This window comes from Lycium ferocissimum, chromosome 8, assembly GCF_029784015.1.
Source record: "Lycium ferocissimum isolate CSIRO_LF1 chromosome 8, AGI_CSIRO_Lferr_CH_V1, whole genome shotgun sequence".
Lineage (NCBI taxonomy): Eukaryota > Viridiplantae > Streptophyta > Magnoliopsida > Solanales > Solanaceae > Lycium > Lycium ferocissimum.
The window spans coordinates 23,967,161-24,097,207 of NC_081349.1; the positions used below are offsets into that span (position 1 = coordinate 23,967,161).

General features: G+C 35.8%; 2 protein-coding genes and 3 pseudogenes across 4 annotated transcripts; all 5 read right to left on the minus strand.

Annotated features, from left to right (window-relative positions):
- Window positions 1–31,695: 31,695 nt before the first annotated feature.
- Window positions 31,696–33,705, minus strand: LOC132066151 (LEAF RUST 10 DISEASE-RESISTANCE LOCUS RECEPTOR-LIKE PROTEIN KINASE-like 1.1). Its single transcript, XM_059459525.1, has 3 exons — window positions 33,003–33,705; window positions 32,459–32,530; window positions 31,696–32,093 (listed from the first exon to the last, which is right to left on the minus strand). Exons 1-3 carry the CDS (start codon window positions 33,703–33,705, stop codon window positions 31,696–31,698), a joined length of 1,173 nt encoding a protein of 390 aa, XP_059315508.1.
- Window positions 33,706–45,027: 11,322 nt separating this feature from the next.
- Window positions 45,028–99,545, minus strand: LOC132067645 (rust resistance kinase Lr10-like). Of its 3 annotated transcripts, none has more exons than XM_059460940.1 (3): window positions 48,223–49,100; window positions 48,041–48,082; window positions 45,028–46,325 (listed from the first exon to the last, which is right to left on the minus strand). In XM_059460940.1, the coding sequence occupies exons 1-3, from the start codon at window positions 48,935–48,937 to the stop codon at window positions 45,199–45,201; spliced, it is 1,884 nt and encodes a 627-aa protein (XP_059316923.1). In that variant the 5' UTR covers window positions 48,938–49,100; the 3' UTR covers window positions 45,028–45,198. The 3 variants fall into 3 exon arrangements, with proteins under 3 accessions (XP_059316923.1, XP_059316922.1, XP_059316924.1); XM_059460939.1 differs by having other exon boundaries at window positions 48,041–48,121; XM_059460941.1 differs by lacking the exon at window positions 48,223–49,100 and adding an exon at window positions 99,353–99,545 and having other exon boundaries at window positions 45,033–46,325; window positions 48,041–48,121.
- LOC132067646 (rust resistance kinase Lr10-like) lies at window positions 90,915–103,643 on the minus strand (annotated as a pseudogene).
- Window positions 95,513–100,338, minus strand: LOC132067647 (rust resistance kinase Lr10-like; annotated as a pseudogene).
- A 23,700-nt stretch (window positions 103,644–127,343) lies between the features above and the next one.
- LOC132066152 (PR5-like receptor kinase) overlaps window positions 127,344–130,047 on the minus strand; it is a 20,460-nt pseudogene continuing 17,756 nt past the window's right edge.

Here is a 130,047-nt window from a genome sequence, read left to right on the forward strand (position 1 = left end):
CCTCACAATAATTTTCAAATTTTTTTAAAACTTTTTAATTAATTACTTTTAGGTCCTAATCTTATTTATTTAAGTCAATTTTTTTGTTTTTGTTTTTAAAGTCTACTTTTCAAAAGTTATCGAACCTCCTACCTCATTTTTCACGTTCTTTGATTTTCGATTGGTGCTCGATATCCGCATTTGAGCCCAATTAATCCAGATAATTCGCACTGCATCGCGCCTATTCGGGGGGAGCGCTTCCTCCAAAGATTTTTTTCCATATCCATGTTCGAACCCCTAATCCCTGATTAAGAGAGGAGCAGCTCCATCTACTGCACAAGTTAAATTATGTATTTGTCTTAAAAGTTCATTAACTATGTATAGATTATTTATTTAGAACTAAATAACTTCAGAAAATTAGGATACATAAGTTATAATGTCAAATTCTGGTTCCAAATTTGATTTGAATTAAATAATTTCATCAAAATGGAAGTTAAAATATTAAAGGAGTGAAATGAAAATTTTGCTTCCATATAACTACCCACTTGTGGGACTACAATGGGTATATGGTTGTTGTTGTTGTTGTTGTACACATGTACTAACACAAATTATATTTCTTTAGTTAAAATATCTATTTTTATATCTTGAGTTTGGGCCCGGGCTTAGCACGAGCCTCACATAACTAGTAATAGATAAAGAATGCTTAAAATAATTACAGTAGTAAAACTATGTTTGACTTTTAAATAATAATAAATTCATAAAAGGAACACTCACACCCCGCTCACAAATTCATTAGTTTCTTAACTAAGCCTTGATTTTTGAAAAGTCCTCTCAATCACTGGTCATACATCATAAGTTAAGAATATTGATATCATTTTTTTTTCGGCGGATTTCCCTTCATTTGAGGTGGTTTTTAATTTTTGTCCTTCAAATTGGTGGTCTTTGATTTTTGTCCTTCGCAGGTTCTGAGTTTGAATTCCAGCTCAATAAAAAAAAAAAAGAATTTTTGCAAGACAAATGTTTGGATTCGCAAACTCTGCCTTAAGGCAGAATTTTGCAAAATTTTATCCATGCAAGGCAAAGTTTTGAAGGCAAAACTCTGTCTTACGAATCGAAACTCTACTTCGCGAATTTTTTTTTAAAATTTTTGATTGAGCGGGGATTTGAATCCGAAACCAAGAGATTTTTAGCGAAGGACAAAAATTAAAGACCACCCCAGCGAAGGGCAATCCTGCAAATTCCGCTGTTGATATCGCATATCATCCACTAGAAAGCCATAAGACTGGATTTTATGGAATCTTAATTTCATCTAAGGAAAAAAATTCATATCTTTAATTTAGTTAGGTATTTATTATTCAATCGTCCATCTGTTCTTTTCAAATCTTATTTTCTCGATATTGCTCGTATCATATATATATATATATATATATATATATATAAAGCTAGGTATAGACAAGGTGGACACCTCTCTATGGTCAAGAATCTTATTTATCTTTTTTCTCCTTTTTTTGGCTTTTTGCCTTCATTTTCTGCATTTAACTTAGGTTAAAAAAGCTAAAAGATTCTATTATCTCTTCCTATTCCCTATAGTTAATGTCTATAGAGTAATATGTATTGATGTTGCACGACTTAAAAAAAAAAGTCTGCCAGAAAACTCATTTCAGTTCTCTCTTCGCCTTCCCATAATTAATTCCCATTAATAGGTATTAATGTTGCATTGCTTGAAATTCGGCCACTCAATAAAATACTATAGGCTTAGACATAACACAAGGCTACACCAGCTTTTTCACTAAGCATGAGTTTAGTTGAGACTACAAAAAACCGGAAAGACAAGACTATTACACAAACAATTTAGCCCAAATTTGGCCACAACTATAAAATGACCACCATAACCTTTTTGGGAAAAACCCCAAAATTGAATTGGTGAGAGAGGATTCCACGCAAATTTTGAATTAGTGAACTTTGGGAGGAAAGGGTAAAAACGACATAGACTAAGCATAAATTATTAAATTTAACCTACATACTCATGTGAATTTATTAAACTACCCTCATTTGGGGCCATTGTGGCCAAAATCAGTGTGGCACAAAGACTTTTCCGTAAAGACGCGTTTCAACTACAATAACTCATCTTCAATTTTCGTTTAAATTAATGTTACTTGCCAGTATTGTTGTACGTTACTACAATATTATACATGAGGCAGTTGACATAATAGATAAATAGGATCATTAGCAATCACATGATTCATTTCGCTTATACCATGTCTCTGTTCTTTTCTTCAAAAGGAAATTTGATTTCCAAGGAAATGGTCAAATGTTCGCCCATATAAAATCTATCAAAAGTACAAAGGGAAACCCACTACATGTTAATTGCCGAAGAGCCTATCATCAATATCTCATGGTATTTTGTTACCTCCCGTCAGGTAATTCTAGTCTCTTTATTGAATAATTTTATTGACAAATTCTCTTACATAAATTAAAATAATATTGCCCAGCATGGATGCCGCAAATATTATGATCGTAAGGAAAATTCTCAAACTGTGAATGTTCCAGGAAAAGCTCCACGTATGTTCTTAAGAACCAGTAAATATGTCCGCGCATCGCGTGGTCTAAACAATCTCATTGAATTTACGACATGATTTTCCTGATAATTGAGAGTAAATAACAAAAAGTAAGTTTTGGAAAAAGTTAATTAAATATTGATAACCCGAACGTAAATTTATTGAAATGATCAGAACGTATAGAAAAGATAGCGGAAGTGACAGTCTTTGTTAAATTTTCTCTCTAAATTCTCCAAGATAGCCTTCTGAAGGTTGGTTACCCTTTTTCAGGTATTTGAGCTTCTTTTTTGTGTCGGTTAGTTTAGAACCTTCAATTACATAGTACTCCTCTCAAGAACTTCATTAATCAAAATGAATATTGAACTCCACCGAACATGGCTAGTTGATTTAAATAAAAAGAAAATTGCACCACGATATCTTTCTTAATATATGAAAGTAGCATCGATTAAACTGAAAGATTTTCTAATGAATTATTAATATTGGCACCTTGATGTGTCATTTGGTAAAGTTAGACGATACCATGTGTATATATCTCACCAATTAACATCACAGGATATGATGTGTGTGTATATATATATATATATATATATATCACAATTTAACATTTAATTGAACAAAATGATACTCACAAATCTCAAATGAGCATGCTATGACCGGTTAGGTCATTAATGCAGTGTTCATGTAGTTTCTTCATTAGAGTTGACCAAAAAAAAAAAATTCAAATATGATACATGCATTCATGACACCACAAACATCTGAAACTACTTCATTTTTGTTTAATAAAACTCATAACAGATTTAGGTCTATTGCCACTCGATAATAACCAGATATCAATTCAAATCGTGAATTTCTCAATTTCATAACATGTCGTAAAAATGAACGAAATGAAAAAGAAGAAGAGAAAAAAACAAAAAAAAATTAACAGGCAGAACACATGTAATTAGAAGATGAAAAAATTGGAACACACGTTATTAGAAGATGAAAAATCGCACACACTGAACAATGGGAGATGAATTATCCTAGCATATTTTCAAGATCTCAATAATCCAAAATGCCTAAAGCATGATAAAGAATCATCAATTTTAGCTCGACGTGACCAAGAACATAAAAAGGAAAAAACACATTTTCAGAAAAATGTGTTGCCATATCAAACACTTGTACATAACGACAAAGTGTGTAAATTATTTTAACGACAATGACGGTGGTAATATTATTGGCAAATTTGTACAAAAGAGTAGATGGTCTTCATCACCCTTTTCGAGCTCTTGTGATATTAACTGTGGAACTTCAAGTAAAGAAACAATCTTACGTATATATGGAAACAGTCAAAAGTGCAATAGATCTACGTATTAACGCTCACCGAAACGCGAGAGATGTGTTATTTCTGTAGGTTCATCTGGAGCCTGGAGGCGTGTCCCGATGTTGAACTAAATGCAGTAATAAAACAAACAAACAAACAAAAAAAAAAAAATCAACATCAAAACAAACACTACAAAAAGGAGTAACAACAACAACAACAACATACCCAGTAAATTTCCACAATGTGGAGTCTGGCGAGGGTAGAATGTACGCAGACCTTACCCTCACCTTGAAAGATGAGGAGGCTGTTTCCGAAAGACCCTCGGCTCAAGAGGGAACAAGACAAAAGTTCAGATAAGGACAAGCATAGCAAAACAATATGAAAACAAGAAGCAACAAAAGCAAGAGAGTCATGATAGATAGTAGCTACCATAAATAAATAAGATACTCGAATTACAAGACCCAACAATATAAGCAGAAATCATATGGCAATAAACGAATGAGCAAACTACAACTACTAGGACGAAAGAAGTAGGCGATCCTAGCCTTCTATCCTAATCTGAGTCCTCCACAACCTCCTATCTAAGGTCATGTCCTCGGTAAGCTGAAACTGCGTCATGTCCTGTCTAACCACCTCTCCCCAATAGTTCTTTGGCCTACCTCTACCTCTCCTGAAACCGTACATCCATAGCCAACCTCTCACACCTCTCGCCTTCGGGCATCCGTGTCTCTCTCACGTGACATGTCCAAACCATCTCGGCCTCGGCTTCCCGTATCTTGTCCTCCATCGATGCCACTCCCACCTTGCCCCGGATATCTTCATTCCTAATCCTATCCTTCCTAGTGTGCCCACACATCCACCGCAACATTCGCATTTCCGCGACTTTCATCTCTGAATGTGAGAGTTCTTGACTGGTCAACACTCCGCCCCGTACAGCAAAGTCGGTCTAACCACCACTTTGTAGAACTTGCCTTTAAGTTTTGGTGGCACTTTCTTGTCACACAGCACTCCAGAAGTGAGCCTCCCATTACAACAAATGTGATATTTAGCTACGAAATTATTAACTACAATACAAAATTCGTCACTATTTGTTCACTTTTTGTGACAAAAATTACATTTCGTGGTTAAATACATAAGCCACATACTTTTAGTGACGAAACACTAAATTTCATAGCAAAATTTTGTCCACTAAAGTTTCCCACCAAAAAATAAGTTGGCGCCATTTATTGAGTTACATTAGCTACGAATTTTATCTTTTTAGTGACATGTTATTTTGTCAGTAATAATGTACCCAATTTGTGACAAACCGTTATTTGTCTTAAAATTGGTTAAATGTTAGACACGAAAAAATTTTCGTCACAAAAAGTATGTTCTTACAATAGCGACAAATTAGAGTTCGTAGTTAAATGTTGTAAGCTTTAGCTATAAAATTTTATGTTTAATTGTGACCTAAGTTTTTGTCACTAAAAATATAAACAATTAGTGACGAACAATTTATTATCTCTAATCAGCATGCAGCTTAGAGACAACAAATTTGTCACAAAATATGCAATGTTTTAGATAGTGACGATTTGAAATTTGTAGTTGAATGATTTAACTATTGGCGACGATAATAATTCATAGCTAAATATAAATGATCTTTGACAACAATTGTGGTGATAAGTTATCGATGTTCGAGTGTCTACTCATAGCAAACATTTTCGGAAAAGCCATGAGATAATGTTCCAAGAAGGAAATTCAACCAAATTTGGGGGCTTAAAATATGGTAATGATCATATTTAAATTTTGGCCACTTTATTGCAATTATAGTCAAATCTGCTGAAATCAAATTCTAATACTATTTAAAATTTAACCAAATTGAATTAGAATTGAGATAAATTAATTATCTAATTAAATTATTAAGCTTCTTGAACTTGAACAATAAAATATATTTGAAAAAAGTAGACTAAATATGATAATTAATCCATATATATAATCAGACATCTATTTTGAAATAATTTTATTTTCAAATTACTAAATATTTATTGTATTTTAGAAATTAATATGTATTTAATTTATATAAGCAAAATAAATACCTTAATTATTAAACAATATATACAATATATCTAGGATATTTTACCAAATGAAATGGCAGAATAGCACAAAAAATAATAGAAAAATATTTTTGACTTTTATAAATAATTATTTTACTCCGTTCAAAATTCAAGAAGCTTAACAAACTAATTTAAAATGGGGTGAGCCAAAATTGGATGTCAACACACACATACGCATAAACACACACACGCGCACAAAAAATTACTGGAACTTTGTAGTTGAATAATTTAACTATTTGTTACAAAAATATTCATAGTAAAATATGAAATGATATTTGGCTACGCTTGTTTACTATTACAAGTGACATTGGCAAATATTTTTTCAAGCGCTCTCTATAGAAAATAACAAGATAAAAATCATACAATGATATGTGATAATACCGAACAATATTTTATGAAAAGGCAAGTGTCAATGCAAACATAAAATCTATTGTGCATTGGTCCGTGATTTCACATATAGCAATTATACGGAGATTATCAACTTGCAACCTTAGACATTGCAAAGGTGCTAAATGTTTTGTGATCTTCTATTAACTATTTACCACCAATCTAAAAATTGAAATAAACTAAAAAAAAAAAATGAAAGCAATAAAGGAAGAAATTAACCAACTAGAAGTTCAAATATATTATGATAAGACACTATAATTGTCAAAAATTGTACGTGCTCGTAACATGTATGGACACATGATATCCAGACCTAATCCAAAGATAACCATCACGCCTAACACAAGCGACCCACACAGAATGACACCAGCCTGTGGTCCGACTTGCATACGATCGAATCCGGGCTTCTAGCCCGAGTCATGCGACATATGGGTAAATCCCCCGCATTTCTAGCCCTGTACAAGCCATGATCAGGTCCACCTCAACTTGTGTCAATTCCCACTGATCAAGTTTAAAGGAATAAGACACACGTCCAACAATTTTCACAATTAACGTGTTACACCTCGGTAATTTCGAGACGTTGTGTCCCGAATGGACTAACGTCGGTCAAGGCGGACATGAGATCTTCACGACTACAAGAGGGTGATTGGAAACCTTAATGTATATACGATAAGATTCTTAGGTTATCGGACTTGGCGAAACTAGGCTCGTTGTGAAAGTGAAGTATAAGTTACGTTAGGGAAGGATTTCATGGGCGTCGAGCTAAGGAATGTTTAGCAAGGATTTAAGGACGAGTTATAATGTCCATTAGATCGTTAAGGAGGTGTTGCACGAGTACCAAGAAGGTTCCATAAGGATTCGGGATCAAACGAAGCGACGAGAACGAAATCGAAAAAACTGGGGATTATACGGTCCAATATACGGACCGTATATTTTATGCGGCCCGTATGTTTGGCCGTAGAACCCTCCCAGTGAGGGGTGAAATTTTTGGCGATTCTGGAAGGAACATACGGTCCAATATACGGACCGTATATTGTACCGTATATTCCGGGTCGGGTCCAAATTTTATTTTTATAAAGGCACGGTTTTCCCTTCTTTTTTCTCATTTTCCACGACCCAAATAGTCTCCAAGCCTCTAGAATTCTCTCCATATCACATTAATACACATCCAAGTAGGGAAATTAAAGGATCAAACACCAAAAGTTAGTAGAATCAAGGGTGTAAGTGCTTCCGAAAGGTCGATAAAAGTTGGAAATCTCTTTGGTAGTCAAGTGGAGTTCTTCCCAAGTGGGGTATTTCTATTTAAAGATCGTCCTTACGAAATCAAGGTGAGTATTACAATTATTTTATGATGATAAGGATGTTGAGTAGTTGAAGAACTTGAATTACAAATAAGTATGAAGTTGTATTCTAGTAATGGTTATGGAGGATTCCGGGAATGAGTTTAAAGGTCGAAAAATGTTTAACTTGAGGGAAATTGCGTACTATGATATTATGGATGTTGTTGTGTTGCTTGGGAGCTGTTTGATTATATGAGGAAAAGTTGTTGAAACAAACGAAGTGCTGCCCAATTTTCGTTAGCCTTATCCGCTTTAGTTTAAACTTAAGTATGCCTTCGATAATCTAACCTTCGTACGAACCCTCTTATATGTAGAATCGTAAGTCGGAAGGAGGGCTTTTAGTCGACGACGTTAAGGAGACACAAAGGTATGTGAGGCTATCCCCTCTTTCTTTCAAAGGCATGACCCCGACATGTTGATTTTATATATGTTATTTTCTATAATTTTACTCCCAGAAATGCCAAAGGCTTATAGTTCCTAAAGAATCTTACAATGACTCCAATCCGAAAGATTTTCAAGTTTAGCACTCTAAATGGCTTCCTGACGCAACTGAGTGGGCTATAAAGCATATGGCCACTGCTCGTGTCTCAGTGAGCTATATTACATATGGCCCCAGGCTATAAAGCAAATGGCTTCAGCTTATGTCTGAGCTATATTACATATGGCCGTAGGTTACGTCATGGATCCCCAGACACGATCTAATGATGATGATGTCATAATGTACTCAGAGGTTTACGACCTTATGTCACTCCGAGAGAGTGCACTTTTATTTGGGCTCTCATGCATGCTACGTATATTATATATATGATATAGACGCATAGCCTCCTGATCAGCTGGCATATGATGATATTATCCCGGACGCGGGATGCCCGGATGCGGGCTATATGGATAATGGATCGGGCCGTACGTTCCACGGCAATATATGGATCGGGCTGCACGTTCGCGCAATATATGATATGATATATTACGCGTATGCATGCATGTAGCTCCGCCTTAAGAGGCAACGGTTATCGCTATCTTTTCATCCTTGCTTTGTCTTCTTGTGCTTCTGTTCTTTATGATATATGCCTTACATACTCAGTACATTGTTCGTACTGACATCCTTTCCTTTTGGATATTGTGCTCATGCCCACAGGTAGACAGGGAGACGATCCAACCTCATAGGAGTCGGATCAGCTCGCACCCGAGCACTTCCATAGACCGGAGGTGCCGTTTTGATATATATTTTTTTGTATACATATTTGGATAGGATGGGGTCCTGTCCCATCGTCATGCCCTCAGAGTTCCAGTTAGAGGCTCGTAGATACTTGTATGTGGGTAGCAGTTGTCATGTGCCCTCGATGTATATTTCGCACATTATTCTTTTGCTGTCATGAATGTGGGTACATGTTGTTGACACCCAATTTTGTCCCTCCTTTATTTAATTTTATTCACTCGGGCTTCTAAATTTACTGACGAGTTAAATACCTTATTTTCACTATTTTTTTATTGCTACTACTATTAATATCGCTACTTTTATTTTCAACATTTTTCGAGCATTATTTAAAATGGTTCGTCATCATTTTATTTTCGGGTTTAGACTCGTCAAATCAATTACAAGAAAACACTTTGCTAAATCCTTATTTTTCTACATATTAACTATTAATTATCTTGACATAATATATATTGTACTAGTTATTAAATTAGAAGCCCAAGAATAATTAAATAGAGGAGAAAGGATCAACAATTTTCACCTCATAAACAATTGCTCGGAAGTATATCAATATTGGACTCATTTTGAAGCTCGTATTTTAAAACGACGTGTTATTATTTTTATTTCATCAAAATATTATTTTACAAGGGGTAAATTATTAATAACTATCTACCCCAAAAGAAAAAAGAAAAAAAAAAAACTTTGCAGTATTCCTCTTTCTTCATCTCACCACGCCACACATTTCTTTTTCCCTTTTTTAATGGGATCCACATATTTCTTCCTTTTTTGACTACATCTCCCAAAATTCACTCACGCTCCCTTCCACTTCTCCCTGTCCCCCACGCCTATGTCCTCTCCACTCCCTCTCGCGCTCCCTCCCCCCAATTTTCGGGACGCAATTTTAACATTTCTACGACCAAATCTCTTCTCTCTCTCCTCATTACTTTTCCACCACCAACGTTCAAAACAAACAGATTTTTTTTCAACTTTGAAATCCCGCGTAAAATCACAAATTCTAGTTTTCTACTCTTATAAATACATCTTTAACTCTTCGACCAAAGGGAGGCAAGAAACGATGGAAAACTCTCTCATTTAAGCTATTTTCTACTCTTTCTCAAAGAAAACTTTAGCATTTTGATACCTCTCAACCTCTCGTCCATTTCTATTTTGTCAAAGGAGAGTAGATCCGAGACCTCCAAGCCTCGGTTCCTTTGCGCCCATAAGAGGTAAAATATGATCCTTTCTATTTCATCTCTTCTAAAAACAATGATGTGTTTAGAAGTCGCGTAGTAGATACTTCTTACTATATATGATATGTTCGAATCCGTTTTTAGATAGGTGTAATTTCCTTATGTCAACAAATGACTATGTAGATTCTTCGGGCTATATCTAAATACAATTATATTTCTTATATGTTGTGGCTATAGAACCTATTATGTTTTATGCAAGTTGAATGAATATCTTGTAGAGATGTGCTATGCTATTTGGGCTGTGTAAAAAACTATGTTTAGTATCTAATCGCCTATAAATTTTGTTCTTAGATTTTTGATAATGTCCGATGAAATGCCCGTATGAAAACATTTTACTTTATCTCGTTTTGATAGACACGAAAAAATAAGTTATACTTTTGATGTCTTGTTGTGAATTAGTCCATATTATTTTATCATAATGTTAGATTAGATTCTATACCATAACCAGTTTTCTTTTTTTCAATTTTAATGATAGTACACTTTAGTAACATCAGAACCAGAGTATGAATATATTAATTTTGAATGTTTGTTCGATTTCAGATTTGCTTTTGTGCATATACTTACTGTTGGAATGCATAATGTTCTAGTAAACCTTCATATGATTGTAAATGTAATTAATCTTACACTTTATTCTTGTTAGAAATGGTCCGAATGATTTTACGTTTTTCTTCCTTTGCATGACCATCTCGCACACGAGTCCGAGGGACTCGTCACCTTCCGTATTCGATATTGGGTCGAAGCCCAACAAAATTCTCCTATTTCGTTTATCTGAGAAAAGAAATACAAATGGATTAAGGGGCTTTTAAAATGGGCTGAGCCCATTTAGTTTATTGCCTCTTTTATTTTATTTTGTGCATTTAATTTGTATTGCATGACTAACTCTTATTTTGTTTCATTTTCTTAAGTTAGACAAACCTTAGATGAATTAGTAATTTTAATTTAGCAAATGGGTAGGAAGAACTAATAATTAATTTCATAAATTTCATCTTTCTTCTTTTTATATTAAAGTTATTTATTATAATACTCCTAATATTTATTTTTCTTAGAATAATTGATTTTTAAAATAACATGGCTACACATCTTGGGTTAAAGAATCATGATCCACTTTACTATCTTAGAAATTTAGAAAATGTCATTAATACGCAAATCTTTAAGTCTTTAATTAATAGTGAATAAGTTATTGTAGGTTGGAGTTAATTCAAATTCACAAAAATATTCATCTTACTAAGTGATTAGTTAGAGAAAGCCTATTTATAAAATTATTTTGCGTTAGCCACCTATCCATCCCACCTAGCTATATATATATATATATATATATATAACCATTAAAATCAATTAACACCTAGTTATTAAGTTGTTTTAAATATTTGTAAAACCTTGCGTCACTTCACACCTTTTTCAATTTATTTATAACTAAACTCTTTTATACAAATCATTATTTTTACAAGTCTTAATTTTATAACAATATTACATCATTACACTTTACTTTAAAATTTTAGCAATATATTTATAAGTTATTTTCCCAAAACATTTAAAATGTCATATTTACACTTAGCCTAATTAATTATAAGTCCGGTCGGATTAACCATTATTAATGGAACTTAGAGGATGCCTAATACCTTCCCTCTAGGTTAGATGAACCCTTACCTAGATCTTTTGGTTTCGCAGATTTTAAACATAAATCAACTTTAGATAATAACTTTAATTACCTTAGGTGCCCTAATTCACCATAAATAATTAGGTGGCGACTCCTTAACTTTAATTAACCCCGGAATTACCCGGATGTTGTAAACTATTTTGACCCTGGTTAAAATAGGGTATGACAGCTTGGCGACTCCGCTGGGGAACTCACTTAGGTTCTAACCATAACGGACTTAGTAATAGGCTTTGTGTGCTTACTTTAATTGCTTTATTGATTGTTAACTGATTTTACATGCTATTAATTGTTTGTTTGATATAAACTGCTTACATGTTACTGTTTTGATATAAACTGTTTATGTGTTACTGCTTTAATAAACTGGCATTACGTTCATATTTCCTCCATTTCTGGAAAACTCACACTATCACACGTACACGCGAGGTGTGCTTAGTGCACCCGCAAATTTCTTCATAGAATCCAAATTTTAGGAGAGTTGGCGCATGCGCGGGGTGTCCGAATAACGGTGACCGCGTAGCCTCCTCACTCGAGTAGTCCGCTCGGGAACCTTGCGTCTAGTAAATCAACTCTTAGTCAACCTAGGATAGAGCTAAACCAACACCCGTTATTAGGGGCATACATTTCATGACCTAGGAGGTTTAATACCCTTGGCGTATTAAATCCATTAGATGACTTTACCCAAACGTCCAAGTGGGTCCACGACCCCGAGTGACACTAAATCATACTTTATGTGCATGTTTGAAGGGTAACTGTGCCTAAATATCGACTATTTGCTTTAATTAATCAAACTTTAGGAGGGTGGGATTGACTAACATTTTCTCTGAAAGGTATGGATTTGCATTAGGGTACAACAAATGCCGAAGACCAGTGACATCACAAAATGGAGCTGTACATTTAGACGTAGAAAATTGTATTAAGAAATACTTTATGTTGTATTCATTTAATATGTAATAAATATTAACATTTTGTACTTTATTTTGGGAAATAGAATTTGTTTAATTAATCAAAAGCAATGGAACGACATATTATGGTACACTTTACCCTTCAAACAAACGTTAGGCCTACCTCTGGCGCAAAGAGGTCACATGCATATTAGGACGCGTACATTTGTGTGACAACCTGTTTGACTTATTTGCTACATAACTTGCTTGATTTTATGTGATCACAAAACTAATATCATTTGCATTGTTTATGTTTCCTTATTTTTATTCCTAAAGTTGATTCGTGTTGACACTCGAGATGGCTGACCATCCTTACCTCACAAGGTCAAAGATGTCTTCGTTACCTCAACGCAATTGGATGGTTCAAGGAAAGGAAATTACTATGTCTGATCCGGCCGCGTCTATTTCAACTGATTCAGAAAACATCGTGGTCTCTAGTGATCCCCTTGGGACTTCCGAACATAGCACTACCATTCAACAGGATGAACATATCGCCCGCCTGACTCAAGAGATCAAGGATCTACGCGAAGAACTAAATCGGGTTAAAAACATGACCAACTTACCCGCTACACTCCAAAGTCCATCTCCTGAACCTAAGGACGTCACACCAAACCCGTCTCGTTTGCCATCACTTGAATCTCCAGTTCCTGAACATTCTCCTCCCCGAAATAATGCACCCACCAACAACAACTTTCCTTCAATCACCCTCACAAATCCACCATCCGTCAACCCACCAAATCAATCACTAGTTCACACTCCTTATATCCCTTTACCTACCAACACTAATCCGCCACCTACAACTACTCCTCTAAACCCACCAAACCAAGACATTACATACTTTGACCATCCACAACAGCCTTTCCACTCTTACCACCACGCTGAACCCCACCAAGCTCCGCTATTCCCTTACCCCCATCTACAACACCCAAGCAAATTACTACCAACCCCAAGCACCTCACTATCAAAACCCACACCCATACCAATATGTTGAAGCTCCCACTTACCAAAATCGACCACGTACCACACATAAAGCCCGTTCAAACCCTGTTATAAAGAACACCCGTAATTACACTCAGTTCGCTGAACCTTTGGCTCAATTGTTCGAAAGACTGAAAGCCGCAGGCGTGGTACAACCTATTGAAGGGAAAATTCTCGATCCTATTCCAAAATGGTTTGATGGCTCCAAGCATTGTGCATATCATTCTGGAGTTGCTGGGCACGCCACTGAGGATTGCTATGGCCTCAAAAACAAAATTGAAGCCTTGATTAAGGAAGGAGCAATCCAGCTCACTGGAGCTCAGCCCAATGTGAACAACAATCCCTTTGCCTACTCACGAAAACGCAAACGTGAACATGATAACTATCGAAGAAGTCAAGAATTTGAAAGAGGCCATTGCGCCAATTGGAAAGATGGAGAGGGGCATGTCTCCAACTTTGTTGCGCCAGTGAAGATTACAACTACTCACAACACCGAGACACCGACCATCCGGGTGCCGAACCAGGAGAAACTCTGAAGAAGTGGACTTGTACTCCGTCCTTGGTTCGCCGGGAACCTCGGTAGTTCGGACTGTAGTGAACTCTTTTATGATAGCACAATTTTAAATTAAGGCTTGAATCATGCCCAAAACTTTTGTTTGCTTTGCTTCATCTTTTGGAAGCTTATGAATGCATTTCTGATTTTCTCTAACTGCCTATTTATTATTTTCTACTTTATTTATCAAATCTGCCAACTGTACGATTGTGACATAAAACGAACAAATGAATCAAGTACACCTCGAGGGAATAACAAAGAAATTAGAAGACAAGATTCCATTTGGAAGAAAGCAAATAGCCAATAGGTGATGACATAAGCCTGAAAGCTAGCTATCAGTCAAGAAAATCAAAAGACGACATAAGGTTAGACAACCTAGTTTGCAACCTTTCCTTTAATAATCCGTACGAACTACGCTGACCTGATTCCCGTGGTGGGATACGTAGGCAGCCCACATAGGGTTCGGTTGCATTACAACAAAAGATCCAAAAATCCTTATTGCCTAAGAATAATTACGCATGGCCCGATTCCCTCGGCGGGATTCGCAAACTATCAATAGACGAGTCAGTCACATTTAGGTAGAAAGCCAACAAACCTTTAACCATTTATACAACAGAACTACGCCGACCTGATTCCCTCGGTGGGATACGTAGGCAATCCACATCGGGTTCGGTCCCTTTATTAGAAAATTTCAAACCATTTTAGGTACCCTACGAACTACGTTCTGACCTGATTCCTTTGGCGGGATACGTAGGCAACCTATATAAGGTTCGGTCACACCACAACATAAGTTTAGTACACCCTTCTGAGACAAAACTGGGGCATATTTTGAAAGATTAGACAAGAACAGAGTTAGACATCGACGAGATTAAGGCTACTAGACAAGAATTAGTATAGACGAATGACTTTTCAATTATGTCACAATCTGAAGCTGGCAGAAATATTTTTACAACTTACATACATATATTTACATATATATCTTTCCTTACATACATCCATTTGCATATATGTATTTTACAACTTATATACATATAGTTACATTTCCTTATACATATCTTACATACTTACCTTTCAAATGAAATACTTTCTTTCAATTGTTTCACTACTGTTCATCTACCGAGGCTTGAACGGAGATCACAAGATCCAAACAAACAAGACGAATGGAGTGCCAACAACGTCAAGCTTCGAGTCAACACGAATCAACTTCCCCCTCCCAAACTAAGAATTTTTCTTTGAGTGCAGGAACCTAAAATCGCGGGATCAACAGTCAAGTCCATCAATCATGGCCGAGAAGCCTCGCCTTAAAAGCCAAACGGCTTTACTTCCAACTTCATCTCTACTTTCATTCTTTATTACAATGACTTCATGACTTTATTAACAATTATACCTGTTTTGTAGGTTACCGAGATTGAAGAGGAATTGAATCAGGATTACGTGTCGCTGTTTGGCTTATCACGATACCGTCAACATCATCAGCCAAACGGCTATATTATCACTTTCCCCTCTCTTTTACAGGAATCTACATTCTTATCATTAACTTTACCTACTTTAACCACTTTACCCTAAACTTTGCAGGAATCAACATGAGGTCTCCGAAGACAACCGGAGGAATCAACATGAAGTCTCCGAAGACAACCGGAGGGATCATCATTAAGTCTCCAAAGACAACCGGGGGCATCGAGGATCATCATCAACACTATAACTTTACTCTCTTTATCATTCACTTTACCTACTTTAACCACTTTACCCCGAATTTTGCAGAATCAACATTAAGTCTCCGAAGACAACCTAGAGATCATCATCAAGTCTCCGAAGACAACGGGGCATCATTCGGCTACACAGCCTCACATGAATCAACATTAAGTCTCCGAAGACAACCGGAGGGATCATCATCAAGTCTCCGAAGACAACCGGGGGCATCATTTGGCTACACAGCCTCACATGCATAAGCCAGACGGCTACGCTATGACCTTACTCTCTACTTTATCATTCACTTTACCAACTTTAACAACTTTACCTTGAATTTTACAGGAATTATCATCAAGGCTCCGAAGACAACCGGAGATATCATCGAGTCCCGGAAGACAGCCGGAGGCCTTATTATCATTGAAGTCTTCAAATACAACTGGAGATATTCGGATAAACATCGTGCATTCATTCAAGTCCCCGAAGACAACCAGAGACGACATTTGGCCACACTTTGCCTCATTATAAGCCACACGGCTTCATCCTCATTCTCACACTCGTATTTACTATTATGTTACACTCTTTATAATTTTATACTTTCCACTTTATTACTAACTTTGACGTGAATTTCAGTCTTTTGACGAAAAGTGCAATTTACAGAGACATAAGCACAACGTGGAACTTTATCTTACGCAGTGAACTGAGGCAAACTTGTCAAGAGAATATCAAACTCACAAGCAAGGGTCACGGATCTACTCTCGAACTCAACTCCGCCTATGTCCACAAACACGTGCTGCACAGGTTAATTTTTTCTTTCATATCCCCACTAAAACTCTATCTCAATCAACTCTTTCCAAAATCTTACATTCCTTTCTACATCCCCAGCGTCTCCGTAACTCAACACTGGGGCATTTTTTTAGAGAATTTACATCGTGTATAGTAGAGTCCTACTTATGGGTGTGTTGTGCACCACATTTATAATTAGGAGGCTATAAACATATGTTCCATTCTCAAACATTCTTGTCATCCGTCTACAACTCCCGCACGATTATAAATCCACAAAACTCTCGAACTACACATGGCCTGATTCTCGTGCAACCCGAGATATGTAGGCAACTTGAAACTGAGGTTCGGCCATAATTTTACATAATTCCTTCGGTACTCATAATATTTTCCACCAATTCTCCTAACCCATATTTTCTCGAGTTATTCCGAGTCCATACTTGTTGGTCGGAACAAAATTGGCTGCTACGTCAACTTCTTCGCCCGAAGACTCTTACATCATCTCCGGTCGAAGAGGGGCATCTGTTGACACCCAATTTTGTCCCTCCTTTATTTAATTTTATTCACTCGGGCTTCTAAATTTACTGACGAGTTAAATACCTTATTTTCACTATTTTTTTATTGCTACTACTATTAATATCGCTACTTTTATTTTCAACATTTTTCGAGCATTATTTAAAATGGTTCGTCATCATTTTATTTTCGGGTTTAGACTCGTCAAATCAATTACAAGAAAACACTTTGCTAAATCCTTATTTTTCTACATATTAACTATTAATTATCTTGACATAATATATATTGTACTAGTTATTAAATTAGAAGCCCAAGAATAATTAAATAGAGGAGAAAGGATCAACAATTTTCACCTCATAAACAATTGCTCGGAAGTATATCAATATTGGACTCATTTTGAAGCTCGTATTTTAAAACGACGTGTTATTATTTTTATTTCATCAAAATATTATTTTACAAGGGGTAAATTATTAATAACAGCTATCTACCCCCAAAAGAAAAAAGAAAAAAAAAACTTTGCAGTATTCCTCTTTCTTCATCTCACCACGCCACACATTTCTTTTTCCCTTTTTTAATGGGATCCACATATTTCTTCCTTTTTTGACTACATCTCCCAAAATTCACTCACGCTCCCTTCCACTTCTCCCTGTCCCCCACGCCTATGTCCTCTCCACTCCCTCTGCGCTCTGTCTCCCCCCAATTTTCAGGACGCAATTTTAACATTTCTACGACCAAATCTCTTCTCTCTCTCCTCATTACTTTTCCACCACCAACGTTCAAAACAAACAGATTTTTTTTCAACTTTGAAATCCCGCGTAAAATCACAAATTCTAGTTTTCTACTCTTATAAATACATCTTTAACTCTTCAGCCAAAGGGAGGCAAGAAACGATGGAAAACTCTCTCATTTAAGCTATTTTCTACTCTTTCTCAAAGAAAACTTTAGCATTTTGATACCTCTCAACCTCTGTCCATTTCTATTTTGTCAAAGGAGAGTAGATCCGAGACCTCCAAGCCTCGGTTCACTGCGCCCATAAGAGGTAAAATATGATCCTTTCTATTTCATCTCTTCTAAAAACAATGATGTGTTTAGAAGTCGCGTAGTAGATACTTCTTACTATATATGATATGTTCGAATCCGTTTTTAGATAGGTGTAATTTCCTTATGTCAACAAATGACTATGTAGATTCTTCGGGCTATATCTAAATACAATTATATTTCTTATATGTTGTGGCTATAGAACCTATTATGTTTTATGCAAGTTGAATGAATATCTTGTAGAGATGTGCTATGCTATTTGGGCTGTGTAAAAAACTATGTTTAGTATCTAATCGCCTATAAATTTTGTTCTTAGATTTTTGATAATGTCCGATGAAATGCCCGTATGAAAACATTTTACTTTATCTCGTTTTGATAGACACGAAAAAATAAGTTATACTTTTGATGTCTTGTTGTGAATTAGTCCATATTATTTTATCATAATGTTAGATTAGATTCTATACCATAACCAGTGAGTTTCTTTTTTTCAATTTTAATGATAGTACACTTTAGTAACATCAGAACCAGAGTATGAATATATTAATTTTGAATGTTTGTTCGATTTCAGATTTGCTTTTGTGCATATACTTACTGTTGGAATGCATAATGTTCTAGTAAACCTTCATATGATTGTAAATGTAATTAATCTTACACTTTATTTACTGTTAGAAATGGACTGAATGATTTTACGTTTTTCTTCCTTTGCATGACCATCTCGCACACGAGTCCGAGGGACTCGTCACCTTCCGTATTCGATATTGGGTCGAAGCCCAACAAAATTCTCCTATTGGGTCAGCCTATCTGCAGAAAAGAAATACAAATGGATTCTGGGCCGAAGCCCAACAGCAACAGCCACAACAGTTCAAAATGGGCTGAGCCCATTTAGTTTATTACTTCTTTTATTTTATTTTGTGCATTTAATTTGTATTGCATGACTAACTCTTATTTTGTTTCATTTTCTTAAGTTAGACAAACCTTAGATGAATCGGTAATTTTAATTTAGCAAATGGGTAGGAAGAACTAATAATTAATTTCATAAATTTCATCTTTCTTCTTTTTATATTAAAGTTATTTATTATAATACTCCTAATATTTATTTTTCTTAGAATAATTGATTTTTAAAATAACATGGCTACACATCTTGGGTTAAAGAATCATGATCCACTTTACTATCTTAGAAATTTAGAAAATGTCATTAATACGCAAATCTTTAAGTCTTTAATTAATAGTGAATAAGTTATTGTAGGTTGGAGTTAATTCAAATTCACAAAAATATTCATCTTACTAAGTGATTAGTTAGAGAAAGCCTATTTATAAAATTATTTTGCGTTAGCCACCTATCCATCCCACCTAGCTATATATATATATATATATATATAATATAACCATTAAAATCAACTAACACCTAGTTATTAAGTTGTTTTAAATATTTGTAAAACCTTGCGTCACTTCACACCTTTTTCAATTTATTTATAACTAAACTCTTTTATACAAATCATTATTTTTACAAGTCTTAATTTTATAACAATATTACATCATTACACTTTACTTTAAAATTTTAGCAATATATTTATAAGTTATTTTCCCAAAACATTTAAAATGTCATATTTACACTTAGCCTAATTAATTATAAGTCCGGTCGGATTAACCATTATTAATGGAACTTAGAGGATGCCTAATACCTTCCCTCTAGGTTAGATGAACCCTTACCTAGATCTTTTGGTTTCGCATTTTAAACATAAATCAACTTTAGATAATAACTTTAATTACCTTAGGTGCCCTAATTCACCATAAATAATTAGGTGGCGACTCCTTAACTTTAATTAACCCGAATTACCGGATGTTGTAAACTATTTTGACCCTGGTTAAATATGTATATGTTTATGAGGGTGTATACTTTATGAAACTGAATACAGGTTAAGACGATAATGGTACGATGTATGGTCTCGGTATCTAGCCGGCACCTGCCGCGGCCCTCTAGGCAGGTCGTGGACAAAAGTGGCATCGAGCGTCGTCCTAGGATGTGTCTACGAGCTATGTCCCAGAGAGTCTTGTTTATGGGTGTGAAGCACACTTATAAACGGAACATCTAGGAATAATGACCGTCTTTCTTCTCATAGATCGGCGATAGAGCCATAATGTAAGGTTTCCCCTATTCTAACTGTGCGTTATGATTTCAGCAATGCCGACAAGAAGGAAGAAAATCCGCACCATATTAGATGCCGCCGGGGAAGGTACCAGCCGAGAGCTTCTAGCGGAGTCGGGACAGGGCGAGGCTCAGAGTGCTACTCCCTCGCATACCGCTCCCACTCCTATTCCTCTAGCGGCAGAGGAGCATGAGAGGGCTCCAGCTCCTCCCCCTATTGCTCCAGATCAAGATTTAAGGGATGCTGTTCAGTTGCTGACTCAGTTAGTTGCCGCGCAAGCTCAGCGGCAGAATGCGGGTTCAAGTGATAGGGCGACCAGTGCCCGAGCCCGTGATTTTATAAGTTTAAACCCTCCAGAATTCTTCGGGTCGAAACCAGATGAAGACCCGCAGGGCTTTATTGATGAGATATTGAGGACGTTGAGGATTATCCATGCTTCTGATACTGAGTCCGTGGAGTTGGCTTCGTATAGACTCCGGGACGTAGCTGTTTTATGGTATAATAATTGGATTTCTTCAAGAGGGGAAAATGCACCGCCCCCAAAATGGCAAGAATTTGTGGATGCTTTTATACGGCATTATTTGCCACCTGAGGTTCGACGGGCTCGCGCAGATAGATTCCTGAATCTTAAGGCCCGGGAATATAGCCTCCGGTTCAATTCATTGGCTAGATATGCTCCGGCCATAGTAGCAGATATGGGAGACCGATGCACCGGTTGGAGAGGCTTGGGGCCACACTTATTTAAGGATTGGTTGACAGCCTCGTTATTAGAAGGGATGGATATTTCGCGCATTCAAGCGCATGCTCAGAACCTGGAAGAACAACAGCAGCCGCCGAGGGGAGATCGAGTTATGGATAGGGGACATGGAAAAAAGGCAAGATCAGCGGGTGCTAGCAGTGAGTACAGAGGAGGTCAGGGGCAGCAGTATTCCAGACATTCTAGCCAGTCTGCATCTAGTGCACCTCCTCGATTTGCGAGCCGAAAGTTTGATCGTCCTACTTATTCTGGGCCGAGTCAGGGCTCAGGAGCTTCAGGGTCCCAGTATCGTGGTGATTCTAGTCGGGCGGCCGCGGGGTACCACGGTGCGATCGGTGCGGCAAGTTACATCGGGTCGGTGTCGCGGGCTCGGATGCTTGTTATGCACATGGTCAGGTTGGCCACATTATGCGCGATTGTCCAGTGAGGAGCGGCCGAGATGAAGCCCAGCCTACAGGTTCAGCAGCAGGTTCGTCGTCGTCGGTACGTCCGTAGGACAGGCCTCCCAGGTTCCAGCGGGCCGTGGCGAGAAGAGGAGGAGCCTCTAGTTCGGGCGGTCCCCGAGAACCGTATTTATGCATTGACCGGACGACAAGATTTGGAGACCTCTCCCGACGTCGTGACAGGTATATTGACAGTATCTTCTTATGATGTTTATGCATTAATTGATCCGGGCTCTACCTTGTCATATATTACTCCGTACATTGCCGGTCGTATCGGGATAACACCCGAGCCAATCAAACCTTTTGAAGTGTCCACCCCAGTTGGCGACCCAGTATTAGCCAGACAAGTGTATAGAAATTGTATAATTGTAGTGTGCGGCCGACATACCGTAGCTGATTTGATTGAATTGGAGATGCTAGATTTTGACGTCATTATGGGCATGGACTGGTTAGCTTCTTGTTATGCAAATGTAGACTGCAGGGCCAAAGTGGTCCGATTTCAATTCCCCGGAGAACCAGTTCTAGAGTGGAAGGGTAACACTGCATCCCCAAGAGGCAGGTTTATCTCCTATCTTAAGGCAAGGAAGATGATTGCCAAGGGTTATACTTATCATTTAGTTCGAGTCCATGATACGGAAGCAAAGCCACCGACTCTTCAATCCGTTCCAGTAGTGAACGAATTTCCAGATGTATTTCCAGAGGAGCTCCCAGGTCTTCTACCAGAACGGGAGATTGAATTCACTATCGATGTATTGCCGGACACTGAGCTCATATCTATTCCTCCCTATAGAATGGCTCCTGCAGAATTGAAAGAACTAAAAGCACAGCTGAAGGATCTACTCGAGAAGGGGTTTATTAGGCCCAGTTCATCGCCATGGGGAGCACCTGTCTTATTCGTAAGGAAGAAGGATGGATCCCTGCGGATGTGTATCGATTATAGGCAGTTGAACAAAGTGACAATAAAGAATAAGTATCCACTTCCGAGAATTGACGATTTATTCGATCAATTGCAAGGAGCCAAGTGATTTTCCAAGATAGATCTGAGGTCAGGATACCATCAAGTGAGAGTCAAAGAAGAAGATATTCCGAAGACGGCTTTTAGGACCAGATATGGTCATTATGAATTTCGGGTGATGTCGTTTGGTTTGACTAATGCTCCAGCAGTATTTATGAACCTGATGAATGATGTGTTTAGGCCATTCTTGGATTTGTTTATAATTGTGTTCATCGATGATATTCTGGTATACTCCAAATCTGAAGGAGAACATGCAGAACATTTGCGTACTGTTCTTGGAATTCTCCGAGCTCGCCAATTGTATGCTAAATTTTCAAAATGTGAATTCTGGTTGAACTCTGTGACTTTTCTGGGCCATATCATCTCAGCCGATGGTATTCGGGTGGATACCCAAAAGATTGAAGCTGTGAAGACTTGGCCAAGGCCTACGACGCCCACAGAAGTCCGTAGCTTCCTGGGTCTAGCCGGGTATTACAGGAGATTTGTGGAAGGATTTTCCTCTATTTCGGCACCATTGACGAAGTTAACACAGAAAGCTGCTAAATTTCAATGGACAGATGCTTGTGAGCGGAGCTTTCAAGAGCTGAAAGACAGGTTGACTTCAGCCCCAGTCCTGACACTTCCAGAAGGATCAGAAGGTTATGTGGTATATTGTGATGCCTCGGGTGTCGGGATAGGCTGTGTATTGATGCAGCACGGCAAGGTCATTGCCTATGCCTCCAGGCAACTGCGGAAGCATGAGAAGAATTATCCGACTCACGATCTTGAATTGGCTGCGGTCATTCACGCTCTGAAAATATGGAGACATTATTTGTACGGCGTCCATGTGGACATCTACACGGATCATAAAAGTCTTCAATATATTTTCAAGCAAAAGGAATTAAACCTGCGTCAAAGGCGATGGTTGGAGCTGTTGAAGGATTATGACGTAGGTATTCTATACCATCCTGGTATGGCAAATGTGGTAGCTGATGCTCTTAGCCGTAAGTCCATGGGTAGTCGAAGTGGTGTTTCGCCAGAAAAGAAGGAATTAGTTCGTGAGCTCCACCAGCTGGCTAGCTTGGGAATTCATTTAATGGAGTCGGGCGATACAGGAGTTAAGGTGTTTAATGCAGCTGTTTCCTCCTTGGACACAGAAATAAAAGAGCGTCAATACGAGGATCCCAAATTGAAGTATTATAAAGGTGTGCAATTCCCAAAGGAAAGGTCACCATTCGAAGTCTCAGCAGATGGGGTTCTCAGATACCAGAATAGGTTATGTGTTCCGGATATTGCGGGACTTCGTCGTCGGATCCTGGAAGAAGCTCATTATTCCCGTTATTCCGTCCATCCAGGAGCGACGAAAATGTACCATGATCTTAAATCAGTATGTTGGTGGGAAGGAATGAAGAGAGATATAGCCGAGTTTGTAGCTCAATGTCCGAACTGCTAACAGGTGAAAATTGAGCACCAGAAACCAGCGGGACTCTTGCAAGAAATGGAAATTCCAACCTGGAAATGGGAGGCGATCAACATGGATTTTGTTGTTGGATTACCTCGTTCTCGACATAAGTACGACTCCATTTGGGTGATTGTTGACAGGCTCACAAAGTCAGCACATTTTCTCCCGGTCAGATCCACGCATTCAGCAGAAGATTATGCTAGATTGTATCTCAAGGAGATAGTGCGGCTTCATGGCATTCCTATATCCATTATTATTGCGACGAGGAGCACAATTTACGGCTAAATTCTGGAGATCCTTTCAAGAAGGATTGGGCACTCAAGTGAAATTTAGCACGGCATTCCATCCACAGACCGATGGACAAGCTGAACGCACTATTCAGACCTTAGAAGACATGTTGCGAGCTTGTGCATTGGACTTTGGCGGAAATTGGGAGGATCATTTGCCACTTATTGAATTTTCCTATAACAACAGTTATCACGCCAGTATTCAAATGGCTCCTTATGAGGCCTTGTATGGAAGGAAGTGTAGATCGCCTATTGGATGGTTTGAAGTGGGAGAGACGCAACTAATAGGCCCAGAATTTATCCAACAAGCACTCGAGAAGATTAAGCTTATCCGAAACCGGTTGGCGACAGCTCAAAGTCGCCAAAAGTCTTATCCCGATAATCGCCGTAGAAATCTGGAATTTCAGGTTAATGACTGGGTATTTTTGAAAGTATCGCCAATGAAGGGAATAATGAGGTTTGGAAAGAAAGGTAAGCTTAGTCCTCGATATATCGGGCCCTACAAGATTGTACATAGAGTGGGCCAAGTAGCATATGAGTTGGACTTACCCCCAGAGCTGAACTCAGTCCATCCAGTCTTCCACGTATCGATGCTTCGCAAGTGTATTGGAGATCCGACCAAAATAGTGCCTGCAAGTGACATTCAAGTCACTGAAAAACTGACCTATGAAGAAGTTCCTGTTGCTATACTAGATAGACAAGTGCGGAAGCTTAGAAATAAAGAGGTCGCTTCAGTCAAGGTATTATGGAGGAACGATAACAGAGAGGAAATGACTTGGGAAGCAGAAGAAGCTATGAAGATCAAATATCCGCATCTGTTTCCACCCCCGACGGAGATTCAAGGTGAAACACCAGTGCTCTCAGGTATGAAATACCTTACTTTATTGCTTCCGGGTCGTGTGTGGCCATATTTCGTATTGTTGATGTGGTAGCCCTGTGTGGAAATGTTATTTTGGGTTGCTGTGACGGGATGGTAGTGCCAAATTACAGGGGAAACTCTGGCAAAATTTTCGCAGGATCCCCGAGAAGTTAACATTCGAGGACGAATGTTCTTAAGGGGGGGAGAATGTTACACCTCGGTAATTTCGTGACGTTGTATCGTGAATGGACTAACGTCGGTCAAGGCGGACACGAGATCTTCACGACTACAAGAGGGTGATTGGCAACCTTAATGTATATACGATAAGATTCTTAGGTTATCGTCGGACTTGGCGAAACTAGGCTCGTCGTGAAAGTGAAGTATAAGTTACGTTTGGGAAGGATTTCATGGGCGTCGAGCTAAGGAATGTTTAGCAAGGATTTAAGGATGAGTTATAATGTCCATTAGATCGTTAAGGAGGTGTTGCACAAGTACCAAGAAGGTTCCATAAGGATTCGAGATCAAACGAAGCGACGAGAACGAAATCGAAAAAACTGGGGATTATACGGTCCAATATACGGACCGTATATTTTATGCGGCCCGTATGTTTGGCCGTAGAACCCTCCTAGTGAGGGGTGAAATTTTTGGCGATTCTGGAAGGAACATACGGTCCAATATACGGACCGTATATTGTCCGTATATTGTACCGTATATTCCGAGTCGGGTCCAAATTTTAATTTTATAAAGGCACGGTTTTCCCTTCTTTTTTCTCATTTTCCACGATCCAAATAGTCTCCAAGCCTCTAGAATTCTCTCCATATCACATTAATACATATCCAAGTAGGGAAATTAAAGGATCAAACACCAAAAGTTAGTAGAATCAAGGGTGTAAGTGCTTCCGAAAGGTCAATAGAAGTTGGAAATCTCTTTGGTAGTCAAGTGGAGTTCTTCCCAAGTGGGTATTTCTATTTAAAGATCATCCTTACGAAATCAAGGTGAGTATTACAATTATTTTATGATGATAAGGATGTTGAGTAGTTGAAGAACTTGAATTATAAATAAGTATGAAGTTGTATTCTAGTAATGGTTATGGAGGATTCCGGAATGAGTTTAAAGATCGAAAAATGTTTAACTTGAGGGAAACTTGCGTATTATGATATTATGGATGTTGTTGTGTTGTTTGGGAGCTGTTTGATTATATGAGGAAAAGTTGTCGAAACAAACGAAATGCTGCCCAATTTTCGTTAGCCTTATCCGCTTTAGTTTAAACTTAAGTATGCCTTCCATAATCTAACCTTCGTACGAACCCTCTTATATGTAGAATTGTAAGTCGGAAGGAGGACTTTTAGTCGACGACGTTAAGGAGACCCAAAGGTATGTGAGGCTATCCCCTTCTTCTTTCAAAGGCATGACCTCGACATGTTGATTTTATATATGTTATTTTCTATAATTTTACTCCCAGAAATGCCAAAGGCTTATAGTTCCTAAAGAATCTTACAATGACTCCAATCCGAAAGATTTTCAAGTTTAGCACTCTAAATGGCTTCCACGACGCAACTGAGTGGGCTATAAAGCATATAGCCACTTTGCTCGTGTCTCAGTGAGCTATATTACATATGGACCCAGGCTATAAAGCATATGGCTTCAGCTTATGTCTGAGCTATATTACATATGGCCGTAGGTTACGTCATGGATCCCCAGACACGATCTAATGATGATAATATCATAATGTACTCGGAGGTTTACGACCTTATGTCACTCCGAGAGAGTGCACTTTTATTTGGGCTCTCATGCATGCTACGTATATTATATATATGATATAGACGCATAGCCTCCTGATCAGCTGACATATGATGATATTATCCCGGACGCGGGATGCCCGGACGCGGGCTATATGGATAATGGATCGGGCCGTACGTTCCACGGCAATATATGGATCGGGCTGCACGTTCCGCAGCAATATATGATATGATATGTTACGCGTATGCATGCATGGCTCCGCCTTAAGAGGCAAGCAGTTATCAGCTATCTTTTCATCCTTGCTTTGTCTTCTTGTGCTTCTGTTACTTTATGATATATGCCTTACATACTCAGTACATTGTTCGTACTGACATCCTTTCCTTTTGGATGTTGTGCTCATGCCCACAGGTAGACAGGGAGACGACCCAGCCTCATAGGAGTCGGATCAGCTTGCACTAGAGCACTTCCATAGACCGGAGGTGCCGTTTTTGATATATATTCTTTTGTGTACATATTTGGATAGGATGGGGTCCTGTCCCATCGTCATGCCCTCAGAGTTTCAGTTAGAGGCTCGTAGATACTTGTATGTGGGTAGCAGTTGTCATGTGCCCTCGACGTATATTTCGTACATTATTCTTTTGCTGTCATGAATGTGGGTATATGTGGATATGTGTACATGTTTATGAAGCTTATATGAATACAGGTTAAGACGATAATGGTACGATGTATGGTGCTCGGTATCTAGCTCCGGGTACCCGTCGCAGCCCTCTAGGCAGGTCGTGACATAACGGCCTTTGTGAGATCAGAAGAGCATAAGTCGGCCCCAGTAGGTAATTTAGTTTAATGGACTAACTGAATACCTACAAGTCAGCCGTGGACTCCGAGCACCTAGACAACTATTAATACAAGACAAATGACCAATTAGTGGGGCATCAAACGCCGTCGATATTTTTCTTTCCTTGTCTTACCCTTGGTACTCTCACAAAATAGGACTATGTATTTTCCTTTAACTTCATCTGAAGGACTAGGCTAGTCAACATATTGACTACACTTCATACTTGATCCTTCCTATCTTAGTCCTACATCACTAGAAGGCTATACTATTCTATATGTAGTTAGTTACCAACAATATAGATATGCTTTCTTATCCCTTTTACTTTAATCACCATCTTAATGTCGTTCTTTATGTTTCTTACATCATTATAAGCTTCATTCCGTAATCAATCACAAAGTGATTCTTACGCTTTACACTTTGACGCCCATCGTGGGGCCTTAATAATGATTTCAAAATTATTTCACTAATTACTTACATGATTATGATCTTTCAATAGAAATAGAAATAGAATCTCAATTATCCACTATGACTTTCAACATTCCTTAAGTAGTTGTTTAACATTTGTATATTTACCAATAGATTCATAAATTATCGATAAATTGTGCCCTATGTTGAGGCCACTACCAGGGGTAGAAACAGGCCGAGTGGATGGGTTGGGATTGCAGGACTCATACAGTGACATAGAGAAAAATCAGAACATTGAGATGGAAGTCACTTTTCTTTTAACTGTCAGAGTAGATACAAGTATGAAATCCTGTTTCAATTAAGAAAGCATTTTATGAATTGGTTAGTAGAGCAAAATATCCATAGCATATGAAAGAAAAGCAATGTAGAAAAACAAAAGGACAACATGGATGTGAAGAGATACAATAAGTGTGGTCGTATCTAACCTCTTTTAACTTTCAACAACCCTGAAGACAGTTAGAGAAAGGAACATATTAATATCGTCGAGATACAAAGAAATAGCAGCCTGGATGTATTCATCGTAAGTGTAGTGCTTACTTAAGTTTGCATCATATCCAGTGTATCTACGGAATAAGATCGACGCCAAAGAGGCATAGTGAGGCATAACTTATCACTAATTAGTGATTACCCATAGGAAAAAGAATCTATCATAGGAAAAAACAAATAAGATCACAGTCATATCTATAAAGATTAACGAAGTTGACAGGATGAAATTAAATTCACAAACATGAATGAAAGTAAACAATAATAGGACTCCATGTACGCGTTCATAAACTTATATAAAGAAAAGTCTGTGTGCACGTGCCGAAGAAGAATGAGCGCTAAACAACATATCCCCATCAAAAAACCTGAATAAATAATGAAACAAAGATGATATAAAGAGAAAATGATTAGTATAACAGTCACGGAATCAAGAAGATCTATACCAATCATAGTGTTAGATCCTGAGACATCAGTATAAATTTTATATGAAAAATCTATCAATGAATTTAAATAAATAAGAGGTCATAAAACATAATTAAATCAACTAAACATTAAACATAATTAAATCACCTAAAATATAAACACAATTAATGTAACACCATAACAAAATGGTCAGAGTATCCCTGTTTGATGGCTTCTGGAAAATTAATAACACAAATATCCAACAAGAGTTGTTTAATTCAGTAAGTGAGCAACAAAACAATCGAAAGATACTAACTTCAGTACTACAACGAACCAAAAATAAGGGAAAAATTAAAATATTGAAGATGCAAGGAAGAGTTTTACCTCTGGCGAGTGGGAGAAAGTAGAGCAAAAGAGAAAGGCGTTCTAAAATAAAGGAGATTTACTTGGAAAAGAAAAAGAGAAAGACAAGAACGCTTAGTAAGGTGTTAAACACATGTGACAGTTACATTAGTACCTAAAATGTAAAAGTGTTTTGGATAATATCACTTGGGTGTTCTTAATCGAGCACAATAAGCATAACTTCAGCGGTGTTCACATATAGACGGGGATCAAAGTTCGTCGACGCGTCTTCGTTGAACGACGAACTCCATTGTACCCGGGGAGTAGTATCTTCTGGGATCATTATAAGGGGGAGATTATCGAGCGAGTTCCATGGAGCTTTAATCGCATTAAACAGGCAGGATTAATCAGATAAACAAAGAGATTAAGAAGAAGAAGAAGAGGATTGTTATAGTAAATAGAGAGATAGAAAGGAAGAAACGGAACGGAACGGAGGGAAATAAAGGATGAACGAAAAGACGCTAGGTTTTAAGAAGAGACGTGAGGGAGGTTACAAACAGGCTTAATTATGAGGCGTGGCTTTTGGGCTTCCTTAAGCGCAGATTAAACGGCAAAAAATGAGTAAAAAGGACGAAAAAACAGGGTAAAAGATAAATAGGTTTTCTGATATTTTAGGCATGCCACATCAGTGGGCCTTTAGCCTGCTTTTATATATATATATATATATATATATATATATATATATATATATATATATATATATGTGATATGATATGATATGATATATAGATTTCATGGATATGTTATTTCAGGGGCGGCTAAATGAAGTTGGTGGCCTAAAGCCAAAATTTTATAAGAGGTCTTAAATTTATCTAATAAAATTTTATATATTTTTATTCTAACTCTTTCTTTCTTTTTTTTTGGTAACAATGGTATACAGACCATCATGTACGTTTCTTGATTATTCAGCCAGTTACATGCTAGCTTCTACCATTAGAGATATCTAGTAATTCTATTCAATAAATTTTGTATAAAAAATATGTATTGACGATTAAGATAATATTTTTGTAAATTTTCGTAATCTAATTATCTCAATTTGTACAACTAAGTGGAGGTCAAAATAATTCATACATTTAGAATAATTCAAGTCTATTTTGAAGTTAAAAATCCACTATTTATAAGAAATTATCAACTTTACAAAAGACTTCGTTTTTATTAAAATTAACAAAGTCATCATCAATTTGTTCATTTTTTTTTTAATATATTGCATAAAGTTTATTACTCTCTAATTTCTGTGAGGGTGTTTGACTAAGGCATGAGTTTAATAGAAAACGAAAAACTTTTGAAACTTGTGATCTAAAATAAGCCATAAATTTTTTTGTGGCTATAAGTTCTCTCATTAAGGATAAAATGAGAAGTTCAAAATTATTTTTATCAAATATATAAAGATGACATTATTCTTAGAACTGACTAGAAGAAAAAAAAGAAAAAAAAGAATGTCAGTTATATTAGGACGGAAAGAGTATAAAATGTGAATTATTTATCTCAATAACCTTGATCACATTTCAAAAATATATATATATAAAATCTAGTCTCTTTTATTCATAATTGTATAATATATAAAATAAATTTTTGGGGCCTTCAATTTGGGAGGGCCAAAAGCCTTTGCTTCAGTGGCTTCCCCCTCCAGCCGGCCTTGTGTTATTCAATAGTTTACGGTAAACCAATTAATTTCGTAAATCTATTATATTATTGAGTATTACGCTAGCTATTTTAGACTTATTATGATATCTTTTGTGCTTGATAAATCTGTTCTATATCTGTTATTGGATTAAATAATCAACAACTCGTAATTTTCTAAGTAGTTAGAGTGAAGTTTACTTAATAATCAAATTTTGGTTAAAGATGATATCTTGGAGAACCACATAAATAGATTTATTGGGTTGATTATGTTTTTTCTGATTGTATATATTGGATTATCTGGATATAAGGGAAAAGGAAAATAGAATAGTAGGTTAGGTGGGAGGTAATTAGTTTTTATTTCCTTCTCTTCTTTAAAGTCTATTTTATTAATTGATATTTAGTGATTTCGAATGTTGATTAATTGTAGGTTAGATGGGAGGTAATTAGTTTTTATTTCCTTCTCTTCTTTAAAGTCTATTTTATTAATTGATATTTAATGATTTTGAAAGTTGATTTGTTGTGAGAAGTAGTGAAATCTTTCTATATTTCGTTTATTTTAAGTAGAGGTTGTGAAACAATTTATTTGGAAGGCTCACAATGTTAACATGCGATGTCCTACTAATACTTGCCACGTCGTTAATGAAGTCTTCACCACTGCCTTTTAGTTCATTCAGGACCTTCACTGCTACTTGACTCCCGTTACGCAAGCTTCCACTGTATACATTACCAAATCCTCCTTGGCCTAGTTTGCTTCTAAAGCGACCAGTGATTCTTTTGATGTCTGAATAATTGTATCTCTTTGGAAAGTATGACCCATAGTTCTCTAAGAATGCTTCAACTTTCTGGTGATCCTCAGCATTAGACTCCCAAAACCTGAGGTATTTGTACCACAATTTTTTTTCTCTGAAGCAGAGTAAAACCAACAGTCCAACAGTAAACAAAGTTGCACCTATGGGAAAAAAATGAAGTCATGCACCATCAGAGAAAATGAAATAAATTTATTCTGAAAATATATGCACTGTCTGGGAAATAGTCTGCTTCTGGGACCATTCAAATAGTATATATGTATAAAAAATAAATACAAGTTGAAAGAGCAAAAGGAAAATAATGGTATCTGTGGAAGTTTTTGGGCAGCAGAGGGAGATACAGCGTTGCAACACCGGGTTCATCTGAACCAGTACTTTTGACTCATAACATAAATTTCTTTCAAAGTCTACTAAGAACCTTAAAAAGGTTGGACCCATAGAGCTTATATCCTGGATCTGCCTCTGTGAGCAGTGGCAGTTTCAGAAAAGAATGTAGAAGATGAATTACCTGTGGCCACCGAGAGCCAGGTTGTCCATAGGTGACCCCTTTTTGATGTCCCTGCTATTAGATTGCTAACATCTGCAACACGTACTAACACTTGTGAGTTTCAGATTATAAAAACTTCTGTCTGGTTAAGAGAAAATGTCTATTAAGGAAGAAGGAGAATAAGAGTTTAATTGGGAATGGAGACAGTTTGAAGCCTGGATGTATATTTGATGCCACAAAGTGGTTGAAGCTTAGGGTCCCCATGCAGGTGTAATCAAGCATGGACATCAGAGCACGGTCAGATTGTGTGGCCTGAACTACGATGAGAAGATAATGACACAGAAAGAAGCAAACAAAACAAAAACCAGCATGGGTTGTGAATATACTCCAGCGTACGGTGGTCTATCTTACACGATCACATAACCAAGAATATTTTCGCTGTTATTATTTTCTACTATCTAAAACACGGGATAATGTTATGGCATCATATCATTTAGTGATATGGAATAAGAAAGGGCCTTAACAAATGTTAACTTAATGGAGCGCATTATATGGAGATGTATACCTTTCTGACAATAAAATTTGTTGGTTTTATCAGTCTGGCATTGACCTCCACCATAGTGACATTGGTAACAATCATCAGACAGTTTCCATTCTACTAGAATTTCGGGACCTAACCAGTTGAACAGATCACCATGACTTGACTGAATTGGCAATCTGATAAGTGTACAGTCTGCTCCTATGTATTCATCACCAGCTCGGGAAAGCTTGTAGTGTATGCTAAAGCCTTCACAGCCATTGTACATATTATAACCAGCAAAACGATCGTTCTTCTTCTGGGTAACGTTTATGGGATTATTACTGGTAGTGTTGCATTTGAAGAAGTTGTAAACATTAAGCATATTGAAAGAAATAGAAGGAGAGTTTGGAAGGGAGAAATTTTTGTTAAAAGCCTGGCAATTGTGTTGCCTCAACATGGTTTCAAGCTTCGGGTCCCCAAGCCAAACTGATGAATTAAGCTTCCGTAAAGCATAGTACCAATCTTCTTCAGGAAGCAGTTGGATTTTCGGAAATGATTTAGCATCACAACCAGACATAGAAATAATTCCACAGTTAGGTTGTGTGGAAAGAGAGAAAGGAAAGCTCAGGTTAGTAAGAGTTCCACATGAAAAGGACTTTGGACAAATAGAATCATTGCTGCTATTTGCCTGAACTAAAATCAGAAGAAGAGATAGAAGGAAACAAATAAAAGTAGAAGCCAAAGCCATATTGATCCTACTGCAATAAGAGGAAAGCTCACCAGTCTATATCTTATAAGACCAAGTGACATAACTTCCAAACACTTTCTTTATTACTGGTCTTTAGCTTATTGGTAAAGTTTGTCAAAAAGAAACATGTGGAACCAAACGTATAAGAAGGGTTGGACATACAAGGGAAAAGAAAGGTGAAGAGAAAAGGAAATGTTCGGACTTGACTTCTTGACTCTGCACTATAACAACTATTTCTCATCATTTTCAGGACCAAAGTCTCCAAAAATGGATGACTTAAACTGTAGAAAATAGAAGCTATACATCCAAAGGTGAGAAACGAAAAAAAAGGAAAAGGAAAAGGTTTTATTCTACAGTCAGAAAAGGAAAAATCAACATCGACCACAACATCCAAAAAGCAAAATCGCAACTTACCTTGTTGTTGAGTTCACAGAACCAATGAGAACCAATCTACATAAATAAATAAATAAATAAGACAATTGCTTCAATGTCAAGGTTATAGCAACTTAAAGAGAAAAGTAAAAATACTTGTGAACAACAAGTGGTGAGGAAAGAAAATTAAAGCTTGAACAACTCCAAATTTGGTATTTGATTGATGAAGCAAAGGGGAAGCGGGTGAGGGCCTGAGGGGTGTGGCCGCTGGGATGGAAAAGATCTTATGTTTTGGTTTTCTTGGACTTGGCCGCTTGGCCAATTTGCGTTCTATTGTTTTATATCCCTTCATTTTTTTTTTAAGCTTTTTGTATATAAATACTAGAAATGTAAATAAATGTAGTAACAGCTATGGTTATTCAGCAAAAAAATAGAAGTTAAGCCTATTAAAAAGAAGAAGGGTTAATTACGCTAAACAGTCACGGAAATCCTACACTTATACTCCTTATGAGGTTTATCCAAAACTATGTATAATAAAATATAATTATTCAAAGACAATTTAGAATTATAAATCAAAAGTTTTTTATTTGTATTGTCTTCATATGTGCATATGTAGAATATTTGAGATACACTTGTATTTATTTGTTTCAGTAAATACAAATATATTTTTTTGTATTTGTATATATAATTATCAGGAAAATACATATGTATGTATATGTATTTAAAGGATTCCAGTACAAATACATGTGAAAACTTTAAGTGGATAAGTGGTTTATTTGAATTATAGTTATATTTATTTGTTTCAGTGTCATATAATTTTGATCCAATTATAATTGTAAACATTATCATAAATATATATGTATTTTGTATTGTAATTTATTAACATAATAATCGAGATATTCTCTATGTTGCCTTTGCAGGAAAGAGTTATATACGCAAATATTATGGAAGATGTGATCAAAACGTGATTTATGAGATGTGTTATGATGTCTTCCATTTTTAAAAGATTGGAAGATATGATCAAGATGTGATTTATGGGATGTGTTATGATGTCTTCCATTTTTAAAAGATTTCATCCAGAATGTGGCACTATAATTACACCCAAAAAAATAGGAACAACACAAAATACATGCATTGATAAAAATGAAATACAACCGTAAAAAAGTAAAAAGTAGCTACAAATGGTAAATATGAAAAAGTAGCTATAATTTTTTAGAATCTTCCAAAATATGCTGGTTTATGTGAGTTTCCCTTCTTAGTTTAACCCCGAACTGAACATATTCAAAATGAAAATATCTAATATGACATATAGCAAAACATTTTTCGTTTCACATTTTATTCACAAAAAGTTAAGAGGTAAAATTTTGGAACTTTTAAAATATACTCTTTTTGTCTCAATTTATGTGATACACTTTCCTTTTTAGTCTATCATAAAAAGAATAATACATTTATATATTTAGAAATAATTTAACTTGGAACATCCCTTTTTATCCTTAATGAATATACGGAAAAGGACCAAATATACCATCCAACTATCGGAAATGGCTCATTTATGTCATTCGTCAATAGTTTGGCTCATTTATGCCATCGAACTATAGGAAATGGCTCATTTATGCCATCGAACTATAGGAAATGGCTCATTTATGCCACTCATCAATAGTTTGACTCATTTATGCCATCACCCGTTACCAAAATGACTCATCCATGCCATTTTTTTATTTACGCCGGTTTTATAATACCAGATATGGCACGTGGCCTTCAATTAGAGGTCTACGTCGTTTAATTAAACAGCCCAATTTTAAATACCAAATTAATAAAAAAATCCGACCCATACACCTTATCCACCCACAACCATAATCTAGTTGGAGGCCACGTGTCATATATGGTATTGTAAAACCAGCTTTAATGAAATATAGCATGGATGAGTTATTTTGCTAACGGGCAATGACATAAATGAGTCAAACTATTGATGAGTGGCATAAATGAGTCATTTCCTATAGTTCGATGGCATAAATGAGTCATTTCCTATAGTTCGATGGCATAAATGAGCCAAACTATTGACGAGTGGCATAAATGAGCCATTTCCGATAGTTGGATGGCATATTTGAGCCTTTTCCGATGAATATATTTAGAACCACACTAAATATCTTCTTGTTTTAGACCACAAGTTTCAAAAGTCTTCATTTTTTTTTAAACTCCATGTCACGTCAAACTATCACATAAAATTGGGACGGAGGAAGTAGTCATTTTCTTAGCACGTTTTGCCCTTCAAAGGTGCTGGTCTTAACTTTTTGGCCCTCAAATTGCTAGTCTTTGATTTTTATCCTTCGCCTAAAAAAGTGGCTGAAAATAACCTGATATTCTGGGTTCGAATCCCAGCTCAATAAAAAAAAAAAAAAAAATCGTAAGGCAAGGTTTCGCGAAAGTTCTGCCTTAAAAGACAGAATTTAGTTATGCCTTAAGTCAACTAAACCTTTGCAGTGCGATTTTTTTTTTTTGACTGACTTGGGGTTCGAATCCAGAATCTCGGGATATTTTCGATCAGTTTTTCAGGCAAAAATTAAATATCACCAGTTTAAAGGCCAAAAGATAAATCCCAGCGCCTTTGAAGGGCAATCCGACAAATTGCCCTGAAGTAGTAGCAATTTGGACATGCTAGTGAACATTTGGGCCAATATTGTATTGCGGAGTACCTTTAATGTGGGAGGAGATTTTGGACAAATAGGATCATTGACGTTGTTATTTAAATAGTAAAATTTTCACAAACAGCTACCTTTTAGCTCCTTCTAACAACCTATAACTACATGTTCTACATTTACAATTCATAGCTGGAGGACCCTATATTTATCTAGTAGACGCGTCGACTTAAATATAGGATAAATATAACGGAAATACACACGCTGAAAAAAAAGCGAAAGTGCTATATTTATGGAAACAAAATCTATTCCAATTTAAATTAAAATCGTTTTTAATGTTCCCCGATTCACGCAAATATCCTGCCATTCCATATCTGATCTCATATCTCATTCAAACAGCTAACCAGATGTTATGTTATATTGGTGGTTTAATAAGATTTGAAAAGTCTACTCTATATAAACTGATTTGACCTTTTGTTTTGGATTTATGTTTTAATAGTTGTATTTTGTATATATTTTGGCTATATTTTAGTTGCATTTTGACTGATCTGTTAGATACTATTTATTCTGGTTTATTGTTAACTATATTTCATATATATTTTACATATATTGGGAGTGTATTTAGATAAAATTTTAACTTCTGTAACACACTGTACATTAAAAGTGGACTTATGGAATATATCTAAGTTATATTTGTTGTATATTTCGACTGTATTTAAATGGTTAAATATACTACAAAAAATTACAGTTATGGTGAAGAACAATAAATACAAATTAACTGAAGAAACATGTGAAAAAAATAAACAATACAAAATATACTTAAAATGCACATAAAATATAGATCTGGTTAAGTCACAGATCTGTAATAACTGAACTAAAAAATACAAACGAACTAAATATACTGAAAATACAACATAAATATATAGGTTAAATACATGGTGAAACGTAAAAATCAGTATAGAATCTTACCTTTTTTGGGAATTAGATTTGAATTATGAGTGAAATTAATGAGTAGTTAATTAGAGACAAACAAGGAAGATGAACTATTGTAAAACTGATTTGAAATTTGAGGAAATTAAGGGATATTAGGAATAATGGCGTGTATTTAGGGGGATAGGAGAGAGGGATGTTTTTTTGGCTTAAATTTAGGGGTGTGGGAAGTTATCAGATGAGTGGTAAAAAAGTGCTAGCTATAGGAAGTAAATATGTTATATTTTAGCTACTAAATATAATTATTGTAAAGTTTAGTTATGTTCCATAAATAGGTAATAATGTAAGCTATGCCAAGTAAATTTTATATTTAAATATTCATGTCATTTAAGCAACTTCTGCAAACAGTAGGCTCAATGGTCAATACCACACATACTGCAGAAAGAAATATTATGCTCTTAACAAATTATAATGGGGCATAAATTTAAGACAATCTTCATTACGTCTATCTTGTTAAATTATTCATAAGTGTTGACTGATCGATAAATTGTTCACATGTTATACCGGGTGGGGCATAACTTTAGTATAATCATTATCTACCTCTCTTGTTGAATAGTAGTTCATAAGCCTAGCCGAATTGACAAATCTTGTTTTCAAGGGCGGATCTAGCCTATTAATTGGGGGTTCAATTGAATCCCTAACTTTCGACACGGAGCATAAATTTATGTGTAAGTAATTATTAAAATTGCAATATATAGTAGATATGAACCCATAACTTTTAGAATATAAAGGGTTCAATACTAAAAATCTTAAGATTGAATCCACAAGATTTAAATCCTGAATCCGCCTCTGCTTGTTTTGCTCACAAGCTTTGCTAGGTGGGACATAACTTTGATACAATCTTCATTATACATATATCTTATTAAGTAGTTCATAAGTCTTGCCAGATTGACAGAATTAAACTGTGTTGTTTAATTGTTCACGACTTTTTTCGGACTGACAAGACTTGGTACTATTTTCATTCTATGTATCTTGTTAAATCATTTGCAAGTATTGCCAAATTGGCAGAACTTGCATGTCTTATTCAGTTATTCACTAGTTTTGCGGGACTAGCAAAACTTGGTATGATTTTCATTCTGCCTACCTGTTAAATTGTTTACAAGTTTTGCCGGCTCGACAAATCTTATCCATATTATTCAATTTATAAGAACATGTTATAATCTATACTATATTAAAAGTGTGAAGGGCCTTAGAAATGTTGATTGAACTTTTTTCCCTTCATTAAAAGGCTCTACGATAGACAAAGTCGTCATTTACTATTTTTTAAAATTATTATTTAATTATTTTTATAATATTATACCTATTTTATTTTATAGAAAAGTAAAAAAGCCACCATTATTTTTGGAATGAGGCCCTTCTCCTAAACAACTACGTAAAAGAACATCGAGTTCGAGTTTATTTCATTAACGACTTACCAATTAGATCACTTAACTATTAGGTAATTAGAAGAAAACTTAATACGAGATCTTTACTAAATTTGATAAAATCTCATTGTTTCCTTTTTACCAGAATAAAATCCCATAGTTAACCGACCAAAAATTTTGCAAGACTAATATTTTCTCCGTCAATTTCACTTAATATTAGGAGTACTATTTTTCTCAATTCAAACTCTAGTGTTTCCCAAAGCAGACAAGTTTTATATAAATATGAAGTTCTTTTTTTCTTTTATAATGGAAGTTAAGAGCTCTTGTGCATCTCAAAGTAGACAAAGTTTACAATAAATATTTTTACCGAAAACATTAATTACCATAAAAGCATGGCATTGTTTGAATCGCATAATTAGTCTGTGCTTTATTTTTGTTTTAATTGTTTACAATTTGTTAGTCTTCAGGATATTGAGTATTGACTTGATTTTTTATGAATTTTGTTTCAGGTGTACACTAGAATCATCGCCTTCTACTGATGGAGGTTGGCCTCAATCAAATACTTGTGGTGTTGTCGATGACAAAACTATCAATTTCAGTTTTCTTCCATCGCAAATTTCAGGTTGTCATCTTCTACCCTACAATATTCATTCCTGTTATTATTAATTTGTTACAAGTAGTTGTGTTATATTAATATGCTCATATATAATGTAGTTCGTTTCTCTTGTGTCTTTGTGTGTCAATATAATTTTGATTTCTGATATTCTAAATTTTGTTTGCTGCATTTAATTTTGCTTCTTAATTGTTGAAGTGTCAAGGACGTGAGTTATCATGTTCATCTTTAATTATGACCCCAATATTTAAGACCTTAAAATCAACTAAAATTTTGATTATTAAATGTTGTATTATTTCAACTAAGCAAGAATTCTTAATATTTAGAAATTCAGAATCGAGGAAGATTTTTACTATAACAATTTTTTCCTATTTTTGTTTCTTACGTGTATAGTTATTTATGATTCATTTTGTAATAGTTAATTTTGGTTTAGAATGAAGATTTGTGGAGTCCAATTTAAAAAGTCACATCAAATCTAAAGAATGCATTTTGTAGAACGTTGAATGAAAAAAATAAGAACGGTATAATACTTAAGTTATATTAATTCAATTATAAAATTATTTATGTCTTCTTTATTTTTATTACAAAAGTGATTAAAAAATAGGACTAATATTAATAGCTTACCTTGTACAAATCTTTCCTTATAAATTACGTACTTGACTTACAAGAGGGCATCATTAGTCATTGTTTTAGGTAAGTTTCTCCACCGAAACACTTAGAAGTAATCGGTCGCTGTATTTTTTCTTCTTCTTCCGTGGACTCTAAGTAAAAAAACAATCATTAAATTGACACTATAGTTAATAACAATTACCTACCCAATTTGCTTCATCGGGAGACTCAAACAAATCCCTATATTTTTAAATTTTTTTGTGGAGTCCAAGTAAAAATCACATTAGCATATTGAACTATACTAAATGACGGAACAACCTAAAATTTAATTTTGAATAAGACTTTTGTCATGAATCCATTTAGGATTGACTAAAATTTTACCTTATATATATTAGGTCCTTATATAATTTATTTAATTTTTTTTTTTGCATTAGATAAAGTTGCAATTTAATTATTTGCTAATATTTTGAAAATCAAATCAACTAAAATTTTGATTATTAAAACTTTTATTATTTAAATTATGTAGTTAAAATTCAAATTTATATGAAGTCAACTAGAAGAAGAATAAGAGAATCGAACTCCTAATAAAATTTAATTTCAAATTAAAATCGTAATACTTTTCATATCAAATTTCAGAGACAAGTCCATATGATCAGATCATGGAATTCTTAATCACCCAATAGACAGCGAGCAAACAAACTAAAAGGCAAGTGATGTTGGCACTTAGCACTATAAGTCGGTCACCCAAAACAAAACTATACATAATAGAAAATTTAAATATTTTTAAAAATATAAATAAATTTTAGAGTTTTAAAGTCAAGTATGATTTTACATTTTTATTTCCTAGAATGTTGATAAATAATCGATTTCTATTCTCAATATTCTTTTACAATTAAGTTATTTCACTCTTAAATAAATAAGAATTATTGACGGAAAGAGAAAAGTTTGTCGCTAATCCAATTTAGGGACGGATTAATAAAATATTATTTAAAAAAATTTGGCTATGAGCAATTTAGGGACGGTTAGCGACGAAGTTCATATCTGAGTCCAACTTTCCTTTTCTTATAGTGTTCATTGTCAAATGAGGTATGCGCTATGGTCACGCGCAAAGCGCGTATGCCGAAACTAGTATCATAAAAGAAGTGAAAAAACATAATGAGGGGTTTATATTTTTGCAACTCAATCTCTATTTTTTTCATTTTCTTTGCACGATCGACTGTTCCAATTGCTTCCAACCTCCAATCAATACCTTAGCAGAAAAAAATATTTTTTTTCTCTGGTATTTGTTTTTTTAAAAAAGGAATGAATTCAGAAAAAAGATACAATAACTGTATCCACATAAAAGTGTAAGACGAATCACTAAATTTTTCACATCCATGCCAAGTTATACATGTTTCATAAATATGTTAAAATTACAAATGATCACCAACACAAATTACAGAGTCCGGAGCCTAAAGGGCACAAAAATACACAAAATAAACCAAAAGGGGGACTGCCTTCCACTATATACCAAAAGGGGTATAACGTGGAGGGGCCAACGTTATACCCCAAATTTTTTTCGAATTGTCAGACCAAAAAAATAATAATTAATGTTATAACGTGGACTGATCCACGTTATACAAAATTATTTTATAACGTGGATATATATTGTAAATCGAGGAAGTTGAAACATGCAGCCTAAACATTTCTGCGCAAAAATATTCTTTTCTTGCTTCACACTAGCTAGTAACACTATTTTATCCACTTAAAACACACAATACCAGATAAATTCAGAATGAAACAAAGTAACATATGAAGTCAAGTAGAAACGGCTTACCCATAAGCGAAACAATAAGAATTAGAACCTAATGATTTTTGTTTTTCCCACAATTGATCATTTTTTTAAAAAAACTTTAACGTTTAGCTAAGATGGAGAGAAATTTTACCATTCGACCATATCCGCATTTTTTTGTTCTTGATACACAATATATATACCCACATAAGATTACAGTTGAATCAGGATGGATCAATTAACTTGATTGAACAATTCAAAATACTGTCCCCATTCCGAATTAAACAACATCAATAAGATTATGAGTTATCTCATACTATAGTCTCCGGAAAATTAACTGAAAAATAAAAGCATTCACAAGCAATCAAGATCTAAAAGTCTCTAACATACTTGCCGACATCTATAAGAATGTTACAGTTGCCAGAGGGCCTGGTATGGCGAACAAGGATGCTAGCGTTCATTCTCCTATTTACTTACCCTGGTTCGGTAGCTTTAGTGCACACCTATAACAGACATTAAAAGAATTCCATATAGTTTAATCAATTATTTTAATCGAAAGTACTCTTAACAATTAATACAAATAAGGATGCAGCATTTAGGTTTCTCAGGCTTGCATGACAAGTCTTCAAGGGGTTAGTGACGCGAATCACTCGTGGAATTCCTTCACTTGTACCGGTTCAAGATAAATATTATCTCGAGATTGGTGGACGACGCACGATTTACAATACAATATATATATATATATATATATATATATATATATATATATATATATATATATATATATATATATATATATATATATATATATTGTATAATGTGGACTGATCCACGTTATACAAATAATTTTGTATAACGTGGATTGATCCACGTTTTACAACATATATATTGTAAAACGTGGACTGATCCACGTTATACAAAATTAGTCCACGTCAGTCCACGTTATACCATTAATTTTTTTTTTTTGACAATTCGAAAAAAAAAATTGGGGTATAACGTTGGCCCCTCCACGTTATACCCCTTTTGGTATATGGTGGAAGGCAGCCCCCCTTTTGGTTTATTTTGTGTATTTTTGTGCCCTTTAGGCTCCGGACTCCAAATTACATATCAAAGATTCTTGTTGGTTACAATTGATATGACATGGAATCGAGGAAATTATGTGCCTCCTTAAAAATGTGGTGCAAGAAGAACATCTTTGACTCCCCAAATTATACGTGTGACAAAATAAATTGGAATAATAGATTGAGGGAGTGCTTGTTTTAGATACGTTGATCGAAATTAAGCTTGAGGAGGGCTAAAGTTTGGTAATACAAATTTACAATGGTTATGGCACATGTTAAAACATTCTTTTTCAGCATATAATGGACTGCCTTCACCAGCAAAAATACCTTGATAACACTTTTGGTAACATGGTTCATGTCCTGGTTCAATCTTTAATTTTTGCCCTGCAAATTCATACACTGGTCCCTCAGGACCGTTGGGGTGTGGGTGTGGGTGGGGTCCGGGGTGAGTGTGGGTGTCTGGATGAGGTTCGGGGTGGGGGTGGCCGGGGTGTGGGTGCGGTTCGGGGTGAGGGTGGCCAGGGTGTGGGTGGGGTTGGGGGTGGGGTTGGGGGTGGGGATGCATTTCCTCATGTGCCCATGCAAATTTGCTTTAAACAAAGATAGTAACAATGGCAATAAAAAGTATAGTTGTCATATTCTTGTTGATAGCCATTATTTCTTTAATTCCCTCTGTTCTTTCCTGTTGACTGTGAGAAAGTTAAAAGAGGGAACAAAAAGATAATATGAGAATGATAGGAACAACGGTGATTTTTACAGGTGAAAGAATGATATATATTGTTGAAAATTAGATTTTGGCATAGAGTATTTAGTGGATGTCCATAAAAAATTCTAAGGTAGGAAAGGGATGTCCATCAAAAGTTTAATGTGGTGAAGAGACAAACAAGGGAGAAAAAAAGGGAAGTTATGAAACTTTTGATGAGTTTAAATTTTTATATGATCGTGTAAAAAACATTTATAAAATTAGGTTGTTTATGAGATAATTACACGTAATATTGGACTTTTTTGGTTTTTTAAAGCATATATGAGTCGGGTACTAGCTGATAGGAGGTTTTTGGTTAAAATGAGTTGACTTTAATGTTTTTCAATTTTTGGCTTAACGCATCATAAAAAGTGTCTGAATATATCACTTTCGGGCTTGAGTAACTTTTGAGTGAATAGCCAAAATATGAGCATTGGTCGAGGTTTGGTCAAAGAGGACTAGTAGACTTATAGCTGATATAAGTTTTTGAAGGAGAGATTCACATGACACCTTAGGTAAATCTCATATAAGAATGGGAGAGGAAAGTGAAGGGCTTTATAAGGTACAACACAAGTTTCTATGGTATGCACGCTTTTAGGCTTGATGATGAGGTAGCCAACAGATCTATAAGGTCTGTTGGGCCAAATCGGACAATCCGTGACAAGGTTGTGAACAACAAACCTAATGTGCTTCGACCCTTTACTAGACCACACATAGCAGGAGCTTAGTGCATTAGGTTGCCCTATATATCTTGGTTTCCCTCTCTCTCTTTCTTGAGATAAAATGCAATGAGCTGCAGTGGCAAGACTGAAGTCTGAGACTGCATTTTCTTCAGCACCAACCGAGATTCCAAGCATATTTTTTCACTAGCTTTAAGTACAAAATAAGTCTTATTCTTGTGCAAATTTGATGTCTCTTAGAATCTCAGAAATACTATGAAAATCCCAACAACCTCTATGACACTTCTTCATTTGATAGAACCTATTTTCATTATTAATTGACATACAGTATGGTCTGATGCCAATTCAGTAAACCATCTTAACTATGATATGAGGCAGAAATCAGAAAGAATTCTAACAATCATAAATAATGTTTGATCTGCTTCACCAAACCAAATACTCCTGCAGATTGTGTCTAGGATGCCATTAAATTCATATAAGTAGAATGTACATTCCAATTATATCATATGCAGCAGTTATGAAATTCCCTAGGCAAATCACTGATCTTTTAGCGATGTTATTAAGAAAAACATGAATTTATTGCTTCCCACACTCAAGAACATACAAGTACATTGAGGAAAATTATATAACAAAATGAGACTACACAAATGATAGCTTACATATCAACAAACAAAGATCCGGTCAGTTCTACTGCTGATGAATCTCCCTCCGTTCTTGACGGAGAATAAAGGTAAGGTTTGGGAGGAATTGGCAAAGAGACTAGGTTCCCTTCTAACATTTCCACAACCTTACTCATGGATGGTCGATTTGAGGGATCAGTTTGTATGCACCATAAGCTCACCATCACCATCTTTCTTGCCCATTCTTTCTCCTCTTCATTCATTATCCCAATTAATTGAAGCTCTTCGTCTAGTTCAATACGTTGATAGAGCCAATGTGGAAAGTAGATTTCACTTGTGCGATCAACTCCAACATCAACATTTTTTCTTCCTCCAACCATCTCTAGGACCATCATTCCGTAGCTATAGACATCAGACTTGTGAGAGACACCTCCCAAGTTTCTGCAAACGATTTCGGGAGCAATATAACCAATAGTCCCACGTGGACCTAACATTGACACAATGCTCTCCTTTTTCATGCACATTTTGGCAAGACCAAAGTCGGAGATCTTAGGACAAAAATCTTCATCAAGCAGGATATTATGAGGCTTTATATCAAAATGCAAAATCCTAGTGGTACAACCACGATGCAAGTACTCCAATCCTCGAGCAATGCCTAGTGCGATTTTGTACAATATTGGCCAACCCAGTTGGCGAAATTTGTCAGATCTTTCCTCATAGATAAACTTTTCAAGAGATCCATTTGGCATGAATTCATATACAAGAGCTCTTTTGCGACCCTCAAAACAAAATCCCACAAGGCTCACTACGTTAACATGTGATGTCCTGCTAATACTTGCCACCTCGTTAATGAAATCTTCACCAGTTCCTTTTAGTTCATTCAGGACCTTCACTGCCACGTGGCTCCCGTTACGCAAATTTCCTCTGTATACATTACCAAATCCTCCTTGGCCTAGTTTGCTTCTGAAGTGACCGGTGATTCTTTTGATGTCTGTATAATTGTATCTCTTTGGAGCGTATGACCCATAGTTCTCTAAGAAAGCTTCAACTTTTTTGTGATCCTCAGCATTAGATTCCCAAAACCTGAGGTATTTGTAGCACAAAATCTTTTCTCTGAAGTAGAAGAGTAAAACCAACAGTCCAACTGTAAACAAAACTGCACCTGTGGAAAAAAAAAAAAAAAAAAAAAAGAAGAAGAAGAAGAAGTCATGCACCATCAGAGAAAGTGAACTAATTCTATTCTGGAAGTATATGTACTATCTGGGAAATAGTCTGCTTTTGGGACAATTCAAATTGTATATATGTACAAAAAACAAATACAAGTCGAAAGAGCAAAAGGAAAATAATTGTATCTGTTGAAGTTTTTGGGCAGCAGAGGGAGATAAAGTGTAGCAACACCGGGTTCATCTGAACCAGTACTATCGACGCAGAACATATATTTCTGTGGATGTCCACTAAGAACCTTAAAAAGGTTGGACCCATAGAGCTTATATCCTGGATCTGCCTCTGCTGTGCAGTGGCAGTTTCATAAAAGAACATAGAAGATGAGTTACATGTGGCCACTGAGAATCAGGTTGTCCTTAGGTGACCCCTTTTTGATGTTCCTGCTATTAGATTACTAACATCTGCAACTCTAACACTAGTGAGTTTCAGATTATAAAAACCTCTCTCTGGTTAAGCGAAAAGTCTATTAAGGAAGAAGAAGGAGAATAAGAGTTTAATTGGGAACGGAGACAGTTTGAAGCCTAGATGTATATTTGATGCCACAAAGTTGTTGAAGCTTAGGGTCCCCATGCAGGTGTAATCAAGCATGGACATCAGAGCACGATCAGATTGTGTGGCCTAAACTACGATGTGAAGATAATGACACAGAAAGAAGCAAACAAAACAAAAACCAGCATGGGTTGTGAATATACTCTAGCTTATGGTGGTCTATCTTACACAATCACATAGCCAAGAATATTTCCACTGTTATTACTTTCTACTATCTAAAACACGGGATAATGTTATTGCATCATATCATTTAGTGATATGGAATAAGAAAGGGCCTTAACAAATGGTAACTTGACTTTGAAAATGGAGCACATTATATGGAGATGTCTACTTTTCTCGACAACGAAATTTGTTGGTTTTGTCAGTCCGACATTGACCTCCAACATAGTGTCATTGGTAACTGTACATCGACAGCTTCCATTCTATTAGAATTTCGGACCTAACCAGTTTAAAAAATCACCATGACTTGACCGAATTGGGAATCTGAGAAGTGTACACCAAGGAAGATTGTCTGCTCCTATGTATTCATCACCATCTGTGGAAAGATTGTAGTATATGCTAAAGCCTTCACAGCCATTGTATATATTATAACCAGCAAAACGATCGTTAACGTTTAGGAGATTATTACTGGTAGTGTTGCATTTGAAGAAGTTGTTAAGATTAAGCATATTGAAAGAAATAGAAGGAGAGTTTGGAAGGGAGAATTTTTTGTTAAAAGCCTGGCACTTGTGTTGCCTCAACGTGGTTTCAAGCTCGGGTTCCCAAGCCAAAGTATATGATGCCTCCCTCGACATCATGATTAGAAATATCTGACAATTTCCTCGTCGAGAGGAGGTGGGATGAACTAAATTTCCCCTTCTTGTAACGCCAGATAAAGTATACAACTAAACAAGCTATCATCACCGATCCTACTCCACCAAAGACTGGAAGCGAAGTTAGTAATCCATACGTCTTGTGTAACCTAAATTATTTAAGTCTCTTCTTTATGTTTCTTTATTGCTAGAGAAAGGTTATGAGCTTATACAAAATGATGAAAATTTAAATTATATGCATGAATATTTTGTAATAAGAATAACATGGCAGAAATTAAATATATTTTATTACCTGTGCCCAGAATCCACTCCACCATATTGCTTCCAGTTGTTTCTTTTCTTTCATCGCTACTACTTGTAGTTGTTTTTTCATCTACAAAGGAGGGCAATGTTACCAAATATACTATCAATATGTGGTATGAAACAGGAAAGGGACTTAAGAAGCAAAATATAGATTTTTTTCGAGATGTCCACCTTTCTGACAATAAAATTTGTTGATTTTATGAGTGTGGCATTGACCTCCCTCATTGTGACATTGGTAACAGTCATCAGACAGTTTCCATTCTATTAGAATTTTGGGACCTAACCAGTTGAACAAATCACCATGAATTGATTGAATTGGCAATCTGATAAGTGTACAGTTGGTAGGAAGATTGTCTGCTCCTATGTCTTCATGACCATCTTGGGAAAGCTTGTAGTATATGCTAAAGCCTTCACAGCCATTGTACATATTATAACCAGCAAAACGATCGTTCTTCTTCTGGGTAACGTTTAGGGGATTATTACTGGTAGTGTTGCATTTGAAGAAGTTGTAAAGATTAAGCATATGGAAAGAAATAGAAGGAGAGTTTGGAAGGGAGAAATTTTTGTTAAAAGCCTGGCACTTGTGTTGCCTCAACGTGGTTTCAAGCTTCGGGTCCCCAAGCCAAATTGATGATACACGCTTCAGTAAAGCATAGTACCAATCTCCTTCAGGAAGCAGTCGGATTTTTGGAAATGGTTTAGCATCACAACTAGACATAGAAATAATTCCACAGTCAGGTTGTGTGGAAGGAGAGAAAGGAAAGCTTAAGTCAGTAAGATTTCCACATGCAAAGGACTTTGGACAAGTTGAATCATTGTTTCCCTTTGCCTGAACTAAGATCAGAAGAAGAGATAGAAGGAAGCTTACAAATGAAGTGATAGCCATATCGAACCTACTGATTCAAAAATCAATATCCTATCTGAAGAAGAGGAAGATTAGATTTTGAACTCAGTTGTTCACAGCACTTGTGTTTAAAAGCACAGCGGATTTGGAAAAGCTGTTGAGAAACGTATATTAGGTGCTGTGAGAGAAGACTCGAAGTACTTAGTCATTGGTGTAAAGGCTTGAAGTCCTGCAGCAGTAACTAGACTTTGTTGTTAAGCCCTGTGAAGAGACTGACTTGATATGTTTTGTGGTAATTGTTTCACAATTTCCAAAACAAGTCAAACATTTGGTTTGACCCACATAACCTGGCTTAAATGAGGGATTACGGGTTGAAAACTTTCTACTAGAAAGTAAGAATTCGAAAAAAAATCATTGAAGAGCTAGTAGGAAGAGTAAAAACTGGAAAATAAATGGATGACTATAAGAATTGTACTGCAAAGACTTGGGATAGGAAGAAGTCTCCGTATTAAATATAGATATTTCCAAAGATTTTGGAAACGTCTGTATCTTATAAGACCAAACGTTTAAGAAGGGTTTGGACTTACTAGGGAAAAGAAAGGTGAAGAAAAAAGGAAATGTTCACATTAGCTTTTGTAGCAATTGATACCAGTAGAAAGACTTGACTTCTTGACTCTGTTCTACAACAACTATTTCTCATCATTTTCAGGACCAAAGTCTCCAAAAATGGATGACTTAAACTGTAGAAAATAGAAGCTATACATCCAAAGGTGAGAAACCAAAAAAAAAAAAAGGAAAAGGAAAGACATGGGCATTATTCTACAGTCAGAAAAGGCAAAATCAACATTGACTACAACATCCAAAAAGCAAAATCGCAACTTACCTTGTTGTCGAGTTCACAGAACTTCACTCTGAATTTAAATGGAATCGCCATTGCTCACCTTAAACCAACGAGAACTAATCTACATAAATAAATAAATAAATAAATAAATATGACAATTGCTTCAGTGTCTAAGGTTATAGCAACTTAAAGAGAAAAGTAAAAATACTTGTGAACAACAAGTGGGGAGGAAAGAAAATTAAAGCTTGAGCAACTCCAAATGTGAGGGCCTGAGGGGTGTGGCAGCTGGGATGAAAAAGATCTTATGTTTTGGTTTTCTTGGACTTGGCTGCTTGGCCAATTTGCTTTCTACTGTTTTATATCCCTGCTTTTTTTTTTTTACTTTTTGTATATAAATACTAGTACTAGAAATGTAAATAAAAGTAGTAACAGCTATGGTTATTCAGCAAAAAAAATAAAATAAAAATAGAAGTTATGCCTATAAAAATGAAGAAGGGTTAATTACACTAAGTACTAATGTAATATAATTCAATTCAAATATAATCCTTGTATTTTAAAATAAAACACTTAAACTCCATATATCACGGAAATCCTACACTTATACTCCTTATGAGGTTTATCCAAAACTATGTATAATAAATATAATTACTCAAAGATAATTTAGAATTATAAATCAAAAGTTTTTTATGTAATTTTAAGATATTTTGAAGTGGACGAATAAATAAACTAAAAAAAATTCTCATATAATAAAATACTATAATTAAAATAAATGAAAGTAAGTTACATGTTTAAAGTGTAGGAAAGTTATTATTATTTGTTGGATGTCTTATTAAGTAATCAGTGTTCATTTCTTATTTATAAGTTCCGAAAGATACATGTTTCAGAATATGTGTATTCTTTATTTTAATCAAATGCTTGAAAAAAGATATTTTAAAAAGGTTTATCTTCTCTATTAAATTTCTTAAAAACAAATACAAAAATACTTCTAATTTTAAAATTTAATTTAATTTTAAATAAGTATATTCAAATATTTAATTTCGGATATACCTCATAGGGAGTGCAAGTGTAGGATTTATATAATATGAGGAATATAAGTGATTGATTTAATATAGAAGGAATGTATCCGAAACCAAATCATATTATAGGAGTGTTTAATATAATTAACCCAAAAAGGAATTGTAAAGATATAAGTTACAATAAATAGAGTAGAACAAATTAACTCTTTTCATGAAAAAAAAGACATTCTAAAATATATCTTTCAAGTATCTCATAATCCAATATATAAAAATAAGTAAAATATCAACAAATATTAAATTTGCTAATTTAGCGATGATTATAATTACAAAATTATTTAAATGAATTAATATTAAAACTTACATGTAATATTTTTTATACTAAATTTATGATATTGTTTGTCTGGGTCATGTGCTTCTATATTAAATTATTAATTTTAAAATTTGATTACATTTATCATAATTATCAAGTTATTGAAATTGATATGCTTTCTTTGAGCCAAATGACTATCAGAAACAACATCTCTATCTACCAAGGTAGGAGTAAGCAAATGTCAATAAATATTAAATTCGCTAATTTAGCGATGATTATAATTACAATTATTATTTAAATGAATTAATATTAAAACTGAAATGTAATATTTTTTATACTAAATTATGATATTGTTTTAGGGTCATATACTCCAATATTAATTATATTACATTATTAATTTTAAAATTTAATTAGATTCATCATCATTACCAGGTTATTGAAATTGATATGCTTTTTTTGAGCCGATTATGTTACGGAAACAGCTTCTCTACCTACCAATGTAGGGGTAAGGTGTTCGTACACTCTACCCTCTTCAAATCCTACTTGTAGAGCTACACTTGGTATGTTGTTGTATCAATTTATTGAAATTATAATATACGATAACATCAATAACTTGTTTTGCTTATTTAAATTGATCTACAAAATTAGATACAAGCACATAATTATTTAGTAAATTGACAATTCAAACATCCTACATGACAACTAGCACAGTAGCGGTTCTTACCCTTTTGCACCAGCAATTAGTTTCACCAGCAAGGGTTGAGAAAAGCAATTGTCCGGGGGGTCAGAGTAGACAATTGAGTGCACAAGTGAGGGCTAACTTCCTTCCTAATGAAGAAGGAGGCTTCCTCATTTCCCAATGACTTGGATGGTCTGGAATATTCGAGGACTCAACAAAAGGTACAAACAAAAAGAGTTGAGCCTCTACATCAAGGAGAATAAAATAAAGTTTATTGGTATTTTGAAGACTAGAGTTAAGGGGCATAATGCCTGCAGCATCACTGGTAAAGTTGCTCTTTACTGGAAAGCCATTCATAATTACTCTTGTGCTGTGAATGGTAGAATATGGATCATGTGGGATGATTGTCACGCCCCAAAACCCACCCTAGACGTGACCGGCATCCGACGTCATGAACAACATCGGAAGAACCTAAACGACACAATAATAACACTTGAACCCGCCAGGTTCAACATTCGCACCCGCCAGGTTCAACATTCACCTCCAACAGTATATAAAATAAAGGTAAACAAATCATGCATATCTGAATTAAATCAGCAGAAGTCTTTAGTAATCAATACTTAGTCAAACGTAACAACGTGCCCAAGAGTTAATCAATAACTCAACAACTACCCACAAGAATGTAAACTATGGAGCTTCTAAGATAAAGGATTAATAGTCTGACTCATCGGGATGCAGCCCGGAAAATTAATATAATGAATAAATAAATAAATAGGGTGTCCCACGAATGAATATGTGGGCTCACCAAATCAGCAGTAACAACAAGTCTTTCCTAAACGCCCGGAGTATCAAGAACCTGCTCTTCTCCGTTACCTAACATACCATCAAAGACAACAATGGCATGCCTGAGTACTTCATACTCAGTGAGTGCCTCGGGGACAATAAGTAATATGAAAATAAAGTACAATAATACATAAAGAAATCAGTCCTAAAATCATGTGAAACCAATGTAACAGTTATTCAATTTGTGTATCTCAATAAGAATTATCAAAAACCGATTATAAGGCCTCTTGTCAAGGTACAACTTCAAAAATGCCTTTCAATTGATCATAATTAACAACAATAATTCCGTGAGAGAAAATAAGAATATCACACATGCCAATACGGAGCGAAGAATCAAGCACATCGAAGGGGTGACCGTAGGGTTCCCTTGTCACAGCGCACCACACCGGAATATGGAATTCTCGGTGGCTATCCTTCCTCCCGAATAGCTAGGCATTAACCACACTCCAGATAGCGAACCCGGTAGTGGCCATTCTTCCTCCCGAATGGCTAGGCAATTACCACACTAGGATCTATAGTGACTACCCTTCCTCCCGAGTGGCTAAGCATAAATGCACCGGAATATGAAATCCTCGGTGACCACTCATCCTCCCGAATGGCTAGGCAAAATCACATCAACAGAGTTCATGGCATAAAAGCCGAATTACAATTCATCTCAAGGTAGTCACATCACCATTTACCATTAAGGTTCATTATGCCATATCGTAAAGATAAATCATTTCAAAAAATGTTTTGAAAACGTATAACTTCTTTACAAAAGATTCCATGTCCTAATTCATTAATGAGAATATCATTACCAACCCTTAACCATCATTATTAAGCATCTCTTATAGAGGAAAACATTCATAATATCACATACATATATAGGGTTTGTTACAATCTAGGTTTATTATGGGTTTGTCCCCTCACACACATTAACCACCATTTAGACATGAATTAGAGTTCAAGAAACATGAAAAGATTACTTTTCTTTTCATCCATTAAAGAACCTTGAATGAAATTTATACTTCCAACAATAGTTTCAAAAAGTGATTTTCATTCAAAATAAGTTTTCAAAAGAGAGACATACCTTAACACGTTAAACAAACTTTAACAATTTACTTTTCTAATGAACAACACCCAAACCCTAGCTTGAATCACTTTGGGAAGAATTATTACTACAAGAAAGTGGAGATACGACGACATTTATTTAGTGACATTTGAAATAAATGTCGGGGAAAAAGGAATTTCTTGACATTTATGAAAAAATGTCGTAAAAATAATGACATGTGATGTAAAATGTCGTAAATATAGCGACATTTGACGAAAAATGTCACTAAAATAATGACGTTTGTCTTAAAATATCGCTAAACAACGATTTTTGGCGTAAAATGTCGTTAAAATAACGACATTTGATACAAATGTCGAAAATATTATGACATTTATTTCAAATGTCATATTATTAGTCGCTAATTACCGACTTTTACACCTGATGTTGGAAATCTAAATCTTTTTAAATTATGTCCTCACTCTAGGAAAAGAATTAGTGGATGCATAAATTAGTAATTATATATATATATATATATATATATATATATATATATATATATATATATATATATATATATATATATATATATATATATATATATATATATATATATGAGTTTGGAACTAAAAATATGGCTAAATTACAAACAACAACAACACATCCAGTGTAGTCCCACACGTGACTAAATTATTTGTGTAAATTAGTTAAAATTAAATTATACAATTATAATAATAGAGCTATTGAATATTTCTACCAATTAAAGAAAACTATTGCACATATGACTTTTTAAAAAGTATTTAACTAGTAGTATTAGAATAGGTGTCATTGCGGATAATATTTAAAGAATATTAATTATTTTCAGAATATGACTTGGCTTTTTTATCCATTATTGATCTTTTCATTATTGTTGTGGCCAGATTCTATTATGAATTTTTACAAAATTCTTCATAGGGCATTCTTATTTTTTTCTTCTTTGAACTCTGGTAATGGAGGAAAGAACCGAGAAAAAGGCATCTGCGACAATTGATTTTACTACAGGACAATTCGTGTCATGATGTTCATATCAATCTATTATGCACTTATACTGGGGTGTCTAGTGTCGTGCACTTGCCTAACTATCATCTCTCATTGTTAGTGTCGGTTCAGATCGAGGAGTGGTTTCACAGTTGTTCTTTCTGATAATTAACATAAATATACAAATTTCTTATTCCTGAAATATTTTGTTGTTCTTAAACATTGATTTTATTTTTCGCCATTCTTCATGTCAATTGTCTTCATATTTTTTATAGTTAAGAAGTATGTTTTTTCTAGTATATTTGCCGACAAAAAAAACCCTTAATTATAAATGACCCCCCTCCGTCCCTTTTTACTAGTCTAGTATTTTAAGAATAATATTTATTTTACTAGTCTATTTTAGCCAATCAAGAGAGATTATTTCGAACTATGATTATATTTTTGTTTCTTTTTGTTATTTAAAGTATATGTTTTTTTCTTTAGAAATTTCATCATTTTATATTATTTATTTTGTATTTGTATGTACTATAAAACAACATTTAGATGAGATGTCAGATCAATAGTCATATTTATTTTATTTATATGCATTTGAACTTTATTTAAGCTCTTATTAAAGAAATTGATTTTGCAAGGAATACTATTTGCTACTACTAATAAAAAAAGCTTATGAAATTATAGTAGTTATAGAAATAGGAGCAGTATTTTTTTTTTGGTTCTATATACTTTAATACTCTTTTTCATTTGGACCCATACTCCCCCCCCCCCCCCCCAAAAAAAAAAAATTAAAAAATCCCCAAAGACTAAATCTTCCCCCCAAAAATTTTAAACTTAATCAAATACTACTCCCACGAATAATAAGTGGAACCCTAACCTTTTCCCTTCCCCCAATTCCCTTTACGTCAAAGGTTGCACCGGCGGCCTAATTTCTCCATTTCTCTCTGTTCTCTCTCTCTTTCTCTCTGTCTCTCTCTCTCTCTCTCTCTACTTGAATTTTATTTGTCATTTACTTTTCTTGATTTATTTTTTCTTTTGTAGGTTTTACGAAGTGGAGTCCCGAAAGAGATTAATTGTATAATATGATTGTTGCATTGGATCATATTTTTGTGGATGTGAAGGTAATCCTCTGTGGTGTGGGCTTTAGGATTGACATTGAATTTTGAGATCTGTATTCTACTTTTTTAACTGTACCGTGAATGTAGCAATGCTCTTATTTCACGATCTTTTGTCTTCTATAAAAGTTGCCTGCTATTTTGTTTAAACCATATTTTTCCAACTTCTAATATTTGCCTTTATCTTTGGTTTGCTGTCAGAGATCTCTTTCTCATCTTCATCAGAAGTCGATATGCAAAACTTAGAGTCAAGAAGAGAAGCCTTTTGAAGAGGATGCATGTTGTCATAGAGATTCAAGATGTTGCTTTGTATGAAGCCTCAACAAGTGACAATCAATGAATTGGTGTTTTGTGGTCACTAGTCAATATTAGATTTTATTTATAGCATTCTCAGCTTAGGAGAAAATTTTGTATTCTTCGGGAACCATATATTTAATGGTGTTAACGAGATTTTTCAAAAGTTTGTCGAAGTGACTCTTTTGTTTAATTCAAAGTTCTATTGTAGTGTATAACTTGTGCACTGGAATTATATGATTCATCGTGGCATTAGATTAGATATTTTCAGTATATAAAAAAGAAAAATGTGGCTGTTGACTAGAGATGATTTTCCGACATTTCTATGTATGCGTAGTAAGGATGGTATGATTTGATGACATTTCGTTACATGTCGCAATTAAATTAATTTCAAAATCGGTGACATTTAATAAAAGTTGCAAATAAATGTCGCTAATTATTTTGCCGACATTAATCTAAATGTTGGAAATTTTGTTGTGACATTTTTAAAAAGTTGTAAATAAATGTCATAAATTATGTACCGACATTAATATAAATGTCGGAAAATTCCCGACCCTCAAATTTACGACATTTGTACTAAATGTAAAATAAATGTCGCTAAATGATTTGGCAACACTTATGGCACTTAATATGACATTTATAAAATGTCGTCGTAAGCCTAATTTCTTGTAGTGTTGCAAACCCTAGGTTTTGGTCACAAGAATCATGTTAAGAATCATGGGTTTGATGTTAGAATGGATTAATAATGTTAAGGATGTTCTTACCTTTGATTTGAAGACTTGGAGGAATGATTTTCATTTTAGGGTTGTTCAGAAAGTGGAGGAATAAACAAAACAAGTATCTTATTTATATTTTTCTGGTGAAAACGGGCCAAAGGACGCCCTCGAAGGACGGGCTGTCCTTTGTGTTACTGACCATCCTTTGCAACGTCTTTTAGTGGAAATTTCCAGAGAGTTCTGGTGATTTTTGAGGTGTTACGGTCCGTAACGTCTCACCATAACACAGGCCAAATTTTCAGCGAAGATAGGCTTCAGTAAAATGGGCATAACTTTTTGTATGCAACTTGTATTGGGCTAGGCGACCTACCGTTGGAAAGGTATTTCAAAGATCTACAACTTTCATCAAGAAATAATTCCCAAATTCTCAACACATTTTCATGGAAATCTCCCAGAAGACAGACCTACCAAAACTTAGGCGAATTTAAGAGCCCTTAAGAATTTCAATTGTTGGTTTGACTTCAAAACGACCATCTTCCACCCGAACTCATCAAGAATGGATTCATATAGATAAAATATCATCTTAACACTAGATTTTTACACATTCACACCTAGTTCAAGTTTACGGGGTGTTACAATGATGCTGTATATGAAGTCACTCCAGTTGAGTACAATGCTCAATACATTCATTGCAAGGTGACTAATCGATAAGATGGAAGGACAAGCCTGATGACAGTAATTTATGCTTACAATACTCAGGAGCAAAGAAGAGAATTATGGCACCAATTACAGATATTAGCTCAACAAGTGACTATCCTTTGGCTATTATGGGGAGATTATAATGCTCTACTATGCTCCCAGGATAGACTACATGGAGTACCAGTGTCCAGTGCAGAAACTCAGGATTTTGCAGATGTGTTCAACACCTAGCACTATCAGAACTTTCTTGGAGGGGTGAGTATTATACTTGGACTAACAAGCAAAGAGGAGATGCAGGCTTGATAGAGCTCTAGGTAATGGTGAATGGATGCTGACTAATGGTCATCTGGTGGTAGACTACAAACAGCCCCACATCTCTGATCATTCCCCTATGATACTTCCTCTCTGGACAGATAATGGAACCATCAAAGTTCCATTCAATTTTTTTAACATATGGGCAGACCACCCTAATTTTCTAGCTTTAGTGGAAGAAGGTTGGAGAAAACAGCTTCACAGGGACAAGATGAGAAATATATAGTTTAAGCTCAAGGATCTCAGGATAGGCTTCAGGAAACTTAATACAGAGGAATTCAAGGGCATCATTGACAAGATCATTTTAGCCAGAACCTCTTTGCAAGATATACAACAAAAATTAACCAACTCTTATTTTGATAATCTAGCTGATCAGGAGCAAGTTATTATGCAGAAGTTGGAACACTTGTCACTCATTGAAGAAAAGGCATTGCACCAGAAATCAAGAGTCACATGGATCAAACTAGGTGACTCTAATAATAAGTACTTCTCTGCTGTAATGAAGGAGAGGCAACAGAGGAAGCAAATAGTTGAGTTGACAAGTTTATCAGGTGTAAAGCTCACTGATCCCATTGCAATCAGAGATGAGATAGTTAAATTTTATAAATCACTAATGGGATCTGCTACTCAAGAGCTACTGGCTGTCAATAAGGTTACAATGAAGAAAGGGCTATCTTTAAACCAAAACCAAAGAACTTGAATTATGTGCTAAGGTTACTACTCAAGAAATTGATGCAGCCTTAAAAGGGATAGGTGATGACAAATCCCCAGGTGTAGATGGATGCAATGCTCTTTTCTTCAAGAGAGCTTGGGGTTTAATTCAAGTTGAGATATCCGAAGCTATCCGTGATTTCTTTGACACAGGGAACCTATTGCCAGCAATGAACTGTATTGCCCTCATTTTACTGCCAAAGGTCTCTAATCCTTCAACTATTAAGGACTACAGGCCAATAGCTTGCTGCACTGTATTGTATAAGATAACTGCAAAAATTTTGACAAACAGGATGCAAAAGGTGATGCCCTCTATTATTGCTGATGCTCATTCAAGTTTCATACCTGGAAGAAAGATAGCAAATAGTGTGATTTTGGCTCATGAATTGGTTAAATCATACACTAGGAAACATATATCTCCTAGATGTATGATAAAAGTGGATATTCAAAAGGCTTGTGACTCATTAGAAGGCGGATTTATCTAAAGCAAGTAATGGAAGAATTGGGATTCCCTGGAAGATTTGTTCAATGGATCTTTGGTTGTGTTGCTACAGTCAATTATTCCATAGTGATTAATGGTGAACCCACCAAACCTTTTCTTGCTGCAAAAGGTTTGAGGCAAGGGGATCCTATCTTCCCTTACCTATTTGCCATTGCAATGGAGTACCTTAGTAGAAGTCTTAATGAATTGAATGAGGACAAGGCTTTTAAATTTCACCCCAGATGTGCAAAATTAGGTATCACGCACCTTTGTTTTGCCGATGATTTATTGCTATTTGTGAAAGGAGACTACACAGCTGTAACTAAACTTCATGAGAAATTTACCAGATTTTCTAAAGCCTCGGATCTTCAAGCCAATCTAGCTAAGAGTGCTATTTATATGGGAGGGGTTGATCCAACTGAAAGTACAAGAATAACTCAATTCTTAGGTTATTCTACAGGTGAATTACCCTTCAAATACTTAGGTGTGCCATTGACCTAAAAAAACTCAACACAATCTCGTCTGGCAACCTTTAATTGAAAAAGTGGTGGCAAATATATCATCATGGACAGCAAAAAAAATTGTCCTATGCAGGCAGAGTTCAATTGGTTAAAAATATTATCTTTGGCGTTCAGTCATACTAGGCCCAACTTTTCATTCTTCCAGCTAAAGTAATGAAAGCAATTAATGCCCATTGCAGAAGTTTCATATGGTCAGGGGTCAGCACTATTACAAAGAGAGCATTGGTATCTTGGGATAGGGTCTGTTTACCTAAATCAGCTGGGGGAATGAACCTGACATATTTGAAGACTTGGAATAAAGCAGCAATCACTAAAGCATGTTGGGACTTGGCTAACAAGCAAGACACACTGTGGATCAAGTGGATCCATACATATTATATAAAAGGGAGATCTCTTGACCTTATTCCAATCCCTCAACAGGCAACTTGGATGGTCAAGAAAATTATAGGAGCAAGGAGTGGACTGGTGCATGTGCAGACAAGCAGGACAGGTACTAGAAGTGTCATTAAACATATATATCTTGGTATGCTTGGAACATTACCTAGAGGTGTTAGGATATACTATTAACCATGCGGTTTGATTATAGTATTATTTCTTATTCCTTTTGGAACAATTGTTTATTTATTTATTCAATTCAATAAAGTCTTAATTTAAATAGATCATTTGTTCATGTGTGCCCTTTACTTATATAGAGAGACGATTTAGTGTATGGAGTTTTAGCTCATGCGCGGAAGATTAAATTGTCGGTTCTTATAAGTTATAAAGTTAATGTTCACAATCAAAGATGGCTTGGGCAAAGTATCTTGATGATTGTAGCATAAGATTAAAATATAATCTATCTTGATTATGGGAATGGTTATGTTCCAACTTCTTATGCTAGTACATTTTTGTGCTGTATTGGACGGACCAAGTAGAGATAAGTGTTTTGTCCGAATATATAAAACTACCTCTCTAGCTCATTAAATGTTCTTATACTCTTAATCTTGATATGATTGTTATGATCAATGCTGTCGTTTATTATTTTGATTTATTAAAAGGTACGACTCAGCCGCAAGTTAATGTATTCCGGTAAATTGGATAATGACAAAGTGCATTTGTGAAATAACAATTAGTTGATAGAATCCGTGTCTCCTGACCTTGAGATTGATGATACCCCTTTATGGATGCTTATAAGTTTTCATGTGAAAACCACAAAGTGGATTTTGTATCCGTCACATGAAATAAGTTAAGCGGAAGTATAAAGGATTAAATTAGTCGATGAATTAAATTGTCGGTAATTTAATTTATTTGATTAATTGTTGTAATCTTAACATGGGGAGTTAAATAAGTTTTTTTTAATGAATGATTTCGAAATTAAACAGAGGAGTGCAATTACAGTTTTCTAGTGGAATAAATTGTAATTTATTGTGGAAGGATTAATTCATTCATATTCCGAATTAATACCACAATAGGAAGCCTCGTTATTAAATCTGTGGTCCCCGTACTCGAATATTCTAGAACAAGGAAAATAAAAAAGGAAAAATAATATCCTTGGTGGGTTAGGAAAAGGGCTACACGTTTTTAGGTAGGTTTTACCCTAAAAACGTGTGTATATAAAGAAAGCCATAAAACCCTAAGTGATATTATTGCTCTTTAGCCGAATACTTGCCACTCAAGTATTACGTTCATAGAAGTTCAGGATACATAGTAGAAGATCGTAGACTCGGAGAACAAGGACGCTATTGAAGACTTGTGCAGCCTTCAAAAGGTTAGTGTTACAATCTCGTATTTGATTATGTTTGTCTAGTTTACATGTAAGAATATGATCTTGGATGATCGCTTCCGCTGCATATATGTGCCTATTTTCTAGCAATTGGCATCAAGAGCCGTCTTACATCTAACTAGATAATGTAATACTTCATGAAACAGAAACCCTAGAATTGGTGTTGTTTTTGAATGCATGTTTGTCATGTTAGTTTCTAAAAAACAATGTTGTTTTATGAAAAAACGAGATTGATTATGTTGTTTATGATTTCTGGAATCACGGATATTGTTAGAACCAGTATAAATAATATGTGATATGATTGTATCTGATTTTATTTTGAAACCCTAAAACGACAAAACCGATTTTTACCGAATGGTCATGGTTTTGGAATTTTGAAATTTTTTGACGAACTCCGATTGACCTGAAATTTGGTAGGTTCATCGGAAACGGCCCACTGAACAATACTCACTGTTTTTCTGTGACCAAGGGCCTTTTTTGGCCATTTAAGGTCGTTTAGATGGGTTTATGGGCGTTTTTCTGTTTTCGGGAAAATTTTTGTTAACCGAAATTTTTTATTTTAACAAATAATGGTGTTAGGGTTCATTCTCTATGGTCTCCATTGTATGTAGCAGTGATATAATGAGTTTATGTGTTGACATAGGTCTTCCTCCCCTCGGATAGATTCATTATGGTTAATTACTGTGTTGTAATCCCTAGTTAATTGTTAGCTTGTATTGACTCTCCAACTGAGTTACACGTTGGTTCAATGGAACTAGGGATAATTTAATGTGATATCTACCTAATATAAATTATCAGTTTACTCTCCATCTGAGTTGGTTCTGTTTTTTTATGGGGTGATATATCTGGCATGACTCATATATTTTGCATGAATAGTTAAGTTTCCCTATCGAATCTAAATGTTCGGTAAGCATGGTTTTATGTGTGATGTGTGGTTTGAATCTTATTATTCTTTCAAAGATAACTAATGATCTATTTAATGTTTATATCTCTCAGATTAATCATGTCTTCTTTCAACCCACTTACCGTTATTCTGAACCAAAACAAATTAGAGGGTCCGAATTATGTTGACTGGAAACGAAACCTGGATATTGTCCTAACTGCTGAAGGTTACAAATTTGTGCTGATTGATGAGTGCCCGTAAAAAACCTGGAGAGGATGCTTCGGATGACGACCAGATCAAGGCCTATGATAAATGGGGTCAAGGCCGATGAGATGGCGCGGTGTTACATTCTTGCCTCCATGGCGAATGTTTTGCAACATCAGCATCAGTCAATGGGGTCTGCGTACGACATGCTTGAAAATCTCAAAGAGATGTTCGGAGAGCAAAATCGTGTTGCTAAGGGTGCCCATGAAGGCCCTTTGAACACTAAGATGGTCAAGGATCTTCGTTAGGAAACATGTACTCGACATGATGAGTCTTCCGAATGAGCTTGAGGTTCTTGAGCTGTCATTGATAAGGAATCTCAAGTTGAGATGGTCCTTAGCTACTTTGTCATTTCGGCAATTTCGCACCGAACTACAATATGAACAAAATGGATTTGTCAACGGCGAAATTGTTGAACGAGTCACAGCGGCAGAGTCCATTATCAAGCAACAAGCTCCTATGGTGGCAATGACTGTTGAGAAAGGTTCGGTTCCTAAGCCGAAAGGCGGACAGAAAAAGAAAAAGGCTCGCAAGGCTGTGGCGCCCGGAGTTGTTGCTGGTGGTGTAAGCAAGCCTAAGGGCAAGTGTTATCACTGCAAGCAGCCTGGGCATCACAAGAAACAATGCCCCGGCTATCTGGCTAAAATGAATAAGCAAGGTAATTCATATTTAAATGTCGTTGAAACTTGTTTAGCGGCTGTTTCTACCATGTCATGGTGTGTAGATTCGGGAGCCACTAATCATATCTGCACTTCTTTGCAGGGGTTTCAGGAAACGCGGCGGCTAAGTGAGAATGAAGTTTGCGTTTTTCAAGCCAATGGCGAACCAGCACCAGCTTTAGCTTTAGGATATATTAGAGTTGAGTTTAGTAGTGATAGAGTTTTGAATTTAAAAGACGTTTTATATGTACCTTCCATTAGAAGGAATTTGCTTTCAGTTTCGAGATTAATGGATGCTGGTTATAATGTCTTTTTTATTAATAACTCGCTATTATTAAGTACAATAAATTTTTATCTACACCGCCGCCGCAGTACATGATCTGTTTATACTTGATATTTCTCCCCGATGTGCTACAACCGAAAGAGCTAAATAACGTTGATCTCGCTTACGTAAGGAAGCGTATTTCTGAATTGAGTCAAACTTATTTATGGCATTTACGTCTAGGTCATATAAATCTAAATAGGATTTCAAGGTTGGTTTCTGATGGACCCCTGAGTTCATTGAAAGTGGAGGCACTACCAACCTGCGAATCCTGTTTAGAAGGAAAAATGACCAAGAGACCTTTCCCTTCAAAAGGAAATAGAGCCAGTGATAAGTTAGAATTAATCCATTCCGATTTGTGTGGACCTATGAATATACAAGCAAAAGGTGGTTTTGAGTATTTTGTGACATTTACAGATGACTACTCGAAATACGGATATATTTATTTGTTGCGCCGTAAGTCTGAGTGCTTTGAGAAATTCAAAGAATTTAAGACAGAAACGGAGAAACGACATGATAAACATATCAAATCATTGCGATCTGATCGTGGTGGTGAATACCTTTCTGCAGAATTCATTAGATACTTATCAGATTGTGGAATAACATCTCAATTATACGCTTCAAGAACACCATAACAAAATGGTGTAGCGAAAGAAGAAATAGAACCCTTGGAAATGGTCAAATCAATGTTGAGTTATTCGACCCTTACTCATCCTTTTGGGGATACGCCTTAGAAACAGCAAATTACATTTTGAATTTGGTTCCTTCCAAGTCAGTACCTTCAACTCCAGCAGAATTGTGGACTGGGCACAAACCCAGCTTGCGGCATATTCGAGTTTGGGGTTGTCCAGCACATGTGTTGAAAGGGAAAATAGATAAATTGGAATCGAGGACAGAGGTGTGCGTTTTTATTGGATATCCAAAAGGAACAAAGGGAGGTTTATTTTATTGTCCAAAAGAAAAGAAGGTGATTGTTACAACAAATGCCAAATTTCTGGAAGAGGATTATTTAATAAACCATGTTCCTAGAAGCAAACTTATTTTACAGGAATTGATCAAAGAAATAACAAAAGATCCATCTCCGAAACACATCCCGGCGGCCAGTATTGATCTACTACTGCGTTCTCGTAGTGTGAGGAATGTCAATAGGCAAGAGGACGCACATGAGGTATTGCCCAACATCTCGCTGCCCCAAAGCAGTGGGAGTAATGTTGAGCAACCTGCAATTGTGCAACCTGAACATGAAGAAAAAGCTCATGAAATCTTGGCACCGCAAGGTACAGAGGATGACGTTCAGCATCCAGTTCTTCATGGTGTTGTCGTGGATGAAAATGCACCTGTAGTGTCTCGTCGTAGTGGGAGAATTATTAGAAAACCTTCTAGGTATGTACTCTTGGGAGAATCTTACGATAGGATCCCTGAAGAGAATAATACAGAACCTCTAAATTACGACGAAGCACTACAGGATATAGATTCTGAAAAGTGGATTGCTGCTATGAAATCTGAAATGGAGTCCATGTACTCCAATCATGTCTGGGATCTCATGGAACCACCTGCGGAAGTCAAACCCATTGGCTGTAGATGGATCTATAAGAAAAAGAGAGGAGTGGATGGAAAAGTGCAAACTTTTAAAGCAAGGCTTGTTGCGAAAGGGTTTACTCAGAAAGAAGGGATCGATTATGAGGAAACCTTTTCGCCAGTAATATGCTTAAATCAATAAGAATCCTCTTATCTATTGCTGCTCATTATGATTATGAGATGCGGCAAATGGATGTCAAGACGGCCTTCCTTAATGGAAGTCTTGATGAGTGCATTTATATGCACAACCGGACGGTTTCAAGAAAAGCGGAGATGAGCACATCGCGTAGCAAAGGTAACAAATCCATTTATGGATTGAAACAGGCATCTAGGGCATGGAACACTTGTTTTGACAAGTCGATTAAGACTTTTGGTTTTGATCAATGTGAAAACGAGTCTTGTGTCTATAAGAAATGGGATGGAGAAAAAGTAGCATTTTTGGTACTGTATGTAGATGATATCTTGCTCATAGGAAATAATGTGGGCATGTTGAATTCAGTCAAGGAGTGGTTGTCCTCACATTTTGATATGAAGGACTTGGGAGAAGCAGCTCATATCCTTGGGATCAAGCTCACGCGAGATCGCAAGCAAAGGATGTTAGGCTTGTCTCAAGCACTTTATATTGATGCTACTCTCGCCAGATTTAGCATGCAAGATTCCAAGAAAGGATTCCTTCCTTTCAGGCATGGGATCTCTCTGTCCAAGGATCAGTCTCCCAATACGGCTGATGAGATAGAGAAGATGAAGGCGGTCCCTTATGCTTCTGCTGTAGGGAGTCTTATGTATGCAATGCTATGTACTAGACCTGACATCTTGTCACACCCTAACCTTATTAGGATGTGATGGGCACCCGACCCTTACTTAGGGCCGAGCGAACCCTCAGACTCTTACCGCATACAAAGTCACGCCAAACTTTTTAAATCAAATAAGATAAAATACATAGCAAAATTTTTCAGAAATATCCTTTTCTCGTAGCCTTTAAATCGAACAAATCTATAATTATGCAAAGTTTCATTACATAACACGAATAGACATATCGGTGATGGAGGCTGCGTACGGAGCGACAAACAATACCCACGACGACATGCCGCAAAGTCTCTAATATAAATCCGAAATCATAACAAACAAACTCGATTGGGAAGCCCTCACGGAGAATGGAGCTTGCCATCTTCGGCGGGACATCTTTCTATAATAACTTCGACTCATGCGGGAGTACACAACGCGACATGAAACGCGACCCCGAAGACAGAGGGTCGTACGGAAAATGTGCGAGGCATGTAAGGCATGCAATACGACGGAACACGGGCGGGACGGACAAGACTAAAGATAAGTACATTACTCCAAAATACCCGGACGCTTTTTTCAAACACAAATCGTACGTGCACTGTCTCATATATCGAAGGAGTAGAAGTAAACGAGTCGTCCAAAGTACCGAAATGTTATTTTTACACATCACGGATCGCATGTCCGAAGAGGTGCAGATATACGAGAATGCATCGGGGTCTCGCACGTCGACGGAGCACATAACATATCGTATGCTTCGGCGGGGAGCACATATCCGATGCTTCTGTGACGATCGTACGGAAAGGTTCGGATAATGTCTCATATCGGACGGAATTCGTAATCGAGGGCGCGAGACGTACGGAGCTATATCGAACGATCCGTAATCAAAGTCGGATGTACGGAAGTGTACCTGATTCATAATCGAGTCGGACGTACAGAGAGAGATGCCGGACAGATTCGTGGTCGAACCGAAAATACGAGGCATAGTAGATGAGCCTCATCAAAGTGAAAATGCGAGGAGGTAAGACATACGGAATCATGATCGAATCGGTGAGGTAAAATGCATAGCTTATCCAGAATATCAAAATGCATACCTTCAGATCGCAAATTATGCATAACAGACCGTATATTATCATATAAATATACTGATATCAGATCCCGGCCCTCCACAGGACGCGGTAACGACCCGGCCTACAGTACGGGACGCGGTGAACGGTCGGATCCGCCATCCCGGCCACCGTCCCCATATCATCGTATCATGAACATAAATAACCGGCCCGCGAGTGGACGCGGTGAACAATGCGGGGGAACTCGCACGATAACGAACACGGCCGGGACGCGGTGAACGGATTACGGAGGCATGCGCACGATAACGGTCCCCGGCCCGGACGCGGTGAACGGATATATTGAGCCTTGCGCGAGCGAGTAGAGCGAGAAACCATATGCGCATAAATCCGTACTTAATGGATAGGTATCTTGGCCGACGTCAGAGGATTCAGAACAAGTTTTGGGGTTCTTTCGAGTTAGTATCGGGGGGTATGAGCATTTTAAAATACGAAAACCTCTTCGGACTCCTTTAAGCGATCCGAGATCGTATATGAAGAACATTAAGGCTTACGGGGAATACTCGTATCGAATACTCGTGTCGAGAAGACTCATATCCGGATACTCGTGGCGAATACTTATCACCGGAATACTTATGTCGAATACCCATGTCGAATACTTATATCGGACGCTCGTACCGAATACTCATACCCGAGTTATCATGTCGGAATGCTTATACCCGTAATACTTAGATCGGAATACTTATGTCGAACATATATATATCGAATAGGATGCTTATATCGGAATACTTATATCGGAATATTTACATCGGAATGCTTATATCAAAATATTCAAATCGGATCATTCGTCAAGCGTTTATATCGGAATAGTCAAACCAGAATACTTATATACGAGTTACCAAATACTTATATCAAATTCGGACAATAGCCAAAGATTTCCTTAATTATCGTACGGTAATAGAACAAATAGAACAATACAAATAGGTATCGGAATCGTGGGCCCACCTCGGGTTAAGTCGAGGTGGCTTACGTAAATTATGAACATTTGGCCTTATAATGTCATCTACGAAAGTTTCGTGGTAATCCAATTCCATTGGTGGAAGTTACATATGTTCAAACTCACTTTTCTTAACTAAACATAATATACCTAATTCAATTATACTGAATGAAAAAGGGTCAAACATAGGCTCGGATTTCTAAGAGTAGAATCGTCCCCGAGGCTCGTATTCAAACCTATTACAACTAAGACATGCCAAAAAAAGAAAGGGGTAAGCCTACATACCTTTTCCGTCGCTTACGCTTCTCCAAATTCAAGTTCCAAGTTCGCCAAAATCTACAATTTGGTCACATTTACCAAATATTAATCATAAAGCCTTAAGGATTCAATCTTAACCAATTCTTGCCTTAACCTTTCAAATAAATTCACTTATATTCTGCAAAATTTCGGCAGCATTTCCCCTGTAAATGCACCATCCCCGAGATTTAACTCGCTCCAAATATCAACAACAATCCGAGAATGGAACTCGGCCACATTATTAACAACAATTCCAACAATTATTCCAACAATACTTACAATATTCATAATGATCCCATACCACCCGAATCCTCCAATTTCCAACAAGAATATCATCAACACATTTTTATCTTCCAAATTCATGAATTACATCAACAATCCACATACTAACGACATTATTTTCCATCAATGCAAGAAGTCTACATTCGATTCACACTAATTTCTACAACAACTTTCCAACAATTACAACTTCACTAGAATCGTCATATTCTCATTTGCATCATAAAATACATATCAACAACAATTAAATTATTACATAAAACTTGGTTCATATTTCATACCACACACACACACACTCTGCCACCTTCCAACACCCACCAATTCAACCAAAATCACCAAACTTCCATTTCCAATATAAATTCCATAACAACAACAACTAAAATGCTACATAAAAATTAACTAATCTTGCCTCCACAACACATGCATACACACGGCTATACCATGCAAACCTCCCATTTTTTTCATGAATTCTATCCATTCCTTCATACTACAATATAAACAAGCTTTCATAACATCATAAAAAGGGAATAAATCTTACCTCTTTTCTTCCACTTCTTCACTTAACTAAAATGCGGAAATGATGAAACGGACGACCTATCTTCCGAAACAACTATACCCCGTTGTAGAGGACCCTTGAATTAGTAGGAATACATGAAGAAAATAATTTTTGGGACAAGATTTCATGGGGGTGGTTTTTCTCCCTCTTGGCCGAATGGCCATTTTCTTGTTCTTCTTCTTTCTTTGTTTTTCTTTCTCTCCAAATTCCTTCAATTAAAATGATGACTCCCCATATATATATATATATATATATGTGTGTGTCTTCCACCACTTTCCCATATTTATTTTTAAGTCCCTCAATTAAAGAAATGTGGGCACTTGACCCTTCTTTCATTTTCTAGAAATTTCTTAAATTCATGGGAAAGATGACTTATTTTTGTCATCATTTTCCATTCTTTTTCTTTTTCTCTTTTTTTTTTTTTTTTTTTTTTTGTCACATGGCCAATATGGCCCTTTTAGAACTTTCATGATCCTTTTGTGAAATTCCCGTTTTTGCCCCTTGACTTTCCTCAATATTACCATTTTGCCCCTAGCCTTCCGCATTATTTCCACGGCGCATTTTGCGAATTTCTCTTTTTTGCCCTTAGCCTCTCACAATATTTCCATACTAAGAATAGTCATAAATAATATTCATGACAACTCGTACATTAAAATAATTTTTGGAAAATAGTCTCGCCCTTAACTTCTCGCAATTGTCTCGAATTATTCGAACGTATGAAGTATGGGCTATAACACATCTGCTTTGCTGTTGGCATAGTTAGCAGATTTCAGTCTAATCCTGGGAAAGAACATTGAATTTTCCGTTAAGCATAAAATCAAGTACCTGAAAAGGACTAGGGATTATATGTTGGTTTTTCATTCAAGCGATCTTGTACCCATTGGGTATACAGACTCAGATTTCCAGTCAGATAAAGATTCTAGAAAATCTACCTCAGGACATGTGTTTACCTTAGGAGGAGGAGCCATAACTTGGAGGAGTATTAAGCAATCCTGTGTTGCGGATTCCACCATGGAAGCCTAATATGTGGCTGCCTCTGAGGAGGCTAAGGAGGCTGTATGGCTCGGGAACTTCCTGAAAGAGCTTGGTGTTGTCCCTTCAAAGACAAGCACCAATTACACTTTATTGTGATAACAGTGGTGCGGTTGCAAACTCGAAGGAACCACGAAGCCATAAGAGGAGTAAACATATTGAGCGTAAATATCATTTAATTCGTGACATTGTTCAGAGGGGAGGGGTGAAAGTTTTGAAGATTGCATCAGCAGACAATTTGGCAGACCCGTTTACCAAAAGCTTGCCGCAGAAGATTTTTGATAGGCATGTAGAAGAAATGGGTATTAAAGTTGTAGAAGAAATGGGTATTAAAGTTGTAGATGCATGTTTATGAGTCTAAGTGGGAGATTGTTAGGATATACTATTAACCATGCGGTTTGATTATAGTATTATTTCTTATTCCTTTTGGAACAATTGTTTATTTATTTATTCATTTCAATAAAGTCTTAATTTAAATAGATCATTTGTTCATGTGTGCCATTTACTTATATAGTAGACGATTTAGTGTATGGAGTTTTAGCTCATGCGCGGAAGATTAAATTGTCGGTTCTTATAAGTTATAAAGTTAATGTTCACAATCAAAGATGAAAGCTCGGGCAAAGTATCTTGATGATTGTAGCATAAGATTAAAATATAATCTATCTTGATTATGGGAATGGTTATGTTCCAACTTCTTATGCTAGTACATTTTTGTGTGTATTGGACGGACCAAGTAGAGATAAGTGTTTTGTGCTGAATATATAAAACTACCTCTCTAGCTCATTAAATGTTCTTATACTCTTAATCTTGATATGATTGTTATGATCAATGTGCTTCGTTTATTATTTTGATTTATTAAAAGGTACGACTCAACTGCGAGTTAATGTATTCCTGGTAAATTGGATAATGACAAAGTGCATTTGTGAAATAACAATTAGTTGATAGAATCCGTGTCTCGACCTTGAGATTGATGATACCCCTTTATGGATGCTTATAAGTTTTCATGTGAAAACCCCGCGGAGTGAATTTTGTATCCGTCACATGAAATAAGTTAAGCGGAAGTATAAAGGATTAAATTAGTCGATGAATTAAATTGTCAGTAATTTAATTTATTTGATTGGTGTCTGTAATCTTAACATGGGGAGTTAAATAAGTTTTTTTTAATGATTGATTTCGAAATTAAACAGAGGAGTGCAATTACAGTTTTCTAGTGGAATAAATTGTAATTTATTGTGGAAGGATTAATTTATTCATATTCCGAATTAATACCACAATAGGAAGCCTCGTTATTAAATCTGTGGTCCCTACTGTGCCTGAATATTCTAGAACAAGGAAAATAAAAAAGGAAAAATAATATCCTTGGTGGGTTAGGAAAAGGGTTACACATTTTTAGGTAGGTTTTACCCTAAAAACGTGTGTATATAAAGAAAGCCATAAAACCCTAAGTGATATTATTGCTCTTTAGCCGAATACTTGCCACTCAAGTATTACGTTCATAGAAGTTCAGGATACACAGTAGAAGATCGTAGACCTGGAGAACAAGGACGCTATTGAAGACTTGTGCAATAGCTTCAAAAGGTTAGTGTTACAATCTCGTATTTGATTATGTTTGTCTAGTTTACATGTAAGAATATGATCTTGGATGATCGCTTCCGCTGCGTATATATGCCTATTTTCTAGCAAGAGGATCTTGGAGGAACCTGTTATTTCATAATGTTGCTAGATCAAAGGCCATTTTTTTGCTATGGCTTCAAATACAGAACAGGCTATCCACAAGTGACAGACTTATCAAGTGGGGTATTCAAGTGGAACCAAAATGTGTTAATTGTTTACTAGAAAATGAAACGAGAGATCATTTATTCTTTGACTGCACCTACGCTAAAGAACTATGAGCTAGATTGCTTCTTTGGTTGCAGCTTCACTGGCCTGCTATGCTCAACTGGTCACAACAATACCAGACTGTATTAAAGGCAAGTAGAGGGAAAACAAAACAGGCCAATTTCATCAAGATGGTATACACGGAGTTCATTTGGGCAATATGGAGAGAAAGAAACACTAGACTTTTTGAGAAGAAGGCCACTCATTGGGAGCCCATTGCTAAGGAGATAGCATGTATTTGCAACATTAGAGCCTCGGCTTCACTAAAGACTAGATTGCTTAGCTGCAGATTTTAAGGCTTGAGTGCTTGACCATCTCTCCTTGTGTTCTATAGTTAGACTAGAACTGGTTTTGTTTTGTTAGTATCCTAGCAGTTCTAGTATATTCTTTGGAGTTTGTTGTCGGGATGTTCTCTAGTAGACTTAACAAATTGAGTTGATCTGTTGCTTTGTAAATACTACTTTGGTTATTAATGAAATTTGACAGTTACCCAAAAAAAAAAAAAAATACGACACTTAAATTGAGACGGAGGGAGTACTTAATATTTTTATCAAAACTAATTATCATATATTTTATAGAAATTTATTTATAATCATATCATAAGTGACATAGTCGTGTAGATATTTTATTGGTGAGTTTGGAGTTTAGTGAAACTAATAGATGAGAAAGTAATGGATAAGTACAGTTCGGCCAACTAATTTATCTGTTGACACCCAATTTTGTCCCGCCTTTCTTCCAAAATATTTATTTGCGCTTCTAATATTTTTGACAGCTTAAGAACAATTATTTATATTTTATTACAATTTAGCTTTTATTAATATCGTCGTTTTTCATTATCCAACTATAGTCATTGGCTATTATTATTATTATTATTATTATTATTATTATTATTATTACCGTTATTATTATTATTATTATTATTATTATTATTATTATTATTATTATTATTATTACTACTACTACTACTACTACTACTACTACTACTACTATTATTATTATTATTATTATTATTTTCATCATATTGCCATCACTTAATATTAGCATCATGATCACTTTTAACATTCCTATTTATCATCTTACGCAAAAAACGCACCGCATTTATTTTACTACTTACTTTTAGACTTTATAAATGTTATCGCGCAACTATTACGATACCATGTAATTTTATATGAGTACTAAGAAATATATTTTTATATTAAGTAATAATTAGCACGCGTTAATATATAATTAACTAAAGAGTGTCTTTCATCTTAATTTAGGGGCCCAAATAAATATAAGGAAGAAAGTATATTAAGTCCAAGATAAATAGACTTCACACTAGCCCAATTCATATAAAATCTGATCCTAATTTGGTCAATAATGGCCCAAAGGAGAGCCAATCCACACAGCCCATTCCATACAACTTTTCCACGTGGATGCCATGCAAGCGTCACATCTGCGCCAAACGGTCAATAACACACGCCTCACACACCACCTGCGCACGCCTCTCACAGGTCTCCCACATCCCCCACATGTCCCTGCCACGTGTTGCTCCCACATTGGCCGGTTAATTAAAAATATCATTCTACCCCAACTTAACCATCCTAAGTGACTAAAATGACCCTCTCCCATCTAAAACCCTAATCTTTTCTCTCTGCGCCTCCTTTCTAACTTTTCCCATGGCAGAAGTATTTTGTCACCTTTCCCATTTTCGGTCCATTTTCAGCCTTTCCTCAGCCTAGTTCGAATTTTGCCCTTCTCAATTCATGTAAAAGATTTTGCTTTTCTGCTAAATTCAGCACCTCCTAGGGAGATTTTTCAAGTTTATGTATCAAGAGAGTCAAATATCTCCGTTTCAGACCAAGACTTCTCCATTTCGGGCAAGATCTGAAATCAAATCTTCAATACAAGACAAATCTTGATGATTTCGAGCAAGATTGACATATGTTTACCTCTACATTTTGTTTTCCTTTTCTAACAAAAACACATGCCTTTTGCTCTGTCCAAAAAAATAGCTATGAGATTTGCCCATAGAGATTTCTTACTGTTTGAAATCTTTGTTTTAAAAATCCCGCCCAAATGTCGACCTAACCCTAGCTCGCAACTATAAATATCAGTCCTTGCATCCGTTTCAAGGATGGTTGAACGGCCACGATCTCACCCTAAAAAAACAACAAGAAACAGCCACATATCACTCTAAACCACTATATTTTACCTTTCTGTTTTGAGATTCTGGTTACTCTCAAAGTGTTCCGGCTCGTCGGTTTCTTTTGGGCGTGGATCCGGGACCTAAAAGCTCTAGTTCGCTGCCCCAGAAAAAGCTTTTGCATGACATTCGGAGTTGCGAGGAGTCTCAAGTGAGACTCGATATCACCCCGTTAAATCAAGGAAACTTGCATTTCATCCCATCAAGCACGTCTCACCCTTCCGCTATACATTTGAATAGAAGGAAAGAGGGGCGAGATAGAAACTCAACATCTTGTGTCGATTATTCATCTTCCTCGCTCTCTCGTGAAATAAGAGCGAGGGAGTTACTTCTATTTTCTTAACTTTCTCCTCTTTGTCTCTTTGCAATCCTGCTGTTTGTTAGTAATTTGCTGAATTTTTATTTTGATTCCGTTAGAAGAATTAGGCCTAGAATGGTATCAATTTAGAAAGGGTAGTTGATAAAAAGGAAACGAGCAGTTATCCCCCCCTTTCCCCCCTTCTATTTGGTAGCATTTATAATACCCATAATGTTTTTCAAGGATTAATAAACCATATTTTGTTTATACAACAACCTTTTGTTTTCTTGTTGGTCTTGTGAAAAAGAAAATGTGACTTAATCCATTTAAAAAAAAAATAAATTGTTGCAAACTGATTTTTCAGAATCTGGGAAATTTCCTTTTAGTTAATAAAAGTTGATTTTCATTAAGTATAAAAATTTAGCTAGTGTTGGCTGAAGTTTCTTTGCGAATAACTATCAAGTTCTAATATAGAGATGTAATTTTGGATTATCAAGATCAAACTTGGAAGAACTAATCAAAAGTAGTACTTTTTTTGGCATCACTAGATCATTTTTTAAAGCTCATATTTCCTTCTATAACGTTTTTTGAATCAAATTTCATATCCTGGCAACTTCCTTTTTTCTAAAATTAATTACTTCTCGTTCAAATGCTTAACTTCATATAAGACATGGCGATTGTCGAGTTCCTTTTAAACAAAATGAGGCGAAAGATTGAAATTAAAAAAAATGATTTAGTTGTCATTTGCTAAAAATTTGTTATAGTCTTTCTCTTAAACTTGGATTGATATCTTACTACTTAATCACCTAAATACTTAAACAGAAATACTTTTTCTTACATTACCTATAAAATATTAAAATACTATTTTTTGTCATAATTTCTTATATTAACCTAAGTTTGGTTGATAATCGTATTTAACGGATTCTAATGGATGCCTAAGACCATTCCCATTAGGATATTTAGAACCCTTACCTAGAATTTATTAGGTTAGTAAGACCTTTAAAATTGGAGTTTATTTTAGGTATTTATTTAGTTAAAATAGGTGTCCTAATTCACCGTTAAAATAATTCGTTGGCGACTCCTTAAGTTAAATAATTAGGAATCACCAATATATTATACTCCGCTTTGACCCGGTTGAAATGGGGTATAACATTATCAATACAGCCTAAATATACGCAACGTATACACTGGTATGTGTATTATATGTGTATAGTATATGCATCTTTTAGTATAAGTATGCGTAATATATACATGTACATATTCTATAAACAAGATCACCCAAATATATTGACATGTAATTTTCCCAACTAAAAACACATGGCTAAAGTTTTGTGGCTATGATTTGTGAAATAAGTTTTAGGCGCCATTAAGAAACTATGTCTATATCCGACCGGCTATTTGTATAAAGTTCGCTTCAATTAATTTTCAGGATTTAATATTGTCTAATGGACCAACTAGTTCTTAATTGGAAAAATTACTTGTCATAACTACTTCTAAGACCTATCTATGAATAATAACTACCTTTTATTTTATTTATATTATTAGTAACTATAGATCATTTTTACTTACATATTATAGCTACAATTACTAAGATATGATCAAGACATGATTTATGGGATGTGTTATGATTTCTTCCATTTTTAAATAATTCCATCTAGAATGTGGCACTATAATTACACCCAAAAAAATAGGAACAACAAAAAATACATGTATTGATAAAAACAAAATACAATAAGGTTCATTAAAATACAACCTTATTGTATTTTAATGATTCCACTAAAAATACACGTGAATACTTAATTTGATTTGTGTATTATCTTCATATGTGCATATGTGGTATATTTGAGATACACTTGTATTTATTTGTTCCAGTAAATACAAATGTATATTTCTGTATTTGTATATGTAATTATCAGGAAAATACATACGTATGTATATGTATTTATAGCCTGTTTGGCCAAGCTTCTAAAAATAGCTTATTTTAAAAAGTACTTTTCAAAAAAATATTTTTGGCTAAAAGCAGTTTGTGTTTGGCCAATTAATTTAAAAGTACTTTTGAGCATCAATTAATGTTTGGCCAAACTTTTAAAAAGTACTTCTATGTGTATTTTTCTGAAAAGTGTTTTGGGGCAAAAATTGTTTTTTTAGCTTCTGAAAACTGCTTCTGCTACTCCTCAAAAGCACTTATTTTCTCTCAAAAGCTTGGCCAAACACCTCACTTTTTTTAAAATAAGCACTTATTGAAAAAATAAGTACTTTTTGGGGAAAAATAAGCTTGGCCAAACAGGCTATTAAAGGATTCCAGTACAAATACATGTGAATACTTAAGTTGATATGTGTGTTGTCTTCATGTGTGCATATGTGGTATATTTGAGATACACTTGTATTTATTTGTTTCAGTAAATACAAATGTATTTTTCTGTATTTGTATATATAATTATTAGGAAAATACATCTGTATGTATATGTGTAGATACGTAATTTTGACTCTCCCCATGTGTTTCACCTTATAGTGTCTAAATATTTCTTTTAACTTTAATTTTTGATGTGTCGATTTTATTCTATATTTATTTTTAGTAGGCTTATTTTCGAGAATCAAAAAGAAAAAAATATTTACTATTTTTAGAAGTTTGGTGTTTTAAAGAATAGATTGGTTGAACAGATCAGGCCGCTCAATCCAAAATGCATGTCATGACCATTGGAGCCAGCGACCACATTCAGATAAGTGTCTTCTTTCCTTTTCTCCCAATAAGTGACATTTCTTGTTGAATATCGCTTCTTTCCATTTCTACATCTTTTACGTCTTTGTTTTGTTTCGTTGAGTCAATCCATGTAGAACGGGTGAAGAAAGAATTTCAAAACTTGCTGCCAGCTTTTCCAATTGCGAAGCAAAACATCTGGCTAGCACATGAAGGTAACATGATTCAAAGCGGGTAGATTACCCAATGAGTTATCGTTCGTTGATAGATTCTGGATTCATGAAAATATAAGGGATCAATAGAGTTTGAATTAATGGGCACCATGAAACAGAGGTGTTGGTGTTGGTTTTGGTTTAAAGTTACTGAAAGTCACTCCGATAGCCAGAGTTTGGGTCAGTGGTCCAACGAGCTGACAGTGGCACAAACTATTTGAAATCACAGCTGAATAGGACAAACGCGTGAGCAATCACCTTCAAAACCAAGGCCACAGACCAACCACCACATTTTAAAACTCACAATTTTTCTTTGTTTGAAACAGGAATGGATGTTATCCTCAAATCAAAGGTTCAAAGCTTCAAAAGGTACAATGTCCCATTTTTGCCGATGCAAAAGGCAATGTCACAAAATAGGTTTGCAAGAAATAAAAATTGATCAACTTTTCAATTATGAATACTGTCACCCTAGGAGTCGCACTTCCTAGTCCGGGTTGTAGGAGACGCACTTCCTAACCCAAAGCTCTACTCCTAGGAGACGCACTTCCTAGTCGAGTCTTTTAGTTTAACCCCTAAGGGACGCACTTCCTAGTCAGGGTTTTTCAGGTTTTGCTTTTAGAAGACGCACTTCCTAATTCGAACCTTTACTCCTAGGAGATGCATTTCCCAGTTAGAGCATTTTAGTTTAACCCGTAAGAGACACACTTCTTAGTTAGGGTCTTTCAGGTTTTGCTTTTAGGAGACGCACTTCCTAATTCGAACCTTTACTCCTAGGAGACACACTTCCTAGTCGAGTCTTTCAGCCTAACCCCTAAGAGACGCATTTCTTAGTCTGGGTCTTCCTGGTTTTTGACTTTAGGAGACGCACATGCAAACCGTTACTCCTAGGAGACGCACTTCCTAGTCGAGTCTTTCAGTCTAACCCCTAAGAGATGCACTTCTTAGTCTAGGTCTTCCTGGTTTTTGACTTTAGGAGACGGACTTCCTAATGCAAACTTTTACTCCTAGGAGACGCACTTCCTAGTTGAATCTTTCAGTCTAACCCCTAAGAGAAAGCACTTCTTAGTCTGGGTCTTTCTGGTTTTTGACTTTAGGAGACGCACTTCCTAATGCAAACCTTTACTTCTAGGAGACGCACTTCCTAGTTGAGTCTTTCAGTCTAAACCCTAAGAGACACACTTCTTAGTCTGGGTCTTTCTGGTTTTTGACTTTAGGAGATGCACTTCCTAATGCAAACCTTTACTCCTAGGAGACGCACTTCCTGGTTGAGTCTTTCAGTCTAACCCTTAAGAGATGCACTGGGTCTTCCTGGTTTTTAACTTTAGGAGACGCACTTCCTAATGCAAACCTCTACTCCCAGGAGATGCACTTCCTAGTCGAGTCTTTCAGTTTAACCCCTAGGAGATGCACTTCTTAGTCTGGGTCTTCTTGGTTTTTAACTTTAGGAGACGCACTTCCTAATGCAAACCTTTACTCCTAGGAGACGCACTTCCTAGTTGAGTCTTTCAGTTTAACCCCTAAGAGACGCACTTCTTAGTCTGGGTCTTCCTGGTTTTTGACTTTAGGAGACGCACTTCCTAATGCGAACCTTTACTCCTAGGAGACGCACTTCCTAGTCGAGTCTTTCAGTTTAACCCCTAAGAGACGCACTTCTTAGTCTGGGTCTTCTTGATTTTTGACTTTAGGAGACGCACTTCCTAGTCAGAATAATTCAGTTTAATCAGGAGACGCACTCCCTGATTGGAGCATTTGATTTTACTTTCATAATTGAATTATTTTACATATAGTTTATAATTTTGCTAACACTCACCAAAAATTTTCCTGGTGCAAACTGGGACAGAAATTTTTTGCTCGTGTTATTTGTTTTGATAATTTACAGGACCCGCCTGAAAAACGGGAGCAAGTTCAAATAGCATGATCCGCCAAGTTATCAGGAACCCGCACGGGAATAGGGATAATTTTCAATTTCAGGCTCAAGAGCCCACCTGAAGAATAGGGTGTATTTTCAGTGGGTCTCAAGTTCAGTCAGAAGTAGCAGGAGCCCCGCCTCGAGAATAGGGAGGACTTTCAAATTTAAGTTCAGAAACCAGCATGAAAAATCAAGTCAAGATTCATGAGAAGCTGCATAGATAGAATCTTGTACTTGTATTTTCTTTTTAACTTTTGTTTTCACTTTGATGTAATTACAGGAGCCGCGTACCGGAACCTCGACAAGACCTCACTCGACTCTCCAGCTCAGTATGTTCCATCACCCTTTTGTTTCCTGAACTACACGAGACCTGATTCCCTTAAAACCCGGGATATGTAGGATGCCCAAGACCAGGGCTCGGTCACATTTTTGTTCCATTCCTTTTTCTTCCTTCAAATAATGGTCGGGTCCAAATTTGTCTCGTTGTCTACGTCTTTGTCTGAGAACTCTTCGCGTCCCCAACCAAAGAGGGACAGGCTGTAGACACGTAATTTTGACCCTCCCTGTGTGTTTCACCTTATAGTGTCTAAATATTTCTTTTAACTTTAATTTTTGATGTGTCGATTTTATTCTATAGTTATTTTTAGTAGGCTTATTTTCGAGAATCAAAAAGAAAAAAAATATTTACTATTTTTAGAGTATAAGTTTTGTGTTTTAAAAAAAGAAAAATTACAAAAATATGCTTTATAAGTTTTAATTTTAGTTAGCTAGTTATTTATTTTAGATAGTACATTTTTTTTAGTAATCTAGAAATAGTTATTAAGTATTTCTTGTTTTACATTAACACAAAGGAAAAATGAAAAAAGGTGACACAAAGGAAGATATTTCCTAGATTTGAGCTTTCTTAAAATAAATAAATAAATAAATAAAAGAAGATAAAAGTGGAACACGTGACTAGGGGGGAAATGCACACAACACACACAATATAGAGAGGGAATCTTTTTCTGTTTTTGGGGACCACACCATGCATATAGAAATAGACACACACAATACATGAGAAAAAAAAGAAAAAAGAAAAAAGGGAGACTGATAATATATAGAGAGAGAAACGGACAGATCCCAAAGATAAGAAAAAATATCATCTTCTTCATTCTTTTTTTTCACTCACCTAAAACACCACTACAGCCACCACTTCCACCGTGCCCCATCTCCACCCCCCATTTTCTCCATGTGAAACCACCATCCCTACCACACCGTCGCCCCATCGGAAAACATACACACACTGAAAACACATAGAGAATAGAGAGAGTGACGGACGGAAAACAAAAAACAAAAAAAAATCAAACATCTTCTTCTTCATTTTTGATTCACGGGAAAACCCGCCAGTCACCACCACGCCATCATCTTCTTCACCACCTCACACCCATCGGAAACCTCCTTAACCATCACGACCCCTGTTCCCGTCCAAACACCCCAAAACCCCACAAACCAGCTTTGAAAAGTTGTTCCTTCTAGTTTGAGACTCATATTGAGTTGTGGGTGAGGTACAGGTTCAAGGTTTCTGGTCGGCGGCTCCGGTGCTCAGTTCAATCATCTGAGCCGCAGCAATTTCAGAGTTAAATTGATATACACAAAGGTCCAATTCTAACTCTACTCAATGGTTCATTTCTTTGTTATTCTTAATGCTTGAATAGAAGTGTTCCATGTTTGACTAGCCTACTTTTTTTAGCTTATCATTTGCTTTTTTTTTTTTTTTTTTCGAAGAAAAGTGGGATCTTAAAGGTTATCATTTGATTTGGATTAATTGGGTCATGGGACTGATTATTGGAGTATTTAAATGAGTTAATCGTGTGGGGTTGAGATTTTTAATTAATCAAATGGGTCGCATGCTGTTTGGCTAAAATTGAAAGAAGAATTTTGGGCTTAACATTAATTTCATCCATGTGTTTGATTGTTGGGTTGATAGGCAAATTTAGGACCGTTTAATATCTTGTGCGCTTTTACTAGCTTTCGAATATTATGTATTTATCCGGGGAATGCCCCCAAGTACTTTGTAAAAATGGAGGCCGTTCGTGGAGAAGACCACGGGATGTTGGGGATAGCTTAGTATAGTTTAGCTTAGTGTAGTATAGGTTTATTTTCTCGTATTTGTTTTTTTTTTTTTCGGATTGTAATAATTCGAACTTTATTTTTCGAATTTTTCTTGTGCGCGTGCTTGTTTGTTTTATATGAGTTTATCTGATTGAGTTTCTATTTAAGCCAATACGAGTTAATTAAAGCGATCGTGCTAAAATTACGGGACTCGAGGGATGCCTCACACCTTCCCCTCGGTCAACAGAATTCCTTAACTGGAATCTCTGTCGCTGATCAGTTTTAGAGTCAAACCTATTCTTAAAAGGGATAACTATTTTTAGTTGACTTGGCACACTGAAACCCATTGTCAAGTGGCTACTCTTTTTCTCTAAATAACATCCCTTTTCGAAACATATTTTGTCACTTTCGATTTAAAAACCCTTTTGAACTTAATGTTAATAAATCTCATCCTTTTTGTGGGAAAAAGGGGTGTGACAATATATATTTAAAGGATTCTAGTACAAATACATGTGAAAACTTAAGTGGACAAGTGATTTATTTGAGTTACAGTTACATTTATTTGTTTCAGTGTCATATAATTTTGATGTAATTATAATTATAAACATTATCATAAATATATATGTATTTTGTATTGTAATTTATTAACATAATAATCGAGATATTCTATATGTTACCTTTGCAGGAAAGAGTTATATACGCAAATATTACGGAAGATATGATCGAGACGTGATATATGGGATGTGTTATGATGTCTCCATTTTTAAAAGATTGGAAGATATGATCAAGACGTGATTTATGGGATGTGTTATGATGTCTTCCATTTTTAAAAGATTCCATCCAGAATGTGGCATTATAATTACGCCCAAAAAAATAGGAACAACAAAATACATGCATTGATAAAAATGAAATATAACCGTAAAAAAGTAAAAAGTAGCTACAAATGGTAAATATGAAAAAGTAGCTATAATTTTTTAGAATCTTCCAAAATATGGTGGTTTATGTAAGTTTCCCTTCTTAATTTAACCTCGAACTGAACATATTCAAAATGAAAATATCTAATATGACATATAGCAAAACATTTGTCGTTTCATGTTTTATTCACAAAAAGATAAGAGGTAAAATTTTGGAACTTTTAATATGTACTCTCTTTGTCCCAATTTATGTGATACACTTTCCTTTTTAGTCTATCATAAAAAAAAAAATGATACATTTGTATATTTAGAAATAATTTAACTTGAAAGTTTCCTTTTTACCCTTAATGAATATATTTAGAACCACACCAAATATCTTGATTTGTTTTAGATCACAAGTTTCAAAAGTCTTCATTTCTTTTTTAAACTCCATGTCAAGTCAAACTATCACATAAAATTGGGACGAAGGAAGTAGTCATTTTTTTGCGCGGATTGCCCTTCAAAGGCGCTGGTCTTAAATTTTTGGCCCTCAAATTGCTGGTCTTTGATTTTTATCCTTCGCCTAAAAAAGTGGCAGAAAATACCCTGAAGTTCTGGGTTCAAATTCCAGCTCAGTCAAAAAAAAAAAAATCGCAAGGTAAGATTTCGCGAAAGTTCTGCCTTAAAAGACATAATTTAGTTATGCCTTAAGTCAAATTATACCTTAAAAGGCATAACTTTTGCTAAACCTTTGCAGTGCGATTTTTTTTTTTGACTGACTTGGGGTTCAAATCCAGAATCTCGGGATATTTTTGATCAATTTTTTCAGGCAAAAGGCAAAAATTAAATATCACCAGTTTGAGGGCCAAAAAATAAATCCCAGCGCCTTTGAAGGGCAATCTGGCAAATTGCCCTGAAGTAGTAGCAATTTGGACATGTCGTTTCGCTAGTGAACATTTGGGCCAATATTGTATTGCGGAGTACATTTTAGGTAAAATTAACAAAATGACTACCTTTTGGTAGTTTCCTATCATTTATAGCTACCTTTTAAAAATTACTATTTGTAGCTATGTTTTCTCAAATTAAGGTATTTTTTCGAATGTATTTGATGCTTATAAATACATAGTAACACAGTAAAAAATAAGATATATCCTTTGATTTAAGGCCATAATGGTGGGATCAATTAATTAGCTATTAATTGGTATTTTTTACTATACCCTTCCACAAAATCAGATTTTAGATTACCTTTCCATAACCATTTTCTATTCGTCCATCTAATCTTCAACATTCAAACATAAAAAAATCAAAAATTCAAAATTTGAAAACATTCAACAGCCAATATATTTGAAGTTTTCAATATTGATTTCGTTCTTGATTTACCCATGTATTTGATAGCATAACCAATGTATTTGCAGTTTTCAATCAAACCCCATGTATTTTATATTAAATCTCATGTATTTGTGTGAGTAACAATTTGCATCACCCATGTATTTTAGCGGTAATGTATTTGAAGTTTTCAATATTGATTTCGTTTTGATTTACACATATATTTGATAGCATAACCAATGTATTTGAAGTTACCAATCAAACCCCATGTATTTTTATATTAAATCTCATGTATTTGTGTGAGTAACAATTTGCATCACACATGTATTTGATGGATTAATTTGAACAAAATACACAAATATATAGAAAACTCACAATGTATTTTCATCACTCATGTATTTGAAACTAGATGAACTGATAGAATTAATTTGAACAAAATATAGAAAAACTTACATAAATACACCACCAACCACAACAATTGGTAGTTATATCATAGAACAAACACAAATACATATATTTTTCATCTTCTCAAAACCCTAAAAAACCCCAGACCACCAAAAAAACCCTAGCCACAGATCAAATGCAACTCAATCCAAATTTATGGGCACTGGTCCACAACCCAAAAGTCTTGGCATTTACAAACTTACAACTTGCCCACAATGGGAGATAAGCCCACAGCCATAATGAATGATCATTCTAGTTGGAACATCATTCACATAAAAAAGAAAATGGAAAGGTTAATTGCCTTCTTATGTTTAATTTGTCCACAAAGCTTGAAATCATGGAAACCAAAAAAATTTTGAGAGAGGGGCGGCCGCCACCCGTCGTGGTGGTGGTTGATAGAAGGAGAGAGAGAATTTTTTAGGGATTTGAGAAATGAAAAATCTGAAATGGGTAGTGAGTGAGAATAAAGAAAGTCAAAAATTTATGAAAAAGGAGAGAGAATGGTAATGTATATTAAGTGATTAATATTGTTACCATTAAAAGGGGATATGGGATTGAGGGTGCAAAATTTTAAGTGTATTTGTGCACCAGTAACTGAAAATTACTGTGTAGCTATATTAGTTAAATTCAAAAAGTATTTAGTTATTATTAGTAATTATAAAAAAAGTTAGTTAATATCACTAATTATGTACTAAAAGTAGCTATAACACGTAATTTTTCCTACATTTTATGTGGGAGGAGATTTTGGACAAATAGGATCATTGACGTTGTTATTTAAATATTCATGTCATTTGAGCAACTTCTGCAAACAGTAGCCTCAATAGTCAATACTACACATACTGCGGAAAGAAATATTATGCTTTTAACAAATTATAATGGGGCATAAATTTAGGACAATCTTCATTACATCTATCTTGTTAAATTATTCATAAGCCTTGACTGATTGATAAATTGTTCACAAGTTATACCAGGTGGGACATAACTTTAGTATAATCATTATCTACCTCTCTTGTTGAATAGTAGTTCATAAGCCTAGCCGAATTGACAAATCTTGTTTTCAGGAGCGGATCTAGCCTATTAATTGGGGGTTCAATTGAACCCCTAACTTTCGACACGGAGTATAAATTTATGTGTAAGTAATTATTAAAATTGTAATATATAGTAGATATGAACCCATAACTTTTAGAATATAAAGGGTGCAATACTAAAAATCTTAAGATTGAACCCACAAGATTTAAATCCAGAATCCGCCTCTGCTTGTTTTGCTCACAAGCTTTGCTAGGTGGGGCATAACTTTGATACAATCTTCATTATACATATATCTTATTAAGTAGTTCATAAGTCTTGCCAGATTGACAAAATTAAACTGTGTTGTTTAATTGTTCACGACTTTTTTTGGACTGACAAGACTTGGTACTATTTTCATTCTATGTATCTTGTTAAATCATTTGCAAGTAATGACAAATTGGTAGAACTTGCATGTCTTATTAAGTTATTCACTAGTTTTGCGGGACTAGCAAAACTTGGTACGATCTTCATTCTACCTACCTTGTTAAATTTTTTAAAAGTTTTGCCGGCTCGATAAATCTTATCCATATTATTCAATTTATAAGAACTTGTTATAATATCTGTTATACCCCATTTTAACCGGGTCACAGCGGAGTACAACATATTGGTGATTCCTAATTATTTAACTTAAGGAGTCGCCACCTAATTACTTTTACGGTGAATTAGGGCACCTATTTTAACCAAATAAATGCTTAGAATTAACTCCGATTAATGGTCTACTTAACTTATATGATTCTAGGTAAGGGTTCTAATGATCCTAAAGGGAAGGTGTTAAGCATCTTTTAAGATCTGTTAAATACGATTAACCGGCCAAACTTAGGTGAATTGAAATCAAAATAAATATTTGTCTTAAGATATCAAGTAGGCGAGTAACTAATTAAGAAAACACTTTTAACCCCAAAATGAATTAAGAAAGATGCGACTTATAATTAATAAAATGGTTTTCCTATTCAAGAAAGTAAGATTAGCCATCTTAAACTCGAAAGACTTTTTTTTTTTCGAAAACAACAAAGACTTAAAAATGGTCGTTTCCTTTTGTCAACTTGTAAAGAAAATTAGGTAACTATTTTAAAAGTCTTTAACTTGTTTAAAAACAAATAGGCAGCAAGAAAGTATTTAAAAAGGGTTTGCCAACTGAATCAACATTCAGAGCTTTTAACTTTGGCCAGAGACTAAATTCCCATTGCTTTCACGTGAAAGAGATAAATCAAATTCCATTTTCAGATTGCTCCTAAATCTAATTAGACTCATTTGGAATTGTAAAATGATTCATAAAAAATATGTACCAATTACCCCCTCTAACGTAGGAATTCTAAGGTCAATAATCTTAAAATTAGACACACAATCACAAATACGAAAGCAAAACAGTTAGTTAATCATAGGATAATCTAAAATGCAACAGTATGCTCTTTCTTCTATTCAGAGGGCAAGAAGTGAGCGAAGAAGTGGATGCGGGTTCTATATTTCCCCTTGCTTCACTTCTCTTTCTGTTCGGATGCATCGGGAGAGAACGAGAGAGGTGACTGAAAAGGAGACGCTGATTCCATGTCTAATGGCGGCAAGAGACTATGCAATGGTGAGAGTCGTTTATGAAGACTCCATTTTGCTCCGGACATTCATCCTCTCTGATCATTTTCTTACAGAGAAATGTGCAAACTATATTAAGATTTCCACCATATAAAGGCACCAAATAAATTAACAACCTGTAGCGAAAACTAACTTCGTATAAATATCTAATCCGAAAATGAAATCATTCTCTAAGTTCAAGGTGTCTAAACGTGAAGGAAACAACGTGAAGGAAACATGAATCTAGATTTCTACCAGTCTCAAAGTAAACCAAACACCATTTTACATTATTTTTATTATATCTAAACTAAACAAAAATTACATCTTTGACACAAACTTTGTTAAAATAGGCGGGGCATTTTTTATCATAGAGACAAAGAAATAGAACAGAGAAAGGAGACGGATATACTTTAAGCACACACTAACAACCAGAGTTGCAGCTATTAATATCAAACCAAACTAGAAGTGCGCTAACCATTTTTTAGGCCAAACATAGGAATCAATTAGCAAACCGAAAGGGATGACGCTTATCAGGAAATGCTCTACACTAAATCTTCACACCAGCTTATCAAAACAACATGAGAATGAGACTAATTCATTTGTGCTAAAATCTTGCTCTTAAAAGGGGCTTAAGTTAAAGAAAAGAAATAGATCTAAGCTCTAGGAAAGAGGAAGATAGGTTTCGAAAGTCATCTAAAAGTTTAAGACCAATTCAGGATCAAATCAAATGCTTGAGTTTAATGTGACTTAGGAAGAGCCTTTACTCTTTTAAAAAGAAAGCAAATTTTGAAAGGAAAAATACATACATCTAAAGAGGAAAACCAAAAAAACTATTTCAAGACTTTAACTCCTAAACATGTTCAGCCTTCAATTATTGGACCAACTAGTTGACAAAAGGAAACGACCATTTTTAAGTCTTTGTTGTTTTGAAAAAAAAAAGTCTTTCGAGTTTAAGATGGCTAATCTTACTTTCTTGAATAGGAAAACCATTTTATTAATTATAAGTCGCATCTTTCTTAATTCATTTTGGGGTTAAAAGTGTTTTCTTAATTAATTACTCACCTACTTGATATCTTAAGACAAATATTTATTTTGATTTCAATTCACCTAAGTTTGGCCGGTTAATCGTATTTAACGGATCTTAAAGGATGCTTAACACCTTCCCTTTAGGATAATTAGAACCCTTACCTAGAATCATATAAGTTAAGTAGACCATTAATCGGAGTTAATTTTAAGCATTTATTTGGTTAAAATAGGTGCCCTAATTCACCGTAAAAGTAATTAGGTGACGACTCCTTAAGTTAAATAATTAGGAATCACCAATATGTTGTACTCCGCTTTGACCCGATTAAAATGGGGTATAACAATATCATAAAAGAAGAGAAAAATAGAACGAGGGGATTATATTTTTGCAACTCAATCTCTATTTTTTTCATTTTCTTTGCATGGTCGACTGTTCCAATTGCTTCCAACCTCCAATCAATACCTTGGCAGAATGTTTTTTTCTTTCTCTGGTATTTGTTTTTTTTTAAAAAGAAAAAAGATACAATAACTGTATCCACATAAAAGTGTAAGACGAATCACTAATTTTTCACATCCATGCCAAGTTATATATGTTTCATAAATATGTTAAAATTACAAATGATCACCAACATAAATTACATATCAAAGATTCTTGTTGGTTACAATTGCTATGACATGGAATCGAAGAAATTATGTGCCTCCGTAAAAATGTGGTCCGAGAAGAACATCTTTGACTCCCCAAATAATACGTGTGATAAAATAAATTGGAATAACAGATTGAGGGAGTGCTTGTTTTAGATACGTTGATCGAAATTAAAGTCGAGGAGGACTAAAGTTTGGTAATACAAATTTACCATGGTTATGGCACGTGTTAAAACATTCTTTTTCAGCATATAATGGACTGCCTTCACCAGCAAAAATACCTTGATAACACTTTTGGTAACATGGCTCATGTCCTGGTTCAATCTTTAATTTTTGTCTTGCAAATTCATACACTGGTCCCTCAGGACCGTTGGGGTGGGGTCCGGGGTGAGCGTGGGTGTCGGGGTGAGGTTCGGGGTGGCGGTAGCCGGGGTGTGGGTGGGGTTCGGGGTGAAGGTGGCCGGGGTCAGTGGCGAATTTAGGTTGAAAAAATGGGTCACGCGAACACATGGTCCTCATTAAGTACCAAGTCTAAATCCTCAAGGTTGAGGGATCGAAACTGTTGAAAAAAAAAAAAAACTTGTTCACATTATTTAATTTGTTCACATTATATTTAATTTAGTTCATGAACTAGTAGATTGATGTATTAGGAGATACATGAATTGGTGGAAAATTCTAGATTAGTCTAGTGAGTTCTTATTCATGTACTTGGAGGATGTGAAGTGTGAAATTATTAATAGTGATACATGTATGCTAGGCTAGATACATGGATGAATTTACTTATAAATAGTCATGTAATCTAGCTATTTGAATCAAGCCAAGTTGACTAGAAAATCATCTTTCCTCCATTTCTCTTCTAGTGAGTTTTGAGTATTATTTGTGTTGTCTTGATCTCCCAAATTTCCAACAGAAACCTACTTGCTACACTTTCGCATTTAAAAAAAAAAAAAAAAAAAAACTAAAGCAGCCTTTAACTATGCATCTCTTTGATGCCGTTGTGATTATAAAACAATTTACTTATCTTTTGCTTGCCAAGTTGATGTTACTATAAAATTCTATATCTTATCTTAAAAGCAATGGTGAATCCATCCTCTTAAAATCTTGGATTCGCCTGAATCCCTATGACCTGTATTATTATAGATTAAAGTGGGTGGGGTTCGGGGTAGGGGTGGGGGTGGGGATGCATTTACTCATGCGCCCATGCAAATTTGCTTGAAACAAAGATAGTAACAATCGCAATTATTTCTTTAATTCCCTCTGTTCTTTCTTGTTGACTATGAGAAAGTTAAAAGAGGGAACAAAAAGATAATATGAGAATGATAGGGACAAGGGTGATTTTTATAGGTGAAAGAATGATATATTTTGTTGAAAATTAGATTTTGGCATAGAGTATTTAGTGGATGTCCATAAAAATTCTAAGGTAGGAAGGGAAGTCCATCAAAAGTTTAATGTGGGGAAGAGAGAAATAAGGGAGAAAACAAGGGAAATTAAGAAATTTTTGATGAGTTTAAATTTTTATAATGATCGTGTAAAAAACATTTATACCATTAGGTTATTTATGAGATAATTACATGTAATATTGGACTTTTTTAGTTTTCTAAAGCATATAAAGGGATTTTATGAGTCGGGTACTAGGCTGATTGGAGGTTTTTGGTTAAAATGAGTTGAGTTTAATGTTTTTCAATTTTTGTCTTAATGCATCATAAAAAGTGTCTGAATATCACTTTCGGGCTTGAGTAACTTTTTGAGTAAATAGCCAAAATATGAGCACTGGTCGCTTTATCTATATTTCAAAATCCAAGGTAAGGTCTGTGACGTCCATGGCAGAGGCTTGGTCAAAGAGGACAAGTAGACTTATAGCTGACATAAGTTTTTGAAGGACAGATTCACATGACACCTTAGGTAAATCTCATATAAGAATAGGAGAAGAAAGTGAAGGGCTTTATAAGGTATAACACAAGTTTATATGGTATGCACGCTTTTAGGCTTTATGATGAGTTAGCCCCAAGGACAAATCCGTAAGGTTTGTTGGGCCAAATTGGACAGTCCGTGAGAAGGTTGTGAACAACAAACCTAATGTGCTTCGACCCTTTACCAGACCCGCACATAGAAGGAGCTCAGTGCATCAAGTTGCCTTATATATCTTGGTATCCCTCTCTCTCTCTTTCTTGACATAGAATGCAATGACCTGCAGTGGCAAGAACTGAAGTCTGAGACTGCATTTTTCCAAGCATATTTTTTCACTAGCTTTAAGTACATAATAAGTCTTATTCTCGTGCACATTTGATGTCTCTTAGAATCTCAGAAATACTATGAAAATCCCAACAACCTCTATCACACTTCTTCATCTGATAGAACCTATTTACATTATTAACTGACATACAGTATGGTCTAATGCCAATTCAGTAAATCATCTTAACTAAGATATGCAGCAGAAATCAGAAAGAATTCTAACAATTATAAATAATGTTTGATCTGCTTCACCAAACCAAATACTCCAGCAGATTGTGTCTAGGATGCCATTAAATTCATATAAGTAGAAGATACATTTCAATTATATCATATGCAGCAGTTATGAAATTCCTTTAGGCAAATCACTGATCTTTTAGTGATGTTATTAAGAAAAACATGAATTTATTGCTTCCCACACTCAAGAACATCCAAGTACATTGAGGAAAATTATATAACAAAATGAGAGTATCCAAATGATAGCTTACATATCAGCAAACAAAGACTAGGTCAGTTCTACTGCTGATGAATCTCCCTCTGTTCTTGACGGAGAATAAAGGTAAGGTTTGGGAGGAATTTGCAAAGAGACTAGGTTCCCCTTCTAACATTTCCACAACCTTACTCATGGATGGTCGATTTGAGGATCAGTTTGTATGCACCATAAGCTCACCATCACCATCTTGCTTGCACATTCTTTCTCCTCTTCATTCAGTATCCTAGTAAATTGAAGCTCTTCGTCTAGTTCAATACGTTGATAGAGCCAATGTGGAAAGTAGATTTCACTTGTGCGATCAACTCCAACATCAACATTTTTTCTTCCTCCAACCATCTCTAGGACCATCATTCCGTAGCTATAGACATCAGACTTGTGAGAGACACCTCCCAAGTTTCTGCAAACGATTTCTGGAGCAATATAACCAATAGTCCCACGTGGACCTAACATTGACACAATGCTCTCCTTTTTCATGCACATTTTGGCAAGACCAAAGTCGGAGATCTTAGGACAAAAATCTTCATCAAGCAGGATATTATGAGGCTTTATATCAAAATGCAAAATCCGAGTGGTACAACCACGATGCAAGTACTCCAATCCTCGAGCAATGCCTAGTGCGATTTTGTACAATATTGGCCAGCCCAATTGGCAAACTTTGTCAGATCTTTCCTCATAGATAAACTTTTCAAGAGATCCATTTGGCATGAATTCATATACAAGAGCTCTTTTGCGACCCTCAAAACAAAATCCCACAAGGCTCACTATGTTAACATGTGATGTCCTGCTAATACTTGCCACCTCGTTAATGAAATCTTCACCACTGCCTTTTAGTTCATTCAGGACCTTCACTGCCACTTGATTCCCATTACGCAAATTTCCTCTGTATACATTACCAAATCCTCCTTGGCCTAGTTTGCTTCTGAAGCGACAGGTGATTCTTCTGATGTCTGTATAATTGTATCTCTTTGGAGCGTATGACCCATAGTTCTCTAAGAATGCTTCAACTTTTTTGTGATCCTCAGTATTAGATTCCCAAAACCTGAGGCATTTGTAGCACAAAATCTTTTCTCTGAAGTAGAAGAGTAAAACCAACAGTCCAACTGTAAACAAAACTGCACCTGTGGGGAAAAAAAAAAAGTCATGCACCATCAGAGAAAATGAAATAGTTTTATTCTGGAAGTATATGTACTATCTGGGAAATAGTCTGCTTTTGGGACAATTCAAATACTATATATGTACAAAAAAGAAATAAAAGTTGAAAGAGAAAAAGGAAAATAATTGTAGCTGTTGAAGTTTTTGGGCAGCAGAGGGTGATAAAGTGTTGCAACACCGGGTTCATCTGAACCAGTACTATCGACTCATAACATAAATTTCTGTGGATGTCCACTAAAACCGTAAATTTAGGGGATTATTAGTGGTAGTGTTGCATTTGAAGAAGTTGTTAAGATTAAGCATATTGAAAGAAATGGAAGGAGAGTTTGGAAGGGAGAAATTTTTGTTAAAAGCCTGACACTTGTGTTGCCTCAACATGATTTCAAGCTTCGGGTCCCCAAGCCAAACTGATGAATTACGCTTCTGTAAAGAATAGTACCAATCTTCTTCAGGAAGCAATCGGATTTTCGGAAATGGTTTAGCATCACAACCAGACAAAGCAATAATTCCACAATGTCAGGGATTAACTGTGTGGAAAGAGAGAAGATTGAGGTTGGGAAAGATTAATTAACAAGAATTTTAAGTTTTAAAACTCATCTAATAACTTGAGCTAGAGATAGGAAAGTTACTTGAAATTATATTGATTGTGCTTAATATCACACTCTAAGGCTTGAGAAAGCTTAGAGTGAAATTCATTGATTTAGTCGAGAGACTTTTGATGAGATTTTAGAGATTATTATCTAATTAGCATAAACTCACTTTTAGTTATAAAATCGTGAAATACATTGTATCGTTACTTGAGCGTAATTTCCTATGTATCCATACTTGTGGTCATCGATCATTTTACTTGCATTCTAGATTAGTTTTATCTTTGTTAGTTGTTAAACCAAAAAAATCAATATTGAAAAAGTGTTTGGCTTAGCGTAGAAAGTGATAATTCCTTGTTTAAATCGCCTAGTATATTGTTCTCTATGGCATCGACCCTGACTCTTAGTTGGGTAAATTATATTGCGACGACCCTGTACACTTTCTCTTTGAGTAGTGGATTGGATGTTATCAATTATCAGGAAAATACATATGTATTTATATGTATTTAAAGGATTCCAGTACAAATACATGTGAAAACTTAAATGGATAATTGGTTTATTTGAGTTACAGTTATATTTATTTTTTTCAGTGTCATGTAATTTTGATCTAATTATAATTATAAACATTATCATAAATATATATGTATATTGTATTGTAATTTATTAACATAATAATCTATATATTCTCTATGTTACCTTTGCAGGAAAGAGTTATATACGCAAATATTATGGAAGATATGATCAAGACGTGATTTATGGGATTTGTTATGATGTCTTCCATTTTTAAAAGATTGGAAGATATGATCAAGACGTGATTTATGGGATGTGTTATGATGTCTTCCATTTTTAAAAGATTCCATCCAGAATGTGGCACTATAATTACGCCCAAAAAAATAGGAACAACACAAAATACATGCATTGATAAAAACGAAATACAACCATAAAAAAGTAAAAAGTAGCTACAAATGGTAAATATGAAAAATTAGCTATAATTGTTTAGAATCTTCCACAATATGGTGGTTTATGTAAGTTTCCCTTCTTAATTTAACCAAAGAACTAAACATATTCAAAATGAAAATATCTAATATGACATATAGCAAAACATTTGTCGTTTCACGTTTTATTCACAAAAGATAAGAGGTAAAATTTAGGAACTTTTAAAATATACTCTCTTTGTCCCAATTTATGTGATACACTTTTCTTTTTAGTCTATCATAAAAATAATGATACATTTCTATATTTAGAAATAATTTAACTTGAAACTTCCCTTTTTTACCTTAATGAATATATTTAGAACCACACCAAATATATTGACTTGTTTTAGACTATAAGTTTCAAAAGTCTTCATTTTTTTTTTTTTTTTTAAAACTCGATGTGAAGTCAAACTATCACATAAAATTGGGACGGAGGAAGTAGTCACTTTTTTGGGCGGATTGCCCTTCAAAGGAGCTGGTCTTAAATTTTTGGCCCTCAAATTGCTGGTTTTTTATTTTTATCCTTCGCCTAAAAAAGTGGCTGAAAATACCCTGAGGTTCTGGTTTCGAACCCGAGCTCAGTAAAAAAAAAAAAATGCAAGGCAAGGTTTCGCGAAAGTTCTGCCTTAAAAGACAGAATTTAGTTATGCCTTAAGTCAAATTATGCCTTAAAAGGCGTAACTTTTGCTAAACCTTTGCAGTGCGATTTTTTATTCATGAGATAATTACATGTAATATTGGACTTTTTTGGTTCTTTAAAGCGTGTAAAGGGATTTTATGAGTCGGGTACTAGGCTGATAGGAGATTTTTGGTTAAAATGAGTTGAGTTTAATGTTTTTCAATTTTTGGCGTAATGCATCATAAAAAGTAGCTGAATATTTCACTTTCGGGCTTGAGTAACTTTTTGAGTAAATAGCCAAAATATGAGCACTTTCGCTTTATCTATATTTCAAAATCCAAGGTATGGTCTGTGACATCCATGACAGAGGTTTGGTCAAAGAGGACTAGTAGACTTATAGCTGACATAAATTTTTGAAGGAGAGATTCACATGACACCTTAGGTAAATCTCATATAAGAATGGGAGAGGAAAGTGAAGGGCTTTATAAGGTATAACACAAGTTTATATGATATGCACGCTTTTAGGCTTGATGATGAGGTAGCCCCAAGGACAAATCAATAAGATCTGTTGGGCCAAATCGGACAATCCGTGACAAGGTTGTGAACAACAAACCTAATGTGCTTCGACCTTTTACCAGACCCGCACATAGCAGGAGCTTAGTGCATCAAGTTGCCCTATATATCTTGGTTTTCCTCTCTCTTTCTTGACATAAAATGCAATGACCTGCAGCCGCAAGAACTGAAGTCTGAGACAGCATTTTCTTCAGTACCAACTGGGATTCCAAGCATATTTTTTCACTAGCTTTAAGTACATAATAAGTCTTATTCTTGTGCACATTTGATGTCTCTTAAAATCTCAGAAATACTATGCAAATCCCAACAACCTCTATCACACTTCATTTGATAGAACCTATTTACATTATTAACTGACATACAGTATGGTCTGATGCCAATTCAGTAAATAAGTAAATCATCTTAACTAAGCTATGAGGCAGAAATCAGAAAGAATTCCAACAAAATTGTTGATAATTTTGTTATAAATAATGTTTAATCTGCTTCACCAAACCAGATACTCCTGCAGATTGCGTCTAGGCTGCCATTAAATTCCATATAAGTAGAATGTACATTCCAATTATATCATATGCAGCAGTAATGAAATTCCTTTAGGCAAATCACTGATCTTTTAGTGATGTTATTAAGAAAAACATGAATTTATTGCTTCCCACACTCAAGAACCTCCAAGTACATTGAGGAAAATTATATAACAAAATGAGACTACACAAATGATAGTTTACATATCAACAAACAAAGACTAGGTCAGTTCTACTGCTGATGAATCTCCCTCTGTTCTTGATGGAGAATAAAGGTGAGGTTTGGGAGGAATTTGCAAAGAGGCTAGGTTCCCTTCTAACATTTCCACAACCTTACTCATGGATGGTCGATTTGAGGGATCAGTTTGTATGCACCATAAGCTCACCATCACCATCTTTCTTGCACATTCTTTCTCCACTTCATTCATTATCCCAGTTAATTGAAGCTCTTCGTCTAGTTCAATACGTTGATAGAGCCAATGTGGAAAGTAGATTTCACTTGTGTGATCAACTCCAACATCAACATTCTTTCTTCCTCCAACCATCTCTAGGACCATCATTCCGTAGCTATAGGTGTCAGACTTGTGAGAGACACCTCCCAAGTTTCTGCAAACAATTTCAGGAGCGATGTAACCGATAGTTCCTCGTGCACCTAACATTGACACAACACTCTCCTTGTTCATGCAAATTTTGGCAAGACCAAAGTCGGAGATCTTAGGACAAAAAACTTCATTAAGAAGGATATTGTGAGGCTTTATATCAAAATGCAAAATGCGAGTGGTACAACCACGATGCAAGTACTCCAATCCTCGAGCAATGCCTAGTGCAATTTGGTACAATATTGGCCAATCCAACTGGCGAACTTTGTGGGATCTTTCCTCATAGATAAACTTTTCAAGAGATCCATTTGGCATGAATTCATATACGAGAGCTCTTTTGCGTCCCTCAAAACAAAATCCCACAAGGCTCACGACATTAACATGTGAGGTCTTGCTTATACTTGCCACCTCGTTGATGAATTCTTCACCACTGCCTTTTAGTCGTTTCAGGACCTTCACAGCCACATGACTTCCATTAGGCAGAGTTCCTTTGTACACATAACCATATCCTCCTTGACCTAATTTGTTTTTGAAGCGACCTGTAATCCTTTTGACTTCTGAATAGTTGTATCTCTTTGGAGTATATGAGCCATAATTCTTTAAGAATGCTTCAATATTTTGGTGATCCTTGTCATTAGATTCCCAAAACCTGATGTATTTGGACCACAAAATCTTTTCTCCGAAGCAGAAGAGTAAAACCAACAGTCCAACTGTAAACAAAACTGCAACTGTGGAAAAAAAAAAAAAAAAAGAAGTCATGCACCATCAGAGAAAATGAAATAATCTTATGCTGGAAGTATATGTACTATCTGGGAAATAGTCTGCTTTTGGGACAATTCAAATAGTATATATGTACAAAAAAGAAATACAAGTCGAAAGAGCAAAAGGAAAATAATGGTATCTGTTGAAGTTTTTAGGCAGCAGAGGGAGATAAAGTGTTGCAACACCGGGTTCATCTGAACCAGTACTATCGACTCATAACATAAATTTCTGTGGATATCCACCAAGAACCGTAAAAAGGTTGGACCCATAGAGCTTATATCCTGGATCTGCCTCTGCTGTGCAGTGGCAGTTTCATAAAAGACTAGAGAAGATGAGTTACCTGTGGCCACCGAGAACCAGGTTGTCCTTAGGTGACCTGTGAGTTTCAGATTATAAAAACCTCTCTCTGGTTAAGCGAAAAGTCTATTAAGGAAGAAGGAGAATAAGAGTTTAATTGGGAACGGAGACAGTTTGAAACCTAGATGTATATTTGATGCCACAAAGTGGTTGAAGCTTAGGGTCCCCATGCAGGTGTAATCAAGCATGGACATCAGAGCGCGATCAGATTGTGTGGCCTGCACTACGATGAGAAGATAATGACACAGAAAGAAGCAAAAAAAAAAAAAAAAAAAACCAGCATGGGTTGTGAATATACTCCAGCTTACGGAGGTCTATCTTACACGATCACATAACCAAGAATATTTTCACTGTTATTACTTTCTACTATCTAAAACATGGGATAATGGCATCATATCATTTAGTGATATGGAATAAGAAAGGGCCTTAACAAATGTTAACTTGACCTTGAAAATGGAGCACATTATATGGAGATGTCTACCTTTCTGACAATGAAATTTGTTGGTTTTGTCAGTCTGACATTGACCTCCACCATAGTGACATTGGTAAAAGTCATCAAACAGTTTCCATTCTAATAGAATTTCGGGACCTAACCAGTTGAACAAATCACCATGACTTGAATGAATTGGCAATATGATAAGTGTATATGATATGTATTCATCACCATGGGAAAGCTTGTAGTGTATGCTAAAGCCTTCACAGCCATTGTACATATTATAACCAGAAAAACGATCGTTCTTCTTCTGAGTAACGTTTAGGGGATTATTACTGGTAGTGTTGCATTAGAAGAAGTTGTTAAGATTAAGCATATTGAAAGAAATAGAAGGAGAGTTTGGAGGGAGAAATTTTTGTTAAAAGCCTGGCACTTGTGTTGCCTCAACGTGGTTTCAAGCTTCGGGTCCCCAAGCCAAACTGATGAATTACGCTTCTGTAAAGCATAGTACCAATCTTCTTCAGGAAACAGTCAGATTTTCGGAAATGGTTTAGCATCACAACCAGACGTAGAAATAATTCCACAGTCAGGTTGTGTGGAAAGAGAGAAAGGAAAGGTCAGGTCATTAAGATTTCCACATGAAAAGAATTTGGACAGATAGAATCATTGCTGCTATTTGCCTGAGCTAAAATCAGAAGAAGACATAGAAGGAAACATATAAAAGAAGAAGCCAAAGCCACATTGATCCTACCGCAATAAGAGGAAAGCTCACCAGCCTATATCTTATAAGACCAAGTGACATAACTTCCAAACAGGCTGGACTTATTAGGGAAAAGAAAGGCGAAGAAAACAGGAAATGTTCACATTAGCTTTTGTAGCAATTGATACCAGTAGAAAGACTTGACTTCTTGACTCTACACCATAACAGCTATTTCTCATCATTTTCAGGACCAAAGTCTCCTAGAAAACAGAAGCTATACATCCAAAGGTGAGAAACGGAAAAAAGGAAAAGAAAAAGGTTCTAATCACATCCCAAAGTTCTGAATAAGAGAAGACTGAGACACCAAAATATATACTGCATCCCTCGACATCATGTTTAAATATATCTGAGAATTTCTTTGTTGAGAGGAAGCGGGACGGACTAAATTTACTCCTCTTGTAACACCAAATAAAGTAGACAATCAAACAAGTTACTATTGCCAACCCAACTCCACCAAAACCTGGAAGAGAAGTTGGTACTCTTTTTTTATGAGAAAAGGTAACAGACTTTATTAATGATTACCAAGAAGGTACAAGAAAGAGTACAAACTAGAAAGTTTCCCTCTATATGTTGATGGAATGCTAAAGATCTAACATAGAGTTTATATCCGATACAATGTTCTTCCTACCCCAAAAGAATAGATTTTTCAAACATCTAGATCTAACATGAAGTATGTTTTCCCACCTATCATTAAAACATCTGTTATTCCTCTACTGCCAGACATTCAAGAAGGAATTTCCCTTAACTCCACTATCCAAAAGTTTTGTGTAACCTAAAGAATTTAAGTTTCTTGTTCTTTTCTTTTGAACTGGAAGAATTTAAGTCTCTTCTTTATGTTTCTTTATCTCTAGAGAAGTGTTGCCTTATACCACTATAAAGATGAAAACTTAAATGATATGCATGGAAACACTCTAATAGGAAATTGCATTGCGGCTTAATATATATATTAAACTACCTGAACCTAGAATCAGCCCCACCATACTTCTTCTAGTCGTTGTTGCATCTACAAAAGGGATAATGTAATGAAATATTATTGATATGTGATATGAAAACAAGAAAGGACCCTAAGAAATATGCACTAGACTTCAAACATGTTGATTATTTGGGAATGTTTACCTTTGTGACAATAAAATTTGTTGGTTTTATCAGTCTGGCATTGACCTCCACCATAGTGACATTTGTTACAGTCATCAGAGAGTTTCCATTCTACTAGAAATTCAGGACTAAAAAAGTTGTCATCTAATGTTGGGCGAATTGGCAGCTGGAGAAGTGAACAGTTGGCAGTAAGATTGACGGCTGGAATGACTTCTTCATCTACAATTATTGTACATTTTATAACCTGAAAATTGGTCGTACTTCTGGGTACTACTAGTGCTATTGCATCTGTAGAAGTCGCGCATGCTCATAAGGAGAATTTTGGAAGAAACAGAAGGAGAATCTGGAAGGGAGATATTTTTATTAAAAATCTGGCACTTGTTTTTCCTCAATATAGTTTGAAGCTTTGGATCTACAAGCCAAACTGTATAATTAAACGGCCATTCTGTACCATCATACCAATCTCCTCCAGGAAGCAGCTGGATTTTTGGAAATGATTTAGCATCACAACCAGACATAGAAATAATTCCAGAGTCAGATTGTGGGGAAAGAGAGAAAGGAAAGCTCAGGTCAGTAAGATTTCTACATGAAAAGGACTTGGGACAAGTTGAATCACTTTTTCCCTTTGCCTGAACTAAGATCAGAAGAAGAGACAAAAGGAAGCTTACAAATGAAGTGATAGCCATATTGAACCTACTGATTAAAAGATCAATATCCTATCTCAAGAAGAGGAAGATTAGATTATGAACTCAGTTGTTCACAGCACTTGTGCTTAAAAGCACAGCGGATTTGGAAAAGTTGTTAAGAAACGTATATTAGGTGCTGTGAGGGAAGACTCGAAGTACTTACTCGTTGCTGTAAAGACTTGAAGTCTTGCAGCAATAACTAGACTTTGTTGTCAAGCCCTGTGAAGAGACTGACTTGATATGTTTTGTGCTAATTGTTTCACAATTTCCAAAACGAATTAAACATTTGGTTTGACCCACATAACCTGGTTTAAATGAGGGATTACGGGTTGAAAACTTTCTATAGAAAATAAGAATTCGAAAAATAATAATTGAAGAGCCAGTAGGAAGAGTAAAACCTGGAAAATAAATGGATGACTATAAGAATTGTACTGCAAAGACTTGGGATAGGAATAAGTCTCTGTATTAAATACAGATATTTCCAAAGATTTTGGCAACGTGTAGAGGATTATGCATCTTTTTCTCTTCTTTCTCCGTTTGGTCGGTCACTATCATGTGCAGAGGCTGACCCACGTGATAAGGAGGGAGGGCAAGTGCAATAGGTAACTTCAGGAAATTTTTTGTATATATATGTGATATACCTTAAAAAATTAGTATATATATATATATATATATATATATATATATATATATATATAACTGTGCAGTCCTATACACATAAGAGCATTTGGTGCACTGGCTGAAGCCTTTGCTTCCCACAGGATCCATTTCCCAGATGGTCTCCCTTTGATATTTTTTGTTAATAATCCTCTTTTGCACCGGATATTTTGCTTTTACCCCAAAATTAATATGCACAAATGAGATACCCAGGATTGATCGTGTAGCCATTCAAATCCTGGGTCCGCCTCTGATCATGTGTAGTTAAAATCATATAACTGTTCAGTTATGGCATATTCCACAATGGTTCTAGTATACCTAGAAACCTTCTCAGGCATTGTAAATATAAAAAATATACTCGCACTTGTTGTTTATACTAAATCAATACATGCACAATATACTACCAAAGGTTGTAGTGGGGTGGTAATTACCTCTCCATCCTTAACCAAAAGTCTCGGGTTCGAATCCACGAAATGGAGTCAACCTGGTAAGGAGCGCTTTGACATACAGATACAACAATTATACTCAAAGAATTTACTTCAGTATCAACTGAGATTCCAAGCACATACTTCACTATCTTTAAGTACAAAATAAGTAGTTCTTGTGCACATTTAATGTCTCTTAGAATCTCATAATTACTATGAAAAAGGGATCTTAGAACATCCCAATAATCTCTATCACACTTTTTCATTTGATAGAACCTATTTACATTATTGGCTGACTATAGTATGCTCTGATGCCAATCTATGTCTATATACATATATATATATATATATATATATATATATATATATATATATATATATATATATATATATATATATATATATATATATATAATAAAGCTAGGCATAGACAAGGTGATATGACACCTTTCTATTGCCAGCATTTGCATTTTTCTTTTTTCTCCTTTTTTTGACATTTTTTCTATCTTTCCCTCATTTTCTGTTGAGGGGAAGAAAAGAAAAAGACAAAAAAAAAAAGAACTCAACATTTTGCTAATTCCAGCATCTTTAGCAACTTCCATCGTCTTCTAAAAGTGCAAAATTCAAGAATTGTAGGAAAAAGGAGCTTACCCGAAAAAAGTGAGAAGGGAATGAAGTTGGGGAATCTGATCAGGCAGCCTTTTTAACATATTGGAAGTTGGGAGGGGATCTGAAGCAGTCCAGTGTGATGGGTTCTTCTAATAGTGCGAATTCCATTTTGGTTTCATTGTACTGCCATTTCTTTGTTTTATTTAAGTGTGCATTTTGCAGAAATACAGGGTAAGGCTGCATACAATAGATCCTTGTGGTCCGGTCCTTTCCAGGACCCCGTGCATAGCGGGAGCTTAGTGCACCGGGATCCTTTTTTTTAGGTGTGCATTTTAATGGAATAAGCTCTCGATTTAGCGGAATAAACTTTGAGAGGTATAATTTTGAGGGATATTTTTCCAAGTCATGTTTATCAACAATAGGTTTGCATCATGCGAAGTAAAGAGACTTCTTCGTATTTTGCGATGTTAATGACAACTAGTGTACTATTCGCGCTTCACGCGATCATAATTAATTTATACAGAAGCATTTAAGGTTAAATATAACAAAAATAATTTATTAGATCGGTATATGTTGTTTGAATAAGAGAACAATTTATAAGAATTCAACATAAATTTAGTGGAGGACCAGACACTTCTAAGACAAAAGCCAAATAAGATGAAAAAGAACCAATGTAATTAGAAATTTTCATCAAAAAGTATTAAACTATTAATTGCATATATACTATGGAAAAAGTTAAACAAAGATTCAACAAAATGTCAAATAAAGAAATGAATTTTATTGAAAAATAATTTCCAGATAAAGTAGACAGCTACAGTTATCATCACCAATCCTACTCCACCAAAAGCTGAAAGAGAAGTCAGTAATCCAGGTCTTTGGAAAAGGTAAAAGAAATAGCAAGGAGAAGGACTTTTCCCTCAACTCCACTATTCATACATTTATATAACCTAATGTACTTGTTTGTCATGTCATCCTCTGTCATTATGCATAATTTTTGAGCTTTTACCACAATTAAGAAGAAATCTAAACAGTATGCAGTTTATGGATATTTAATTACCTGCTCCCAGAGTCAGTCCCAACTTGCTTCTAGTCATTTTTGCATCTAAAAAAAAGTGGGAAAATATTATGAAACATTTACCGATATGTGATATGAAAACAAGAAAGGGTCTGAGAAATATCTACTAGACCTTGAGCATGTGGATTATTTGGATATGTACAACGAAATTTGTTGGTTTTATCAGCCTGGCACTGACCTCCATCATAATGACATCGGTAACAGTCGTAAGACACTACCCATTCCACCAGAAAAACATGACTTAACATTTTGAACACATCAACATCATCTGACACCGAGTCAATTGGCAATCTGATAAGTGAACAGTTGGCAGGAAGATTGCCTGCTTGAATGTCTTCATGATCATCTCCAAAAAGCTTGTAGTATATGATAAAGCCTTTACAATCATTATACTTTTTATAACCAGCAAACTGATCATTATTCTTCTGGGTAATGTTTGAGGCATTATGACTGGTGCTGTTACATTTGAAGAAGTCGTGAAGCGTAGGCATGGTGAAAGAAATAGAAGGAGAGTCTTGAAGGGAGAAACTTTTGTCAAAAACCTGGCACTGGTGTTGCCTCAACATGGTATGAAGCTTCGGGTCCCAGAGCCAAACTGTATAATTTTGTGGCTTTTTTGTAGCATTGTACCAATCTCCTCCAGGAAGCAGTTGGATTCCTGGATTTGTTTTAGCATCACAACCACACATGGTCATTATTCCACAATCAGATTGTGGGGAAAGAGAGAAAGGAAAGCTCAGGTCAGTAATTTGTCCACATGAAAAAGACTTCGGACAAGTCGAATCATTTTTGCCCTTTGCCTGAACTAAGATAAGAAGAAGTGATAGAAGGAAGCTTACAAATGAAATGATAGCCATATTGTATCCTCCTACTGATTAAAAAATCAATATCCTATCTCAAGAAGAGGAAGATTAGATTATGAACTCAGTTGTTCACAGCACTTGTGTTTAAAAGCACAGTGGATTTGGAAAAGTTGTTGAGAAACGTATATTAGGTGCTGTGAGGGAAGACTTGAAGTACTTACTCGTTGGTGTAAAGACTTGAAGTCTTGCAGCAATAACTAGAATCAAGTCTTGCAGCAATAACTAGACTTTGTTGTCAAGCCCTGTGAAGAGACTGACTTGATATGTTTTGTGGTAATTGCTTCACAATTTGCAATACGAATTAAACATTTGATTTGACCCACATAACCTGGTTTAAATGAAGGATTAAAGGTTGAAAACTTTCTACTAGAAAGTAAAAATTCGAAAAAAAAAAAAATCATTGAAGAGCTAGTAGGAAGAGCAAAAACTGGAAAATAAATGGATGACTATAAGAATTGTACTGCAAAGACTTGGGATGGGAAAAGTCTCTGTATTAAATATAGATATTTCCAAAGATTTTGGCAACGTCTAAAGGACTTTTTGTTGACACCCAATTTTGTCCCGCCCTTCTTTCGAAATATTTATTTGCGCTTTTATATTTTTGACAACTTAAGAGCATTTATTTATATTTTATTGCAATTATTAGCTTTCTGTTAATATCGTCGCTTTTTTTTTTCACTATCCAACTATAGTCATCGCCTATTATCATTACCGTTATTATTATTATTATTACCGTTAGTATTATTATTATTATTATTATTATTATTAATAGTATTGTTATTATTATTTTTCATTATATTGCGAGCACTTAATATTATAATCGTGATGATCATTTTTAACATTTTATTTATCGTCTTTCGCAAAACGCATGGCATTTATTTTATTAAACGATAGCATTTTCTTATTTTTAAACTTTATAAATATTATTGCACAACTATTACGATATCATATATATATGTATATATATATATATATATATATATATATATATATATATATATATATATATATTTTTTTTTTTTTTTTTTTTTTAGTCAAGTGCTAATGAATATATTTTTATATTAAGTAATATTTTGGTGCGCGTTAGTATATAATTAAGTAAAGAGTATCCTTCATTTAAATTTAGAAGCCCGAATAAATATAAGAAGAAGGTATTTTTCAACCCAATATCAAAAGACTTCATACTAGCCCAACTCATACAAAATCTAGTCCTAATTTGGTCAATAATAGCCCAAAGGAGAGCCCAATCCACACAACCCATTCCATACAACTTTTCCACGTGGATGCCACGCAAGCGCCACGTCTGTGCCAAATGGTCAATAACACACGCCCCCACACCTCACACGCCTCCCGGGTCCAAACACACGCCTTCCATATGTCACTCTCGGGTTGGCCGAGCAATTAAGTCTTAAACCCTAGGTTCCTAATTGATATTGGATGGTCTATTTTACCCTCACTTAACCCAAGCGAAATACCCATTATACCCCTTGATGCCCTAATATTCTAGGTTTTCATTCTTTGAGCATCATAGCCGCGCCTCCTTCTCTCTGCCATGGGAGGAAATAATTTTGTTTCCTTCTCCATTTTTAACAAATTCTGACCTTCACACCGAAAAGGCAGGGATTGTATGGCAATTCCGAGTAAACCTCTGTAAGAATCACGTGAAAACTGTTAGGTCCAAGGTTTCACCTATCAATTTTGATGATAACAAACCAACATAATTATTAATAAAAGAACATTTACTTGTGGTAAATTTATTTTTGGTACAGGTTTATTTGATGAAGAAGGATTTGGTGAAGATCTAATCAAATATGGAAAAGAAGGTATTACGAGATGGAATTTACGGAAGAAGATGTGGAAGGAAAATACTTACTCAAATCAAGGTGCAAGAATTATAGAAAGAATATTTACTACAATTCTACAAAAGGAAAGATCAAGATCAATTTGTTGCTTAAGGAAGATCCAAAATCTATGAAGTATCAAGATGTCTCTAGTTTACAAAAGTGTCCACATTCAGAGTTATCAAAGTCCAAATTCAAGAAGATGAATGTGATTACATTCAAAATAATATAAAGATCCAAAGTGAAATGAAGAGGATCTTGAAATTCTCTTGGGTTGTTTAAATAAGAGCTCAAATTTGTATAGCCAGAAACTTGTCATATGAAGAACACTTCGACAAGCAATGACGATATATTCAGAAGAATAAATCATGAAGATTGGTACCGCACCAAAGAAGGAAAGGCTCCAATCCAAAGAGATTGGTCTTGGATTCAAAAAGGAAGGTCTATAAAAGTTGGAAATTATGAGTCAATGGTGAACATTATTTTATTATTCCATAAAGGGACCAGATTTGTATATGGCAAAGGCAAATCCGTTCTTAAAATATTTAATTGAAGAGAGAAAGGAAATTATATTCTTTTATGTATTTTCCTATTATGATCAACAAAGTGGAGATCTCCTCTATACTAGCACCGGTGTCAAAAATTATGAAAGAGCATATAAGGAAGGCCTTGTTTTACGTAAGACAAATAAGAGAAAATATTCTCTATGTTACAAAGATCATATTGTACATGCACAAAGCTTTCCTTTCCAAATAATAAAGCTATATAAAAGCATGTTATATGGAAATCAAGGATTTGGATGAATCAAGTCACGGACCAAGGGAGGCATTCAAGAATTTAAGGAAGATTGGAGCGATATCGTGAATATTCCAAGATTGGAAGATCACCGCATTTTTGAAGATCAACGACTAGAATACTCAAGGACCAAATATAAAAGAGAAGGCACCGCAAGGAAAAAAGCACGCAGCCACTTATACTTTCGTCTCAACCTTCTCAAGTTCTTTGCTCTACTTTTCATAAGCATTGTAATCTGAGTGACTTCTTGTGTAAACAAAAAAGAGAGGAGAGATATAGTATAGTTGGTGAGGCTTTGTATTGAGCGGTTGTGTCATTGTTTGTTTCTTTGGTGAGCGAGTAAATACCAAAGAGTCGTTGTTGGTGAGCGAGTGAAAAACCAACTTTGTGCGTTATTGGTGAGCGTGTCAAAACCAACCCTTGTTCGTTGTTGGTGAGCGAGTGAAAACCAAACTTGTAAACGTTGGTGGTGAACGAGGAAAACCACAAAGGTGTACTAACTCAAACTACAAAGAGCTTAAAGAGATAACCTCCTTGAACCCAAGGGACCGGATTAGGATACCACATTGGTTCCGAACCGATAAAAAATTCCCGTGTCATTTATTTTATTGCTCTCATATTATATTCGCACCCTTACTATTTGTTGTGGTTTATACTTGTGCAAATCGAAGGACTAATAATTTTGTGCGTTTTCGCTATCACGATTTTATGAACATTAGTCGACTAGATTTTTTAAGGTGCTTACAATTCACCCCCCCCCCCCCCCCCCTCTTGTACTTTCAATTGGTATCAGAGCCTCGTCTCACATTTTTATTTTTGCTTAACAGCAAGTGAGGAAAGATCCATGGCAGGACATCAAATTACTGAAGCCATATTTCAAGAGGGATTCTCAACAAGCAGGCCACCCTATTTTAATAGTTTATACTACAAGCAGTGGAAGGATAGAATGAAGATATATGTTCAATCAATAGATTATAGAGCCTGGCTAGTTATTAAGAATGGGCCGAGGCCAATTCCGGATAATAGTGCTGAAAAGAAGGTCGAAAAAGAGACATCCATATTTGACTACACAAAAGAACATTTGGATATTATGCAAACAAATGCTAGAGCAATGTACCCATCCATTGTGCTCTTCAAGAAGAATATGAGACAATATCCGCTTGTAAAAGCTGAAATATGGGACAGATTGGAAGCTATCCATGAGGGCACCGTAAAAAATAAGGAATATCAAGAAAACTTGGATAAGGCATCCAGCAACGTCAAAAGGAAAAGAAGAAAGAAGTAGAGAGCTCAATCCATCCAGAATCAAGAGGTCCAACAAAGAGAGAACATACATTGCTACGAATGTGGTAAACTTGGACATATTAAATCAAAGTGTCCTAACAACAACAAGAAGAAGAACTCCAAAACTTCAACTTGGAGCGACGAGGATGAATCTGATAAAGAGAGTAATCATGGAGAAATGGCGTTCATGTGCTTCCTGGAAGGAAAACAAAGTGACAAAAATTACAGAACCTCTTCTTCGAGTGACGAGGAAGAAACTGACGAGGTATGTCATACTCCTATCATGACTTGTAATAATTGTGATGATTTGCAGGAAACTCTAGATCTAGCTTTCAAAGATTTGCAAAGAGTTCTTGGTGCATTCAAGAAAGTTCAACAAGAAAAGAAAGACTTGGATATTCGACTTAAGGAATGTCAAACTAAATATGATTTACTTCAAGAAGAAAATTTAGTTGCACAAGCAAATGAAGACTTTGAACAAATCTTCTAGTCACCACTTTGATCAATGGAAGTCGACTCATCCCCTTAAGAACTGCCAGTTGACTAAAAAGGGATCCACCAGTAGATGCCCTATTTCAATCAAGTCAACTTTGCCTAAGGTTCAAGTCGACTAATAAGGCAAACCTTTGGCGAACGCTCTTATTCTCATATTATATGTCATTACTCGAGACGTGGTAATTCTCGGACATAAAGCATTTGCATGCAATTATGCTAGAAATCATGTAAGATCTAAATATTTTTGGAGACCCAAACACTTACATGCATCCCCAACTACACAATTTACTAATCATGAAGGACCCAAAAAGACTTGGGTGCCAAACACAAACTAATTTGTTTTGTAGGATATATATGAGTCTAGCCATAAATAGAATCATTGACATTTGCATAGCGGCTGGTCAAGGAACGAGATCAAAGTTGCTTCAAAGTTCTTATGTACTCTACAAATTAAATGGTATTACTGAGATTATTCAAGTTTCTCTTACTGCATTACGTGATGTATATCTAGCTGTTGTTTAATTAGTCAATTATATATGGTTTGAGTCGACTCATTGCACCATGCTGCTATTTTGTTGATATCGGTTATAACCTTGAACTAGAGTCTTTGAATAACTAGAATATATGGCTTGCACTTTTTTAATCTATATTTGTCATAAGTTATTAGGACAAGCAAGCATGCAATCTTTATTGATATCATACAAATTTGATTCATATATATGTGGGTCTGAGATCATTCTTGAAGGAATCATATGTATGATATTTGTTCTATTGGTAAGAATACTAACGCCTCATTCAAAGCTCAAGAATGTTGTATGACTCGAGGCCTTCATAACTTCTTCATATGGACATATTCAAAATCTTGAAGGCAAGAGGTATGTATTTCTACTATTGATAATTATTCACAAGTTACATGAGTTATGATTTTTGATGTATCTTAAAGAACTCTTCATATGAGATATGGAAAGAAAGAAAAATCACTTGTTGATTATTCTCGTCCCTTTGGTTGCAAATGTTTATCGTCATGATAAGGAAAAAGTGGTAAAATTTATGGTATATTCTGTAATCTTTACTACTTATAATTCTTATGGCTTTTAGACAATTAGTTATAAAGATCTTTATGCACATTCTCTTTAGACTAATGTTTCTTGAAGTGAAATTGAGCATGAAGATGAAGAGCGTACTCTGGAAAACAAGCAACTTATTGATATGAATATGTATGTACAAGCTTAACCAGAGATGAAGCATTGAAATAAGTGAAAGATTCCAAAGAATGCAAAAATAGTTGAATGCAAATGAAGGAAATAACATATGAGAACTTATTGCCAAGGCAGACGAGTTGAAATTATGGATATTCAGATGAACCTGATCGAAATGGTAAGGTTGTAAGAACTAAGGGTAAACTTGTAGCCCAAGGTTTCACAACAAGAAGGTTTGTTTCATTCTTAAGATTTTTATTAGTATGTTAGTTCTCATGAGCTTATTATAAAGCCTTTTTCAGAATGCATGTCAAAAGTATTTCTCTAGATGATGTTACAACTGAAAAATATTTTGTCAAGCATCTCCTAATAGTTTTATTTTTTTTTAAAAAGAGCACTTATGGTACCAGAATTTGATTTTTGATTAGAAACCATCCCAAGAGAACAGTAAGGGAAGTTAATTCTTCTTTGTTCCAAAAATGATTTTTCAAAAATCATGATTGTCATTTTATAGTTGCATAGACTTATATCACGTGGTACTAACAAGAAGGTGTACAAAGGATTTCATAAGATTTTACAAGGTATTCGAACTTGAGATGATTATGAGGGTGAGTTAACATTCTTCTTCAAGTTTCAAATAATGCAAAGGTAGATGAAAGGTTCTTCAGCGAAGCCAAGTATTCAAAAGGATTACTCAGGAGATTGTGTATGGAAAATTCATTGTACATGAATACTCTAGTAAGCTCATCCTATCTCTCTCGCAAAGAAGAACATCGGTAAGTACACAAATCAAATGAAGTGTCAAGGTATGATTAACTCTCTATTGTATTTCAATAATTATTAGATCAGACTTTTATGAGACACTTTTCAAGTCACCCTGGTCAATAAAATGATTATTGAAATTCCTGGTTCGCACTAAAAAATTTGATTTATATATTCAAGAACTAACAGTTTTGATGTAGCGAGATACTCTCAGATACAAATCTTGCAGGAAACAAAGTTGACTGGCAGAAATCATTTTCTCTTGTTCATGTATATCATGAAAATTCAAGAGCTTCACAATTTTATTTATAGCGGATAAAAGATTACATGAAAATGACTTGAGGACATTGAATATCAAATGGAGATATTTTCTCACATTGAAGAAAGAAATTACTATGATAATATATGGTGGATAATTTTGCATCCTTTTCTGGTGAGAAAGATTAATTTTCCTCTTAACTCATATGTTCTTATTTGTGGGTTTGGAAGTTCATGATAGCTAATTTGCGTTTCTTTCCCAATAACGTACTCCTAAAATTGACTCAAAATATTTTCACCAATTGGCTCTTATGCATTATGTGGTTAGCAACTCTTTAAGAGGATTGATATGATTAATTGTTATCTTTCTCAAACTAGAGCGAAATTCCTTCTTTTCAAATTGAATTTTTAATGGGAATTTCTCAATCACTCTCAGTTGACTTGTATTGATCACTAATTTAGCAGATCTAACATGTTCTAATTGTTATGGTCTATGTAATATATTGAGATTTGATTAGTCGATACTTTTTCTATAAGTAGTTGACTATATGATCTATGTCACCCTTTTGATGATGCCAAAAGGGGGAGAAGTTTTCCTGTACAAAACATTTGCTTTGTTAGTATCTTCAGACAGGAAATGCACAAGAAGAAGGAGAAAGCATAAAGTGAGGGGGAGCCACTCCTTCAAGTTATGCTTCAAGATCAAGGAACATATATTCAGGGGGAGTTCACTAATTCAGGGAAGTTCAAGTCCTTCTTTGATTCTGTCTTTTATTAAAATATTGAAAGTTTTGTACTCAATGGTTTGCCATCATCAAAAAGGGGGAGATTGTTAGGTCCAAGGTTTCACCTATCAATTTTGATGATAACAAACCAACATAATTATTAATAAAAGAACATTTACTTGTGGTAAATTTATTTTTGGTACGGGTTTATTTGATGAAGAAGGATTTGGTGAAGATCTAATCAAATATGGAAAAGAAGGTATTACGAGATGGAATTTACGGAAGAAGATGTGGAAGGAAAATACTTACTCAAATCAAGGTGCAAGAATTATGGAAAGAATATTTACTACAATTCTACAAAAGGAAAGATCAAGATCAATTTGTTGCTTAAGGAAGATCCAAAATCTATGAAGTATCAAGATGTCTCTAGTTTACAAAAGTGTCCACATTCAGAGTTATCAAAGTCCAAATTCAAGAAGATGAATGTGATTACATTCAAAATAATATAAAGATCCAAGGTGAAATGAAAAGGATCTTGAAATTCTCTTGGGTTGTTTAAATAAGAGCTCAAATTTGTATAGCCAGAAACTTGTCATATGAAGAACACTTCGACAAGCAATGACGATATATTCATATGAAGAATAAATCATGAAGATTGATATATTGGAAAGGCTCCAATCCAAAGAGAGATTGGTACTGGATTCAAAAAGGAAGGTCTATAAAAGTTGGAAAGTATGAGTCAATGGTGAACATTATTTTATTATTCCATAAAGGGACCAGATTTGTATATGGCAAAGGAAGGATCCGTTCTTAAAATATTTAATTGAAGAGAGAAAGGAAATTATATTCTTTTATGTATTTTCCTATTATGATCAACAAAGTGGAGATCTCTCTATACTAGCACTATTTTGATGTCAAAAATTATGAAAGAGCATATAAGGAAGGCCTTGTTTTACGTAAGACAAATAAGAGAAAATATTCTCTATGTTACAAAGATCATATTGTACATGCACAAATCTTTCCTTTCCAAATAATAAAGCTATATAAAAGCATGTTATATGGAAATCAAGGATTTGGATGAATCAAGTCACGGACCAAGGGAGGCATTCAAGAATTTAAGGAAGATTGGAGCGATATCAGGAATATTCCAAGATTGGAAGATCACTGCATTTTTGAAGATCAACGACTAGAATACTCAAGGACCAAATATAAAAGAGAAGGCACCGCATATAAGAAAGGCACGCAGCCACTTATACTTTCGTCTCAACCTTCTCAAGTTCTTTGCTCTACTTTTCATAAGCATTGTAATCTAGTGACTTACTAATTTGTAAACAAAAAAGAGAGGAGAGATATAGTATAGTTGGTGAGGCTTTGTATTGAGCGGTTGTGTCATTGTTCGTTTCTTTGGTGAGCGAGTAAAAACCAAAGAGTCGTTGTTGGTGAGCGAGTGAAAAACCAACTTTGTGCGTTATTGGTGAGTGTGTCAAAACCAACCCTTGTTCGTTGTTGGTGAGCGAGTGAAAACCAAACTTGTAAACGTTGGTGGTGAACGAGGAAAACCACAAAGGTCGTACTAACTCAAACTACAAAGAGCTTAAAGAGATAACCTCCTTGCAAACCCAAGGGGAATTTGGATTAGGATACCACATTGGTTCCGAACCGTATAAAAATTCCCGGTGTCATTTATTTTATTACTCTTATATTATATTCTGCACCCTTACTATTTATTGTGGTTTATACTGGTACAAATCGAAGGACTAATAATTTTGTGCGAAATTTCGCTATCGACGACTTCACACCGAACAAAGTCGACTAGATTTTTTAACAGGCTTACAATTCACCCCCCCCCCCCCCTCTTGTACTTTCAAAAACGATTCAGAGAGGGCTGACCAAAAGATTTTGAATTTCTTTCCTCTTTTCCGCAACAAAACCAAGCAAAGCAGAAGCTATACACTTGATTTCTCTTATTTTTCGCCATTTTCGGCATCAAGAGGTCTGTCCCCTTTTGTTTTTTTCTTCGATGTTGCTACAGGCCTACGCCAATGAGTCCGTTTGAAACCCAAAATCGTGGTTAAAATCCCGCCCAAAAATGTAGAAGAAGAACCCTAATCCTATTCTATAAATATCAACGTTTCGAGACCATTTTGAAAAAGGTTAGAACAACCACGACTTCTCACCCTAAAAACAACAGACGTATACCATTCGAAATTACTATATTTTCACCCCTATGTTCGAAACTTTGGTTTAATCTAAGCGCGCCCATATTCGTCGTCTTTTGAGCGTGAATCCGCGACCTAAAGCCTTAGTTCACTGCACCCGAAAAATGTCAGTGCTATTCCTTTCTTTTTTTTTTCTCTTTTCGGTTCCGCTTAGTTCTTGGTTATGTGTTCATGATTCTGCGTTTGTGATTTTTTTTTTTCTCAAGTAGAAGTCTGCCTATAAAAATGTTACTATAGACTCAAAATATGTTCTGTGTGGGGTTGAATTACTTTCCGTATAGGAATATGCATTAATACTCCTTTTTACTTGCTTAAAGATTATACATAGCTTGTGGAAAATATGTTTGTATGTAGCATGTTGTTAACATTTTTATGAGAAAACTGCTTCACCGGTGGCGTATAATGTATACTGTTTTGATGAATCCGTTGGAGTATAACAAAAAGAGACCATGTCCTTTAGGACTCTCAAGCAATGTATTATTTGAACAAAACTAATATTTCCTTCCTCATCTCAGTCGTCTTTTCAATCCTGTGTATTTCGATTCTGTAGTTAGAGTAGTTTAGTTTAGATCTGTCTATTAAGCTACTGGTTGCGTAGTATAATTTTTTCTTTTAGTTCTTTCTTTATTTCCTCTCTATTTTAGTATTTAGTTTAAATCTCAGTTATGTTTGTTGGTGGCTAAAATTTGATATGAACTTAGCATGATCATATTTCGTGAATAGGTATATTTACTGTCTTAAATTCATAATAAAAGTACGGCCAAGTATGAAGATTTCTGGTCTTGTTTTGGTTTAGGAAGTATTAAACCAAATCATATTACATTAGGTTGTCTTGCTATTTTTATTACCTGTTGAGTTGCGATAGAGGTATAGAAAAATAAGAATTTAGTTTCAGCACTCCACTTTCCATATTGAATCCCTTAATGCTTGCATTTCATTTTCGGTAGCCTAACTGGTTTGTGGGCATTTCACTTTTTGCTTTCCCTGTGAGACTTGTATGAGTGTCATTTGTTTTAATCCCCCTGTCTGCTATTTTATTGATCTATTTCAGTCTTGGTAAATCGGTGCTATGCCTCAAATAATTAAGTTTTAATTCTTCTTTGTAAACTCTATTAACTCTTGAACCATGACTTGAAGAGGTAGAAATGTAGTCTTTTATCATAGCACTCCTAAAGTGCTAGTCTAAAACTGTTTCAGGGGAATTTCCTGCTGAAGTTTTTTGCTACTGACTTACGTCAAAAAAAAAAATTGTTAAGTTCAAATAGTCTTGTTCAGTTTTTTTTCTTTCGCTTTCTCGTTTAACGAAACAACATGATGGATAGTGTGCCCCCTTAAGGTTTCTCTGCTTTGTGGTGGTGTGAGATTAGCTCAAAAACATGGAGATGTTTTAGTGTTGGTGGATTTAGCTGCTGGTTATTGTCCTTTTCATGTTGTATTCATTCGGACCAACTGACCATTGTGATTTTAGTGTTGGTGGATTCACTTTGTGTAACTGAATGCTAAATCAGGTTGGGCTTGGTGTGTCTTTAAAACCAACTTGCTAAAGAATCCCCTTTTTGAATCTTTTAGTGCCAAGATGATAAATTTATTGATATGCTTCCTAGTTTCATCACTGTCTCAACATCCTTTTTTTTTTTCTTTCTCAAGACCATTGTGATTTTGTCTCTTAGATGTTAAGGTGTAAGGTTAATTTCTTATGAGAATCTGGAATCTATTTTAAAATTGTTGGAATGTCCTACTTCTCAATTTGGTTTTCAAAACTTTGCCTAAAATTGATGATATTTTCTTTTTTTTTTTCATTCCTAAGCGTTTAAGCTTCTGTTAAGAAATCAGCGTTAAGATATTTTTAATGAGATGGGCGACATGTTTACGAGTAGGTCCGAATCCGTAATATAGCCAGCATGTTTAGAGTGTATGTTAGTAGTATGGGATAACTCTGGATTTGTATTTGTGTGAATGTATCGTTTCTTTAGCTAAAACTATGATATAGGATTTGATATCTAGATCAAATGAACCTAAGTTAAGGTTAAAATCTAATCATTAAAATGATTTATACAATATCCCATTGAGCTCTCTGTATTTTAGTTTGTTGTTCGCATTTATGTTTCATGTTCGTTTCTCTTGCATCTTGTAGTACCCCTATTGGTTATGCTTTAAGAAATTTATTTCTGCCCATGTATTTTACTGAATCTGTCCCTTTTCTAATCCTTTATATTTTTCTTTTCTTTGTTTTCATGATACACTGGAGCACTCTTGAGTCTTGCGTCGAGACTCGACATCATCGCTAGGCCTGAAACTTGCATTCACATCTTCAGTAGCATTCCTCACCCCCTCAAAATGCACCCGAACAAAATACAAAGGAGGGGGAATAAGCAATGGATATTCCCTCCTATCGTGACAATAGAGTTTTTTTTTTTTTTTTTGCTTTACATATTTCTTTCCATTTCTCTTGGCTCGCTGATATATTTTTATTTCCTTGCATAGATCCATTTAAATTTAGAATACTTCAAGTAGTTAACCATATGGGTATAGTTTAGTGATAATGGACAGTTAGAGTTCGAGTTTTCTTTCGAAATAACGTATTTAAAGGTTTAATAATTTAGTCTACTTTCGTCGGTTCAAGATTTTTTTTTTTAGTTACTCTTTTACAAGGTTAAAAATGTGGTTGAATGATCCAATTAAGGAATAAATTATATTAACATAATGAATTGTGCTTTATGCGAATTTAAGTCAGCCTAACCTTTCTAGAGTCATCAGCCGTAATTAGGATGAAAAGTTCTAAAAATGGACAGCATTTGTATTCTTGAATTAACATCACCTGGTGCTCTCGTCGTTTTTTTTTTGTTGTAAATCGCCAACATTTATTTCTAAAAGTTCAAACCTCTGTTTAAAAACAATTTTCTAAACGTATAAGACAAGATTTCCTATAATGCCTCATCATTTCATTTGAGACTTAATTAATTAATCACTTTTGTTTAGTTATGATGTCCACTTACGTCTTTCTATCCATTAAATTCGGCTAGTATACTAATACTAAACCCATTGTGTTATCAAACGCAAATCTTTTTACTTAATCACCTAATTACTTAAGATGAAATACTTTTTCTTATATTACCTGTAAAATATAAAAATACTATTTTGTCGCAATTTCTTATATTAACCTACGTTTGGTTGGTAACCGTAATTAACGGATTCTAATGGATGCCTAAGACCTTCCCGTTAGGATATTTAGAACCCTTACCTAGAATTCATTAGGTTAGTAAGACCTTTAAGATTAGAGTTTATTTTGGGCATTTACTTAGTTAAAATAGATGTCCTAATTCACCGTTAAAATAATTAGGTGGCGACTCCTTAAGTTAAATAATTAGGAATCACCAATATGTTGTACTCCGCTTTGACCTGGTTAAAATGGGGTATAACACTTTTCTCCTCTGGTTATGCATCTTTTTCTCTTCTTTCTCCGTTTGGTCACTGTAATTGAATTGAAGAAGAAGATCGTTTATTCCAACAAGTAAGCAAGGTATAAATACAATACATCAGGTTCTAACTTAGGAAAGAAAATAAAGACTAATCCCTACAAATCTGCTACCTAATTATGCTATGTACATTGCTAAGAATAACATCTATATACATTTTGTAACACTCCCCCCCCCCCCCCCCCCCCCCCCCCCCCCCCCAAGTTGGAGCATAGATATTAATCATGCCCAATTGTTACAAAGGTAATCAACACGAGCCCCATTAACTGCCTTTGTGAGCAAATCAGCTAGTTGCTCTCCTGTCTTCAAGTAGCCAGTGGAAATCAAGTTTTCGTGAATCTTCTCACGAATGAAATGACAGTCGACTTCAATATGTTTGGTTCTTTCATGATACACCAGATTTGAAGCAATATGGAGTGCAGCTTGATTATCACACCAGAGTTTTGACGGAGTAGGATATTTCACGCCAATTTCAGTTAAAAGATGATGTATCCACATAATCTCACACGTAGACTGTGACATAGCTCTATACTCGGATTTTGCACTGGATCGAGATACAACACTTTGCTTCTTACTCCTCCATGATACTAGATTCCCACCAACAAAGACACAATAGCCCGTAGTAGATCTTCTATCAATTTTGGATCCAAAGATAGTCGGCATCGCAAAACATTCCACACGAGAATGGCCGTGATTGCGATACAATATGCCACGTCCAGGAGCTCCTTTCAAGTAGCATAAAATCTGTTCCAAAGCTTCTCAATGCTTGACCGTAGGTGCAGACATGAACTGGCTAACAACACTTACCGCAAAAGAAATATCTGGACGAGTCATAGTAAGGTAATTTAACTTCCCAACTAACCTTCTATACCTCTCCGGATCATCAAAAGGATCGCCATCTTCTTTTATAAGATGCACACCCGGAGCCATTGGAGTTCTACAAGGTTTGGCTGCCAACTTTCCAATGTCTTCAAGAAAGTCAAGTATATACTTTCTCTGAGACAGAAAAATACCCTTATTGCTTCTATTTACTTCTACTCCCAAAAAGTATTTCAAGGCCCAAGTCCTTCGTATGAAATCTAGCATGTAGAAAAGACTTAAGGGAAGAGATCCCTGCATAATCACTTTCTGTAATGACAATGTTATCAACATATACAACAAGGAGGATACTGCCAGCTGCTGATTACCGATAGAAGATTGAGTGATCGCATTTGCTCATTTTCAGCCCAAAATCCTGAACTACCTCACTGAACTTGCCAAACCAAGCCCGTGGACTCTCCTTCAAACCATACAAGGACTTCTTCAAATGACAGACTTTCCCATACTCCCCCTGAGCAACAAAACCAGGTGGTTGCTCCATATATACTTCTTCCCCAAGATCACCATGAAGGAACGCATTCTTGATATCTACTGATGTAAAGGTCAATTCTTGGAAGTAGCTAGAGAAATGAACAAGCGAACAGAGGTGAGTTTGGCAACCAGGGAAAAAGTGTCTGAATAATACCCTTTAGCCACAAGTCTTGCCTTAAGTCTTGCTACCGAACCATCGGGATTAACTTTAACTGTGAAGACCCACTTACATCCCACCGGTTTCTTTCCCTTAGGCAAATCCACCAAATCCCACGTGTGGTTTTCCTCTAAGGCATGTATTAGCATCGTATCTAACCATCCAGGATGATTCAAAGCCTCCTTCACAGTTTTGGGTACAGAAATAGAGTCTAGAGAAGCAATCAAGGATCTAGACGTCGAGGACAATCGATAATAGGAAATAAAGTTAGCAATGGAATACGTGGATTTGTAAGTCCGTGTACCTTTGCGAAAAGCAATTGGGAGGTCAAGGTTTTCTGGAGATCAGATGGAGGAGGATCTGATGACAAAGGAACTGGTGCAGGGCATGTATCATCAGTCTCTCGCCGTCTTGAATAAACTTGAACAATTGGCAGTCTTGCTGAAGCAGCAACTGAAGGCACAACCATCGATTGGTGCTCAACAGAGTAACTAGGAGATGGAAGAGTAACGTCATCTGATTGTTTTGGCACAACACGAGTAACCTGATAAACTAACCACTCATCTTCATCCCCCTGACTTGTAGATTTGGGAGGTGCATAGAAGAATGGTGTGGTCTCTGAAAATACCACATCATTTGACACCAAATATTTGCCATGTTCAGTAGAATAACATCGATACCCCTTCTGAAGACAAGAGTAACCCAAGAAAACACACTTCAATGCCTTAGGGTCCAACTTGGTAACAGATGGTCGAACATCTCGAACATAACACGTGCTCCCAAATACCTTTGGTTCCGCTGAAATTGTGACTTGTTTGGAAAAAGAACACTATAGGGCATATTACCAACAAGCACAGTTGATGGCATGCTATTAATCAGAAAACAAGCTGTAGAAATTGCATCGGCCCAAAACTATTTAGGAACCTTCATTTGAAACAAAAGTGCCCGAGTTGTCTCAAGTAAATGCCTATTCTTTCTCTCAGTAACTCCATTTTGAGAAGGTGTATCAACACATGATGACTGATGGAGAATGCCGTGTTGTCTCATGTAGGACTGAAATGTCTCTGACATGTATTCTTTAGCCTTATCACTCCTCAGAGTACGGATCGTAGTATTGAACTGAGTTTTGACTTCAGTACAAAAGGCACAAAAGTGATAAACACTTCAGAATGACTTTTCATAAAATAAATCCAAGTCCTTCGAGAGAAATCATCCACAAAAGAGACAAAATACTTATGTCCAGTTTTGGAAATAACAGGACATGGTCCCTAAACATCATAATGAATTAGCTCAAAAGCTGATGTTACACCCCGTATCTAAGAACTAAGGTTAGACTCATATCATTAGAGTTTTAGTGGAAAAATTGAAGGTTTGAACGTTTTGCGAAAATAGTTGATAGGCCTACTTCGGGCAGGGATAACTCTTTGATTAGTTGGGAATTTGGGAAAGTACCCTCAATGAAAGTTGTAGTACATAAAAATGGCTTTCTAACGATATAAGGACCAGGCCAATCAGAGATCGGAGCAAGGAGATATGATCGTCTCAATATGGCTAATAGTAAGGCATTTAAAAGTCTATAGAATCGGCTAAGTTTTGATACGTCTGCCTTCCAGTCAAATTTCGTGAAAATCCGTTAGGAATTTGAGGAAACTTAAAACATGAAAGTTGTAGCCCTTTGAAATATCTTTCCAACGGTATATTATGGAGCCCAAACGGAGCTGTGTACAAGAAGTTATGTCCATTTTACCGAACACTGCACAAAACCGACACACCGCTTCTCGGGGCGCGTGAGGGCGCGTGAGAGCGCGTGCGATGGCTCCGCTTCCCGGGCCGATCGCGCAAATCTGAGCAGTTACCTGCAAAATGTTGCGCGATTCACCCGCATCGCGTACCCATCGCGAAACAGGTCGATTTCGGGTCAAAAATTGGATTTCGCGTTTTAAGTTATATCATCTCTAGTCACGAAAAATCACCCTAAAGTCAGAGGAAACAAGTCCCAAGCCTCAAGAACCCTCCAAGGTAAGTTTTATCATGATTCTAGATTGAATTCAAGTCCCTAACCCCTTTCTAACATGAGTAAACCCTTCTAATCCATAGAGTTGTGATTGGAACATTATTGTTGGATGTGGAAACCCTAGAACCCAAATTCAAGAGGATTGAACGTCAAAAAGGTAATGCTTCTACACTCTAATCATTCATAATAGTGAATTGATGAGTTCTTGGGAGAATAGTAAATGGGTTTAGTAAAGAGAATTACACGAACTATAGTAGGGTTTTGGATTGTTGACTTGAGATTGTTATAATCATATGGGTGATGGAGAATGATGTTAATTACACCTAATTGAGATTGTAGAATCAGCTAGAAGTAATAGAATGGGGATTGGGTGAAGAAAACATCATTAATGAAGGTTGTGGAGCTTCATGCCCACCAAGTGTTTGATAAAATGCTTAGATGACCAAAGCACAATATTGTTGCTAATATAGAATCCCTATGACCTGTATTGCTATAGATTAAAGTCGAAGGGATTGAAGAACATTGTGATACGCTCAAAAGCAAGAAGTCAAGGTATGTAAGCGCTATCCACGTGTGGGAACATCCTTGTTCTTCCCCATGTTTCAGTATTCCATTATTACACACCATGTTTTAGGATTCTAGGTATATTCATGATAAACCCTAGACACTTGAACCACGATGTATATTATATGGTCAGTTACAATTCCGTTTAATTAGTCTTAATTTACTATTTTGGTGATTGAGACTCAGTCCGTAATCTATGAAAAACCCGTGACTTGTATCCCATGGGTTCTATAACGTAAGATATGAGATGTTGTGCTTATTTCCATGAAAAGCTTGTATATATATTTATATATGTATTTATTTTCATGTACCCATGTTCATGTCAAGACTCAGAAATCATGTCTTCAGTTATTTTCATGTTCGGGAGTTGTATTAATACCGAGAAGGCTCAGATAGCCTGAAACTACGTATGCCAACGTAGGATAAGGATCGCTCCGCCCAGTTAGGACGATTCCTTCATATTTTCCCCATTGAGGGATTTTGGATCCATTCATGTCATGTTCATGTCTCGTGCCCCGGCAAGGTACGAGATGGCTTAGCTGATCGGCCGAGATCGGACTCCACGTTCCTCCCCGTGGTGGTTCATGTCGGTATTACAGATTATTTCATGCTTACAGTACTCATGTTTATGTTCAGTTTCAGTATTCAGTTTCAGTTTCAATTTCATGTTTATGTATCATGTGCCTGTTTATTCTCTCAAGTGTTTACATACCAGTATATTCAAAGTACTGACGTCCCCGTTTATTGCCTTGGAGGCCTGCATTTCACGATGCAGTGCGACTTACGGACGACACACACCGCTCGCAGGACAACTCTCGTATCGGCTTTTGGGTGAGCCCCATTCTCTTCGGGGTTTAGTCGGTTGTTTACTTTATGTCATTGATGCATTAAAGGTATCTTTAAGGGCCTTGTCCCGATAAGTGCGTTTTATGTCAGACTCATGCTAGAGGTTTCATAGACTAGACAAGTCAGTTGGGTCATGTTGGACTTTCATAGTCGATTAGCCATTTTGGCACAGTTATGGTATTATCCGCGCTTTTGTTTTTAAACAAGTATTTCATAATTACTATGACGTCGTATGTTTTCTTAAAGCCCATCGTGTTTCACATTATATTTCCGCTCATGTATGCCTCATGATGATTCAGCAAGCCATGTGGTTCGCTCGGTCACGTACGATCGGAGCACCGAGTGCCGTGTTACGCCCAGGCCATGGTTCGGGACGAGACAAAGCTTGGTATCAGAGCCTAGGTTCAAGGATCTTTAGGGAGTCTATGAAACCGTGTCCAGTGGGGTCACTTTTATATGTGTGAGGGCCCCACACATATAGACAGTTGACCACCAAGACATTCAGGATTGTCTCATTTCTTTCTACTCTAGATCGTGCCATGTCTTAGAGTAATAAGTAACCTTCTCTTCCAATCAAATTACGTACGTTTCGAATGCGCAGGCGACGAACAGATAATTCAAGGTCCAAGTAAGGATGTTTACCCATAGGGGGTACAATTGTGCAGTACTTACTGGTAACGAATGAGACTTCAAGTGCTATTGAAAGTGGAATACAATGTAAGTTGCCCGAGAAGGGGTGTATTAGAATAAATGGTAAGTTGAATGATAATGATGTTCTTGAGAAAGGAGAATGAGAGATAGCAGGAAGAGGATATCAGAGAAATTAGAAAAGGAGCTAAGTCTGCAAGAAACGTAAATCATGTAAGGATCTCAAGAAGGTGGAGGCAGACAATTTTCTACCGGAAGCTATCAGGATCCACTCCATCTACAGCTAGTACACTAGTCTCGAGGTCTAGATAAAAATCAAAAAGGTCAGTTAAGCAAGAAACGAGTTTAAGAGCACCGACCTCTCAATGACATACCGGTGTGAGCCACGAAGTTTTCGGAATCTTATGTGCGAACAAGTGATATAGGGACACAAAGAGGTGTATTGTTTGGGCCTTAATGTGTATTTCGATGGCTCCTCTTAGTTCTCAAGCTCAGTCAGGTTGTAATAAAGCTAAGCCTGATATTTCAGTTCTCAGTGAAGACTGCTTGGAAGCTTCAGCAGGTCGTCAGGATAAAGAGGCATCCCCAGTTATCACCACAGGTGAAATTTTCGTATGAACTATGCCTGTTAATAAAAGAGGTATGTATGAAATAATAAACATGAGCAGACGATATTAAATTTTCGGGAATGATTTTAGTTTGTTTAAATTAGTCAGATCAGAGTTAGAGAGTACGATGATTGTAAGTTACTACAAGAAGTAATTATTATTATGAGATAAGGAGATGTGACAGTTCTCGCTTAAGCTATGTGAGTAAGTGTTTATCCCAGATGTGTATAGTCTGATACGATTTTGAAGTGTATAGAAAGCTTGGGTTTAGTTGTTCCAATCTTTCGTATAAGATAGATGAAAGTTTGTTAAGTGTGATCCATAGTTCAGAAAAGATAGTATACAACCATAGAATAGCGTCATATGATGAGGGAGAGTTAGAAATAACTTAGGTTATTCAGAGGAAAATAAGAAAATATGAAGCTAGCAGGTGACTAACAGAAAAATAGTAAGTAAGTTTTTGAGTAGATACAATGCATTAGCAATTTCAGCAGAAATATTAGAAATATGATTTGATTTCCTTAGTTAGATGAACATCTTAAGTGGGTGACAGTTCGGATACATCTGAATGTGTGCTAGAAACCAAGGGCTTAAGTTAAGTTCAGAGTAGAGAGATTAGTGGAAAAAAAGAAATCAGCGAAGCCGTAAGAGAGCAAACTACAGAAGAATAGCCTTTAAGAGTTGTCAAAAGAGGTTGTCCTAAGATTTACAGTATGAGCAGAGTTAAGTCGTTAAGATGGAGTATGCTAGTTATGAATACAGTAGCAACCCGTTCATGTAAGTAAATTTAGTTTTTCCCCATGAGAAATTGCTCAGATGTGAGTCGAAAAAAAAAAGTCGTCAGTGTTGTAGAGTACAAAGGAACTACAGAAGATAAGGAACGTTAATTGGATCCCATCAAAAGAGAAGAATTTATAAGTATAAGACGTTAGCCTTGGTCTAAGGGGAGATGCATAAATCGCCAGTAAGTCCAGTGAGATAATTGACGACCCGAAGGGTTAGTATGAGATATGAAGAGCCTCAGTTCAGTTAAGTTGGCATAATGAGATAGTCTTCATAAGGAATATGCCTCAACTTAGAGAAAACCTGAAGTGAGTAGAATGATCGTCGAACGAATCGTGTCAAGTTCAATTTCTATCGATTAGGTGATCACAGAAAAGCTATAAGATCATGCCCAGTTATGTGTCACGAGGGTAGTGCCATTGCATGAGACTCTAATCTTTAGGTGCTAGTCATAGTACTTAGCGCACAACGATTTTATGAGTATTTTAGGAAGTATCTCGAGAAAAAAGAAAATCAAGTATGGGAAGTACAACTTATGATTTAGGCAGACAAGAGAACTATGGTGAAAGAAGTTCACCGCTTATCTAAGCTAGGAATTCGACTTTCAGGCTCCGAAATGGGTGGAGTTATTGCCCAGAACATGGCTTATTCCTCCTTAGTATCAGAAGTGAAAGAAAAACAGTTTAGTGATCCCTGCCTGTTACAGCTAAAGGAGGGAATTCACAAACACAAGACTACGGCCTTTGAACAAGGGAGATGATGGTACTTTGAGGTACGGAGAGGCGGACTATGCGTTCCGGACATAGATGGGCTCGAGAGATCGGATTATGTCGAAGCCCACAATTCCGGTATTCCATTCACCCGGAGTTCCACAAAGATGTATCATGATCTTAAGGAGATTTATTGGTGGAATGGCATGAAGAAAAATGTAGCAGATTTTGTGGCTAAGTGTTCAAATTGCCAGCAAGTGAAAGCGAACACCAAAGGCCGGAGTGGTTGGCTCGAAACATAGACATTCCCGTTTTGGAAATGGGAGATGATAAATATGGATTTCATAACAGGTTTGCCTCGCTCTTTTCGAAAGCATGATTCGATTTGGGTGATTGTAGATCGACTTACCAAGTCAGCTCACTTCTTGCCAGTGAAGACTACAGATTGAACAGAAGATTATGCCAAGTCATATGTTAATGAAATTGCCAGATTGTATGGGACCCTAGCGTCCAATATTTCAGATTATGGTGCTCAGTTCACAGCAAGCTTCTGAAAATCCTTTTAGAAAGGATTGGGTACCAAGGTGAACCTTAGCACAGCTTTTCATCCTCAGACAAACGGTCAGACATATACGCTATTCAGATCTCATGTTATAATATTCATGCTAGTTCAATACTCAGATATTTATGTCAGCTTAGTACCCAGATATCAGTCCAGTACTCACGTATTCATGCCACACGCGTATTCGGCTAATCCGGTATTCGATCGGCTCGGTATTCGATTAATGTTATTCGGATTAATCCGGTATTCGGTGAGCTCGGTATTCGATCGACCACTCTTGTTCAATAGACATTCGGTTTAGTATCCCGACGCTTTAGTAATTTTGTATTCATTCGGTTCGATAAGCTTGTGTCCTTGATTTCAAGGTAATTGGGATGGCACCGTTTGAAACCCTTTTGAGCGAAGGTGTAGATCACCGATTGATTAGTTTAAAGTTGGGGAAGTAGAGTTGTTAGGACCAGATTTGGTCTATCAGGCTATGGAGAAAATCAAGTTGATTCAAGAGCGTTTGAAGACGGCTCAGAGTCGCCAAAAGTCCTATTCGGACATGCGGCGTAGAGACTTAGAGTTCTAAGTTGATGATTGGGTGTTGGTGAAAGTTTCGCCAATGAAAGGCGTTATGAGATTTGGGAAGAAAGGGAAGCTTAGCCCCCGCTATATTGGGCCATATAGAATCCTGCAAAGGATCGGGCAAGTGGCTTATGAGTTAGAATTGTCACAAAATTTGGCTGCTGTACACCCAGTATTTCATGTATCCATGCTGAAGAAGTTCATGGGAGACCCGTCTCTAGTTGTTCCTACAGAAATCATAGGGGTTAAAGATAGCCTGTCTTATGAAGAGATCCCAGTGGCTATTCTTGATCGTCAAATCCGCAAGTTGAGAACTAAAGAGATTGCTTCGTTGAAAGTACTATGGAGAAATCGAAAGTTGAAGAGGCTACGTGGGAGGCCGAAGAGGACATGAAGTCCGATATCCCCATCTCTTTGAAGAGCAAGTAAAATCTTTGAAGGTAACTAACCTTTTCATTTAGATCCTTATAGTATAATCTCCATGTTTTCAGTATTCAGACAGTTCAGTAGACATTCAGTTCAGTAATCATGTATTCATTCAGTCAGTTCAGAATTTAGTTATGCCTTAAGTCAAATTATGCCTTAAAAGGCGTAACTTTTGCTAAACCTTTGCAGTGCGATTTTTTATTCATGAGATAATTACATGTAATATTGGACTTTTTTGGTTCTTTAAAGCGTGTAAAGGGATTTTATGAGTCGGGTACTAGGCTGATAGGAGATTTTTGGTTAAAATGAGTTGAGTTTAATGTTTTTCAATTTTTGGCGTAATGCATCATAAAAAGTAGTGAATATTTCACTTTCGGGCTTGAGTAACTTTTTGAGTAAATAGCCAAAATATGAGCACTTTCGCTTTATCTATATTTCAAAATCCAAGGTATGATGTACGTGACATCCATGACGAGGTTTGGTCAAAGAGGACTAGTAGACTTATAGCTGACATAAATTTTTGAAGGAGAGATTCACATGACACCTTAGGTAAATCTATAAGAATGGGAGAGGAAAGTGAAGGGCTTTATAAGGTATAACACAAGTTTATATGATATGCACGCTTTTAGGCTTGATGATGAGGTAGCCCCAAGGACAAATCAATAAGATCTGTTGGGCCAAATCGGACAATCCGTGACAAGGTTGTGAACAACAAACCTAATGTGCTTCGACCTTTTACCAGACCCGCACATAGCAGGAGCTTAGTGCATCAAGTTGCCCTATATATCTTGGTTTTCCTCTCTCTTTCTTGACATAAAATGCAATGACACCTGCGGCGCAAGAACAGAAGTACGAGACGACATTTTCTTCGGTACCAATCGAGATTCCAAGCATATTTTTTCACTAGCTTTAAGTACATAATAAGTCTTATTCTTGTGCACATTTGATGTCTCTTAAAATCTCGAAATACTATGCAAATCCCAACAACCTCTATCACACTTCATTTGATAGAACCTATTTACATTATTAACTAACATACGGTATGGTCGTGCGATTCGGTAAATCGATAAATCATCTTAACTAAGCTATGAGGGCGAAATCGAGAAGAAGAATTCCAACAAAATTGTTGATAATTTTGTTATAAATAATGTTTAATCTGCTTCACCAAACCCGATACTCTGCCAACGTTGCGTCTGGTAATTTCGCCATTAAATTCCATATAAGTAGAATGTACATTCCAATTATATCATATCGTGATAATGAAATTCCTTTAGGCAAATCACTGATCTTTTAGTGATGTTATTAAGAAAAACATGAATTTATTGCTTCCCACACTTAAGAACCTCCAAGTACATTGAGGAAAATTATATAACAAAATGAGACTACACAAATGATAGTTTACATATCAACAAACAAAGACTAGGTCGGGTTCTCTGGCATGAATCTCCCTCTCTGTTCTTGATGGAGAATATAAGTAAGGCTTGGGAGGAATCTGCAGAGTGTCTAGGTTCCCTTCTAACATTTCCACAACCTTGCTCATGGATGGTCGATTTGAGGGATCAGTCTGTATGCACCATAAGCTCACCATTACCATCTTTCTTGCACATTCTTTCTCCTCTTCATTCATTATTCCGATTAATTGAAGCTCTTCGTCTAGTTCAATACGTCGATAGAGCCAATGTGGAAAGTAGATTTCACTTGTGTGATCAACTCAACATCACATTCTTTCTTCCTCCAACCATCTCTAGGACCATCATTCCGTAGCTATGGTGTCGGACTTGTGAGAGACACCTCCCAAGTTTAAATACTGCAAACAATTTCGGGAGCGATGTAACCGATAGTTCCTCGTGCACCTAACATTGACACAACACTCTCCTTGTTCATGCAAATTTTGGCAAGACCAAAGTCGGAGATCTTAGGACAAAAAACTTCATTAAGAAGGATATTGTGAGGCTTTATATCAAAATGCAAAATACGAGTGGTACAACCACGATGCAAGTACTCCAATCCTCGAGCAATGCCTATATTTGGTACAATATTGGCCAATCTAACTTGTGAACTCTGTTGGATCTTTCCTCTTAGATAAACTTTTCGAGAGATCCATTTGGCATGAATTCATATACAAGAGATCTTTGGCGTTCCTCAGAGCAAAATCCCACAAGGCTCACCACGTTAACATGTGAGGTTTTGCTAATAATTGCCACCTCATTGATGAATTCTTCACCACTTTTTCGCCTTTTAGTCATTTCGGGACCTTCACGGCCACGCTGACTTCCATTAGGCGGAGTTCCTTTGTACACATAACCATATCCTCCTTGACCTAATTTGTTTTTGAAGCGACACCGTAATTCTTTTGACTTCGAATAGTTGTATCTCTTTGGAGCATATGAGCCATAATTCTTTAAGAATGTGATATTTTGGTGATCCTTGTCATTAGGTTCCCCAAAACCTGATGTATTTGGACCACAAAATCTTTTCTACGAAACGAGAAGAGTAAAACCAACGGTCAAGCGTAAACAAAAACTGCATAGCGTGGAAAAAAAAAAAAAAAAGAAGTCATGCACTATCGAGAGAAAATGAAATAATCTTATGCTGGAAGTATATGTACTATACGGGAAATAGTCTGCTTTTTGGGACAATTCAAATAGTATATATGTACAAAAAAGAAATACAAGTCGAAAGAGCAAAAGGAAAATAATGGTATCTGTTGAAGTTTTTAGCGTGAGAGGGAGATAAAGTGTTGCAACACGGGTTCATCTGAACCGATCTATGTCGACTCATAACATAAATTTAAGCGGATATCCGCCAGAACCGTAAAAAAGGTTGGACCCATGGAGCTTATATCACGGATGCGCACTCTCTGTGCGGTGTGGTTTCATAAAGACTAGAGAAGATGAGTTACACCGTGGCCACGAGAACCAGGTTGTCCTTGGGTGACACAGAGTTTCAGATTATAAAAACCTCTCTCTGGATAAGCGAAAAGTCTATTAAGGAAGAGGGAGAATAAGAGTTTAATTGGGAACGAGAAGACGGGTTTGAAACCTAGATGTATATTTGATGCCACAAAGTGGTTGAAGCTTAGGGTCCCCATGCAGGTGTAATCAAGCATGGACATCAGAAAACGCGATCGAATTGTGTGGCTGCGCTCCGATGAGAAGATAATGACACGAGAAAGAAGCCAAAAAAAAAAAAAAAAAACCAGCATGGGTTGTGAATTTACTCCGGCTTACGGAGGTCTATCTTACACGATCACATAACCAAGAATATTTTCAACATTATTACTTTCTACTATCTAAAACATGGGATAATGGCATCATATCATTTAGTGATATGGAATAAGAAAGGGCCTTAACAAATGTTAACTTGACCTTGAAAATGGAGCACATTATATGGAGATGTCTACCTTTCTGACAATGAAATTTGTTGGTTTTGTCGGTCGACATTGACCTCCGCCATAGTGACATTGGTAAAAGTCATCAAACAGTTTCCATTCTAATAGAATTTCGGGACCTAACCGATTGAACAAATCACCGCTGACTTGAATGAATTGGCAATATGATAAGTGTACGGTTGGTAGGAAGATTAATGCTGCTCCTATGTATTCATCACCAGCTCGGGAAAGCTTGTAGTGTATGCTAAAGCTGTCACGCCCCAAAACCCACCCTAGGCCGTGGCCAGGACATCCCGGGCGTCACGAACAACATCGGAAGAACCTAAACAACACAATAATGATACTTGAACCCGCCGGGTTCAACATTCGCCTCGAACAATTTATAAATTAAATGCGACACATCATGAACACATGAATTAAATCGACGGAAGTCTTTATAAGTCATAGTCATAAACGTGGCAAACACCAATTAAGTCGTACGAGACTTTGACAATCTACCCACAATTGCGACAACTATCTGGAGCTTCTAAGGCAGACAAAAATCGTCAAACTTCGGGACGCAGCCGGAAATCCGAAATAATAAACGAAACGAGGAAGTGTCCCGACGAACAAGAATGTGGGATCACCAAATCCCACAATGATATGCAAGTCCTCTTAAGCGTCGAAAGTATCACAACCCCCTCTTCTTGTTACCTAAATACCCTAAAAACAACAAAGG

Coding starts and splice junctions, on each gene's coding strand:
- LOC132066151 (XM_059459525.1), bottom strand. CDS start 33,705: ATGGCTTTGGCTTCTACTTTTATTTGTTTCCTTCTATCTCTTCTTCTG. Junction 32,531..33,002: donor CAAATTTTATTGTCAGAAAG/GTATACATCTCC, acceptor TACGTGTTGCAG/ATGTTAGCAATCTAATAGCA. Junction 32,094..32,458: donor CTGGCTCTCGGTGGCCACAG/GTAATTCATCTT, acceptor TTTTTCCCATAG/GTGCAACTTTGTTTACTGTT.
- LOC132067645 (XM_059460939.1), bottom strand. CDS start 48,937: ATGGCTATCACTTCATTTGTAAGCTTCCTTCTATCTCTTCTTCTGATC. Junction 48,122..48,222: donor CAAATTTTATTGTCAGAAAG/GTGGACATCTCG, acceptor CCTCCTTTGTAG/ATGAAAAAACAACTACAAGT. Junction 46,326..48,040: donor GGAGTGGATTCTGGGCACAG/GTAATAAAATAT, acceptor TTTTTTCCACAG/GTGCAGTTTTGTTTACAGTT.